The sequence below is a fragment of the Sciurus carolinensis genome, chromosome 11 (assembly GCF_902686445.1).
Source record: "Sciurus carolinensis chromosome 11, mSciCar1.2, whole genome shotgun sequence".
Classification (NCBI taxonomy): domain Eukaryota; kingdom Metazoa; phylum Chordata; class Mammalia; order Rodentia; family Sciuridae; genus Sciurus; species Sciurus carolinensis.
The window spans coordinates 10217813-10343881 of record NC_062223.1 but is presented as its reverse complement, the minus strand read 5'-3'; the positions used below and the strand labels follow the sequence as shown (position 1 = coordinate 10343881).

The following is a 126069-nucleotide window of genomic DNA, read 5'->3' as shown; positions in this document are numbered from 1 at the left end:
TCCAGCTGGAGGCGGCAGCTTCCCTGAGCCATTCCAAAGCCCGAGTCCCTTACGGTGGCCACTCTGCCCAGGCACAAAGTGGAGTGGGGCTTGCCTGTAGCACAGAGCACTCGGGCCAGGGCAGGCCTTCCCGGGTCCCATATGTCCTTCTGGGGAAAGGCTGCCTGCCTCGCCTGCCAGAGCCAAGACCGGAAAACCCCGGGTGGGCCGGGCCGCGTGAGGGAGCAGCGGGCTGCCTGTACCTTGACTCAGAGGTAATAGGTGACTTAACAGCGGCCAGCCCTGCCTCCCGCCTCCTGACGGTGACAGGAATCAAGCGGCAGATGGACTGGGCCTGGGCAGGACTCCCTTTCAGCACAAGGAGCTGCCGCTTTGTTTCACTATTTTTATAGCCACCTCAGTTTTACTTTTTTTTTTGGCCGCGCTGGGGATCGAACCCAGGGCCTTGTGCATGCAAGGCAAGCACTCTCCCAGCTGAGCTGTATCCCCAGCCCTACACCTCAGTTTTAGAGACAAGCCCCAAACTGGGGAGCTGAATCCCCCACCAGCTCCTCCATACAAAGCACGATGTGGTGCCGGAGGAGGTGAGGTCCCTGTCCCACAACCTGATTCAGTCACCCCAGTTCAAGAGCCTTTGTGTTTCTACTAAATATCAGCCAGAAACAGCCCCTCCCTGCCTTGGGAAAGCCAGGCCTGGGAAGATCAACCAGCAGGCCTCTGGCCATGATAAAGGAGGGCTGGGAGCCGCATGGGGGGCATGGGGGCCCTTATCACCAGAGGCCATGAGGCTCTGCTGGGAGCCACAGCACTTGGCAACTATCCTGTTGATTCTGAAGAAGCCTCTGGGGAATGATAACATCTTGCCCCCACCCCACCCCTCTTCTTCCAGACTTGGGAAGATCTGGAGGCAGATCGGGGTAGGACTGGGGTGCTGGCAGAGAGGAGGGCGAGTGCAGGGAGGGGCCAAAGGCCATGGAAAGAGAGAGCTGGGACTCCCTGTCTCCAGGCTGAATGACAGCCGGGAGGCTGTTGCCTGGATACAGGTCATGTGACTGCTGGAAATGATCGGCAGGCCGAGCAGGCATGTAAGATTCGAACAAAAAAGGCAGGATGCAGCCCAGAACGCAGACAGGTCTGGCGGGCGCGTCTCCCCAGCCTCTCTGCCACCAGACGTTTCCTTTTTGCTCTCATCAGGAAGTCAGTGCCAGGCGTCTGCCAGCTGACTGTCCCTAGACCCTGCTAACGCTGTGTCCAGTTTCCTGCAGCATCTGTCATCCCTGGGGCTCGTGCCCGCCTGCGCTGGGGCACACGGAGGGAGGCATTGGTGGTGGAGGGTGGAGGCTGACTGGGTCCGGTGCTTGCACCCCATGGGGACATGGCATCTCCCCATGTCCCGAGCCCAAGGGCAGTGTAGCTCTGAAGAGGCCACGTGCAGCCCTCACCCGGGTCTCCTCCTCACTCCCACAGGGAGCCTGGGCTCAGGAGTCAGGCCTCGCACTGCGAGGGTCAGGGGATCGCTGGCAAGGAACTGAGGCCCTCGCGCCTCCTGCGCGTGGGAACTCATCTCGGGAGCAAAGCGGGGAATGCGCCCGAGGGGCACTCCGGGTGGGAGGGCCAGGCCAGGCCATGACGCTGGCGCTTGGACCTCTCCCTCCTGCCTGGCCTCTGCAGCCACCCAGCTTGCTGTTTTCGTTCCCTTGACCTGAGGGTCACCCAGCCCCGCTCTGCCACTTCCTCTGGTGCTGGCAGTAGCCATCTGGGCTGATTCCTTACTTCTTTGTTGCCTCTGCCTGACCCTTGGCCTGGCTCACGACAGAGCCACCTGAGAGCCAGTCCTTGCCTGGGCAAGCATGGCCTCCCTCCCAAATGGGAGCCTCAAACTTGGCACAAAAGACCTTGACTGACTGGGTGGAGGGAGGTTGGACATTTAAAAATGTTTTATTGAGGTACAAGAACTGTGCAGTTCTGTGATTTTGCACATATCCACAGTGTTGGGCAAATATCTCCACAACATCCTTCTGGAATATTCTCACCACACCAAAAAGAAACCCATACCCAATATAGCAGTCAATCCTCACTCCCCCTGCCCCAGGTCCTGGCAACTACTAATCTACTTTCTTTATAGATTCACCACTCCAGGCATTTGGTATAAGTAGCATCACTCAAACAGGGTCCTTTCTGTCTGCATTCTTTCACTCAGTATATTTTCAAGGTCCACTCCTGCAGTACCACGTGTCAGTACTTCTTTCATTTTCCAGGGCTGTGTGATATTTCACTGTTGGCTGAACTGTATTTCATTCATTGGTTCATCCCTGGACACACCCTGAGGTCGTTTCCACTTGTTGGCTGTTGTGAATATCAGACACCCATGTATACGTTTTTGTGTGAACATCTGTTTTCAATTCTCTTGGGTATGTTCCCAGGAATTAGGGAGGAGGGGGTTGCTGTAGATTTAAGGAGGAGAAAGAAGGAGAGGAAAAAGAAGAGACAGAAGGGAGCAAAGGGCCTGAAACAGTTTCAGGAGCCAAACAGTAGTGTTTAGACTGCATGGCAAAGGAGCTTGGGCTGGATTCTGTCACCCCCAGGCTACCTCCTGAGACTTCTGAGGAGCGGGGTGGACAAATACAACCTGCATCAGAAGCCTGGCAGTGCTGGGGAGAGCGAAGTGAAGCTGGGGAGCTCAGAGGCCATTTTATGAACTATCAGCAGAGAGTCACCCAGCACCCACTCCCCATTCCTATGGGAACAGCACCCCAACCTCTCCACGGGGTAAGCATCTTTCCTCCACACTCTTTTTTTTTTTTTTTTTTTTTTTTTTCTGCCTGAGCCCAACAAAGTATTGCATATCCTGGCTTCAGTGACTGGTCAGGAATGGGTGTGACCTAAGGTTTTCCAAAAATAATGACTGCAGGGCTTCTTCTAGGACTGAGAGAAGACACAGCTGCAATGGCAGAGTTGCTGCAGTCATTTTATCACCATGAGGAGAAACACATTCTGAGTGTTTCCTCTGGAGGAAACCAGAGGACACAGTGCCAAGAGATGAATAGGGGGGTCAGGACCAGCTTCTGGTGTCTAAACTGCTCTGAAGCTAGCCTCCTCTATCCCAAACACAAACCACAACTGTCCCTCACCCTTTCTTTTTCCTTCGTCTTTTTTTCTTCAACTTAACCTAGTTTGAATTTTCTGTCACTTGCAACCAATATGATGAACGAGGACAGCAGGACTGTGAAGGCCGTCAAGGAACAGGCCGATGAAAGGCAGCTCCGATCAGAAGGAAGGGGAGCAAACACTTCTGAGGAACTGCGCGTACACTGACATGAGCTCACGTCCAACCCTCCCATGAAACCCGCCAGCAGGCTCTGAGGCTCTGAGTCAGAGGTCTAAGGAAGCTACGGGCTGGGATTTAAACCCCAAATGCTGTCTTCCCACCCTGCCATGCTGAGGAACACGGCCACCCAACCAGGACAGACTTAGGAGGAGTCCCAGGTACCAGCCCCAGCGCCGGGAGCACGTGGGGGCAGGTAGGTGAGGTGCTGGAAGGTGCCTGGTCTGCCGGGCAGGATGGATGGGGAGCAGCTCTGGAGAGGGAGACGCAGGACTCGAGAGCTGGGAGCCCGGAGGTGGTGAGAGGATGGGCCAAGCTGGGTGGAGGGGACCTTGGACGCTTTTCCTTAACAGCAGGGCAAAGGGCGGGACTGGTTTGGGGAGGGCGTGGCAAGTTTCTGGCAGGGAGACCAAAGGACACTCCTGGACATCCATCTACGGCGGGCTCAGCCAAGTGCCTTCAGGAGTTTGGACCCCTCTGTCACCCACTCCCAGCCACTCTGGGTTCTCTGTCCCCGAGTAGCCAGGGCTGTCACTGCTCCCTCTAGGTGTGCCCTGGAAATGCCCCGGGGCCCAGGCTGGGCCACCCTTTAGCCAGGTTGGGCACACAGCCAGCTCCAGATTCCCACCCTCCTCCCGGTCCCCCTCATCCTCCTGCTCCTCCTCCTCTTCCTCCCCCTCCTCCTTCTGGGCTGCAGGCTACTCCCTGCCCGCCCAGAGCCCTCCTGACAGCTGAGGACCTGCAGCTGCCCAGAGCAGGGGGCCTCCTGAAAGTCTCAGGGACAGCTGCTGCCCCCTGACCCTGCTGACCCTGCTCCCTGGCAACCCGGGCTCCTGTCCAGTGGCCTGTGGGGTCTCCTCTGCCTGCTCTTATCATTGCCACATCCTCCTAGGGTCTGAAGCCTTTCTGAGAAAGAGCCCCGGGGCCTCCAGGGCTGAGTCAGCAGCCCCCCTGGAGGAGGGGGAGGCGGGTGGGCAGAGGAAGCCCCCAGCCCAGCAGAGGAAGTGGCTTCCCCCAGCAGGAGTGGGAGGCTCTGGGTGAGGGTCGCCATCCTGTCGCCTCCCTCGGTGCTGGGCCCTGCTCGCCGGCTCTCCCAGCACGGAGCAGGGCAGGTGGGGAGACAGGGCTGCTCCGGATTCCCGGCAGGCTCTTCACCAAGTCACTGTCCCCTCAAGGACCCCAGGCCCCTTGAATGATCAGCTTCCTGGAACACTTCTGGTAGCCGAAGACGCCTCTGGGAAGGGTGCCAAGGGCTCGGACTACAGGTGGGAGAGCTCAGGGAAGTATCTCATGTCCACCCTGAAATCTTTTTTTCTTTCTTTTTTTTTTTTTTGTACCAGGGATAGAACCCAAGGGCACTGAGCCACATCCCCAGCCCTTTTTATATTTCGAGTCAGGGTCTCACTAAGTTGCTTAGGGTCTCACTAAATTGCTGAGGCTGGCTTTGAACTCGCCATCCTCCGCCTCAGTCTCTGGAGCCGCTGGGATCACAGGCATGCATCGCTGTGCACAGCCTCCCTTAAATCTTGCCAGAAGGGGCTGGTTTTGTGGCTCAGTGGTAGAGCGCTTGCCTAGAATGTGTGAGGCACTGGGTTCGATTCTCAGCACCACATATAAATAAATGAATTAAATAAATGTCCATCAACATCTAAAAAAATTAAAAGAAAAAATCTTGCCAGAAGTCTTTCGTGCATGTGAGGAACAGCATTAGTACAGGATGACTCCCTGTGGCCCAAGATGTGCCTCTGTGACTCACGGTCCACTCTTGTGCTGGAAAACCATGTAGCTATAACAATGTGACGTTGAGAACATGCTCCTCATGGTGTAGGGAGAGATTCCGTTCATATTCCGTTGCTAACCATACAATACCATAGACTAGTAGGTAATAAAGAAAAGAGGGGGCAGGGGATCTGCTAAGTGGGGAGAGTGCTTGCCTCGAAAGTCCAAGGCCCTGGGTTCTATTCCCAGCCCCGAAAAAAGAGAAAAGAGGTGTTTCGTTGGTAGTTTTTGTTTGTTTTGGTACCAGGGATTGACCCCAGAGGTGCTTTGCCACTGAGCCACATCCCCAGCCCCCACTTTTTTTTTAAATGAGGAAACCAAATTTATTAATTATGGATGTTCCAATGGCAGTTTATTAGATATTATCATAGCTTATGTTAACACCTGTTTGCAGAAAAATTATATCCTTTATTTTTTTTTAAATAATTAATACTTCTGCAAGGTAAATGTCATTCCTTGAAGTAGCAAATTTTCTAATTCTCTGACATGTCACAGATTTCCCTTGCTATCAAAGTCATTTTTCTAAAATGTACACACTGAACTTTGATGTGGACACAAAATCCCTTTTACATGCTCTGGTTCTTCATGTTAAAATATGGTCATCAGATCAAAAATGCCAGGGTTCTTTTAAAGGTTAAAATTTCAACAGAGAAAAAAAATATATATATATATACATACTTTATCATATACAAAGAACAACAAAGAGTTTAATTTGATAAGCAAAAGAATATAAATTTTAGTCATAACTGATAATTTTGAAAATTCTTTAAATCACAGTGACCTCCTCCAAAAGACATAGGCCTTAGGATGGGACCTCAAAGTCATGAATCAGAATTCTATGCAGTTCTCCTGTAATAGCAGTTTATGTTCTGGAGAAGCTGGTTTTTGTGGGGGCTAATAAAGGAATGACATGCTTTCATAGCTAGGGAAAAACAATTAAAGTATCCCTGAAGGAAGCCCAGACTTTTTATTTTATATTTTGAGACAGGGTCTAAGTTGTTCAGGGCCTCACTCAGTTGAACTTGCCATCCTCCTGCCTCAGCCTCCCTAGCCACTGGGACTACAGGTGTCCACCACCATGCCCACAGAAAAGAGGTTTCATTTGGCTCACAGGACTGGATGTCCAAGGTGGAAGGGCCACATCTTGGTGATGGCCTTCTTGCTGGCAGAGTCCTAGGCTGCGTAGGGTATGAAATGGCAAGAGACAGGGAGTATGCACGTGTGTGTGTGGTACTGGGGGTTGAACCCAGGATGCTTAACCACTGAGCCACGCCCCAGCCCTTTTTTATATTTTATTTACAGACAGGATCTCACTGAGTTGCTCAGAGTCTTGCTAAGTTGCTGAGGCTGGTTTCAAACTTGAGATCCTCCTGCCTCAGCCTCCTGAGCCGCTGGGATGACAGGCATGGGCCACTGTGCCAGCTCACAATGGGGCTTAAACTTCAGTTTGAGTTTTTGGAGGAAACAAAGCATATTCAAACCTTTGCAACCGGTCTCCAAAACAGTGTTAGCTGAAAAAAGGCAAGGTGAAGACCAGATAAACAGCAGAGGCTTGATGGGAGGTGGCTTCCCGTGGCCCCTTGCAGAGTCACCCCCACTGCCCCCATCAATAGAACCTGCAGGACTTTGGGGCTCTCCTTATCTACAGATTGACCAGTTGCATCAAAAAGATGGGAGGGGCTTTGGTTGTACTTGCAAAGAACAACTCTGGCAGGGGGACAAGAAACTGTCAATCATTGCCAGTTGTCTCTGGGCGGGGAAGTGCATGACAGAGGGAAGGAGACTTTGCCTCTCAAATCGTCCGAATTTCAAACAACATGAAGTCATGTCCTTGTACAACAAGTAATTCAAATGAAAAAACTGCAAGTCGACTCAGGACACAAGACCCTTGCTGTGCTCCAGTGCACTCAGAAACTCCCCCGAGCTACGCCCGCCTGCAGTTACTCTGTGATAGGATTTACCTCTCGGTGGCGAGTAACAGAACCCCAACCCCAACTGAATTAAGCAGAACTGGAATTTCTTGGTTTATGCAATGGAAACCCTTTCAGGCATGACTGGATCCGGGAGCACGGGCAGTCGCATTGAGGTTCTGTCTCTTTGCTCTGCTTTGCTCTATGTTAATTCTCAGGCAGACTCTTCCCTCAGGGTGGCAAAACTGAGCAGCAGCATTCTTGGACTGGCATCTTGGAATTTGTAACCCTAACTCCCAGCAAGTCCCCAGGCTGATGCTGCGTGGTGTGGCACACCCATCCCTGAGCCATTCCTATGGCTCAGAATGGCCAAGCCCAGGCTTCGAACCCACTTTTAGAGCTTGGGGAGCAGGTTCCATCACACTGGGGTCTCTACAAGATTGTATTCTGGATGTCACCAGAATAAAAGGGGTGGACACTGGGCATGGAAGACAGTGCTTGTCCTTTCCCTCTTGGACTGCCTCCTCCTAGGACAGGCCTCCTGGACATCTTGTCTCCTGATCACACGGTGCCTTTGCTCACAATCCTCCCTGCGTTTGCCTGTACCGGGCTTCTTCCTGCTCCCCTGGTGGTGGACACAGCTGGCAACTCCAGTGTCCTTCCCTGTCTCCACCCGGCAAACTCCTGTTCATCTGTCAACACCCTGCTCACTTACCACCTTCTCCTCCAGTCCCTCCTGGCTCTCCCTTCTGCTTCCATCGCTTGGTAGAACAAATCCTTCTTGTGGCTGTTCTCTTTGGTTCTTCAGGCAATTCCCAATCGCCACCTGAGCCGAGCTGATTCAGAGCCACAAGGCCCTAGCCACGGCACACCTCCTACTGACTTGGAGTCCGTCATCTGCTTCCTGAGGGTTAGCTATTCTCCGAAGGTGGGCCACCTGTGTCTTCTCACTCCAGTTCAGCCCTAGGCAAGGAGAAGATGGGTTTTGAGATTAATGACGTGGTGTCCCTGACAGCGTGGGAAGTGTTGAAGACGTTCCCTAGGCCAAATGACAGCCGTGGGGCTGGGACATTCCCAGAGGCTCTGGGAGGAAGCGCCTGGGCCTGTCCCTGCTAGGACAGGGCTGTCACCACTCTGGAAACCCCCATGTCACTGGGCCAGAGGCCAAAATCCAGGCATAAAGAAGAGTGTCCCCAGCAAGGCCCTGCCACCACCCGACTCCCAAAGAGGGGTCCAAGGCAGAGGGAGTGGGCTGGGGGTAACGCAGAGTGACCGCTCACCTCCAAGCCCAGACTCTGCTGGGTCAAGTTCTCTGAAGGGGGTGAAGAGTGAGGAGGGCAGGGCCGCAATTGGCAGGAACCCTGGGCGGAAGGAAATGAGGAACAATCAAGGCGAACTTCAGCCCAGGCCTGGGGTGGGCTCAGGACACGGCCCTGCAGGCTGCGCTTGGCTGGGACACTGGGGTGCCCACGGTTGGACGCTGCTCCTTTCCAGCTCCCAGCTGACCTGTGGGCCTGCTCAGGGAGTCAGGCACTTCCTGAGACTTCGTCTCTTCTCCTCACCTCCCCTGGACACACGTCCAAGAGGACCTCACCCTTCCCCTGGGACTCTGCTCCCAGGTCTCCATCAGGGTCCTGCATCCCCAGGTGGTGGAGTAGGAGGAGAGAGGACTTCCTTTATGGTCTTACCATGCTGGCCACCCTTGCAGGAGGGGACTTCCGACTGTGGTCCCTAGGGCCCTTAGCGACTGACAGATTTCCAGGAAGAAGGAGCCAGGAAGGAAGGGCTGAATCAGTCCCCTGTGTGTGTGTGTGTGTGTGTGTGTGTGGTGGTCAGAGTGGGGGAGGGGCTGTGGGGCTGTGGGACTGTCTCAGGGCATGTGAGGCTCCAGGCAGAGGGAAAGGAAGTTGAATACCCCATTCTGGTATCTCTGTACTGGGGGCTGCCTTGCCCCAGCCCTCTTGACCACCAGAGTGTCCAGGAGCTCCTCCAGCAGGAAAATCAAGCCCCCAACTGAGTCATCAGACCCAGGCACAGGGTCCAGGCTTGGGGTGGCTCTTGCCTCGGTGTCTTTTGGGTCAGAAATGCAGGACACACACACACTCACAGGTACCTGCAAATACCTGAGACGCTGTGTGAAAAAGCCAGTTTTAGTAACTGAAGTCCCACTTTAGAAATGCTTAATTGCAGGTCCCTGAGGCAATGCTGGGTGTGTACACAAAGACTTCATCCGTTCAGCAGAACCTCCTCAGCGTCTCCGGGTCCCCAGCCAAGTGACAGCCTCATCTGTGAATGGGGAGAGGGAAGTGCCCTGCGCTCTCACAGAGGGCAGAATTCAGGGTGTTGGCAGGAGTGTCCAAGCAGCCTGGCCCTACACAGGTTTGTCACACGGGGCCCTCAGAGCACAGATGGCAGCTCCAGTCCTGGATTGGAGCCCCGGCCTGGCCTCCAGGCTGCAGGAGGAGCGCAGGGGCTCAGAGGCTCTGCTGCTCTGGACTTCCCTCCAGGGCCGGAGCCCGCCCTCCTCAGAACCTTTGCAGAGAGCTCTCTAGGTTGGTTCCTGCTCTGGTGGCTCTGACCAAGAGCCTGAGCCCTCTCCAATCCTCCATCCCTGGAACTCTGTGTGTCCTCACTAGGTCTGTGTGTTTTTTTTTTTTTTTTTTTTTTTCAGTACTGGGGATTGAACCCAGGGCCTTGTGCTTGCAAGGCAAGCACTCTACCAACTGAGCTATATCCCCAGCCCTCTCACTAGGTCTGAATGCAGCTCCTGACCCTCCCCAATCCCCATCTCCAGTGAAGGACTTTGGGGGCATTGTGTAGGAGTGGGGACTTCAGCTCAGCTCCGGGTGGCTTTATCATTAGAGCTACTCCTGGTCAGGCGGCAAGGCCAGCTGCCCACTACCCACAAAAACTACTGTAATGTTTCATGAAACTGTGCTGCCTGGGGCCCACGTGTTCCCGTTAATAAAGTGCATGCAAGGTCCTTGTCTGGGACTCATGTGGCCTGATACTATTCCCCTGTTCTACAAGCAAGGACACTCTGAAAGGGAAAGTTCTTTACTGCAGGCCTCAGAGCAAGCCATCAGCAGAGCCAGCTCAGAACCTGGTTGGTGGCTCAAAGGTCAGAGCTCAGGGTACTGAGCTGTCCCTCCTCTCCCGGGGATGCACTGGGGAGGGCAGAGAGGACAATTGCTGAGAAGCCTGAGGGAGGGGGCCTCCTTCATGTTCTGCCACTCTCAGGCCAAGCAAATTTTGGTAGCACCCCAAAAAGAGTCTCTCTTTTTAAAATGTTTTAGGTACTGGGGATTGAACTCAGAGGCACTTAACCACTGAGCCACATCCCAGTCCCTTTTATATTTTATTTAGAGATAGGTTCTCACTGAGTTGCTTAGGGCCTCAATAAGTTGCAGAGACTGACTTGTGATTCTCCCATCTCAGCCTCCTGAGCCACTGGAATTACATATGTATGCCAGTGCACCCGGCCAAATTGAAGTTTCTCTTTTACAAGGGGATAATAATTTGAGCTCTGGTCAGTCACCAGGCCCACAGGAGGAATGGCAGTATTCAGTGACAAAAGGCAATTGGTAAGGGCATAGGTGGGCCTGAGGGGGTAGGTCCCTGGCAACACCCAGTGGCAAGAAGGCAGAGAGGCACAGCCTTTAACCATACTCTTGGTCCATATTCTGCTGCTATAACACAATACCACAGACCTGGTAGCTTATAAATAAATGGAGATTTATTTGGCTCGTGATTCTGTAGTCTAGAATGTCCAAAATCACAGAGCCAGCAACTGATGAGGGCCTTCAAACTACGTCACCCCATGATGAAAGACAGAAGTACAAAAAGTGGAGAGAGAGAGACATTGAACTTGCAGCCTCAAGCCCTTTTATAATGGGCACCAATCCATTCGCATGACACAAACACCTCTCATCACGTCCACCTCCCAACACTGTTTTAAGTTTCCAAAACATGCTTTTGGGGGGACATATTCAAACTGTAGCACTCACCTACCCCACAACTGGGCCTTGGGTCATCCTTCCCTCTTCTTGAACTTTTCAGACCTGTTTTCCTCCAAGCCACCAGGCTAGTCCTGGTAGAAACCTCCTCACCCATCCTCCCTGGGGAGCTGAGAGGGGAGCTAAGCAGGCTCAAGATTAAAACCTGAAACTTCCCTGTATTCGTTTTTCCACTGCTGCTGGAACAAATTAACACAAATGTGGTGGTTTAAAACAGCATGGATTCATTATCTTATATTCGTAAGTCAGAAGTTCAACACAGGTTGCACTGGGTTAAGATCAAGGTGTCAGCAGGGCCATGTTCCTTCTAGAGACTCTTGGGGGAGAATCTATTTCCTTGCACAAATTCCTTGGCTTATGGCCCCTTCCTCCATCTTCAAAGACAGCAGCACCGCATCCTCTGGCCCTTTTTCCAGAACCACGTCTCTTTCTTTGACTCTCCCCTCTGTCTCCTCTTCTATTTTTAAGGGCCCTTGTTATTATACTGGGCCCACCCAGATAATTCAGGACAACCTATTTTAAAGTCAACCGAGCTGGCCATGGTGACACATGCTTGTAGTCCCGACTAATCAAGGGCCGAAGTAGGGGAATCACTACTTCAGCCCAGGAATTCAAGACCACCCTAGATAACAGAGTGAGACCGTATCTCAAATAATAATAGCATAAAGTCAACTGATTAGCAAATGTAATTCCCTCTTTTGATGTGACAAAACATTCACAAATTCCAAAGACTAGAATATGGACATCTTGGGGGGAGCATTCTTCTGTGTACCAAAATCCCTTCCCTCCTGACCCTGCCTCCCTAAGGGCCCCTCCTACATTCACAGCATGGAAGCTGAATCTCCTGGTCCCACAGGACCTTCTGGGCTGACATCCTCTAGAAAATGCAGTTTCCCTCACCTGATCACTATCCACCTCTTTCTTTACCTCGCTCTTAGCACCAACCCACCTGAAAGGATATCACTTTGTGCTTGGGACCTTGAATTTCTTGACTTTCCCTTTATTGAGCTTTAAGTTCCAACCCAGAGGGGTTTGGATTCCCACAGCTTAGTCCATAGTAGATGCTCAACAAATACCTGTTGAACACTGAATGGAGCAAGGACAGTTTCCCTCCAGACACTGTGTCTGCCCGTCAAAATTTCTAGTACTGTATGACTCTATGACGTGAGTCAGAGCCCCGCCTCCGCTCTGGAAGTCACTTAGCTGGACAGCAAATACAGGTGTGTCTAGACCACATACTGTTTGTGGTCTCTCTCTCTCTCCACCTCTCGCTCTTCCGGGAGCTCATAAGCTCTTCAAAACGCTCATAAGTTTGTGAGGTTTTAACGTGTACACTTCTAAGGTCCATTCATTCGCGTAGTAGCCCTTGAATATACTTGTGCCAGGGCCTCCCGGGACACAAACCATAGTAGGGAATCGGTCCAATGCCCAGTGAATTATGAAGAATTCGATCTTCCAGCAGCAGCTTCCCCAGGCTTTCTAGAACCAAGGGCTTGGTTCCTGGGGGCACAACCTGAGTCCACGGGGAACTACCGGTATCCGACCGCGCCGGCCAGCCCTGGACTGAGGCCTGGGGCGCGCGGCCTCTGTACCCCAAACCAAAGCCTACGCCCAAAGTGCGCACTGGGCGGTGCCCGGGCGGGGCAGGGCTGTGGGCGGGGTCCTAATGGGGCGGCCCGGTCATTGGACCTGCAGGACGGGGGCGGGGCTTTAGGACCACTGTCCGCACAGTAAGTTCCCAGCCCGGGTCCGGTCCCACAGCCTCTCGGTCGAGCTCGGAGCGTTAGCCGCCGCGGGTCCGCCGACCGTGCTCCTTACGGTGAGTTCGGGTCAGGGTCCTGCAGCTCTCCCGCGACTCCTCGGGGACCCCTGAGAGGCCCATCCCGGAGGCTCTGGGTCCCAGCTCTCGCCCCGGTCCTGGTCTCACCACCGCTCAGGTTCTTTGGCGCCGCCTCGGGCTCGGTGGGGTTTTCCTCCTGCGCCTCGGTCCTCGCCGCCCCGTCGGTGACTCCCACGGCCCCTGGGGCGCCGCACCCCGCAACCTTAAAGTCTGCCGGAACCTCGGTCCGAGCCCCGGACACCTAGAAGCGCCCGCCTGCCACCCAGTGTCCCCGCCCGGGCTCCGGCCGTATTTTTAGCCGATGGTGAGATGTTCTCCTATCTTTAGCCGCGGCTGCAGTGTCCTGAAACGGATCCGGGCTGGGCTGAGCTGCACTCGGACAGGGGACCGGGAGGGGTCGGCGCCGGAATCCCAGCCCGGGCGGAGGAACCCGACCCGCGGGAGGGGCGGGGGCTTGGACGCCAGAGCTCTGGCCCGGCGCCGAGCGGACACTCGGACATCGCCCAGGCCGGGAAGCACCAGGGAGGCTCCTCCCAGAGCTTGGAGACAGGGGCAGAGTCCCCCATTGCCCCTTTCCCCCACTCATTGTCTGTGCGACCAGTAACTCCCAAGAGAAAATGATCCCGCAGACAATCCGCATCTGATACTCGAACACGCAGTTCCTCGGGGACTCCTGCCTGGAGCCCGAGGCGCGCTGGAAACCCGGTTGCGCTCTGGGACTCCTCCAGGACTGGACGATAACGGGAGCGCGCGCGCCACCTAGTGGCTGCAGAGCCGGGCGCCGTTCCGCACCCAGACGTCAGGAGACCTAGCCGCGGGCTAACCAGTACTTGGCGCTGGCCAACTCCGGGCTGGCTAGGAGCAGTTAGTTCTTGATGTTGTTGGAAGAAGCATCCCACAGAACCAAAGTGCTTGAGGAAGGCCTTGCAGATATTTGCTGAATATCCATTTGACAGGACCGAAAGTGGCCCCTGCACTTACTATACAATGGAGCCCTCACTTGCAGTACAGCAGTGAGGCCTCCAGCGGCCTCAGCCCATTTTCTGGATGAGGAAGGTGAGACCCAGAGAGGAGCGGTGTCTTGCCCAAGATCACACACTCCCGGATGGAACTGGATCTAAAGCCAGTCTTCTGGTTTCTAGGTCGGGGCCTGCTCCTTGAACATCCCTAAGGGGGAGTGGCCTCATATTCCTCAAGCCGCTATCTCCAGGAAGTCAGTTTCTGTGAGGGAGGTCCAAGAAAGCCCAGAGAACCCGGATGGCTCCCCTCTGCTCCTCCTTCCGCTGCCTGGGGCTATTCCATTGGCCACCCAGGAGCAGTGTTGTCCTTACAAGATCTCATTCTCATGTCTCTGGACACTTGCAAGTTGAGGGGAGCCGGGAGCGAAAGGGCATGACTAGATGGAGGAGGCCTGGGAACCTTTCCTACTCCCAGCCAGATCACAGTTGATGTAGCCCACTACATTGGAGCCACATGGGCCAGGCTGGGTATCATTGCCAGCTCTTGCTAATTAGTTGGCCTTGGAAAGTTCCTTAACATCACTGGGGTTCAGCTCCTGCTTCTGTACAGGGCAGTAAGGACACTCACCGGGATGTGACTGGGAACATTAATATGGGAAGCTGCATGGCAGGCTGGGGCCTGGGGTCTTGTGGTTGCCAAATCTAAATACTTGAGGCTTGCTGGTTGTAATTCCCAGCTCTCCCCTGGGTGGTGGATGTGGGCCCCACCCTTCCCCTTAGCCTCTGTTCTCCCCACATCTGGAATTGGGTGGGTACATTGGCTCTGAGTGAGACAGCTGTCAGGGACGCCCACTTTGCTGTGGAAACACTCAAGCTGGCTTGGTGCTCTAGTGTGATTTAGGGGTGGGGGGAGGACCTGGCCCAGGCTCTGGGCAAATCCCATCTGTCAGCCCCTCTCTCCACCAGTGAAAAGGAAGGAAAAGCTATCCCAGGACTCCCTCCTGACAAAGGGATGGAATCGGATATTTGTCAGCATGCCCCTGGGCCCAGCGTGGTAGACATAGGATGAATGGGTTTCCAGGACCCTGGGAGGCCCACCACCTCCCCTCCCTGCAGCTCCTTCCAACTTTGGCTGGAATGCTGCCACGGAGAGTCACTCCTTCGTTTCCTGTTCAGCTGCAGGTGCTCTGGGAGGAGCAAGAGTCCGTGGTTCAGCCTGATTGACCTGGGGTGTCCGGTCTTGGGGTGGGGTTTCCTAAGCCAAGGCCTGCACTGGGGGGAAGGACTGTGTGTCCCTCCTGCATCCTCCTTCCTCCTTCCCACCCCCTCCTGCCCAGGATGGACGATGAGGCAGGGGAACTGGCAGATGCCTCCTTTGCTCAGCACCTGGCTGACCCAGGGGGCAGGGCGGCAGGGGAGTGCAGTGGGAGAGGGCAGGCTCATCCTGGCTCTGCCCATACCTGCTGGGTGACCTTGAACAAATTTTTTTCTTTGCCTTTTTATGCTGATTGCGCATCTGGGCTCCTGCATGTCTGTATTGTGCCAACCAGGCCCTCCATGTACCACCCCCAAGGAAGCAGAGGACATACTTAATCCATTTCCTTTTTTGTTAAGCCAGTATGACACCCTTTCATAGTATATTTATTTTTTCCACATTAAAAATAGCTTTATTTTTTCCCGACTACAAAAATAATATATGCATATAAATAGTACAAGTTCATTCTTACGAAGTTGATGGCACACGCCTGTCATCATCAGGACTTGGGAGGCTGAGGCAGGAGGATTGCAAAGTTCAAGGCCAGTCTGGGCAATTTAGAGAGACCCTGTCTCAAAATTTTAAAAATGAAAATTAAAAGGGTTAAGTGCCCCTGGGTTCAATCCCCAGTACCAAAAAGAAGTTGATGAGTGGGGTGCAACTCAGTGGTAGCACACTTGCCTAGCATGTTCAGCAAAGCCCCAGATTTGATTTCCAGCACCACACACACACACACACACACACAAGTTGAGTTTACAAGTCTGAATGAGAAAGAGAGAGAGAGAAATTAACCTGATATGCTACCACCTTGAGACAACCACCGTCAGCATTAGGACAAACACTCTTTGGTGTTTCTGTGTACCACACACGCACACCACGTTCTAGTACCTGGACCAAGTGTTATAGATCACTCTTACTGAGGATACCTTTCCTTCCTTCTCAGTGACTCCACACCTCCTCTCTGTCGCTCAGCCATGTGACAATCTAGATTCTTCCAGATTCATCTCTGTCTTTATAGAAAATAGACTCCTATACAGACCCATACACGTATATTCTTATATGTACACATATGGGGAAGGAGTCATTACTCTCAATAAATGGCACCATCTATACCATATTTTTGCATTTTCTTCTCTCTGCAATACCTTATAGGAATCCTCCTATAAGGTATTTTTTTTTCCTTTTTTTTTTTTTTTTTTTTTTTCTTTTTGCTGGGGACTGAACCTAGGGACTTCGTGCATGTTAGCCAAGCATTGTACCCCTGAGCTATACCCTAGCCCTGAACCTCTAATTTTTAATACTTTTTTTTCTGGTGCTAGGGATTAAACCCAGAGCCTTACACGTACCAGGCAATGACTCTACCCTGAGCTACATTCCCACCCCAAAGTCCCTAATTTTTATAGGGGGTGATAGCAGGGTGGTTGTATTGATTGAGATGTGTTTGCGAAAAGCCCAGAGGAATGGCAGGTATTGGGTTTCCCCTGAACACATCTGTACTCCCCACCCACCTGCCCTTTAGGTGTGGGCGGGAAGCAGGGCTGCATTAGGTCAGGGCCCCTGCCCATAAGAACTTCTAACATAGAGGAGGAGAAAAGGGAAACTCCCAGGAACTCCCCTCCAGGTGGGAGTTGTCCTCCCACCCTCACTGTTGGCGGAGCATCTACTGTGCATCCCGCTGCAGGTCACAGCTAAGCAGGAAAGACAGTTTTCAAGTCCTCTGTTCCCAGTCGAGTCAGGTATTGAGACGGTGTGTGAGACCACCACGCATGACCTACATGTCATGAGGCATAACTTGTCATGATGTGCAGTGGAGATCAGGGTGGGGAGAGATACTGGGGGGAGGGGCGGTGATGATGGGCAGGGCCAGAGGACAGAGTAGGACTTTGTACATGACTTTGCACCTATTGCTCAAGTTCCAAGCCTCAGTTTTGTGTATGTAAAGGGAGGGGCTTAGAGCCAGTGTACTGCCCCTTTTATTGGGGTGGGAGTACTGGGAATCAAACCCAGGAGTACTTTACCACTAAGTTATATCCCCAGTTCTCTTTATTTTGTATTTTGAGACAAAGTCTCACTAAGTTGCTACGGCTAGCCTCAAAATTGCAATCCTCCTGCCTCAGCCTCCCAGATGTGTACCCGGCACCTGGCTAGTGGTCTTCTCTTTAAGATGCAGTGGATCCATGAAGACCTGCTTCTTCCAGAAGGCTCCCCCAAGGAGAGGAGCCCCAGTTGGACTCTCAGGACTAATGCACGGGAACCGGGAATGAGACAGTTGCTCATGACCTTTGTCCTCCTGCCCCTGACTTGTATATCCCCTTTGTGTTTCAGCTCCTCAGCCCTGGACCCAGTGGAGAATCTCAGGAACAAGACCAAAGCACATTGCTGACATCAGATTCTTCATCTTTCTGCCTCCAGTTCTCAGAAAAGAATTTCCAACCCTTTGGGAAGAAAGTGACTTTTGTTATCTCCACCTCTGCCTTCACTGACCTTTAATCTTCTTTTTTGCAATTCCTTGGGTTAACTTTGGTTCCATCCCGCACTCTGGTCTTCAGCCCTTTGGCAAGTTTCGGCATCTGAACCTTACACTCCGCAGTCAGAGTTTGGTGTTGAGAGGAGGCGCATAAGCTGTGGGCTGGGCAACCAGGCCTGGGGTGAGGTCGCCATGTCCACCAAGGTCCCCATCTATCTGAAGCGTGGCAGTCGCAAGGGCAAGAAAGAGAAGCTACGGGACCTGCTGTCCTCGGACATGATCAGCCCACCACTAGGGGACTTCCGCCACACCATTCATATCGGCAGTGGAGGTGGTGGGGACATGTTTGGGGACATCTCCTTTCTGCAGGGCAAGTTCCACCTTCTGCCAGGAACTGCAGTTGAGGAGCCCGAGGAGGATAGTGGCTTCGACCTCCCCTTCCAGTTCACACGCACTGCCACCATGTGTGGTCAGGAGCTCCCCGTGGGGCCATTGCTTCCTATCGAGCCATCACCTCTGCTCAAGAATGCCATCTCCCTACCTGTCATCGGTGGGCCCCAGGCCCTTACCCTGCCCACAGCCCAGGCCCCACCCAAGCCCCCTCGCCTGCACCTGGAGACCCCTCAGCCTTCCCCGCAGCCTTCCCCACAAGAGGCAGGAAATGTGGACATCTGGAGGACTCCAGAGGCTGGCTCACCCCACAATGGGTTGACCCCAGAGTCAGGGGCTGAGGAGTCCTTCCTGTCCCATGCCAGCTCCCTGCTGTCCCTGCATGTGGACCTAGGCCCTTCCATCCTAGATGATGTTCTCCAGATCATGAATCAGGACCTGGACAGCATGCAGATCCCTACATAGGACCTCGGTTGACCAGGCGGGGTGCCCAGGCTGGGGTGAGGCCAGGAGGCCGGGTGTGGACATGGCCCTGGCCCAGGAGTCAAGGATGCCGGGCCCACCTGTGGTCTCTGGCCAGTGATTCTCCTTGTGAGCCTTTTATCCCCCTTCCTCCATCGTCTCCCCACAGGCACAGTGCGCCTCCTTGGTTTCCCTTAACAACCCACCAAGGACACCAGCAGAAGTCAGCCTAGAGTGCCGTGAGCATCTTGGACCCCCTGGACCCCCGCTGCCAACTGCCCTTTCTCCCCTCAAGTTCCTCGGGTGAAAGCTCTGCTGAAAGAGTCCCTTTCCATTTCCTCTCCACCTCCGCCCCACTGGATGCCCTGCCTGAGGGCAGGGGAGGAGGCAGCTGGAGAACTTGGGCACTTGGCACGCTGCTCCGCACCTTTGGTTTTGTGTCCTGGACTGGGAGCCTCATATCAGTGATGTGTCCTGCCTTGTGCCCTGTCCCATCCCTTCCTCACATGACCAGGGAATTCTGGTTGCAATAAAACGTGCTGCTGCCAATGGCTGAGCATCCTGTACCCTTGCCCCCAGTTTCCTCCTGAAGGTGGGCCAGTCTCTGTGAGCTGTGGGCTCATGTGGGGAAGGTGCCATGCCAGAGGGCTTGGTGCAGGGCGGGCCCTACCCTCAGGAGGGTCGTACCTGATCACAGCCCTGAGTGAGAACACAGCAGGAGCAAGCCCAGTGTCCACTGTGGGTCTTCAAACCTTAATTCAGGTGCTTGCTGAGCTTGGGTCCAATCCCTGCCTGGGCAACTGGGGTTGGACAGGGGAGACCAAGGAGCCTGTGCAAGGGATCAACAGCAACATGTGGGAAGGAGGGCTTGGCCTGGGAGAGACTGACCCTGCTGACCAGTGAACTCCATCAGCAGCTGTTTATTGAGCATCCATAGTCCACCTGGCAGGGCTGCAGGTGCTGGGGACCCAGGGCAGATGGGATCCCTGCTCTCCTGGAGCTTGCATGCTGGTGTGGGGAGGACACTAAACGTATGAACCAGTAAAACATGATCTCCAGCTTGGTAAATGCTAGAAAGCAAACAACACTATCAGGAATGCTGAAGGGGCAGGTGTGCCCCCTGGATGGGGCAGGTAGTGTCAGGGCACAGCAGGGTGATCTGGTGTGGCTCTGAGCCAAACCTGAGCTCAGTGGTTTATGCTCAGGCATGAGCAAAAGACACTTAGGCACCAAAGTGAATGACAGAGGAGCTACTGTGGACCTGGGTAATGGGCTGGCATCCGCTGGGAACATTTTTGCTGCTTGCCAGTCTGAAGCTGAGGCATCAGAGTTACTGAAAGATTTGAAGCAGGAGAAACACGTGGTCAGATCCAGATTCTAGAAAGGTCGTCACCCAGGATGAGTGGAAGATGGGGGCAGCCTGGGGACAGGAGGACAGAGCAGAGGGAGATGTGCTAAGGACGCTGGGTACCTGGTGCAGACCATGTGGGCAGCTGAAGACAAGTGCAGGCCACAGCGGCCCCACCCTTCCCCTCTCCACTCTTATTTATTCTTTCCACCCTTCAGCCCCAGACCCCCATTTTACCCCATCCTTCTTGCCTCCAGGAAGGAACAGAATATGACCAGGAGACCTGAATTTATTTGTGCACACTTGTGCACCTCTCTCTCTCTCTCTCTCTTCCTGGTTTCTTTCAGTACTGGGGATTGAACCCAAGGGAGCTCTACCCTCTACCACTGAGACACATTCCCATCCTTTATAGTTTGAAACAGGGTCTCAATAAGTTGCTTTGGCTGGCCTCAAATTTGTGATCCTCCTGCCTCAACATCCCAGATTGCTGGGATTATCAGAGAGCACCACCATGGCTGGCTGCATTTTTTTAAATTGTGGTAAAATGTGTGTAACATAAAGTCTGCCTTTTTTTTTTTTTTTTTTTTTTTAACACACCGAGGATGGAACCCAGGGCCTTGTGCATGCTAGGCGAGTGCTCTACTACTGAGCTACATCTCCAGTCCCAAACTCAACCGTTTCAAGTGTACATTTCAGTGGCACTAAGTACATTTACATCATCACCACCAGTCATCTCTAGAACTGTTTGTTTTCCCAAACTGAAACTCCATACCCCATAAACACTAACTCCCCAGGTTCCCTTCCCTGATCCCTTGGACCCCATTCTACTCTCTCTCTCTATGAATCTGACTATTCTAGATACTTCATGCAAGTGAATCATACACTATTAGTCTTTTTGTAACTAGCTTATTTCATTTATCATAAATCCTTGAGATTCATCCATATAGTAGTGTATTTCAGAATTTCCCTCCTTTTGAGGCTGATTAATATTCCATTGGATATACAGGCCACAGTTTGCTCATTCATGCATCCATCGGTGGACACTTGGACTGCTTCCACTTTTCAGTTAGTTATTGTGCATAACGTGGCTGTGACATGGGGAGATGCAAATATCTGTTCAAGACTCTGCTTTTAGTTCTTTGGAGGATATACCCAGAAATGGAATCACTAGATCACATGATAATTCTATTTTTCATTTTGGGGGGAACCCCCAGGCTGCTTGCCATGGCACCTGGGCCATTATACATTCCCTCCAAGCATGTTATTTTTCATTTGAATGTTTTACCCTCCTTCAGAGGTTGGGGATTCACTTTCTGGAGTGGGATTTGACCTCCAGTCAGTGGGACCCATAGCCTGTACTTGACTGCAAACCTCTATCCCACAGGGCTACAGTTGCAGGCCCTGGTAAAGTCTGTGAAGGCCAAGGGTGGGGGAGCCACAGGGCCAGCACCTTCTCACCTACAGCCTTCTTGGTGCTCAAGAGGCCTGTTCCCTTCTGTCTGGGGTCATCTTCCTTAGAAGCTCATACAACCAACCTCACCGTGGACCTGAACTGAGCCCAGAGGAGCCATGGAAGGAGGACATTGTTTTCTTGTGTCCCCAGAAGTGTTCTCAACTCACCCTGCACCAGGCATCAGCCACAGGATCCTGGGAAATCACTCAGGATTGCCATGTTGGAATGATGACTTGAATCATCAGATTTACCTGATACCTCCTTACAGGAAGCTGAGGGTAGAGAGAAGAAAGACTTGCCCTTTTCAGCTTGTATAAAGCACCATGTCCCACAAACACCATGCTCAAGAGGACTTCCCCAAGATGGGGAGAAGGTGTTGGACAGACAAAAAAAAAAAAGAAAAAGAAAAAAGAAAAATATCCCCACATTCCACTGCTTTAGATGCCTTGATGCATGTCCTTATTCTAGTGTTTAGTATTTGTTTAAGAAAACAAACAAAAAAATGTATTTAGCCTACCTGTTGTCCTGTTAATTCCAGGGCCCCTGGAGACCAAAATCCTTTAGGTAAAATGGTATAGTATTTACATATAACCTACACACACACCTCTGCATGCTTTTTTTTTTTTTGTATCAGGGATTAAACCCAGAGGTGCTTAACTTCTGAGTCACATCCCCAGCTCTTTCTATGTTTTATTTTGAGACAGGTTCTTGCTAAAGTGCTCAGGGTCTTGGTAAGTTGCTAAGGCGGGCTTTGAACTTGAGATCCTTGAGATCCCTCCCAAGTTGCTGGATGACAGGCGCGCACCACCACACCTGACAGAAGCTACAAATTTTTACTACAACAAACCTGTAACTGGTTTGAACACCAGTCCTCCATAACCCAAACTGTGTTCCCTTTGCTTTCAGCCTGTGTTTTGGTTGTGCGGGGTGGCATGACCCAGAACTTCATTAAAAAAAAAAATTAGAGCCCTTGATGACTCTCCCTGTATAGAGTTAACTTTCTCCCCAAGCTTATTTATTTCAAAAGATTTTAAACTTAAAGAAATGGAAAGAATAGCACAGTGACCATTTATACAGCCTTCATCTAGATTTACTAATTATTATCACTTTGCCTCCTTACTTTATTTCTTTCCATGTACAAACCTTTTCCTGACCTTTTGAAAGTAAGTTGCAGATGTCATATTTTATACTAAATATATTAGCACTTTTTTCCATTGTCTTATTTTATTTATTTTATTTTTAATTGGCACATACATTGTACATATTTAAGGGGTACCATTTGATTTTTCAATACATGTATACATTGTGTAGGATTCAAATCAGGATAAACATATATATTTCCTCAAAGATTTATCATTTATTTGTGGTAAGACATTCAAAATCCTTTCTACTAGGTTTTTTTTTTAACTATACAGTACATTATTATTATCTATAGTTACCCTACTGTACAATGGAACACCAAAACACATTTCTCCTATCAAACTATAATTAATATCCATTGACTGATCTTTCATTAACTCTTTATTAAGTTTGCTTGTGCTCTATTTGGCTTCTTCTATTTGTGGACTGGGGTCTTTCAGCATTTTGAAAAATTATCAGTCATTTTCTTTAAATATTGCTTCCGTCCTCTATCTTACCTTCTAGGACTCTAATTAACATTTATTGGAGCTCTCAGTATTTCCTCTTTGTCTCTAATTCTGTATTTTCTGTTATTTTGTCTTCCCATGCTATATTGAATGTAATTTCTTCCTCTCTTCTGTTTCACTCATTCTTTCTTCAGTTGTGCCTAATCTGCCTTTAACTCATTCATTCATTGTGTTCTTTATTTTGGTTACTGTATTTTCTGGTTCTAAAAGTTCTGTGTGGTTCTTTCAAAACATGTCATGGCACTTTTTAATACATACTTATTTCCTACATATATTTTTATGCTTGATTTTAATTTATTTAAGTAGGCAATGTTATTTTATGGTATCTTACATCTTTGTGGGTCAATTTATGTTTTCTACTGTACAATGTTTCTTGTTGTATAATTGATCACTTTTTTTTTTTTGGTGGTGCTGGGAATCGAACCCAGGGCCTTATGCTTGCAAGGCAAGCACTTTACCAACTGAGCTATCTCCCCAGTCCTATCATTTTTTTTTACTATGAGTTGGACATTGTGTCTCAAAATATATTTTTAGAAAGGATAATATTTATTTAGGATGATAACACATTCCTTCAGAAAGAATATGACTTGGTACCAACTGTGCTTGCTTTTGCCAGGTAAGTGGGAGCATTATAAGAATAGGTTCACCTTAATTCAAGTTCCAAGCTGACCTTTCCTATATCACCCAGATAATGGGAGTCCATAGAATGTTGGGTCCCATCTTAAAGTGTGTATGTATCAGTGGAGGAACATCTGACTTCCTGGCTTGGGCAAGTTCTGGGTTTTGATTTTTGTTCCTCCCCCTAAAGACCGACAAACGAACGTTAAATTTCAGAGTTCTTTTTTTTTAAAATATATTTTTTAGATGTCAATGGATCTTTTATTTTATTTATTTATATGTGGTGCCAAGTATTAAACCCAGGGCCTCACACATGCCAAGCAAGCACTCTACACCACTGACAACTCCAGCCCCCATAAATCTCAGAGTTCTATCTTTCAGAGTAGTAAATGCTCCCAGGACTAAAATTGCTTTGAATGCTGGGCTTGTTCCCTGGGTTTTAGACTCCTCAATGTTGGCCCAGGAATTCCTCACTGTATCGCAGGGGAGTCATGGGTTTTCATTTCTATTTCTCCCTGCCCCACTGGTCACAGCAATCCTATTTCCCCTTGACAATCAGAATCAATCACCCTAGCCAACCCTGGACTCTCTATTATGTTCGTCCTCAGTGGCATGTGGAACACAAAATGGGCTGTTGACAAACCCAGCTCATGATTTAGAGAAATCGTTACTGTGCTCCCTGGTGGAAACATTCCTCCCTGGAATCCTAAAGACTAAGTCAGCCAGAGTCCAGAGTTGCAGGAACAGGAAAAAAACATTTTGCAAAAGAGTCATAGTTGAGATTACAAGAGACAGCACTCCCATGTTCACTCCTTGCTGTGAGAGAAACGTGTGGATTCTTGTTGCTGGTTCAGAGCATGTACAGTAGCTATTACTGGACAATGTAGCCTCTCTTAAAAGAAGTTGCACAGGCGTGGTGCACACCCGTAAATCCAGCTACTAGGCAGGCTAAGGCAGGAGTATTCTAAGTTGGAGGCTGGCCTGGGCAACTTAGTGAGACCCTGTCTCAAAATAGCAAACAAAAAGTTATTTGTTAGCTGGGCGTCTGGCGCATGCCTATAATCCCAGAGACTCTGGAGGCTGAGGCAGGAGGATCCCAAGTTCAAAGCCAGTCTCAGGAACATAGCAAGATCCTAAACAACTTAGTGAGACTGTGTAAATAAATAAATAAATACATGGAAAGGGCTGTGTATGTGGCTTAGCGGTTAAGCACCCTGTATTAAATCCCCATAACATGTATACACACACACACACACCATAACTCTAAAAAAACTGAAAGCTCAGTTCTTTCAGATACTGGGCTCATCAATTACCTTTCCAATTATATGGATCTAGTCGACTTGTTATTACTAATACTTTAAATTCAAACTTTTTGTTGAAATATATACACAGAGAAGTACACAAATATTGTGTAGCTCAATTAATTTTTACAAAGGGAACAAAGCAGTGTAACCCTGAACCACATGAAGAAAAAGAACATAACTCGAGGCTGGGGAGATAGCTCAGTCGGTAGAGTGCTTGCCTTGCAAGCACAAGGCCCTGAGTTCAATCCCCAGCACCACAAAAAAAAAAAAAAAAAAAAAAAAAAAAAAGTGATGGAGAAATGAATGGTACAGAAGAGAGAGGGATAGTTGCAACAGGCAAATTCTTCAAAATAAGCGAAAGGAATGAGCTTAGATAGGAGTAGGAAGCAAGGGAGAGGAGGCAGATCCAGTGAAGTTGGGGGGATGAGCTTAGGGGCAGGGAAGTAAGGTATCTTTCAGATCGCAAAGATCAGGCCAAAAACGCCTAAATCAGGGTGTTCACGTTTCTCTCTACAATGGGCACAGGTGCTTGCCTAGCACGCGCAGAGGCCCTGGGTTTGATCCTCAGCCCCACATCAAGGAGTTTATCTTTGCCAGGCGGTGGTACACACCTAAAATCCGGCCTCTCAGGAGGCTGACGCAGGAGGATCCTAAGTTCAAGGCCAGAATGAGCAACTTAGTGAGACCCTGTCACAAAATGAAAAGGACTGGAGCTGTGGCTCGGCGGCAGATGGGCGAGGTCCTGGGTTCACTTTCCATTACTACTAAATAAATAAATAAATAAAATAAAATAGGCACACGTTTGGGAGCACAGGTGGACTTCAGCTACCCACCAGCCCTCCCCTGAGAGTGAGGCTAACCACCTGGCTAAAGGTCAGCGAGGCTGGCGCTTGCGTTCCAACCGGCCCATCTCCGGGCCTCCCAACTTTCACCAACCCTTGCTCTCTCATTTCCGCACCAGGTCGAACCTCCCTCGGTTCTCCAGCGCTCCCCTAATTGGGAGAGGCGTGGCTCCAGCTGGAGCTGGAGCTGGAGCTGCCGGGTGAGCGGCTGTCTGCAGTCGCGCCTGCGCGCCGCCCAGCCCATTCCCCACCCACTTTTCCCTCCCGGCGCCGGCAGATAGTGGCGAAGCCGGTCCTCCAGTGCTCGCTCTCGTGCGCGTTCGCCCCCGGGTCGCGCCTGCGCAGAAGGACGAGGAAACGGTGCCCCGTGCGGTCCCGGCGCCTGCGCGGTGCGGGCTCCGGGGCCTCCCGGCCTGAGGGAGAGGAGCAGGGAAGATGGCGGCTGTGGTAGAGAATGTAGTGAAGCTGTGAGTGGTCGTTTCTTTCTCTCCTAGGCCGGGCGGTCTCGTAAGGGTCCCCAGAGGGACGGTGCGGTAGACAAGACGCAGAGGGGGACATGCCCGGGAAGGCCATGCCGCGACTCCTAGTGGGGAGGGCCACAGGAGACTCCGGAGAAGACGTTGCGCTTCTTTGGAAACTTGTGGAGGCCCTGAGGGGGGCACTCGGGCCCCGCACGGACAGCCTCCCTGCGGGACTGGGCGGCGGGCGCTGCTCGGGGCTCGCGGCCTCCGAGCGTGGCGCCTGGCGGCCTGCGACTCCCGGTCTCGGCCCCTCACCCCGGACGCCTCGGTCGGAAGAGCCGGGAGGCCCCAGCGGCCCCCTCCCCACCGCGGCCCGCGGCGCCCCGAGCCGCCCGCCCTGCCTCTCCTGCGGGGTCGGGTGCAGCCGGCTGTGTGAGGGCAGGGCAGCGGGCACCCAGGATTAAAAATAATTCTTGGGAGGAACTGGTCAGAAGGGAGGAAACTTGAGGGAGTGGGCACTTGCGCCGTCGAAAGCCGGGAACCGGACCGAAGCCGTCCGGGACGACTTAATAATAGGCCACTCGTCCTTAAAGGGGGACATTCCCGGTACCGTCGCCACCGTCGTGCTGGTCGGATTTCGAGCAGTTAGTTACTGATTGTTGGCAACACGGAGACAGGCCTTTTAGCTGCGTCCTGTAAACTAAAGGGGTTTGGGGACTTCTGTATGTTCCAGATTGCTTTCTTCCTGAAGAAGAACTCGTGCGTTTTCAGATGGATCGGTTCATTAATGCCCGGTGGGCAAATGATGCAAGAATAGGACAGTTGAGAGTTGTCTAGCTGTCCAGTCAGGGTTTTGGGTTTGAATGGATGACAGGGTGAGGTTTGGGACCCATACTTGGACTCAGCTTCTTATCTGTCTTTGTCGTAGACTAAGCCCCACTCTCCCAAGGGTCTTTTTTTTTTTTTTTTTTAAAGGTTAAGTTGCTTCTCCCCCCCTGCCTGGAGCCTTTTTCTTCTAGAATGCTTTCCCACTTCCATTAAGCTAAGTGCCTTTTCCTCTTGTGGGTTTTTTTTTTTTAAACTTGCTTTTTGCTCTATCCTGCTCTTTCAACCACCCCTCCCAGCACTATTATCTTTCTGATCTGCCCACTACAGTTTCCCCAGCTCTCTCTTCAGGCTGACATTTCCTCAATTTAGAAATGATGCTGTGGATCTCCCATTTTTATCGTTATCCATCCTGATTCAGATGTTCTTTGTTTCCCTGCCTTTCTCTTTGTTGACTTTCCCCGTCCCATTGTAAGGGGAGGATTTCACACAGTTTTCATGATTGCCAGAAAAGGATCCAGGCTTCTAGGTTTTGAGAGTTATATGTAATGAGGCTCCTCATGTTGAAAGACTTCCTTCAAGAAAATGGGTTGCCAACCCTTTCATGTAGTGTTGTAAGTTACTGGTTGCCCATTTATGTAGAGCATGACTTTTCATGTCTCTTTAAAGAGTTGTCGAGATTGTGAGGGTCACCAGCCACTGACTCCTGAGTACGAATAATGAGAAAACAACTTTCTCCTCAGTTGTAGCTGCAGAGGACTGTGGGCCACAACTAATACCTTTCCCCAGAGAACGTTGACTTCGAGAAGGAGCTTTTATTCCTCTTATACCATTCTTGCCATGGAAAGAGATGCTTTTCTGGCACTTCTCTTGATTATAATGTGACTATAATGTGACTGTTTTCTGACAGTTGAGGTTATGTGTTGAGGTCAGGACTTCTAGCTCGTCTTTTTTGATTTTCATCTTGCCCTGGGAGAAGGAATTTTGTATTTGCAAATTCTGTGTCTTTCCCAAATGAGAGGTCAGAATTGAAAGTCTTTAAGGGGTCTTACTAGAGTAAGATACTAGTGTAAAGTAACTGACTGCTGACTAATTTGGGAACTTTTCAAGTTAGGTAAAAAGATCTAGAGAATTGCGTTAGCTTGAAATTCCTTGCTACCGCAGCTCTAAGTTCATAAGAGCTCTCTCTTTCTCTCTTGTTCTCTTATCAGACTCTCCCTGCAACACACATTAGTATTTCATTCCCAGCCCTCTTACCCAAATGGTTGCTCATCCCACCTTACTTAGAAGAGCTCTGACAGAAGAGCTCCCATCTATTCCCCCAAACCTCCTTGCTCTGATTTCACAGCCTTCAGCCCGTCTGGCCTTTCCTTCCATTTGACTTCCAGTGTCAGTATCAATTCCCATCAGTAGAAACAAAGGAGCTGCTGCACTCAGTCTTGTTTATCCAATTTCCCTGTGTGATGAGGACGTGGCTGCCTCCTAAAGGCGAGCAAATGTGAGCCTGTTTGCTTCTCTGCTTTGCTCTTCAACACAAGATTCATGCCTACCTCAAATTACAGTCATTATAGCACTTCGAATCAAGCCAGGCTATGCTTGGGGTGTTACTGACTCTGTGTGGTGTGTGTCTTTTTCATTTGCTGGGAACAGGCTAAGCTGTGCAGTGCTCTATTGTGGCCACTCAGTGACAGCCCCCTCAGATTCCAGAGCAGGGTTTGTCAGCATAGTTTGAGTTAGAGAGAGTAAGGCCACAGAGCCTTACTCTTTGCAGCTTCTTAAGCCCGGCTCTCTCTCTGTCAGAATCCTGATAATGTTAGAGCTCCTCTGGTCCAACCTTCCCAGTCCATGTAAGAGCAACAGAGGTCCACATGAGTTGGTGAAATATGCATATTCATGTGATGACTTGCAGCCAAGCCAGGTCTTTTTATTCCCAAGTCCAGTCTGATGTGTCCCAGACATCTTCATGGGTAATGGGGACTCTTTGGGAAAGAAATTGCCTCTGCCCTCATTTTGTTAATTTTGTGATTGATTGAATATTGGGCTGGGGATGTGGCTCAATGGTGGAATGTGTGCCTAGTGTGCAGGAGGCCCTGGAAGATTGATTAAATATAACTGTTGCAGTTAGTTTAACCTCCCATTTCCAAAATGCTTGTTAAGCCCTGAAAGACATGGACAAAATTGATTCTTTGTACAGGATTGATTCATTGTATGTGCTTCTTGGAACCACATAGTTCCCGGCAATGTGCAGTTTTCCAGCTTTTTAAAGCACTGAAGGATTTCCCCTTGCTTCAGCTCTCATGTTAAGTCTTAGTGTCCTTGTCAGTAGTGGTGCTCAGTAAAAGCTTCCAGGAACTTCAGGTGTTGAAGGCCTGGAAGCCTGCAAGTTCTTATTCACCTTGGTTACACTAATGGTAGCATCTTGTAACACCTCAGCACCATACCTTGCTTTTATTTAGTTATCATCAAAATTGTGTGATATCAGTACATGATATGTATGGCTAAATAGTAATTCATGGGGTGCATTTTGAAAAGTCCACTGGGCCTTGGTAAATTCACTTCTGCATTTGTAAGATGGGTTAGCATATTCTGCTCAAAGCCATGAGGGTTAAGAAAACTAGGATCTTAGCCCAGGGCTCTTTTGAGAAGCAGAGGAACATTTATTTTCCCCCCTCTCTTTTTTCTTTAGTACTGGAGCTTAAACCCAAGGCTTTACATATGCTAGGCATGTGTTCCACCACCAAGCAACATCCGCCAGCACCTTTTCCACTTTTTGTGGGTTAAGACTTAAGTCTGATTAATTTGTAAAGTGCCTTTCCTGTGATGACTTAGTGAAGGGACTTAGTTCCCACGAAGCGGAGGTGGAGACAAATAGAACTAAAGAGACAGTGTCCCATTCTCCTGAGCCTTCTAGAGAGGCAGTTGCAGGGGAGAGGATGGCTCAGCAACCCGTGTCCTTGTTTTTTATCTTCTGTGCAGCCTTGGGGAGCAGTACTACAAAGATGCCATGGAGCAGTGCCACAATTACAACGCCCGCCTCTGTGCTGAGCGCAGCGTGCGCCTGCCATTCTTGGACTCACAGACTGGAGTAGCCCAGAGCAACTGTTACATCTGGATGGAAAAGCGACACCGGGGTCCAGGTGAGGGTGCAGATTCAGGGGAAGAGGACTCAGGAATGCAAGGAGGAAGAATCTCCTTCCTCTTATGGAATAGTTGAAGGTTCCCACACTGTTTCCCACCTGTATGAATATGGGCTTCCCATGATTAGAAACCAGGGATGATGAAGCAGATGGGTTTGTACCAGCACCTTTGTTTTCTGCACTGCCAAGGCCATTATTGGGCTTCTGGAGAATAATGTGTTAGCCAAGCCCCTAAGCTCTTTTTATTTTAATACTGGGGATTGAACCCAAGGTACTTAATCCCTGATCCACATCCCCAGCCCCCTTTTTTCAGAGTCTTGCTGAATTGCTTAGGACCTTGCTGAGTTGCTGAGGCTGACCTCGAATTTATAATCCCCTGCCTCAGGCTCCTGAGCTGCTGGGATTATAGGCATGCACCACCACACCCAGCTCAAATCTTTCTTTTTTCCCCCCTGAATATCCTGTCAACCCTGGCCTCTCATTGTTAGTTTTTCTCCCTTGAAAAGTCAAGGGAGCCTACTCATTTAGAAAGTGTTTGGTGTCAGGGCTGGGGAGATAACTCAGTTGGTAGAGTGCTTGCAAGGCCCTAGGTTCGATCCCTGGTACCACAAAAAAAAAAAAAAAAGAAAAGAAAAGAAAAGAAAAGAAAGTGTTTGGTGTCATTTTCTAGGACTGAGTTAGGGCATAACTTTTCTTCTTTCTACAGGTTTGGCTTCTGGTCAGCTGTACTCCTACCCTGCCCGGCGCTGGCGGAAAAAGCGGAGAGCCCACCCGCCTGAAGATCCCCGGCTTTCCTTCCCATCTATTAAACCAGGTAAGAGATACCTTCCCTGAGTAGGGGCATGGCTTGCTGCATGGCAAGAGGCCTGCTAATCAGCTGTCACTACCAGGCTAGATCATGCAGATGCTAAAATGAACTTAGGTATGATTATTTCCTTCAGAGAATTTAGTCTAGTAGTAGAGATAGGGAAACATCTAAGCTGCAGGCCACATGAACTAGGGTTTCTTGATTCCTAGGCAGCTAGAGAAGAGAAGACAGCAGGTGTCCTTTTTTTGATCCTGGCACTGTGTAGACTCAGAACTTCACCCTTCTGAACTATATTTCATCCTGAACATGTTTCAGACACAGACCAGACCTTGAAGAAGGAGGGGCTCATCTCTCAGGATGGCAGCAGTTTAGAAGCACTATTGCGCACTGACCCCCTGGAGAAGCGAGGCGCTCCAGATCCCCGAGTTGATGATGACAGCCTGGGCGAGTTTCCTGTGACCAACAGTCGAGCACGGAAGGTATGAAATTTCCTTATGTCTAGGAAGCTTTGAAGAAGGCCAGCCTCCTCTTCATGGGAAAGGAAGTACCTAGTTAGCAGAACTGAAACAGATCAGTGGGAGAGTTTGTCCAGCACATATGAGGTCCCAGCACTGTAAAAACAAAGCAGAAGCTGAGGCAGCCCCTTCAGTTCTGTTTCTGTACTGAATGGATTCTCTGATGCTGTCTTGACTTTCTACTCCTTTGCTTTTCAGTATGGATTCTCGCTCATTCATCCTTTTTTTTGGTACTGGGGATTGAACCCAGGGCCTGGTGCATGCAAGGCAAGCATTCTGCCAACTGAGCTATTTCCCCAACCCTACTCATTCATTCTCTTTTGCACAAAAGTTTCTATCACAAAGTTTTTTGGCATAAGAAGACCTAAAGATAATGCCAGGCACTCCCCCCTTTAACCCTGTACAGCTTTATGAGGTAGGTCTTGTAATCCCCATTTTGTGGGCAGGAATGCTAAAGCAGAGTTATTTTAAATTTTTCCACAAAATCATGCAAGTAAGCAACAAAGCTCTCATTTAAACAAGTTTGCCAGAAAGGTTCTACCAACAGTGTTCTCCCATGGTGGCCAATCAGAGATAGGCATGGCAGGAACGCTTTCTGGAGCATGGCATTTGGGCACTCAGAGATGGTGGGAAAAGCGTTCTGGGTAAGGGAACAACATGAAGCAGCACAGAGGAAGGAAAACATTGAAGGGAACAGGAGTGCAATTGTCGCGGGGGGATGAGGCCAATATGAGTGGGACCAGGTCACAGGGGAGGTTTTGGGCAAGGCTGTGAGTGGCCAGTCCTGTGGCGAGGTAGCTTTAGGATCCATGCTGTTTCTGCTCACTCTAATCCTCTTGTACACTCAGCGGATCCTAGAACCAGATGACTTCCTGGATGACCTTGATGATGAGGACTATGAAGAAGACACTCCCAAACGTCGGGGCAAGGGGAAGTCCAAGGTGAGGGACCAGTGTGCTGCCTGCAACTTGGGGCACTGTGGCCCCAGGAAGTCTAGATTTTATTTCTTGTTGCCCTTTTCCTTTTTAAGGGAGATTTGCAGCCACTCACAGGAGAGGTTTAACTTTACAGCTCAGATACCTTAGCAAGGCCATCATTTTGCTTTTTTTGGCAGGGTAAGGGTGTGAGCAGTGCCCGGAAGAAGCTGGATGCTTCCATCCTGGAGGACCGGGACAAGCCGTATGCCTGTGACAGTGAGTGCCTCATGAGTGGGTGGATAGTCCTTGCCCTGGACTCAGCTCCTGCTCTGGATGTCAGAGGAGGGAGGGTTATGTTCTTGCTTTGAGTAGTAAAACAAGCCTGGGCTCTCGTCCTGCCTGCTGACTGGTTCCCCCCAAAACCCCAGGGAGGCCTGGGCCTCTGCTCTACAATGGGTGGGACCTGCATGCTCTGGGAGATATTTCTGCTGTCCCCTGGGACAGGGGAGTGGGGAGGGCTCCAGCATACAGGGTTGACCTCTCAGTGGGCAGCATCCAGGTCTGCTGGCCCATCAGGCCAGGGTGCAGGGGGCTGGCCCTGAGGTCTTCAGTGTCTGTTCTCTTTCCCTTTGCTTTGGCTCGCCCCACTTCGTGCCTCCATCCTGGAGCACCATCGCCGCTGGGGTTCTCTCTCGCTTGCTCCGCTTTCCTGCTCCTGCTGCTGCTGCCGCCCCGTCTCAAGTGTGTCAAGGCCTCCTTCTCATGACTTTTCTTTCTGTCTTTCAGATAGTTTCAAACAAAAGCATACCTCGAAAGCGCCCCAGAGAGGTAGCTCTCTCAACTTTTCAGACTTTTGGTTTTCCTATCCCTTTTTCCCTCCTCCCTTGTTCCTTCTGTCTTTCTCATCTCCTGTGATGCTAGTTTTGAAATGTCTGGAATGGCATGGGGTCAGGAACCGTGGAACTGCAGTTGTGCTCCACTCCTCAGTGTTCTGGAAACTGCCTTTACCACTGCTTGTCACCCACAGACTTACTCTTAGGGCCCCTGGGCCTAGTGCATGGGGTAGCTTCAAAAGCATTTAAGGAACCCATTACAGAGAGATCTGTGTGTTCCCCCCTCCCCAACAGGTGCTTGGTGGTCAGCTCATGTTCCCACCATCCCCCCACCTCCTCTCCCATCCTCTTCATTCCTTCCTTCTGGCCCTCTTACCCTTCTTGGTGTCACTGCTCAAGATTATAAGTTGCCTTGTGGGGATCTGCTTTCCTTGCTAGTTGGAAGGGATGGATAGGGCACTGATTGGGAGTGTGTTTCAATATGTTTAGGGACTAGCTGCCCTAGCCGGCTTAGTTGGTAGGTTGTCCCCAAAATTCCTACCCCCAGTCCTTTGTTCATTCAGCAGGTGTGGCTCGATGGTACACATGGATAGCTTGAACCTCCCACACTTACTGAGGAGTGAGAGTTTGAAGTCTCTTCCTTGCTTTTCCCCTTTCTATCATAGTGCAAGACCATAGATACTTTTCTTCCCTTTCCTGACTTGGACCTTCCCAGACTGTTACTATTCCCAGGACAAGTAGCAGTGCAGTAAGGGCTGAACCCCCCAAAAAGCCAACATGGAAGAGTAGTGGTGACCATGGGGTTGGATTTTAGTGAAGGAGAAGAGTCCCAGAAGTTTTGGAGCTCCAGGGCCTGCTGTTCCTGACTATAAAGGGAGGGGGCTACTGTCAGGGTTTGCCCCAGAACAGAGCTGCTGGTGCAGGGATGGTTGCCCTCTGCCTCAGGAGTGGGGATGTGGCACCCTGTATCCTAACGCCTTTCCCTGTAACCTTCCTCCCACTTAGTTTGTGGAAAACGTTACAAGAACCGACCCGGCCTCAGTTACCACTACGCCCACTCCCACCTGGCTGAGGAGGAGGGTGAGGACAAGGAAGACTCCCAGCCACCCACCCCTGTTTCCCAGCGGTCTGAAGAGCAGAAATGTAAGCTGAGGTGTCAGAGGAGGTGGGCAAGTGGGAAGGGGAAGACTCCTTATGAATGCTCCTCCTTGGGGGAATGCTGAGCAGCCTAGGAACCCTCAAAAGCATCATCAGAATTCTCTCTGGCCAAGTGTGGTGGCACATACCTGTAATCCTAGCAGCCCAGGAAGCTGAGGCAGGAGGATCAAGAGTTTAAAGCCAGCCTCAGCAACTTAGTGAGGCCCTGGGCAACTTAGCAAGACCCTGTCTCAAAACAAAATATAAAAAATGGGCTGGGGGCTGGGGAGATAGCTTAATTGGTAGAGCGCTCACCTCGCAAGCACTAAGGCCCTGAGTTCAATCCCCAGCACTGCAAAAAAAAAAAAAAAAAAAAAAAAGGGCTGGGAATGTGGCTCAGTGATTAAGTGCCTCTGGGTTTAATCCCCAGTACCAAAAAATAATTTCTCTCTCTCCCTCTCCCCCTCTCCCCCTCTCCCCCTCTCCCCCTCTCCCCCTTTCCCCCTCTCCCCCTCTCCCCCTTTCCCCCTCTCCCCCTCTCCCCCTCTCCCCCTCTCCCCCTTTCCCCCTCTCCCCCTCTCCCCCTCTCCCCCTCTCTCCCTCTCTCCCCACTCCCCCAACTCCCCATCACCACCCCCCCTCCAGCCAAGAAAGGTCCTGATGGATTGGCCTTGCCCAACAACTACTGCGACTTCTGCCTAGGGGACTCAAAGATCAATAAGAAGACAGGACAACCTGAGGAGCTGGTGTCCTGTTCTGACTGTGGCCGCTCAGGTACCTTCACTACCAAGGAGAGGGCTGCCACAGCGCCCATTCCCTGGGAGCTCTTGGCCTGCTGACTTCCGGCACTGTCGCAGTCAAGCAGCTCACCTCGCTTCTCCCCACATTTCTGGCCACCTGTTTCACTCACCTCCTCCCACAGGGCATCCGTCTTGCCTCCAGTTCACCCCAGTGATGATGGCGGCTGTGAAGACCTACCGCTGGCAGTGCATCGAGTGCAAGTGCTGCAACCTCTGTGGCACCTCCGAGAATGACGTGCGTGTCCCACCTGCCCCAGGGTGGCTCCTCCCAGGCCTCCGCTGCTCTCCCCACAGTTCCCTACAAAACGAGCTTTCGTTTCAAAGGAGCAAGATCCCTCCCACAGCCCCTCCCCAGCAACCCCATGGAACTTGGATTTGTCGGCAAATTCAAGTTTCTTGAGCTCCAGCTTTAGGTCAGACATTGTTCTAGGCTCCGAGGATACTAAACAAGACAGACAAGATCCCTGCTTTCATGGAATTTGTGTGCTTGTGGGAACAGCAATAAGCAAGGAGATGAGAGCTTTTTATGATGTGCCTTGAAGAAAACGAAACCAGTGATGTGCTGGCGAGTAACTGGATACTGATTTAGATTTATAGTCAGAGATGACTTTTCTGAGGGGGTGAGGTTGGTGTTGAAATTTGGATGATACCAAGGAGCCAGTCCAAGAAGTTTTGGAGGTAGATCATTTTCTTTTTTTCTTTTTTCTTTTGTTTTTTGTTTGCTTTTTTATGTGTGTGTGTTTTTAGTACTGAAGATTGAACCCAGGGGCACCTTACCACTGAGCTACATCCCTAGCCCTTTTTTATTTTGACATGGGCTCACTAAGTTGTCGAGGCTGGTCTTGAACTTGTGATCCTCCTGAGTTGCTAGGATTATTCATGTGCATCAATGAACCTGGCAGGAGTTAGAGCATTTTCAAGAAAGAAGCAGTCAGTATGGAAGCGTTCAGTCTGACAGGCTGGGTGTATCCAGAAGGCTGGTGTGGCTGACTGGAACCTTCCTATGCAGGGGAGAGCATGAGAGTAGATCAGAGAAGTAGGCACTGCCAGACCGTGGGTCCTGGGGTTCTTTTGGGGGGTGGTGGGGATATCCTGGAGATTGAACCCAGGGCCCCTCATACTGCTAAGCATGTGCTCTACTACTGAGCGTTCAGGGCCCTGGACCTCTTGTTCTAATTCAAATACAGTATAATGTTGTTAAAGTCTTTTAATTAGGAATGTATACTCCGTTTTACATTTTAAAAAGATAATTTTGGGTTATTCATGGAGAAGAGATTTTATGGGAAGGGTGGGATGCCATTTGATCAGTTAGAAACTGGTAGGATCCAAGTGAGGGGTGGAGATAAACAGCAGTAGTTTCCTGCCCAGAGATTTGCACATATGTTCCTTACCTGCCACTTGTCCCTGTCAGAAGTAGCAGTGTTCTCAGAAACCCTCTTCCTGTCCCTCCCTCTCCCCTCCCCTTACTCCCCTCCCTCCCTGGGCCTTACTAAGGCACATAAATCATTGAGTCCCCTTCCTCTTCTTTATTGTCTTCTGTAGGACCAGCTGCTCTTCTGTGATGACTGTGACCGTGGCTACCATATGTACTGTCTGACCCCATCCATGTCTGAGCCTCCTGAAGGTAGGTGGCAAGATCTTTTTATTTAAAAAGTTATTTTGTTAGTAACTTAGAAAATCACCTATACAGTAAATACTGAACTCTGTGTTCTTTATATTATCAGGGTTTTTTGTTTATTTTTGTTGTGTTTTTGATTTTTTTTTTTTTTTTGGGTGGTGTTGGAGATTGAACCCAGGGCCTTGTGCATGCTAGGCAAACACTCTACCAACTGAACTGGATCCCCAGCCTCTATATTATCTGTTATTTATTCTTGCAGGTTAATAAATAAGACACCTTGCCTTAGCTCAGTTCAGGATTCTTTCCTAGCATTTCAGCCTGAATCGTTTAATGTTTACACATTATCATTGATTATATTTACAAACAACAACCTATGAGAAAACAACTCTGGGTGAGCAGAAAACAGTCACCCAAAAGGGGAGCTCGGTCTTTCAGCCAGTCCAGAAACTGAGTTGGTTTGTCCAACGTGAAGCTTCTCTTTCATCTCTCTGAACTTGACAGATTTGAGTGTTTGCTTCCTCTCTGCCTCTTCAGTAGTTTACTTTAATAATGCTCCAAGTTTAATGTTTAATAATGTTTAGAGTTTATGGAAACTCCTCATTGAAACCAGTAGTGGCCCTAAGAAGCAGCTACTTCTCCACAAGTCCCCCTCCAGCAGGATTTCTGTGCCTAGACCCCCTCCTATGTAGAAATTCAGAAGCTTACTGAGGAAGACACTAACGTGCAGTAGCTGCACTGTGCACAGAGAATGTGGGCCAGCATCTAGGTAATAGAATTGGTTCACTGTGTGCTGAAAGCTAACTTACAATTTAAGTCAAACTGCTGTCACCTTATAGAAAACGAGGCCACTAACAAAGACTGAGTTCTCACTCAGCTACTGCCATGCCCAGTTTATACGTTAGCTTGGAAGAAGTAATGTTTTGTACCCATCAAATAGCATCTTACAGATGAAATCTGTGTTAACTCCAGAACGACTTTCCCATTGGTGTCCTGTCTGACACCAGGTAAGTGGATAGCTGCAGCTAAGTGTCCTCTGGAGTGTCAAGGCCACCGAGTGGCAACCCCTGAAAGTCACTAGATGGTCTCAGAACCTAGGTCAGGGTTGGCAAACTGGTCCATAGACCAAATCCAGCTGCAGTTTTTTTGTATAGCTTGCAAACCAAGAATGGTTTTGACATTTAAAAAAAAAAAAAAATTTTTTTTTTTTTTTTTTTTTTGTAATTATAGTTGGACAGCATGCCTTTATTTATTTATTCGTTTCTTATGTGGTATTGAGGATTGAGTTCAGTGTCTCACACAGGCTAGGCAAGCACTCTGCCACTGAGGCACAACCCCAGCCCCTAGTTTTTACATTTTTAAAGAGAATTTCTAAAAGAAGAGGAAGATTCAAGTGTAACTGTGTGGCTTACAAAACTTAAAATAACTAATATTTTGGCTCTTTATAGAAAAGCTTACCAACCCCTGCTCACTGACCTTGGGGTTATAAAGGACCTTCCTCTTTTTTTTTTAAGTCACATATCTCTGAAGAGTTAATAAAAACTGTGGATTCTTTCTCCCAGAATAATGTCCAAAGTCACATGTACAATTATGCTTAGAATTTTAAAAAATTAAGGGCTAATTTTTGTCCCTCTCTTAAAAAAAAAAAAAAAAGAAAGAATTCAGTCATAGTAAATGTTAATAACAAGATCTGAGCCATTTATTTTTCTTGCAAGTGACAATTATCTCCTATTTTTCTGTGAACTTAGTCTTGGGTCTTAATGGTTGAATTATCAGAGATCAGAGTTCACCCCGTTTTCACAAAAAGCTGCCTTTTGTTTGTTTTTGTTTTTGTAGTATTGGGGATTGAACTCAGGGCCTTGCATGTGCCAGGCAAGTGATCTACCATTGAGCTATATCCCAGCTCTTTTTATTTTTTATTTTGAGACACGGTCTTGCTGAGTTGCCCAGGCTGGCTTTGAAATTGTGATCCTCCTCCTTCAGCCTCCCAAGTAGCTAGAATTGCAGTGTGCACTACCACACCTGACAGAATTGTTTGTTTGTTTTTACCACGGAGCCACATCCCCAAATTTTTTATTTATGTATGTATTTATTGAGACAGGGTCTTGCTAAGTTGCTGAGAACTTCAGCCTCCTGAGTTGCTGGGATTACAGGCATGTGCAGTCGCGCCAGACTCTGAGGCCTCTTTGCATTACCTTTGTTCTTCCTTGGGGCCATGAATACCATGTCTGACTCTTCTGTAATAATACAGCTAAAACTGGGGCACTTTAAAAACTTGTCTCTGCCAAGGCCCTCCTGCAAGTCCCAGGGCATCTGATTTAACAGGGCCAAGAGGTGCTGGGCATCTTTATTTCATCCTACAACTGATTGCTGCTTTCATCTTCATGAAGAATGGTTTTTCATGGTATTAAAGACCAAGAAGGTGACCATGAAACTGCTGCTGCAGAATTTCTCTCATCCTGCTTGGATGTGTAAAGAGTGGAAGGACAGCAGATAGGGGTGGTGTAGGGCCCACCCTGACCTCATTGTGCTTCTCTGCAGGAAGTTGGAGCTGCCATCTCTGTCTGGACCTGTTGAAGGAGAAAGCTTCCATCTACCAGAACCAGAACTCCTCCTGATGTGCCACCCCCAGCTCCCCCACATATCTAAGGCTGTTTCTCTCCTCCACCTTGTTTTTTCATACCTTTCCCTTCCTCCTCTCTTTCACAAGTCCAGAACCTGGGGTGGTCATGCCAACCTGCCTTTGGCAGCAGCAAGCAGAGGTGGCAGCTCTGACCACCTCTGGCCCCAGGCCCTCAGGGAGAAAGGAGCAGCACGCTGTCCCGAGGCGGACCTGTGGGCCCAGCTTCTCTTTGCTCTCCATGAAGTGCATTCACTCTGCTTGCCTTGGGCCCAGGCCTTGGTGATCACAGGGTTCAAACCGTATCCTCCGAGAAAGAGTGGGAGAGCAGCTCACTTCTCTCTGCCCAGCTTCTGCTCTGGTCTCCAGGGTTTCCTCCCCAGAGGTGAACTAGGCCGGGCCTGCTCGATGAGAGCAGCTGGGAGTGAGCAAGCTGAGCCTGCACACCAGGAGCCTTCCATGCCCTTTGTGCTGCTTAGCTTTGCCTCCTCCCTCCAGGGCGACCCTTTGTCCTGCTACCAGGGGTCTTTTGCCTAGCCAGTATGCTCTTGGTCATCCTCCTGGCTTTGCCGTATCCTGCCCCACCCCACCCAGGGGAGTAGCAGCTCCACCTGTCCTTCTTGTGCTTGCCTGGCTCACTTACCAGTGCTCTCTGGAGACCCAAGCATTCCCCACCCTCAGAACCTCCTGTCTTCTGCCTCCCTCCTTGTTCCTTTTGCTTTTGTGGGGAGAAGGGACACATCAGGGGGCCAGGCCAGCAGTTTGGGGGCCACAAGGAGACGTTGGATAATGTGCCTGTTTTTTAACTCGACAAAAAAGCCTACCTCCAGAATCCCCTTTTTGTTCTTCCTGGACCTGGGCATTGAGCTTCCTGCCCTTTACTGAATTGGAAGCTTCTGCCTCCTGCCTGTGTATCCTGGCAAAGATGTCCCCTTCTTCCCTTGCACGCTCGCTAGCAGCTGGTAAGGTCTTCATGCCCTGATTCCTTGGTTTTCTGCTTAGTGGCGCTGACATTAAGTAGGAGAGGGATGGTCCATGCCAGGACACCCTGGAATGGCTTTCCCTTTGCTCGTGGGCAGGCCCTAACTCACTGTCGCTTTGGAGTTGTGTCTTTTCCCCCCTTTCTTTAGTTCCTGTATTCTAAACATTAGTAAAAATAAACATTTTTACACAGAGCCCTCTGCTGGATGGTTTATCTCCTAACTCCTGATTAAGAAGGCCATGCCATCTAAAACTTTCTTCTTTCAGACAGTGTTTTGTTGTTGTTGTTGTTGTTGTTTTTTACCACTTTGAAATATAGCTTTTTTCCCCCCAAAATCAAAACTTTTGTTGAACCCAGTACCTAAGCCCATAAAAAATTAGTTATTTTGCTAGCTTTAATTTGTTATGTAAATTCAAGTTTATAACAATTTCTTATAAAGAACAATGAAGCTGTTTTGGTCAATACAAAATTTGGGTCAAAGTAACTTTAGCATCCTGTTTATTTCTGTGCTTTGGTTGGTTGGGAATATTCTGCTAGAATTGGATAGACGTGGTGACAGGTTTATAATAGTTTACCTTGAAATCTCACTTAAAATGGATCCAGAAGCTTGATTATTACATAAATATAAATGACAGTCACAGGAAACAAATGACATCACCATGGGGCACATAAAAAACTTTTGCACAAATAATGAGGGCAACCTCCATCAGAGGGGCTTCAGTGTTGGTCTCAGCCCTGCCTGTCTCTCATGTTGCTTCCTACAGTGCTCCTGGGGCAAGAACTGTCGGCAGTGCGGTTCTGCCAGCTCTGCAGTCTTTCCCAGGTTACAAAATGGGTCCCTTGAGCCAAAGTAAACATTTTGATGCTATGTAGAGGCTCTTGTTATGTCTCACTCCAGTGTGTGTTGAAGTTTTAAATTTTGCTTGTGGTGCTGGGGATCAAATTCAGGACCATGCAAACCGTAGGCAGGCAAGCACTCTACCACTGAGCCACACCCCAGCCTTTAAATATTTATTTTAAAGAAAGATCTCATTTATATGTCCTATGGAGTCTCCTTTGTTTTGTTTTGTTTGTGGAACATCCTGAAAGTTGTCTTTTGGAAGACTGAGCTCTGGACTGTTCTATTACACCCTATTAGTAAATAGGGGTGTTCTGGACTGGGTTGTGACTCGGAGTACATCCTCAAGCGTTTACACTAAGTAGGCCGGGAGCGGAGGGAGTGGGGCCACCATCCTTGGCGCCTGAGTGAGGGCCAGAAAAGAAAGGTGAAAATGAGAACACTGAAGCTGGCATGAGGGAACGGGAGAAGGGTTTGCAGGAGATAGGACTTGGAGCACCTGGTGGAATGCAGGGGGATGGAAACCTGTAAGAAAGGAAGGCGGGGAGGGGTAAGCTGGGGCTGCAAGTAAAATGTCCACGTTTTTAGTTCAGGTCTGAAGGCTAGCAAGGAAAGAAATATGAAATCTTGAGTTTAGGAACTTGAGTCTTGCCAAGAGGTACCAAAACTAACAAAAACGAGTCCTTACTTGCCCTAAATCTGAACTGGTTCCAGGCAAATTAGTGTTCGGTAGCCGAATTGTTAAACGTGAGTTCAGCGCTGTCCATGGTAACTAGCTTTTGTGTAGCTTAAAGCTCGCGTCCATTTTCTCCTTTCCTCATTTTTCCAAAACAACTCCGTGAGGGTCATTAGCCCCATCTAGTAGACGGAGGAGCCGGGGTTGCCTAAGGTCATGACCAGGAAGGTCTTGGGACGCACGACTGCCCGAGGGCTCATCAAGTCCCAGGGCCGGGTCCCGCGCTGGTAGGGCCAGGGGAATCCCGCCGGGTCCTGGCTCCGCCCCCCCGCCCCTTACTCTGGAAGCCCCGCCCTCAGAGGGCCCGACGAACCGCCACTTCCGCGGCCTCCAATGAGGCATGGTTGGGGGCGGGGCGGGGCGCCGCTGGGGGCCAATCTGATTGGACGGGGGCGGGGCCACGGCGGGTGGGAGCCCAGGAGCCGCACCGCGGTCTTCCCAGCCGGGAGAGAGCCCGGCGCGGGCGGCGCGCACGGGGCCCTGCTGTGCGCGCGCCCGCCGCCCGCGCAGCCCCTCAGCCCGCTCCGCCCTCGGGGTCGTGGTGCCAGTCCTTCCCCTGCTGTGCAGTCGCCGCCCGGACAGGGACTGGGGAGCCGGGTTGGGGCAGAGGCGCGAGCCACGAGACTAGCGCCTGAGGTGGGTGCGGGAGGCCCGGCGGGCGGGCGGGGGCGGGTCGGCGCCCGGATCTGCGCCTGGGTCTGTCCTGCCGACCGACTCTGGATCGAGGTGGGGAGAGGCCGGCCAGGGCACAGAGCCCGGCTTCCGGCCTGCCTGGATCTCAGGAGCTGGTTCCCGCTCCCTAGTACCCGTCGCAGGCCACCACCCTCCCCTTGGTGGACACCCCGCCCCTCTCGCCGCCTGCAACCTCCTCACCCCTCTCGCCCTTTGTCGCCTGTGCACCTGCACGCTCGCTCTGCCCTCTCACTTGTCCTCCAGGTTGGACCCTCCCCAAGTCTTGCCCTTCTGCTTGCCCCCCACCCACCCAGCACCAAATTAGACTCGCCCCAGTTTGTTCCCTAGACCCATCTTTCCCCCTTTGTCGTCTGTACACCTGTCCATCTAAACTCTGTTCATTCACCCCACTACCCTGCCCCCTAACAATATCTGAATCCCGCCCAGGCCATCGACCTCATCTCCCTCTCAGGGTCCCCACCACCACACCCTGATTGTCCCCTACACCTGCCCCAGCCTCAGGCCCTCTCCAATCCACACTCCTTTGTTGTCTCTGCAGCTGTCCCTGGACTCTATTCATCCTTCTCCCCCAGTGATGCCAAACCCCAGCCCGGGCTCTCCTCTCCCTCTGACCAGAGATGCCCCCTCCCAGCTCTGTTCTGGCACTCCTCTGGATAGGGTCCAGCCCACTCCTTACTCTGCCTGGTCATTTCCCTCCTCTTTCAGCTGGTCGGGCCTCTCTTGGTCTCCGTACTCTAACCCGTGCCCTGTCCTCATGTACCCTTTCTTCCTTCCTGTACTCCTCTCCCATCCCACTATTCCTTATCTCCTCTCTCTACAGGTGCCCTGGAGGAGCCATGGAATTGAACAGCAAGAAGAAACTCCATGCCCTGTCCCTGGCCGAGAAGATCCAGGTCCTGGAACTCCTGGATGAGTCTAAGATGTCCCAGTCAGAGGTAGCTCGGCGTTTCCAGGTCTCCCAGCCACAAATCTCACGCATCTGCAAGAATAAGGAGAAGCTGCTGGCAGACTGGTGCAGTGGTACAGCCAACAGGGAACGCAAGCGCAAACGGGAGTCCAAATACAGTGGGATCGATGAGGCTCTGCTCTGCTGGTACCACATCGCCCGGGCCAAGGCCTGGGACGTGACAGGACCCATGCTTCTCCACAAAGCCAAGGAATTGGCAGATATCATGGGCCAGGATTTCGTGCCCAGCATTGGCTGGCTGGTCCGCTGGAAACGCCGAAACAATGTAGGCTTTGGGGCTCGCCATGTCCTTGCCCCTCCATTCCCTCCCGAACCACCTCCCCCAGGGCTCACATCTCAGGCCCAGCCGCCTCTTTCCCTTAAAGACTTCTCCCCAGAGGACATTTTTGGTTGTGCCGAAGTGCCCTTGCTGTATCGGGCAGTGCCTGGCAGAGCAGCTGCCTATGATCAGGTGCAGGTACTGCTGTGTGCCAACAGCAGTGGCACGGAGAAGCGGCGGGTATTGGTTGGCGGGCTCCCCACCGCTCCAAGATGCTTCTTTGGGGTCAGCAGTGAAGCGCTGCCTGCCTCCTACTACCCTGACCCAGGCATCCCCTGGTCAAAATGGTTGACGCAGTTTGACCAGGACATGAGGCAGCAGGGCCGACAGGTAGCCTTGCTGCTGGCTGCCCGAGTGGTGGAGGAGATGGCCGGCCTGCCTGGGTTCCACCACGTGAGGCTCCTGCCTCTGTCCGCCTCCAGCACCACACCTTCCCTGCCTGGCTCTGTAGTCTGGGCCTTTAAGGCCCACTACCGACACCGACTGCTGGGCAAGCTGGCTGCTGTCCAGAACGAGAAGGATGGCACCTCGCTGGCGGAGGCGGGGGCCGGCATCACGGTGCTGGACGCTCTGCACATGGTGGCCGCTGCCTGGGCCAAGGTGCCTCCTCAGCTCATCTTAAGCAGCTTCATTCAGGAAGGGCTTGCTCCTGGTAAAATGCCCCCATTCCCAGACAAAGACTCTGAGATGCCACCGGTCCCCAGGGGACTGAGCCGGGAAGAGTTTTCCCACTTCGTGGACCTGGAAGGCAAGGAGCCAGGGCCTGGAGTATGCAAAGAAGAGAGGGGCACTGATGGCGAGGAGGCGGGCAGGGAGGACGGCTTCGAGCCCTTGCCCACCAAGGCTGATGCCCTGAGGGCCCTGGGCACCTTGAGGAGGTGGTTTGAGTGCAACGGCACCTCCCCGGAGCTCTTTGAAAAGTTCTACGACTGCGAGGCCGAGGTGGAGCGACTCTGCTGCCTGTGAGGCGCGGGCCCCACCAGAGCCCTTCTGCACTGTTTCCCATGGAAACGCCTCTCCAGAAGGCAGATCGGCTCTTTCCTGTGGAAATACAGTGTGTGGAAGAGAGGAATTGGGACTCCAGGTCTAAGTTCAGAGCCAAAGGGCTCAAGCCTGAGAAGAGGCTCCACAGGTGGGGCCTGGAGGTTGGGAGTCTGGGCTATGTAGTTTCCAAACCCTGTAGAATGTTCTAGAGCCTTGGGAAGGAGTTTGGGGAAGCTGAGACTTGGCAAGGTAGGACTTGGGCTTCATAGACAGTGGCTCCATCCCTTGAACACTGTGTTAAAACAGTTCTGCTTCGGGAATAAAGTTTTTAACTAGAAAGAGGCCAGGGTGTGATTGTTATCGGAGGAGGATAAAATCTTTCAATTCAAATTTGAAAGACCAACTGCTGACAGTTGCCCCGGTGCAGCTGTGGGTGACTAGTTGGGCTCCTCCTCCCAGAGTTCCAGCATCCAGGACTCTCAGGTGTGGACACTCCTCCTGGCCCATCCTGGTAAGAAGTGAGGCTTGAGGACAGACAAATCTAGAGGATGGTCCCTGACATTCTACAGCTTTGATCGCTTTAATCTCAGATTTTGTGTGTTTGGGGTGGGGGTGGGAGGTAGGCCAGGGATGCAAAAAGGAGACAGAACTTAAAATAATCATTTATTCATTCATTTTGGTATTCATTTGTTCATTTCACAACATCTCTTCAGCAAGGCCTCCTATGTGACAAGATTGCAGAGTGGAGTCACAAAGCCTTGTGCAAAGTGCTGTGGAGACTCTTGGCAGTGGTGAGCTTCGAGCTACACCTGGAGGGGCAGACAGGAATGGGGAGGACGCTCCAGGTCAAGGGACAGCAGGCACAGAAGCCAACTGGGAGTGAGGGAGCACATCAGAATGTGGAATGCATGGGAAATCGGGGTTCCAGGAGCCCCCAGGTAAACTGGGGCTCCAGTAGCAGAGCGACTAGCAACCCTGTCCTAGTGGGAGATGTAGAGGCTGCACATGGGTGTTTGCCTGTGGCTTTCATGGGACACTTCACCTGGCGGACTGCCTAATGCCTACTTTCTGACCGGTAACCAGGTGTCACTTACATGGGAAATTTGTTTATCCTGGCAGAAGCCCTGTGGCTCTTGTCTCACCTATGCCCATTCATGCCTGCCTGGTTAGAGCTCTGGCACTGCAAGCCAGATCTTGTGTGCTCCCCAGTGTCCTGGGGGGAAATCCGCCTGAAACCATCATGGTTCATCAGGTACAGAATTCAGGTGCAAATTCAATACACGCCACAAGAGGAAACGGGTTCAAAGGTTTATTATTTACAGATGCTGGGCAGGGAAGGCAGTGAGTAGGAGGTCACTTCTCTGTCCCAACATCACTTGAGGCAGGAATGAAGAGACAGGCACAGTGGGAGGGGAGCCACTAGCGTATACAATGGGTCACTTTATTTTTTATTTTTGGTAAGAGATGTGGTCTCTGGGTGTGGTGGCTCATGCCTGTAATCCAGTGGCTCAGGAGACTGAGGTAGGAGGATGGCAAGTTCAAAATCAGCCTCAGCAACTCAGTGAGACCCTGTCTCAAAATAAAAAAATAAAATGAAAAGGGCTGGGGATGTAACTCAGTGGTTAAGTCCCCTGGGTTCAATCCCTGGTACTAAAAAAAAAGAGAGAGAGAGAGAGGTGGTCTCCCTGTGTTGCCTCAGCTGGCTTCAAACCCCTGGGCTCAAGAAATCCTGCTACCTCAGCCTCTCAGGTCACAGGGATTGCAGGTGTGGACCACTGCACCCCTATTGTTGTCGTATATCCTACCTTTCCTGTCTGTAGGTGACTTTGTTTGCTAGTGTAAGCAGAATTTATAGGGGACCCTTGGCTTGTGGGTTGGGCCCTGCTCTAGGATCCCAAAGCTAGAGCAGCAAGAGGGAGGATCCCTCCTCTGCAGCCTCCTCTTCTTGAAAAAGGAGATAAAGAACAGACAGGTACACAAATGGGCACATCATTTTGGATGGTGGTAAGTGACAAGACAAAAATAAAACAGTTCTGTCCGAGAGAGCGGCTGGGGAGGGCAGTCAGGGAATGCGGTTCCCGCTGAGTCGGGAGCTCCCCAGATCCAGCTCTTCATTTCTGTGAATTTACCTTTTTAGATCACACGTCATAGGTGAGATCATACTATATCATCACCTAGCCTTCCAAAGCAAGGGTATTCTCTGCAAAGGGAAGAGCAGGTACAAACACCAGAGGTCAGCCAGGCGTGGTGGCGCACACCTGGAATCCCAGCTACCCAGGAGGCTGAGACAGGAGGATAACAAGTCAGAGGCTGGTCTGGGCAACTGAGCTAGATCCTGTCTCAAAATAAAAAATAAAAAGAACTCTGGTAAAGCACTTACCTAGCATGTGCCAAGCCCTGGTTTAATCCCCAATACTGAACAAACAAACATCCATCAGACCTTAAGGCTGGGTGTAGCAGTGCACACCTGTAATTTAAGCAACTCTGAAGGCCAAGGCAGGAGGATCATACCATCAAGGCCAGCCTGGGCAATGTGGTGAGACCCTGTCTCAAAATTAAAAAAAAAAAAAAAAAAAAGACAAAGAAAAATTTAAGGACTGGGTATGTAGCTCAGTGGTAGAGTCCCCTGACGTTCAATCTCCAGTACCACCCCATCAAAATCAGGTTCGGAGCAACTTGGCAGACAGAAGACATGGAAATCAGGTCCTGAAAGCAGGAGAGGCTAAGGAAAAAAAAGCTTAGAAAGGTGGGCAGGGGCTTTGGGCTGGGCAGCATTTAAATTTAAGTGAGCTAGGAAGTCGTTTTTCTTTGGTGGAGGGTAGTTTAGACAAAGGGAGAACACAGTGTTGTATGTTTTTAAAAAAAAATCTAATTCTTGTGCTGACGATATAGCCCATCTCAGAGAGTGCTTGCCTAGCATGTGGAAGGACTGGGGTTCGAATCCCCAGCACCATGGGATGGGGAAAAAAAAAAAAAAGACAAAACTCTAATTCTTGCCAGGCACCATGGCCCATGCCTGCAATCCCACTGACTTACAAGGCTGATGCAGGAGAATCGCAAGTTCAAAGTTAGCCTCAGCAACTTAGGTCCCAAGCAACTTAGCAAGACCTTGTCTCAAAATAAAAAATAAAAAGGGCTAGAGATGTGGTTCAGTGATTAAGCAACCCTGGGTTCAATTCCTGGTACAAATTAAAAAAAATCTAATTCTCAGGTCGGGGGCGTGGCTTAGTTGTAGAACACTCACCTAGTATGGGTGAGGCCCTGAGTTCAATCCTAGCTCTGCAAAAAAGAAAAGAAAACCAGGAGCTGAAGAAATAGCTCCTCTTGGAGAGTGCTCACCTAGCATGCACAAGGGCTGCAGTTTGAATCCCCGGCCCCTCAGAAGGCCGGGGAACCTAGTTCCAGTTGTTCTATGAAGAGCACATAGGGTAGACGCAGGAAGACCAATTAAGTTAGGATGCTACTGCAGTTGACAGGGCATAAGGAATGAAGGAACGCCCAAGCAAAGGGGACATTCGCACTTCCCAACAGATCTTAGATCCAATTCTGAGGACAGATCCCAGAGCCTCCTGCATGCTAAGCACAAGCCCTACTTACACCTCCGCCCCAATTCTAATATTTAACAGGCTCAGGCAGCCCTGTCCGATTTAGCAGGTGTTCCTATATGCAAAGTGCGGGGAGGGGACAAAGAAATGAAGTGCTTGACTTCAGCTCATTTACAAGCTTGGAATGAATGTGCTGTGTCTAGAAGGCACACAAGGCTCCAGGGCAGCAAAGGCAAATAAGAGCCCGTCCCTGCTGGGAAGATGCTCACAACCCTAGAGGGAGAAACAGCAAGCCACCTATAATGCAGGTCGGAGAACAAGACAGCCAGCACCCTGCCTCAAGGTCCTTCAGACAATTAATATTTATAAAGGGTTTACGCCTCGCCAGGCATACTTTCCATATGTGATTAGATATTATGTATTTATATATTCTTGGTAAATTATGTAATTAGATATATAGTAGATATTCATTCCATTAGATGAACTTATCATCATCATTAGTCTTGACAAGATGATGATCTGATGCAGAGAGCTCAAAAGAAGAAAGCTTAGCTCCCAACTTCATATCATCTCTGTGCTGCCCTGAGTAGTTTCTTCCCATCTCTTATGGGGAATTTTTTTGTTCTTTGGTTGGCTACATGCTAAGCATGTGCTCTACCACTGAGCTATCCTCCCAACCCGCGCTTTTTTTTTTTTTAGCTATAAACATTTATTTTTCTTTTTCTGTGCTGGGGTTTGGGGTGCTTTCCCACAGAGCTTCATCCTCAGCGCTTTTAATTTTTTATTTTGAGACAGAGTTTCACTAAGTTGCTGAGGCAGCCTCAAACTTGCCATCCTCCTGCCTCAGCCTCCTGAGTCGCTGGGATTACAGGCATTCGGTACCAGACTTGTTTCTTCTAATTCTGTTAGGTTTGTCAATATTTCATGAGTGCTTACTTTTTACCTTCTATATCTGTTACATAGAATATCTGAAATCCTTGGGGAACTAAATCTTTTTTTTTTTTCTTTTTGTTTTGTCAATTTTTTGAATGTTTCTTTTGTTTCAATTTCATTGATTTCAGCTCTGATTTTAATTCTTGGGGGAACTAAATCTTTTGCTTTTGTTTCTACTGATACTTTAACTCATGATTTTTTTTTTCTTGTGTGGTCATTTATTGTTGTGGATATTAAAAAATATATCTAACTGACAAAAGGTGATTGAATATATTCAAGGTGTACCATATGATGATTACATATATGGTACATTGTATGATCATCTGCACAATCAAATTAGTTCACATCCATCCCCACCCCCACTGGGCATTCTGTCCCCAGAACTTGTCCATCTCATAACTGAAATTTTATGCACTTTGACCAATGTGCCCTCGTTTTCCCCACCCCCAGCACCTGGTCACAACTATGCCACTCCCTCTTCAGCTCTTTGGATTTCTCTTGTGAGATCATACTATATGTGTCTGGCCTGTCACTTTGCCTAAGTTCCTCTAGTATCATCCATATCGTTGCAAATGGCCAGATTGCCTTTTTATGGCTGAATAATATTGTAGTTTTTGATCCTTCACTGGTCAATGGCACTGAAGGTGTTTCCGTGTCTTGGTGATGGTGAATAATGCTGCAGTAAATGTGGAGTACATCGACAAATTCCACTACAGTGCATAGTCATAACACACCTAAAAACCCATGGAGTACGGCTATGTCTTCAGGATGCTGCTTTCATTTCCTTGGACATATACTCAGAAGTGGGATTGCTGGGTCATATGGTAACTCTGTTGAAAGTTTTTGAAGAAACTTTATACTGTTTTCCACTCCTGGGTGAACTGGCTGAACTGATGCACATCCCCTCCCCACCCACAGGATATAAACTGTCCCTTTAGTTCACCACACTCTGGCCAATGCTTTCTTTTTCTTTATCCTAGGGATTTGAAGCAAGGGCCTTGCTCAGGCTGTGGAACCATGGCCCAGTCTTCTGTTGCCTTTCTTTTTTTTTTTTTTAAAAGCGGTGGTAGGGATTGAACCCAGGGCCTTGTGCTTGTAAGGCAAACACTCTACCAAATGAGCTATATCTCCAGTCCTTTCTTTTGCCTTTTTGGTAACAGACGTTCTAACAGGCGCAAGGCGATATCTCATTATGGTTTGCTTATTTATCTCTATTTTTGTGGGGCTTGAACACTGGTCCTCGTGCATGCTAGGCAAGTCTCTGCACCCCCAGTCCTCATTAGGTTTCCATTAGAATTTTCCTAATGATAAATGATGCAGAATACCTTTCTGTATTACCTATTGGCCGCTCTTGTGTCCTCTGTGGAAAAATGTCTAGTCAGGGTCAAGTCCTTTGCCTTTTTTTTTTTTTTTTTTTTTTTTTTTTTTTTTGAAACAGGGCCTCACTAAATTGCAAGGCTGACCCTCCTGTCTCAGCCTGTAGAGTCACTGGGATGACAGACATGTGGCACCACACCGGGCTCCTTTGCCTATATTTTAACCAGGGTTTTTGTTCTTTGTCTTCCTTTTTACTGTCAAGTTGTGAATTAAAAAGAAAAAAAAAAAAATGGGTTGAGCCTAATCCCCGGAACACCTGAAGTTCCTGATTTAAAACTTTCGCCTTAAAAAAAAAAAAAAAAAAAAAAAAAAAAAAAAAAAAAACTCGTCCTTAAAAAAAGTGTAGTTACTCACACCAGGCACAAGGAGGCGCCACTAACATGTTGAATTAATTTCTCCGAGGCAGGCTGCAGGACCTGGGACCTGAAGGGAGCAGGGATATGGTTCTAACTCTCAGAGGAGCCTGATCTTATTAATTTTTTTTCCACCAGGATGGAGAAAGGCAGCTTTCTCTTTAGATTCCCTTTGCTGGCAAGCGAAGGTTTTCAGTCTGCTCGTTCACTGAAGGTACAGCCCCTTTCAGGATCTTGGCCTAATTCAGAAGTCTTGGACTCAGCTCCCACGGGATGGTGTCTGCTCTCTGTTCCTTATAATTCTTTACAGTCCAGGGCTTGGCGTCAGTGCTTGCCCCTTGCGCAGCCCTAGTTCCCACACCTGGGTTTATACTCACTATTTCTTGTTTTCCTAAGATCTGTGAGAAGTTTCCTTACCTCTTGCTAATTTAGAAAGGGATGTATTTTTTCTTTATTCATTCATCAATTTGATTGAACCCAGAGGCACTTTACTATTGAACTACATCCCCAGTCTTTTTTTTTTTTTTTTTTTTTTTTTAATTTTGAGACAAGGTCTCACTGAGTTGCCCAGGTTGACCTCCAAGATGCAATCCTCCCACCTCAGCCTCCACAGAGCTGGAACTAAAGGTGTGCGCCACCAATGCCCAGTTTTGTTCCCCTTTTCTATAAAGCATCAAAGTTCTTGTCAGTCCCTTGAAGACAGATCTTTGGTCATTGTTCCTCTCTGAATCTGTTCTTCCCTGCATGGTCATGCTGATTAAAGCTCCTCTCCTGCCCTTCAACATTGTTCGGCTCTTCGACTGGCATATTGAGATGGGTGGCCAAGCCTGGCCTATTGGGACCTCTGGGACCTGTGCCCAAGCACTCTGGTAATAGTCCAAGGGCTCTGCCAGTTTTCTTTCATTCACAACTTTATTTATTTATTTATGGTACTGGGGATTGAACCCGTAGCGCTTAACCACTGAGCCCACATGGCCCAGCTGAGTTAGTGGAAAGAACTGGTGCCTGGGAATCTGACTCCTCCTGGATGCTGCCATGTACCCCTCTGGTTCTCAACTAGGAGTTCAGGGGAGAGCCCCAGGCCCTTCCAGAGGCCTCTGGATAGAACCAGAGAAGAAAAATGGAAGCCCAGATATACAGGCATAATTACTACCCCAAAAGGGTGTGAATTTTTTTTCTTTTTTTTTTTTTTAAATAAGGGTTCCTTGATTTTTCTCTCTTGCTAGTTGTCATGTGGTAAGAAATTGCAAAACTCCAAGGGCCACTCAGGCCTTTTGTCCCCTCCTTGCCATTTATAAAAGCCCTCTCCCCTTCCATGTGTGCAGAACAGCCAACCGCCCCAGCGTTCCAGGGTCTGCCATGCCCCTGCTGCCTTGTCTGACCTGCAACCCCTGGTCCTGCAGTGGTACTGGACTGGCCCCAAACTGTCTGACCAGAAGGGATCTCAGAGGGAAAACTGCAGCAGAAAACTGAAAAGGACAGTGATGGTCTCAAGTCACCTGGGAACTGGTCTCAGGGTGACTCTGTTTTTTCAAAGAGCAGAGATTTCTAGAAACTAGTTCAAAGGCTGCTATCATACAACACTTCTGTTCTGGAGCACCCGGAACACTGATTCTTAAACTTTTATGTGTCTAAATCACTGGGAAAGCTTTCAACCATACAGATCCCAAGGCCCTGTCCCTGGAGATCTGGATTGGCAGGTGCGAGGAGGGCAGGGCCTTCTTCCTGGCTCACCTGCCCCACAGACGCACTTGGATTAGCATGGACCAGATACTCACAGTCCCTTACCCATGGCTTAGCTGGGGTGAAGCGGAGAGGTGGGCGGTGTGCCTCAAAGTCACCCAGGTTCTGGGTCAGCAGGATACCTCCTGCATCTTCAGAAGCGACCTTCTAGGGGTCAGTCTGGACACTTGTAGCCAACAGGGAGGGCTTTCTTTTGAAGCAAGTGAAGGGAAATCTGCACACATCCCTTTGGCTCCCATTTCTCTAGCAAGAACCTAACCCTAGCTGCGAGGAAGGCTGGAAAATGTAGCCCCGCTCAGGGCCACCCGCCCAGCCACCATGCTCTGAGCAGGGAGAACCATTCAGGGTGGCCGAATGCAACACATGGGCATGGAGCGGGTTCCCATGGGCCCATAGGGGAGCAGTCCTGGCAGGTCTGACCTAGGTCAGTTGAAACTTAGGTGACTTGTGGAGACAGCCACAGTTGAGGCAGAGCAATGTAGCAAAGGAACTGGGCTCTGGGGTTGGAGGCCCAGATGCATTCAGGCAGGTTGTGACTTCCAGCTGTGTGACCTTGAACAAGTTGCAAAATATCTCTGAGCCAAGGCCACCTCCTCTGTAAACTGTGACAGTCACATGGGATAGGGTCTACAAGGGACCCCCAGCAATGGCAGAAATTCAGGTCATCACAGGGCGCCTCAGGCTGATAGCAGACCAGATTGGGACGTTAGAGGGTACAGGCTCTGTTGAGCTTCACTGTCAATGACAGGAACCCTCTTAGCCAGTTTTTAATTCCCACCTGGCAAGTGAGATGGGTAAAGAAGACGTGGGGTGGGTGTGGGCAGGGTGGACACCCCGACCTCTGCGCCCCTCCCCTGGAGATGACCTGGAGACGGTCAAGGCAGGCAAATGGTGGTTGGTAGGCGCAGGAGACAGCAGTGCGTCCCAGGACCAAGGGAGCAGGTGTGGGGGCTGAAGTGGGGAGACGGGGTGGGGGTGCAATCAGCACTGCATCTAATGAGCACTTACTGAATACATCTGCTCAAGCATGGGGTTGTGCTGAGAGACCAGTACCACCCCTGGCCTCAAGGTGCTCATAGGACGATGGAGAAGCCGAGTAGCAAATCAACAACCATGAAGCAGTGCAGGTGGGCCAGGGCGCCTGGGAACCCCGGAGCGTGGCTGGGCAGGGCAGGTGGTACCCTGGAGACAGTGCTCTGCTGTCTTGGAGGAGGGCGAGTCAGCTGGGGAGGACAGAGGCACACTGCCCGGCACTGCCCCCACTAGCCAGGGGGGATGAGCCTTCCAGGCCCAGGCCACAGCGAGCACAGCTTGTTCATGTCCACCAAGTGACCAAGGACAGGAAAGCCCAGTGGGGAGATGGCCAGGTAGAGGTGGGGTTCAGAATTTTCCTGAAGATAATGGGAGCCCCTGAAGGATTCTGGGCAGGGATGGACAAAAGGTCACACCATGCTGCAGTCACAGGAGGAGAGCTTTGAAAGGAGGGGGTGGGAAGCAGCGCCCAGCGTGCTGTTACTGGACCCCTGGGGATGGTGGCATGGAGGTGGCCTGAGAGCTCCTTAAGAGGGGACATGGCAGCCAGGCATGGTGGTGCCCACCTGAAATCCCAGCAATTCAGGAGTCTGAGGCAGCAGATCACAGGTTCAAAGCCGGCCTCAGCAACTTAGTAAAGCTGTAAGCAACCTAGTGAGACCCTGTCTCAAAACACAAAAAGGGAGGATGTGGCTCAGTGGGAAAGCACCCTCGGGTTTAATCCCTGGTACAAAAAAAAGAGGGAACATGGCAGAAGTGGGGCTGGGATGTCACCAACACCCCTGGCTGCTTCCCCATGTCTGTGCTTCCTGGAGCAGGAAAGCAAAGGATCAAGGTGAGTGGTGCTGGGCGGGAGCCGGGATGGTGGCTTTCTGCTCAGGTGTCCCGCAGCCTGGTCTGGGGTAGGAAAGGCTGAGCCTCTCGCACTTGAATTCGAGCTGGGTGCTTTCTCACAGTCAGAGTCCTGTGGGGGAGCTGCTGGCATTGCCACCAGGCTCATCCCCACGAGTACAGGAAATACTCGTAGCTGAGGAAAGTGACGGCGTTGACAGGGAAAGCACGTGCGCTGTTGATGGTAAGCCCCCGGAAGAAGACCCCCAGTCCCTCCTGCCGGAAGCTGCTCACCATGCAGTCCAGCAGCCCGTGGTAGGCTTTCGGCCCCAGCCCGTCCATCTGCATCCGGGACTTGATCACGTCTAAGGGCGTAGCTGTCACCCAGGAGGCAATGCCTGCAAAGCCCCCGGCCACCAGCACTGTGGCTGAGCCTGGGGCAGAGAAAGCCCAGGGTGGGGTCAGATCTGCAACAGAGCACCCCACCCCCACCCTCCCCAGCCTCTGCCCTACCCCCACCCGTACCCTCGCCCCCCACCCTATCATCACTTCACTTACTGGGGTTCTGGCCTTCTGGAGTGTACTGGCGACAGAGCCCTTCATAGGTGACAAAGTAGATTCCCAACGTGGGGGTGTCCCTCAACATTAGGGTCCAGGCTCCTCGGAACAGTCCCCGAGGACCCTCTTCCTGGAAGATAGTGGCAGCGCAGTGCACAGGTCCCCGGTACCGGGGTTGGGGGCTCCCTGGCTGAACCCTTGACTCTGTCTGGTTTTGTAGCCGGACTTTGATGAGGTCAAAAGGGGCCAGGCAGTAGGCCTGTTGGGAAGGAAACAAGAAGGCCCCAAGTGGCGCTTGGGCTGGTAACTGTTCCCTTATGATAATAAGAGGAGGGAGGGGCAGAGGGGCTGCATCAGCCTGTGGGGACCACACTGGGTCCCACTGCCAGCTGCTGGCCTCTCCCACACATGGCTGGGCATGGGCCAGGGCGTCCTGATGCAGGACAGGCCACCTCCCTAGGTATCGGGCTCTGCCCCCACCTCGTGCACAGCACCAAGCTTGCCTGGAGGGCACAGAGGACAAGCCCGGATTGTTTGTACAGGCGTGGGAGGGAGCTCAGGCCTCCCAAGATTCAGGGATGCGCGGGCATCTGCAGTAACCAGGCTGAACAAAGGATTCAGTCTGTGACCAGGGAACAGCGAGAACCAGTCCTCCCCAGGATGAAAGAGGTCATCTCATTGTCATTGTTCTAGTTACAGGGCCAGCTTCCCAGGTTCTCCCTTCCTCTGTGTGTCACCCCTCAGAGGCCTGCGGCCAGCACTGGTCAGCCCTCCCTGCCTCCCACCAAGCCCTGGCCACAGTACTCCAACAAAGACTTCCGAGTGTGGGACAATGGGCGACGGGTGGATTCGGCAGGTCACAGAAGTCTTATTACCGTCTTAGGTAGATAAGAAAGATTTGGGGTAGCTATGGGACTGGGCCCTGGGTGAGGGTGGGTGCTGAGGGGATCCAGAAAGGAGGGGGAGGGCTGGGGTTGGGTCAGGGATGCGACCACATTGTTCACATAAGCTGCTGAAGTTCAGGTGAGAGCTGGGGTCCCTGCTGAGGGGAAATGTGTGGGTTTTGTCTTGTGGGAGCGACCTGAGCTCAGCTCCTCAGCCTTAGACATGGCTGGTGGTACAGGCGCTGGAGATGAGCCCTGGAGGTGTCCACACTTTGTTTACTTTTGTCCTGGCAGGCAGGGGTGTGGGGTGAGGACCCCCTTTGTGAGATGGGCCCTAATGCTGCCCTCCAGAACCTGCTGGCAGGGCTGAGCTGAGCTCTTGGCTAGGGTGGTCTTCTGAGACTGGACTCCTGGGAGCTGAGGAAAGTGCTGGGTCAAAGACCTGGGCATCTGCCACAGGGGCATCAGGTGTTACTTCCCCAGTGAGCGGTCAGGCTCAGAGGATGCCAGTCCCTCCCGCTTCCTCTCACCTGCTAACTAAAACACAGTTCTGCTCCAAGACCTTGTTACACCAAAGCTATAGGTTTGACATGAGTCCCAGGCTCCAGTCAGCTCCTGGGCCCAGTCTCCGTCCATGGCCCTGATTATCCTGTTTTACTTTCCAAAGATCTAGCAGAAAGAGTGACTGAGGAACAGGGCCTGGTTGGGCCGAAGTTGGGCCACTTTGCTGAGGTTCTCAGTTCTCTTCACTGTTTTTACAGAGTGTAGAGCTTGGGGCTTAGAAATAGGTAGTCACATCTGCCACACAAGAAGGGGCAGAATCTCCACGACTTCTGGGGTCTCGTTAATCATTAATTCACTTAAGTGTGCAAGCTCCACTCTTGCTCTCTGCCCCATGAAATGTGTCAAGGGCATCATGGCAGGTGCTGAACAGACGGTTACCCAGGTGCCCAGCTGGGGCATGGGACAGAACCAGTCTCTCTGCCTCTTTCTGTTCAGGTTCCCTCTTGCCTCCACCCCGCCCCTCAAAAGCCCACAAACTACAGTGCTGAGAACAAAACCAAATGACTGGAGTGACTTAATGATTAATATCCTGGGCCTCTCCCAGTGAGATCTGTGGCCTGGAGCCTCAGGTGAGGCTCCCAGATAGTGGCCACCAGGTGTTGAGGGCAAGGGCCTGAGCCAGGCAGGGCTGGGCGCTCCCAGGACCGTGTCAGAACTGCCACAGGCTAGGCTCTGAGCTGTCGGGCCTAGTTGTTGTTCGGAGTCAAAGGTCGCCGTGGAGAGGTATCTTCCCACAGATCTGAGGTTGGCAGACCCCTCTAAGGTGGACGAGCCCTGTCAGCCTGAGAGCAGGCTCCAGCTGCTTCTCAGAGGCCTCCTCGCGGCACTGCCAACCAACTCTTTCTGCCTTCGTCCCCTCTGTTCTCCACGACCTCACCCTAGGTGGGCAGCCTGGCCAGCCACCAGGCGCAGCACCACACATGCCCTTCAGTGGGGTCTGCCCACCCGTAGCTCTGAGTCACCAGAGGGGTGGGGAGGGGACAGACCCCTCTGGTCAGCACTGTACCGCCTGTGTGTATGCCCACGTGCCACCCTCTCACCTGCAGAACCCCGCCGGTGCAGCCTGCTACAAAGACATGTGTGTAGCTGGGGGGCTGGGCCCGCCGTTCCTGGTGGGAGGTCGCTGTGAGTGCCAGCAGGGTGTTGCTGTAGACCCCGAACAGGACAGAGTTGACCACTGCTATGCTGGCAATAGGGAAGCTCATTCCCTTGAAGAAGCCCAGGAGCTGCGGGGCAACATGGCGGCACTAGGGTAGGCACGGCTGGCCCGCGCTCTACCCTTACAGCCCCAGCAAGGCCTCTTCCCTCCTACTTCCCACTCCCGAGCCCTAATCCAGGGAGGTGGGGTGGTGAGATTGGGAAGGCCTGGCTCTATCCCTGAGGGGCTAAGCTACCACCCAGTGCTCCCAGGACCCCAAACTTGGATCTTTTCCCTTCTGAGGCAGAGCCCTGCTGGGGAGAAGGAAGCCTGGGTCACCAGCCCCACAGCCCCCCACCCCAAAGAACTGATCCACCCACCGACTCATGGCGGTAGATCTTGACCATGCAGTCCGTGATGCCCCTGTAGGTGGTCTGGGTCTGCAACCGTACCTGCACGGGAACGACAGGGCGGATGGGGCAGGCAAGCAAGCCAGCGCTGCGTGCATGCCAGGCGGCCAGCTCTGCCCTCTGCCCCTGGAGCAGGAAGCCAGTGGGCAGGCGAGACAGGGTGAGCCCCCGCCAGCCAGGCCCGATCCGGGCCACCTGACATTCGGTTCAGGCCAGACAGTCCATTCTGGTGCTTCTCCTGACTCACCTTTACAGTGTCAAAGGGATGTCCCAGGACCAGGCCCAGAGCTCCTGTGGTGACAAGAAGGTGCTATGAGTGAGGGCTCATGCCAGGCCCAGGAAGCAATTCTGTGTGAGAGGAAAGAGGGATTCAGGCAGGAGGAAGGAGGCCTGGCCTTCTCAGACACCTGCCACTCACCTTCCCTCCAGACTTCATGGAGACTTCAGCTGCCCCCGCCCGACCTCGCATGCTATGCACTGGGCCAGGAAGGCACTCGTTGAAGGACTGAGACCCTGGGCCCCACCTACGGAGGCACATGCAGAAGGGAAGAGCCACCGCAGGTGCACCGTTCACACTGACTAGAGAACACAAGATTCTGGAAGGAATCTCCACCTCATACTTTCCTCCATCTCAGTGTTGTGGCCTTGCTCCTGGGGACTCTGCCCTCCTGGCACTTGCTACCCCCAGGCTGCAGTGCGGAGCTGGAGGGTCCTTCCAGGAATCCAACTGGCACCTGGGGAGGAGGCCCCACCTCCCCACTTCCCAGTCTCATCCTCCACAGCAGAGGCTTGCTCCGGAGCTAGAGGTTGCCTCCTCAGCAGGTGGGTTCAGAGTGTCCTTCCCTTCCTCCTAAGAGGAATGTCACCCAGAAGCTGTTTTGGGTATACACCCACAGCAGGCCTCAGAGCCCAGGGCTGCAACCCATTGACAGGTAGGAGAGGCCCAAAGGGAAACTCGGGACAGCAGGTGAGGTCAAAGGTGAACTTCCTTCTGGGCCCTGCAGGGTGGGCCTGGCAGGGCTGGGGGCTTGTGGTACAGGGTGTTCCTTAGCTCTGACTCCTAGTGGGTGTCAGGCAGGGTAGTCTTGGGATGCAGAAGCAGCCCCTCTGGCCCGTACCTTCCTCTCCTCTCCTCCTTCCCTACAACTCCCAGGAGGCTCCGGGGACAGCTGGCTTTGGGGCCTCCAGGGGAATCAGAACTTTGGCCTCAGTTCTTCATATGTCACCCACCTTCCCCAGGAAGTGACCCACCCTTGGAGGTGATGTGACAGAAGGAAGAAAAATGTCTCACCAGAGATCCAGCCAGCCATGAACTCCTCCACGGGCATTTCTGTGCTCGGCAGGAACCGCGCTCCACACGGGAGACGGGTGAGTGTGATTCCCCTGCCTTCCCCGGAGACGGGAAGATAACCTCCCACTAATGTTTAACTCTGACTGAAGGGTGCGAAGTGGCCCAGCGCCCAGACCTTGGGCAACCAGGAGTGGGGAGCGAGCCAACTTCAGTGACCCTGAGACTGGAGGAAGTGTGTGCAGAGAGAGCAGGGAATCTTCTGGGGCAAGATGATGGGCCGCCAACCTGCCTGATTCCCGTTTCTGGTCAATGACAGCCTTGCTGAGTGGGCTGAGATGGCAGCTGGGTTCCAGCTGGCCAGACCCCTCCAGGGCTGCCTCAGTCAGCAAGAGACAAGGCCTGCTCCGCCTGTCCAGGCCAAACTCCTCTTCATGTCCACTGGAACACCGGCCTTGCTCTCCCCAGCCAGACCTGGTGGAGGCAGAGTGTGGCCACTAGGTGGCAGGCCCAGCCCACAGTGGCCTGCAGCAGTCACCCAAACAAGAAACGGTGGGAAGGACCCAGAAAAAAGAGGCGCCAGCCCCAGAAGAGACTCACCAGGCCCTGATGCCTGTCTGCTCTCTCCAGAGTTGCTTAGGACTCTGCATGAGTCAGAAATGCTGCCTCCCTCGGCCTCCTGTCCCCTAGGGAAAGCTGGAGGTTCTCACTACGTAAAGGACTGTGTGTGTCTGCAATGGCGCCATGCTGCTCTGGGTCAAAACCAAAATCTTGGTCAGTCTCTCCCCTCCCTCACCCTCTTGCCTTCCTCCAGGGAAAGATGGAACACGAAGGTCTTTGCCAGATGCCGTTGCCTAGATATTAGCCTTGCCAGCCTTCAAGCTGTGAGAAATGGATTTCTTTGGAAACAGAGGGACTGAGATGGAATCCTTCCTGGCTTCTCTGAGCCCTCGAGGCCCCACCCATCCTCCTCTGACCTCACCTCCGGCCTCCCTGGCCTCCCTACTCTTCTTTCCAACAGGCCCCCGCCTCCAGGTCTTTGCACTGGCTGTTCCCTCTTCCTGGACGCTCTCTCCCGCGCTTCCTCCAAGCTGGGGCTCAAACGTCACCTCCCCAGGGAGGCCTCCCGAATCGTCTCCGGTAACGTTACGGTCCGCCCGCCCCGCTCTTCCTCTCCTCCACCGACACGGAGGGTCTGGGCAGACACGAATCCCTGGCTGTTCTGTCTATTGTGTCTCAAAGGCTTGGGGCCGTGCGTGGCACAGGGCAGGAACTCCGCAGATCCTGGCTGAGTGATTGGATGAGCGGAAAAGTCTGGGACTAGCATGGGTGGCCAGACCTGGGGCTCCCGTTCTCTTTCCCCACTGGCAAAGGGCACAAAACACCCCGACCTCCACTCCGGGTCCCCTCGTAGATCTTGGTTTCCTATCGGATGCCCAAGGACAATCCGGCTCGCCTTCCCCCCCGGCTCACCGTGGTTAGAGCAGAAACCGTCCACCTCTGAGGGCGGGCGGCTCCAGGAGGCGGGGCCTCGTCGCCAACCTCCTCCCCTGGAGCTGTCCCGGGCTGCGGGGCGGCGATGGGTGGGGCCGCCCTCGTTCTGCCACCCCTTCTCCGGAGTGACATGGCAACCCCTTCTGTGGGCCTTGGGGTCCTTTATTACTTGCCCAAGTAGGGCGTCAGCCCAACCGATTGCTGCGTCCGAGCCTCTTAGCCCTAAGGCCTCCTTTCAGAGTGGGCCTCTTTCATTTCCACCCACTTCCAAAGAACCCCTTCTCTCTGGGAGCCTCACAGAAGGAAACCCGCCCTGGCTGCTGCTTTCACGGCCTTCCCGCAAATTCCACCAGGTTCATCCTCCTCACAGCAGAGCAGGACTCTCATCTTGTCACTTTCTAGCTAACGACCTCCACACTGTCCTTATTCCCTGACGCCTTCCCCACTGGCCATGCCCCTCACCCTGGGGCTCAAGAACCACTACTACCAGATGTACCCAGGTGCCCAGGGATTTCCTGTATCCTAGCCATCTCACACAGCTGCTGCCCTTTCTCACCTGGTCGGCCCACCTGTCACTCAACCTTCTGGACTCTTCCAATGGCCCTGCTTAGTTACACCCAGTTTCTAGTCTCCACACTGCTGCCATCACATGCACTGCCAGGAGTCAGTCTCCTTGTTTAATCTTTTCAATCCTGTTTCCTCATTCATAAAATAGAGATATAATATTCACCTCAGTATGTGATAAGAATTTAATCGTGTAGAAAAGTGACACATAAATAGTAGCTGCTAATGATCATATTTCCACTTCTAGGAACCTTGAGAACATGAAGAAACTGTGTGAGCAGGAATCAAAGACCTTCTTCCTCTTCCTGCTTATAGTATTTTGTAGCTCTTATGGCAATACTGACACCATCTCCAGTTTTATTTATTTTTAAAATTTTTCCAGTATTGATGATTGAACTCGGGGGTGCTCTACCACTGAGCCACATCCCCAGCTCTTTTATTTTTATTTTGAGACAGGGTCTCACTGAATTGGTTAGAGCCTGGTGAAGTTGCCCAGCCTGTCCTCGAACTTGTGATCCTCCTGCCTCAGCTTTCCAAGAAGCTGGGATCACAGGCACACCACCATACCTGACTATAATTACTCTTTATATTACTAGAATAATACTAGTAATTAAGATAGGAATAAAAGAACTTGTGATTGCCCAGATTACGACTACCAGGTGACCCACAAATACTCTGTGAATTACAACCTATGAAATTGGTGTAGCTTGTGAATTTATTACTATTCAATAAATTTTGACATAGTGGAAAGACATGAATATGCTTGATCTATGTTGTTGACATAGCTCACTGACAACACCCAAGGTCCCCTTTTGCTGATCCCCAAGCCCATTGTCTTGCAACAACTTCCAGTTCCTCTGAATTGGGCAAATGCCCAAGTTTTTCTTCCTGTGTTCTGCACCTCAGACACACACATATCTCATTGCCAGGACATGTTGGTGACGTGAGCTGTTGGATAGGTGGTTTCACACCTGCCTCTTCAGAGCTCAAGGTCTCCGAGGCTGTGTGTCTCAGATAGCCAAGGATCATGTGACTGTGCCCTGGAAAAACTGGGCCTGACCTCAGTTTTTGACCTACACCTACACAAATAATTTGAGAGAGAGAAGGGTCCTTGGCACTAATGGAGTCCCATGTCATTTTACAGATGAGGAAACGGATTCCCAGAGGGGAAGGAACTTGACTGTCTCATGATCACGGCCAAGAACTCATCACACTTTATGGCCAGGGGGCTCTGGAGTATAGGCCGCTGCCTGCGACACCTCTGACCAGCGCCCAGCCCAGTGTGGCCATCTGAGTGGTTCATCCAAGCATCTTCATTTGTCAGGCGGGGGTTGAACCCAAAGTCATACGGCGAACGGAGTGAGCGCCTAGACCCTCGCCCCCCGTCCCCGGCTTTTTTGAATCTTCGCCACACCCTACTGCAGATCAATGGCCGGGGACTGCGGGTAGAGAAACTGGGCCTGGGTCACTTGAGTTGGTGACCCTGTTGGTTCACGTCTCCCAGGGGCGTGACCACCCCAGGGGCGTGGCTGGACTCGCCAGGGGCGAGTCCGGGCATGCGCGGCCTGCGGAGGCGTGGTCGCACCGGCGCCAGCAGAGAGCGTGCGCGGCGGCCTCAGGCTCCGATTGGCTCCAGCGGCCGGGGAGGCGGGGCCCTGGCTGCGGCGCTTCCTCCTACCGGGGCTTCCGCGGCGCAGCCCCAGCGGCGGGAACGCCTGCAGCAGCCTGGAGTGGAGCGGTGGTAGGGTCGGTGGTAGGGCTGGGGCCGGAGCTGGGGGTCAGAGTCAGTGCCGAATCCTGCCCTGAGGCGGCGGGCTCTGCGACCCTGCGAGGTGAGAAGGCGGCCACTCCCTGACTGGGCCCCCGCCCCGCCCGGGGGATCGCGGGGCTCTTCCTGGAGGGTCCGGCTAGCGAATTTCGACCACCGCCCCTGTCACTGCTCTGATCCCTTCCACTAGCCCGGATCTCCAGTCAGTGGAAGGGCACGCTCCACCTCCAGCCTGCACAGTTGGTCCCTCCCAGGCAGGTTGTTCAACCTTGTAGACCCAGGTCGGGACCCCTTCCCTTACTCATGAAGAGCTGAAGGAGACCTTCAGTCCCCACCTCTGGACCCCCAGTAACTGCTGTTTCTCTTTCCCTTTGCAGATGGACGGGCCAGAAGGTAATGCCGGTCAACTCGGCCCAGCTGAGAGGTCCCACCGAAGCAGCGTGTCCTCAGTGGGAGCCCGAGGTGGGTCCCTGCCCTCTTCTCCTCTCTGTTCCCTCCTGGAGATGTGGCTCTGCCTTGTCTTCTCTTTTACTAATCTCATGTATTAGGACATAAGGTGTGTTGAGATGTGGCAAACTTACACAAGTCAGAATCAGAGGACCTGGGCTTTGTGGCTAGCTTAGTGATCAAGTTGATACACTTCTTGAATTCCTGCTCTCATTTGTAGAACAGGCAAGTCTCACCTAGCTGTGAAATTCGAGTGAGAACACATGAATGAAAAGTGACACCTTCACTTTCTTTGTTCCTTTTCTTTTTCACAAACAGTCTTTTGAAAGCAGGGATCATTATCTTCCCTTTATAGGGAGAAAATTGGGCCCTAGAGAGGTTAAATCACAGACTTTTGGAACCCTCCAGCTAATGATGAACTTGAGCCTTCTTTTCTTTGCCTCTGTTTTTCCTCAGCCTCCAGGAGATGATTTTTGATCTCTCAAAGTAGCTCTTGGGGCAGAAGAGACTGGGGGTCCAAAAAGTACCTTCACTGTGTTGATTCTAAAGTGTGCCCTTCCATTTAACTGGCTTCTCTTCATTTGTTTCACAGCCTCTTTGAGGGAGGGATGTTATTTCTGCTTTTGCAGATGGGTCAACCATCTGACTAAAGTCTAGCTGAAGTCAGCCAGTTAGACCGAGAGACCAGGCAAGAATTGTAACCCAGGATGCTGGCCTCCAGGCTGTGTTCCTTTGCCGCCTGCCAGGGATGGGAATTTGAATCTTGCTGCCCTGCCAAGGGTCTCCCTGTGGCTTTGTGCTCCAGATGGGAATCCCATAGCTTGTCACAAGAGAATGCGCTGCTCTTTGGGTTGCCCTTTCCTAGACTGCTTTTTTTCTTTTTCTTTTGCAGCACTGGGGACTGAACCCAGAGGCACTCTACCACGAGCCACTTCCCTAGCCCTTTTTAGTTTTTATTTTGAGACAGGGTCTCACTAAGTTGCTTAGGGCCTAAGTGGCTAAGGCTGGCTTTAAACTTACGATCCTCCTGCCTTAATCTCCCAAGTCCCTGGGATTGTAGGTGTTCACCACTGCCACCATACCTGGCTCCCTAGCCTGCTTAAGGCTGTCCTGAAAGGCCACAGTATTGACTCCTATGGCTTGAAGAGTCCTGAGGAAGCAGAGACCTGGACCTTTCTTTGATCTGGGGTGGCCTTAGGAATCCTCATTCCCTTCTTAGCCGGGACTAAAGAGAGAATGAGTCTCACCTAAGGGAAACTGTGGGTTACCAGCCCTCCTCACTCCCAGCCTGATAGGCTAACTGCCGTGACCTCAGGATGGGTTCAGCTTGCATGCCATAGTCCCTACCTCTGGAATGTTCTTCAGGGCAGAAGTAGAGCAGTCCTTAGGGTTGCCAGAGAGCTAGAGGCCGGGATTTATTATGACCAGCTCTAAGTTGAACCTTAGGGGTGGGGTAAGGCTGGTGTCTAGGCCAGAGTGCTGGGTTTCTGGGTGGTTTGAGGATCTCATGGAAGTTCTGGTGGGCAGCACTCCCAATGGGGCCTTTTGGAAAGTATGTTGGGGCTCTGTTTCAGGAGTATAGTCTCAGTCACCCCCACAGGGTGTAGGACTGTGGAGGGTGCCTGGTCAGCCTGGCTGTGCCTGGCAGTGGGCCTTAGCTGACCCTCCTGGCTTCCATCACAGCTGCTGATGTACTGGTGTACTTGGCTGATGACACAGTGGTGCCCCTGGCTGTGGAGAACCTACCCTCACTCAGTGCCCACGAGCTGCACCGGGCAGTCCGTGAGGTCCTGCAGCTTCCAGACATTGCCCTGGATGCCTTCGCACTCTGGCTTGTCTCCCCGCTGCTGGGTAAGGCTTGGTGGTGAGCAACCCTGGGCGGGAGGGTTGGAAGGGCACTGACCAGTGCTGGAGGGACGGGGCAGCTTCTGCAACCTCTGGTGACTTACTACACATCAGGAAGCTGGGACTTGGGTGTGTCCTGGAGCTGGCTACCCCTTTGAGGATCCAGAGCCCTGAGGAACACTTTCTTTCATGTGGCTGGTAGCAGAGGAAGGGGCTGAACCAGGACTGGGAGAGGGAGGAAAGGGCTCCCTGTTCACTGCACACACCTTTCATGCCACAACCTGGGCTGCACTCTGTAGCAGTTTCACATCCTGTGGCCCAGACCTGTTCTGCAGTGAGGAATCTGAGGCCTCGCAAAGCAAGGGAGTGCTGGCCCCCTACTGTGTCCTGTTCCTTGGGGTTGGGGAGGAAAGTGAGGTATAACCAGCCACAGTGATGGTGAGGCCTTTGTCGAGGGTGGATAGACCAGGAAGAGAAAGGACATGATTTCTTTGCACAGGGTCTCAGCCCTGCCTGGTTTTTGACCCTGTGAGTACGCACTTCCTGCTCTTTCTGATTGGGACCCCAGGATGGGGTGGAAGAAGGGGCAGTGGCTCTCCAGACCCTTACCCAGGGATCCCTGGGTGAATAGGGTCCCTGAACCTGCTACCTTGAACAGGAAGAAGGCCAAGGGACAGGATGCCCCATGTCATCATTTGGGAAACTAAATTGGTGCCACGACCAAATGTTTTCTGAGCTTAAATATTCCCTTTGTTGTAGAGGAACAGGGACAGGGAGGTGACTGGTCCCATTGAGAGGGTGAGCAGGAGAGCCTGAGTCCAGCCCCAGGCTACCTCCTCTCCTGAGGCCTCTGGGGTTTGTGCCTCTCCCCGGAGGGAGCATCCCAGTGAGCGAGCTCCCAGCCCCCACTACCCCCAGCCCCGCCAACTTCCTGCGCAGCTGCTGCTCTCCGGCTGCCGCCCACCCTCTTCCTGCTGACCCATGTCTGGCCATCCCACGCTCAGCCCAGCTGCTCCCCTTCACCCTCAGAGCTGCTGGTCAGGACTGTGGCCCCTTGGCTGTATCTTTGGAGAGCTGGAGGTGGGGGGCCCGAGTGGGTGGCCCCTGCCCTTCCTGGGAGACTCCCAGTGCTGCTGCAGGGCAGCTTACTCCCCTCTGCCCACCCCCCCTCATCGCATTCCTCTGCCCAGTGGCAAGAACTGAATGGGCTGCCTGTGTGTCGTGGCCGTCCAGGGGGAAGGTGGCTGAGGCTGCTGCCTAGTCAACACCCACGTTGTTCCCAGTCCACTTTGGGAGGCTGAAAGCCTGCATTTCACCTTTGCCTCAGGCCCCAGAACCCCTGATCTCCCCCACAGCACTGGTGAAGCAGTAGCAGAGACCCAGAGTCTCCTTTGAGGCAGGCACATGGTGCCATCTGCAGGAGCCCCCTTCAGACCGCACGTTTTGGTAGAATTGGGCCTACTAGACACCACTGTGATTACATGGGGCAGGGCTCCAGGGACTGTCAGTCTCATTTGGGTGACAGCTTCCAGGTGAGAAGGCCCCATGTGGAAGTCTGGAACCACGGGGTTAGCATAGTCCTTTTCTGATGACAGGATCCTCTGAGCTGCTAGGACTTAGTGAAGGCAGAAGGATGTCCCTGTCCCTAGCTCTCCGCTTCCCCACAGTGTGTCCAGTGGATCCCAGCTGGTGGGTTACTGTGTTTATTCCCTAAGGAGGTACAGAGCCCTCTGGCCCTGGCCATGCTGGGGCTACCAAAGCAAACCAGACTGATAGAGCCCGGCCCTCAGTAAACTCGAAGTTGGTACTTTCAAGTTGAAAGTGTGGAAGGGAAGTTTGCAGAACAGAGCTCTACTCCTGACCAACTTCTTGGTCCTTGGGCAGTCCCCATTCTTCTTTGAGTGATCCTGATGCCCTCGCAGCCTTGACATCCTGTGAGTCTCCAGGTGGAACAGAAAGAGGGACTGATCAGGCAGGAAGGTGGCGAGGGAGCCCTTCCTAGAGGAGAGAGGAAGGAGCTCTTGGGACAAATTGTGTACTTGGTGTGCCATTGGGGGGGTGTGTGTTGGTGGGGTGATATTTGGGTGGGGCCAAGGATGTGGGCAGGAAGTGAGGGTTGTAGAGCCTCTGGGAAGTCTGGATCAGAAACAATGGGATAAGAAAGAACTGGAGAAGCTGGACAGGAGGTTAGATGGAAGAGCCTGAAGATGGGGGCCAGTTTGTAGGCCGTGGCTCCTGTTTGAGATCAGGATCAGGGTTGGAACTGGGTGTGGTGGCACGACCTGTAATCCCAGCTATTGGGGAATCTGAAGCAGAAGGATTGCCAGTTTGAGGCCAGCCTGGGCAACTTAGCAGGACCCTGACTCAAAATTTTAAGAAAGCAAAAACCTGTGGATGTAGCTCAGTGGTAGAGTACCCCTGGGTTTAACCCCTAGTACCAGAAAAAAAGAAAAAGGGGAGATCAGGGTCCAGGTGGAATTTCCAGAAGGTTCAAAGAATGGAAATGAGAATGCTTGGCACCAGGCTGGCAGGACAAGACACTCAGCCATCAGTGGGGAGAGGGAGAGAAAGGACGGAAATGTGGAGAAGACGGAGTGGCAGGTAAGTGGCAGGTGTTTTGCCACTCCCCCTCCTGCATCCTCAGCAGGCACCTCAGTTCATCTGAGTGACTTTGGAAACCCTCACACCTCTCAAGGGCAGCACCCCAGATGTCCACTGTCAGCTAGTGGAGGGGCCCTGGTCTGAGGGGCTGAATCCTGGACTAACAGCACAAGTCTAGGGCCGGTGAGTGGAGTGCTCAGTCATTGTGCCAGTCCATTTTGGGGCCCCATGTGCCCAGGACCTACTCGTGTCTGTGTGTCACTCACAGTCTAAGGCAGGCTGAGGCAGTAAGAGGTTGTCAGGTGGTGGAAAATTCTGGAAAGACAGGCAAATGGCACAAACATGAGATGGGAAGTTTCGAGGAGGTGCTGCCTTAGTTAGGGGTCCAAGATATATGACCTCAAGCTAAGATCTGAACTGTCCAGCCACGTGCAGATCTGGGAGACAGGAGTCCAAGGCAAGAAGAGCAACAAGCGCAGATTGTCCTCGGGACAATGAAGCTAGAAATGCCTGAGTGATTTAAGAAGGCCTGCGTGGCGGGAGCAGAGCCAGGGGGGAGCGAGGAGGCAGCCAGGTGAGAGCAGGCAGGCAGGAACTGGGCGGCATGGCACTTGTGTGACAGGAGGTGAGGGGCTTGCAGGAGGGAGGATCACAGGATAGAACTTGGCCAAGGGGAGGCCACGGGCCAAGAGGGCAGCTTCTCAGACCTCTGGACCTCATCACCAGCCTCAGGTTCCGCGTCCTGGGGGTTCCGGGCCCCTCAGTATGCCCCTCCCCCAGCCCCTTCTGTCCACCTCAGCCTCTCAGCTCCACCTCGCCCTGGGCTGGAGTGAGCAGGGGCAGGCTCTGTCTGCAGCCTGACACCCTTTGTGACCTTGGACAAGCAGTTTAACCTCTCTGATCCCTATTTCTTCTGCAGGTGAAATGGACAGTAGTCACTAGGGTAAATGCACAAGAACCACTTGAAATGGTTTGGGACACTTGGTACCTGCTCAGTTACTGTTGCCGTGAGGGGCAGTTATGACGGGGTGGGTGGGCTCCATCACCTGCTCCCGAGGCTGCATGAGTGCCTCTCCTCTCCTCCTGCAGAGGTGCAGCTAAAGCCCAAGCACCAGCCCTACAAGGTGGGCCGACAGTGGACTGAGCTGCTGCTACGCTTCTCCGACGCCCCGGATGATGACGTGGCCATGGGTGGGTGCGCTGGGCAGCGGGGATGGGCACCTAGGGGAGCTGAGAAGGGGCAGCTGGGAAGGAGGTGGACGTGTGGTGCACTGTGTGGCCATCTCACGGGGCCCTCAGGCATGAGGGTGTTCCCACTCGAGGCGGGTGAGGTTGGGAGGGCAGTGCTGGACGGAGCAGGGTAGCTGGCCAGTGATACCTCTTCCCTCCCCAGACGAGCCTTCCCTGCAGTTCCGAAGGAACGTCTTCTTCCCCAAGCGGCGGGAGCTCCAGGTGAGGCAGCGAGCCCAGCTGCATGGCTCCCCTTCCCTTTGTGCCGCACACCAGCTGGCTGAGCCTCCCCTGCCCACTGGCCCACAGATCCACGATGAGGAGGTGCTGCGGCTGCTCTATGAGGAGGCCAAGGGCAACGTGCTGACGGCGCGGTACCCGTGTGACGTGGAGGACTGCGAGGTGCTGGGAGCCCTGGTGTGCCGGGTGCAGCTTGGGCCCTACCAGCCTGGCCAGCCTGCTGCCTGCACCCTGAGGTGAGGGCAGGTGACCTGAGGCAGGGGCGCCTGATGGGGGAGATCGCCCCCACTGAGGAGTGGTCCATGGTCCTGCAAGGTGGGGCACAGTCCCACCGTCTGCAGGCCTCAGTCCCATCACACATGCTCACTCTGTGGCCTTGGGTGAGTTGCTCCACCTCTCTGAACCGCCTTTTCCTCATCTGGGCAGTGGGAGACCTGAGTTAAGTGCTGCCATTCCACAGCCGAGAGGCCCTAGATGCATGTGAGGGTGGAGGCGGCCTCTGACTGAAATCAGGAGGGAGCTGGCCTTGCTCTTCGAAGTCACAGCCAGGGCCTAACCAAATAGCGACTCTGCCGTGACCAGTAACAGTCAGCGTCATTCCAGACCCAGGGAATGGCACCCGTTCCCCAGTACTCATCTAGCAGCTGTGCGGCTCCCACACCTCAGGCCTGCCGTGCATGCGATCTGCAGGCCTTGGCAGGGCAAGGACTGAGCCTGCCCTGGGGGCAGGCCAGGCCGCAGTCTCCCTCCATGGAGGATGACACTGCAGGTTAGAGGTGGTTTCAGGGGTGCTGACGCCTACCCTGTTACATTGGATGAGGCAGGAGAGAGATGTGCAGACAGGGACCCTGTGCTACAGCTGATGACGGAGCCTGGCAAGGACCAGCCCAGGCTTGGAGCCGAACCTGAGGGCTCTCAGCTGAGCTGGCTCACGGCCGGTGGCCATGGGGCCCAGGCCCTTGCAGTAGGCGCATCTACTCCTTCCATAAGTGACAACATAGCAGCTCAGACTGTTGGCACACACCGGCCTTTGTCAGCTCAGACAAGCTCAGGCCTTGGGCCCAGTGGTATAGCTGTTGACAGTTAGTCTCCCCTTGTGTAACCAGAGCCCTAGGACTCATTCTGGTGACTGGTGGGTTGGTCCCAGGTCCACCCAAAGGAAGCACTATGAGCAGGCTGCTGAGTGCCCGCAGCCTTGGTCCTCCTGTGGGTCCCACCATGAACCCACACAGACTCCATGAGCTGAGGGCAGGAAAGGCTAGGGTTTTGTTTGTTTTTTTTTTTTTTTAATTAAAAACTTTTATTTTTACAGACTGCATTTTGATTCATTGTACACAAATGGGGTACAACTTTTCATTTCTGTGGTTGTACACAATGTAGATTCACACCATTCTTGTAATCATACATATACATAGGGTAATGCTGTCTGTTTCATTCTACTATCTTTCTGTTCTCCACATCCTTCCACCCCATTTTCCTCTACACCTTTCAAAGTTCCTTCATTCTTCTCTTCCCCCCACAACCCCCCGTCGTTATATATTGTCATGCACTTATCAGAGAAAACATTCAGCCTTTGGTTTTTTGGGCTTGGCCTATTTCACTTAGCATGATATTTTCCAACTTCATCCATTTACCAGCAAATGCCATAATTTTATTCTTCTTTATGACTGAGTAATATTCCATTGTGTATATATACCACAGTTTCTTTATCCATTTGTCAATTGAAGGGCATCTAGGTTAGTTCCACAATCTAGCTATTGTGAATTGAGCTGCTATGAACATTGATGTGGCTGCATCACTGTAGTATGCTGATTTTAAGTCCTTTGGGTATAAATCAAGGAGTGGGATAGCTGTGTCAAATGGTGGGTCCATTCCAAGCTTTCTGAGGAATCTCCACACTGCTTTCCGGAGTGGCTGTACCAATTTGCAACTCCACCAGCAATGTATGAGTGTGCCTTTTCCCCCACATCCATGCCAACACTTACTATTGTTTGTGTTCTTGATAATAGCCATTCTAATTGGAGTTAGATGAAATCTTAGGGTGCTTATAATTTGCATTTCTGTAATTACTAGGGATGATGAACACTTTTTCATATATTTGTTGATCACCTGTATATCTTCTGTGAAGTGTCTGCCCAGTTCCTTAGCCCATTTATTGATTGGGTTCTTTGTATTTTGGGTGTAAAGTTTTTTAAGTTCTTTATAAACTTTGGAGATGAGTGCTCTGTCTGAAGTGTGTGTGGAAAAGATTTTCTCCCACTCTGTAGGCTCTCTTTTCACATTATTGATTGTATCCTGTGCTGAGAAAAAAACTTTTTGGTTTGAATCTATCCCATTTATTGATTCTTGCTTTTATTTCTTGCGCTATAGGGGGTCTTGTTAGGGAAGTCTGGTCCTAAGCCAAAGTGATGGAGATTTGGGCCTATTTTTCTTCTATTTGGTGAAGGGTCTCAGGTCTAATTCCTAGATCTTTGATCCATTTTGAGTTGAGTTTTGTACAGGGTGAGAGATAGGGGTTTAGTTTCATTTTACTGCATATGGATTTCCAGTTTTCCCAGCACCACTTGTGAACAGGCTATCTTTTTTCCATTGTAAGTTTTTGGCACCCTTGTCTAGTATGAGGTTACTGTACTAATGTGGGTATGTCTCCGTATCTTCTATCCTGTACCATTGATCTACCTGTCTGTTTTGGTGCCAATACCATGCCATTTTTGTTACTATTGCTCTATAGTAGAGTTTAAAGTCTGGTATAGTGATACCTCCTGCATCACTCTTCCTGCCCAGGATTGCTTTGGCTATTCTGGGTCTTTTGTTCTTCCAGATGAATTTCATGATTGCTTTTTCTGTTTCTATGAGAAATGTCATAGGGATTTTAATTGGAATTGAATGAAATCTCTATAGCACCTTAGGAAGTATGACCATTCTGATAGGATTAATTCTGCCTATCCAAGAACATGGGAGATCTTTCCATCTTCTAAGGTCTTCTTCAAATTCTTTCTTTAATGTTCTGTAGTTTTCATTGTAGAGATCTTTCACCTCTTCGATTAAATTGACTCCCAAATATTTTTTTTTTTGAGGCTATTGTGAACGGAGTTGTTTTCCTCATTTCCCTTTCAGATATTTCATCACTTATGTATAAAAATGCTTTAGATTTATGCTTGTTGATTTTATATCCTGCTAATTTGCTGAATTCATTGATGAGGTCTAGAAGTTTTCTGGAGGAGGTTTTTGGATCCTCTAAATAGAGAATCATGTCATCAGCAAATAGTGACAGCTTGAGTTCCTCTTTTCCTGTTTGTATTCCTTGAATTTCTTTAGTCTGTCTAATTTGCTCTGGCTAGTATTTCAAGTACAGTGTTAAATAGAAGTGGTGAAAGAGGGCATCCCTGTCTTGTTCCAGTTTTTAAAGGGGAATGCTTTCAGTTTTTCTCCATTAAGAATGATGTTGGCCGTGGGCTTAGCATAAATAGCCTTTACAACGTTGAGGTATATTCCTACTATCCCTATTTTTGCTAGTGTTTTGAGCGTGAAGAGGTGTTGTATTTTGTCGAATGCTTTTTCTGCCTCAATTGAAATAACCATATGATTCTTATCCTTAAGTCTATTGATATGATGGATTACATTTATCGACTTATGGATGTTGAACCAACCTTGCATTCCTGGAATGAACCCCACTTGATTATGGTGCACTATCTTCTTAATATGTTTTTGGATATGGTTTGCCAGGATTTTGTCAAGGATTTTTGCATCTAATTCATCAAGGATATTGGTCTAAAATTTTCTTTCCTTAATTTTGTCTTTGCCTGGTTTGGGTATCTTCATAGAATGAGTTTGGTAGGGTTCCCTCCTTTTCTATTTCCTGGAATACTTTGAGAAGTATTGGAATGAGTTCTTCTTTCAAGGTCTTGTAGAACTCGGCTGAGAATCCATCTGGTCCTGGGCTTTTCTTAGATGGTAGGCTTTTGATGGCTTCTTCTATTTCATTGCTTGAAATTGATTTGTTTAAATTGTGTATGTCCTCCTGGTTCACTTTGGGAGGATCATATGTCTCTAAAATTTGTCGATGACTTCGGTATTTTCTATTTTGTTGGAATATAGATTTTCAAAATAGCTTCTCATTATGTTATGTATTTCAGTGGTGTCTGTCATGATAGTTCCTTTTTCATCATGAATTTTAGTAATATAGTTTTCTCTCTCCTTCTCTTTGTCAGTGTGGCTAAGGGTTTGTCTATTTTGTTTTTCAAAGAACCAACTTTTTGTTTTGTCAATTGTTTGAATTTTTTTTTTCAATTTCATTGATTTCAACTCTGATTTTAATTATTTCCTGTCTTCTACTTTTGGTGGTGTTTTGTTCTTTTTCTAGGACTTTGAGCTGTAATGTTAGGTCATTTACTTGTTGACTTTTTATTCTTTTCTTGAATGCGCTCCATGCAATGAATTTTCCTCTTAGTATTGCTTTCATAGTGTTCCAGAGATTTTGATATGTTGTATCATCCTTCTCATTTATCTCTAAGTATTTTTTTATCTCCTTCCTGATGTTTTCTGTTATTCATGTTTCATTCAATAGCATATTATTTAGTCTCCAGGTGTTGGAGTAATTTGTTTTTTATTTTGTTATTGATTTCTAATTTCATTCCATTATGATCTGATAGAACACAAGGCAGTATCTCTTTTTTTGCATATACTAAGGACTGCTTTGTGGCATAACATATGATCTGTTTTCGAGTAGGTTCCATGTGCTGCTGACAAGAAAGTGAATTCGCTTGTTGATGGATGGAATATTCTATATATGTCTGTTAAGTCTAGGTTATTGATTGTGTTATTGAGTTCTATGGTTTCTTTGTTTAGTTTGTTTGGGAGATCTATCCAGTGGTGACAGCGGTGTGTTAAAGTCACCCAGAATTACCATGTTGTGGTCTATTTGATTCCTGACATTGAAAAGGATTTGTTTGATGTACATGAATGAACCATTGTTTGGGGCATAAATATTTACGATTGTTATGTCTTTCTGATTTATGGTTCCCTTAAGCAGTATGAAATGTCCTTCTTTATCCCTTCTAACTTTGACTTGAACTCCATTTTATCTGAAATAAGGATGGAAACCCCCACTTTTTTACTGAGTCCATGTGTGTGGCAGGTTTTTTTCCCATTCTTTCACCTTTAGTCTGTGGATGTCCTTATCGATGAGATGAGTCTCTTGAAGGCAGCTTATTCTTGGGTCTTTTTTTTTTTTTTTTTTCCCTTGGTGCTGGGTATTTGAACCCAGGGCCTTGTGCTTGCAACTGAGCTATATCCTCAACCTCTGTTGGGTCTTTCTTTTTTAATCCATTCTGCCAGTCTATGTCTTTTGATTGGTGAGTGTAGGCCATTCACGTTCAGGGTTATTATTGAGATATGATTTGTATTCCCAGTCATTTGGGCTTATTTTTGGTTTTTAACTTGACTTGGTTTCTCCTTTGATTGGTTTTTTCCTTTAGGGTAGTTCTTCTCTTTGCTGATCTACATTGTTGTTTTCATTTCCTCCTCTTGGAATATTTTGTTGAGAATATGCTGTAGCACGGGCTTTCTATTAGTAAATTCTATTAACTTCTGTTTATCACAGAAGGATTTTATTTTGTCTTCAAATCTGAAGGTTAGTTTTGCTGGGTATAGGATTCTTGGTTGGCAACTGTGTTCTTTCAGGGCTTGAAATATGTTGTTCCAGGCCCTTCTAGCTTTTAGGGTCTGTGTTGAGAAATCTACTGATATCCTTATTGGTTTCTCCCTATATGTAATCTGATGCTTTTCTCTCTCAGCCTTCAAAATCCTATCTTTATTTTGTATGTTAGGCATTTTCATTGTAATGTGCCTTGGTGGGGATCTGTTGTGATTTTGAGCATTTGGTGTTCTGTAAGTCTCTTGTCTTTGATTTTCTGTTTCATTCTTCAGGCTTGGGAAATTTTCTGGTATTATTTCATTGACTAGGTTGTTCATTCCTTTGGTTTGTATCTCTGTGCCTTCCTCAATCCCAATAATTTTTAAATTTGGTCTTTTCATGATGTCCCATAGTTCTTGGAGATTCAGTTCATGCTTTCTTACCATCTTCTCTGTTTGGGCAACTTTGTTTTCAAGATTAAATATTTTGCCTTCTTCCAAGTGGTCTAGTCTTTTGGTGATGCTATCCATTGAGTTTATTGTTTCCTTCATTTCAAGGATTTACATTTGGGTTTTTTTTTGAGAATCTCTATCTCTTTGTTGAAATGATCTTTTGCTTCCTGCAGTTGCTCTTTCAACTACTTATCGGTGTGATCATTCATTGCCTGCATGTGCTCTCTTAACTCATCCTTTGCTTCATGAATCATTTTAATCATATATAATTGGAAGTTCTTTTCTGACATTTCTTCTAACATACTGTCACTTTATTCTATTAATATAGAATCTAGATTTGTTTGGATCATTTTCTTCCCTTGTTTTTTCCTGTTGTTCGTGTATCTTCCCCTCTAGCAGTCAGATCTGGAGTATTGCAGTTTCCCCCCTATAGGCTTATAGTGACCCTATACTCCAAAACCTTTTCTTTAAGGGGGAGATCAATATTAGCAGTGCCCAGTTCAGACAGTATGCAACCCTAAACCAAATAGCCCCTATGAGAAGGTTAACAATATTGGCATAATAAATAGAATGTGTTCAGTTATTATCTTCAGTATAACAAATAGATTTGCAATAAGGTCTGCAGTTTCTAATGGAGGACAAAAAGGATGGGGAGGGATGTAGGATATAGCTGTTAATGGAATAAGAAAAGAATATGTAGAAGTTCTAGATAATAGAAAGAGTGAGAGTGTAATCAAAGAAGTTGGTTGTTAGCATGTGAAAAGGGAGAAAGAGACTCTGAGGGAACAGGTAAATAAAAGCAAAAGAGAGCGTTAAAATAAAGAAATAAAATCTTAAAAATTTTTCAATAAGGAAAAAAAAAGAAAATCTACGCTATAACAGTCACATAGTAGTCAATCCTCCCAGTCTTCAGTAGCCTGATGCATGAGAGGTACCTGACAATGAGCTTCCAGTCTCCAGCAGGCGTTAGAGGCTAGGTTTTCTCATGGCAAGTGGGAGCTGTTCCAGAGAGAAGAGATGTGAGGGGACAGGTGACAAATGTCCAGAGCAGCCCTGAGGAGGATGGGCAGCCCCCTGGGGCCCCTCTTCATGCCTGCTGTGCCTGGGCCTCCTTCCCTCTGCCCTTTTGCTGCAGCATCTGCCCTTGCCCCCGTGGCCTGAAGTGTTTGGGGCCCCAGAATCCCCAAGGCAACCCCTCTGCTCGGGGGAAGACAGCACAGGGAGACTTCTTAGCACTCACCTCAGCCTGGGCCCATGGCAGCGCCCCAGCCTTCTGTGTTTGTTGGGATTTGTGTCCATTTCACACAGAGGGAGCCTCACAGACCCAGAGCCCCGCCAGCCCGCAGTCCCCAGAATCCCCGGGTGGCCTAAGATGGGTAGGTCGTTGCACTTACACTGAGATTCTTTCCTGCTCTGTGTGCCTGTGTGATGGACACCCTGTTTTTCATGAACCCATGCTGATTCTAGGCTGGTGTTTTGGCATCTTTATCTGGCAGAAGAGAGCATGGGGAGCGTCAGGCCGCTGGCACCAGGTTTTGATCAGGAACGTTCCCCTCACCCAAAGCCCAGTCATCCTTCCATGATGAAAGAGATGCCGCTCTGAAGGCCCCTGCCCATCTGGTTCCCACTGGGTCTGCTCTCAGCTCTCCCCTTGGTTCCCAGCCTTCCCTGCGCCCTCTCCTGCATGCCTCGTGGTTCCCAGCCTTCCCTGCGCCCTCTCCTGTGTGCCTCGTGACCCCGACTTCCTGTACTCACTTGGCCCTGAGTGTGAGCCCTTGCAGGACCTGGTGGGGAACCCCTCCGCAGTGGCTGGCACGCCACAGGTGCTCACAGTGGTGCGTCTCTCCTGGGGTGAGGACAGGGCCTGGTGGACTCTGTCTGTCCCCTCTGCCAGCTTGGTGGGTTCTTTGGGTTTCCTGGATGGGGAGGTGGTGCTGAGTGGGAGCCAGACAGGGCCTCCTGTGTGGAGGCTGTACACCTGAGGATGGTGCCGTAGGCTGGGGCAGGACTCGCGGGACAGTCAGGTGGCCAGGCTCCTGGCCAGATGGGCTGGCACCTGGAGCAGCAGCAAAGAGCAGGATATTGTTATAAGACCTGGGCTGCCCTCACGGGCTCTTGCTCCAATCCTGGGCTGTGCCTGGAGTCTTGCCATGTTTTAGAGTCAAGGCAACTGTCACTGGTACCATCCCCATTCCGCAGATGAAGGAGCACCGAGCAGGGAAGGTGCCTCTTGCTGGTTGCACAGCTGGTGGTGGCAGTCTGACCCCAGAGCCTGCCCTGTGGAGGGGGCAGATCTGCCCGGCCGTCGTCTGGTGCGCCGGTGTGCCTGCCCGGGCCTCTTCCTCAGTCTCTGGCTTGGGAGTCATGTTCTCTGCTCGCCCTGTTTTCTCTTAAAGGGGATTGCTCCCCACCTGCCCTTCACAGGGGCCCTCCAGACCAGGTGGTTGGCCACTGAGCCAGGCGCAGCAGGCCCCTGCTGAGAAGGAATGTGGGGTTCCCTCTAGCAGTCAGTGTCCAGAGCAGGGACCTCTGGCACCCCCACTGGGAACAGAAGGACCCTGGTGCGATTGTATGTCCTGTGGGTCCCCAAGCTGGACCACCAGAGCCCATCCTTTCCCCATGGGTGTGGCACCCACATCCCGAAGTCCTTGGCACCTCCGGCAGGGCCACCAGCACCCCCTTCCTTCCTTCACAGGGAGAAGCTGGACTCTTTCCTCCCTGCCCACCTCTGCAAGCGGGGCCATGGCCTTTTTGCTGCTCTCCGCGGCCGCGGGGCCAAGCCTGGGACCGGCGAGGAGGGCTTGCTGAACGCCTACCGCCAGGTGAAGGAAGCAGTCAGCAGTGGTGACAGCCCGCGTGAGGCCGCCCTGGGCTCCCACTACCGAGCCTACCTCCTCAAGTGCCACGAGCTGCCCTTCTACGGGTGAGCAGCCTGGGCCCTGCTCCCTGCTCAGCCGGGCTTGTCCTGGCAGCTGTCCGCGAGCCCCGTGGCTCTAGCTGCTCCCTCCTTCCCGGGCAGCGCTGTCTTGGCATGAGCACCTGCCTAGGCCGGCACCTTGCTCCCTCCCTCCTGTCTCAGGCCAGGACACCTTGGATGGGTCTCCTCCTACCTGCCCTGGTCACTTGATCACTGGCCTGGCTGAGCGTCCTTCAGTCAGCTCCTAGCTCACCTCGTCAGCGTATAACAAATAACTCCTGCGCACCTACTGCACGCTGAGTATGCCGTGCACGCTGGGGGGACGTTGGTGAGCCAGAGACCCTGTGACCCGCCTAGTGACGCTGCTGTTGGAGTGGGTGGGGAGCGGGAGGTAGGCACGGCAGTCAGGAGAGCAGAGGAGGGTGTGGCAGCGACCCACAGGCTTGGCTCAGGCCCCTCGGTAATGACAGAGAACTGAGGTGATCAAGGTCGGGAGCGTCTCTAGAGGCCAGGCACCACCTGCTGCAGTGCTGCATCTTCCAGTGCCATTCGCTTGCACTGCTGGGCGCACCCTCGTCCTCCAGGAGGATGACAGACCTCAGCCTGGTGGAGGGAGGAGGGCTCCGCAGCCAGTGAAGCTTTTTTGCTTTTTCCTTGCGCGCGTGCTGTGGATGGAACCTGGGGCCTTGTGTGTGCTAGCCAGGCTGGCACCCCACGGCTGAGCTGCACTTTACTGTTCAGGTGCTGGGGTTGAACCCAGGGGCTCTTTACAACTGAGCCACGTACACCCCAACACGTTTTATTTTGTGGTTTTTTTTTTTAGTTGTTGGTGGACCTTTATTTTATTCACTTACTTACATGCAGTGCCTCACACATGCTCTGCCACTGAATCACAGCCCAGCACTTTTTATTTTGCATTTTTAAAAATTTTTTTCTTTTAGTTGTTGATGGACTTTTATTTTGTCCTTTATTTATATGTGGTTCCAAGAATCACATATGCTAGGCAAGTGCTCTGCCACTGAGCCACAACCCCAGCCCTTTATTTTGTATTTTGAGACAGGTTCTCACTAAGTTGCTTAGGGCTTTGCTAAGTTTGAGGCTGGCCCCCAACTTGTGATCCTCCTGCCTCAGCCTCCTAAGTCACAAGGACTACAGGTGTGCACCACCACGCCATGCCCAGCCTTTTCATTTTCATGGAAGTTTGTTGTAAAAACTGGAAGTCAAGAAACAGCAGTTGTGGGCACTGTAGGTGAAGTGACAGTGTGTGTGTGAGTGTGAGGTGAGGAAGATATGACCTGAGAGAGCCACGAGCTGATGGGGAGGCAGGCTTCTCGGGCTGCTTCTGGTTCCTCACAGCCAAGCCTGGGGTGGGCAAGGGGTAGAGAATCCTGCATGAGTCACCTGGCTGCAAGGGGAGCTGGGATTAACTCAGGCTGTTACTTAGCCAAGTGCCAGGGCAAGGGTGAGCCATAGGATGGGAGAGGTGGTGGCCTGCAGGAGGGGAGGTGGCACATCTTTCCTTTCTCAGTCTTTTTTGTGGGTACCAGCGATTGAACCCAGGGGTGCTTAACCACTGAGCCACATCCCCAGCCCTTTTTTGTATTTTATTTAGAGACAGGATCTCGCTGAGTTGCTTAGGGCCTCGCTAAGTTGCTGAGGCTGGCTTTGAACTCATGATCCTCCTGCCTCAGCCTTCCAAGCCCCGGGTTACAGGTGTGCACCCCCCGTGCCCAGCTCCCTTCTCAATCTTGAGCCTAGGAAGTTGCACAGGATCTTGCTGAGTTGCTTAGGAGCCTAGGAATTTGTTCCCCTGAGCAACCCTCACCTTCTCTTGTGTCCCAGCAGGTCCTTGCTGCTCAAGCATCTTTGTCCTGGACAGTGGGCAGGTGGCCTTAACCTCACCCTCAATACTGAGTCCCCGGCTCCAGCCATTCCTGATGTAGCTCTGTCCCCCTGCCTGGGCCCAGGCTCTCTCCTCCATCTACAGCAGCCCTTGCCGTCCAGTTCCTTCACTGGTAGCTCCATCGTGGCCACCCCCGCAAGGCCTCCCCTCACCCTGCTCAGTACTTTTCCTCCGGGGCAGGTTTCTGCTTAACCCTGTCACCCAAACAGCTTAAGCCATCTTAGGGCCCCGAGCAGTCCTCCCAGGGTGCCCGTGCTAGAAGGAGTGGCTGACCTCGTCCCCTCCCCAGGTGTGCCTTCTTCCATGGTGAGATTGATAAGCCAGCCCAAGGCTTTCTGCACCGGGGCGGACGCAAGTCAGTGACTGTGGCCATCAGTCTGGAAGGCGTGCATGTCATCGACAGCAGGGAGAAGGTACAGCCTCCAGCTCCTCCTCTGGGATGGGGCCTGAGGCCACCTCAGTGGGTCAGAGGGGAGTGGGGATCTTACTCAGGCCTTCCTGTTTCCCCTGGGCCTGTTAAGGGCCTGGGGGAGGGGGCATGGAACGTCTGGGAGTGACCCTGCCTCACCCTACTGTCTGGAGTCCTGCTCATGATCCTGAGGGCTTCCTTGGGTCAGCTCTGGGTCAGCTTTTCTGCCTGGCATGCTGGGCCATATGTGGCCACAGTAGGGAGGAGGCTGCAGCAGGATCTCCCCTTTGAGTGCAGGGAGTCGGGTGCCTCACCAATGGTGGCGACCAGCTGCTGGTATTCTAGAAGGACCCCATGACTGGAGCCGAGGAGGGCTACCCAAGGCCTGCTGTTCCCTGGACATGGCCGGCTTGCCTCTCTGCCCGTGTAGACATCTGTGCCCATGGCCCTCCCTGTGTGGTGAGAGCTTCCCTCACCTGCACACAAGTCCCCTCCCAAGCTGGCTGAGGAGTTTTGACTGGCATCCCTTTGTCCCAGGGGAGGACTCCTGCCCTTCCTGGCCAGCTGGTGTCATGGCAGAGACCTCTCTCTCCCACTTGCCTCTTCCCCACGTGACTCAGCCTTCAGGGGCTTGCCAGCTGGTGGGGAGCTTGAGGAATGGGATTCTTGGCCTCCTGGACCCCAGCCCCGGGAGTGTGGTGAAAGCCAGCTCCTCTCCTTAGAGAAGTGCAGGCGGAATTTAGACTCGGCCTCGGAGGAAGGAACAGGCCGTCAGGAGAGCCCTCCTGGCAGAGGCTGAGTGGGACAAGGTAAGGCAGCCACCCCCGGTATTCAGGCCGCCCTTTTCCCCCCGCAGCACGTCCTCCTGGGCCTCGGCTTCCAGGAGCTGTCCTGGGACCACACCTCCCCCGAGGAGGAGGAGCCTGTGCTGTGGCTGGAGTTTGATGGGGACAGTGAGGGCATGCCGGTGAACAAGCTGCTCAGGATCTACTCCAAGCAGGTGAGCAGCTGGCGTGCGGCGTGGTGCTGGGCCCGGGGCTGCCCAGGGCCTGGGGAAGGGCTGCCTGGCGGCTGCCTGGGAGCAACCCCTGGAGCTCCAGAGGGCTGCCCTGCAGCGCTTACAGCGGTGGCGGCCGCTGCAGGTGGAGCAGCTGCTCCTTGAGGCTTCTGCGCATGAACAGCTGCGCCATCTCCTCAGCGCTGCGCCTATTCCAGGTCTCAGGGCAGTGCGAACGGGAAGGTGGGGCGTCTGTGGCGCGCGTCCACTCACTCGCAGCGAACGCCCTTCCGCCCCGGCCTCGTTCCCTGCCTTCTCCCGCCCAGGTCATCAGAGGCCTCCCCCCCCACCCCCCGCAGTGACCCTCTACAGGGACTGTTCTGGCTCCTCCTCTCCTCTGTCGCACATGGACAAGTTCAGGGACTTGGGCCTTACCAAAAAGCCGGGAAACAACAACCGCACAGGGCGGCCAGCTGGGCTCTGCCCTTCAGTGTAACACGTGCAGCCTTCGGGGGCTCCTCCCCATACGCGGTTCTCTTTTCGGGGAGGGAGGAGGTGCTGGGATGGAACCCGTGTCTTGGGCCACACTAGGCGCCAGCGCCCTCACTCGGCCCAGCTCCAGTTCATTCCCTGTTCCCGAGTCCTAGTCCTTTGTGCAGGTGTGCAGCGCTTTCATCCACCCGCCCACCGGGGAGTGTGGGGGTCTCAGTTTTTTCCTTCTATAGGTAAAGCTGCTCTAAACATTTACGTGCAGGTCTCCTATGTGGACATAGATCTCCTTTTGTATAAAAACCTAGGAGTGGGATTGCTAGGTTGTGTGATAAACGTAGAAACTGCCAGACGGCTCCCGTGGCACACACCTCTAATCTCTGCAGCTTGGGAGACTGAGACAGGAGGATTGCAAGTTCAAAGCCAACCTCAGCAATTTGGCAAAGCCCTAAATAACTTAGTGAGACCCTGTCTGAAAATAAAAAATAAAAGTGCTGGGGAAGTGGTTCAGTGGTTAGGCACCCCTTGGGTTCAATCCCTTGGGTTCAATCCCTGGTAGCAAAAAAGAAAAAAAATTCTGGATTTCAGATTTTCACAGAAGGATGCTCAACCTAAGTTAAATCTTGAAATCAGGTAGTATTATCTCTAGAACTTGGGTTGGTTTGTTTTTGTTTTTTCAAAGTTGTTTTGGGACCAGGCATGGTGGCACACACCCTTGGTCACCAGCTTGGAAGGCTGAGGCAGGAGAATCACAACTCAGCAAGACACTGTCTCAAAAAAAAATAAAAATAGGGGCGGGGGTTGTGGTTCAGTGGCAGAGCACTTGCCTAGCATGTGTGAGGCACTGGGTTCGATTCTCAGCACCACATAAAAATAAAAAAATAAAATAAAGGTTCATCAACAACTAAAAAAAAAAAAATTAAGAATAAATAAATAAATAGGATTGAGGATATAGTTCAGTGGTCAAGCACCCCTGGGTTTAATCCCAGTACCAAAACATAATAAAAAAATTTATTTTGGCTATTCTAGTTCCTTTGCAATTTCAATATGAATTTCAAAATCAGCATGCTGATTTCCACCCTTCCCCACCCCCCCACCCCCCAAAAAAAACACCACCTGGGATTTGTTTTTGTTTTTGGTACGGGAATTGAACCCAAGGGTGCTCTACCACTGAGCTACATCTCCAGTTCTTTCAATTTTTATTTTTAAGCAGGCTCTTAATAAGTTGCCTGGAACTTGGGATCCTCCTGCTCCAGCCTCCCAAGTGGCTGGGATTATAGGCATGTGCCACCCTGGGCACCACCTGGAATGTGATCAGGCTTGCCTTGATGACTGTGGGGTAACTGAGTCACTTCAGTCCACTGGTTTTCACTTCGTGTGTGTTAGGGTTTCTGGGGAGGGAAGCCCAGGCCTCCTGCATGCTTGGCCACTGCTGTGCCACCTCTTATTTCTGTGTCTCCTCCATCTGCTTGTCCTTGGTTTCTTTCATCAGCATTTTGTTAGACTTACCCCTTTTTCTTTTCCTTTCCTTGCTTCTGTTTGGTGGTGTGCTTTCCGTGTTGATGGCAGCCATGTGTCCTGCAGCCTTGTTCGGCTCACTCACGAGGTCTGGTAGTTTTCCTCCAGGCCGTTAATTCTCTGTGAGTGGGGAGAGTTACAGCTGTCACTTTCTGGTCTACATGCCTGTCACTTGTGCTGCCTGGTGTTCTGAGGGGAAGGCCTGATACTGCCCCGTGTGAGCGCGGCATTACTCTGGGCTCCTCCATGACCCTTCATGGGGCCAAGGAGACCCCTGGAGCCTGGCATGCTGCTGGTGAGTGCAGTTCTGTGAATGGGCGTTTGGAACCCCCAAAGCATCAAGCTCTGCCTCAGCTCTTGTTCCATGGGGCTTAGGGGGCGCCTCTCATTCTTGGGCAGTGAGAGAGGAAGGCCCATGCGGACTGTGCCCAGAGGGCAGTGCAGAGACTAGGCCTCAGCTGCTGCTCTTCCTTCTGGGCTGGGGGACTGCCCACCCTCACACTCCTCCCGAGGGTGCTGCTGCTGAGGCCTTAGGCCACACTGGGGATGGTCAGGCTGGACCAGTTCAGGGGCTACCGGCAGGCACTGACCCATCTGCATAATCTGTTCTTGGTTCTGGGAGCTTCTCCTTGGGAGCACGAGAGCCTGGCTCACCCCTGCCATTTGCCAGTCCCAGCAACAGCACCTGGCTCACAGTAGGTGCTCAGAGGGATGCCACCCTTGGACAGCCTTCTGTGACTCCCTGAGAAACCCAGGTCCCTGTGTCATGCCCGACTGTGTCCCCAGACATCTGGCTACCTCACCTTTTATGTCAGTGTGCATTCAGTTTCAAATCTGTTGGCAAGACGTCACTTTGGAAGAATGTACTCATGGGGAGCCACCCCCGCCAGTGACATCACCCCACTTCCTGGAGCCTGCAGGTGCTCCCAGCCAGCACACAGTGGCTCTCTGTAGCCGCTGAGTTTCTGGAAGCCCAGCTGGGCTTCTCCCACCTGCTGCCACCCAGTCAGCCTTCCCAGGCTGTGCCTTCTGACTGGAATGTTCTTTCTTTTCCACTTCACCTCCCACACCAGGGGATGCCACTCACCCACCAGGCCTCAACTCTGAAGGCTTCATGTGGGACACCTCTCCTGCCCCCTGGTCCCTGGAGGCCTGCTGCAGCCCTCTCCTTCCTTCCTTCCTTGGGATTGGCGGTGGTTCCTAAGACTGCTCCCCCCACTTGCCAGTGCCCCAGTCCAGGGCAGCGCCATGGGTCTGAGTGTGTGATTGATGTCACTTAGCCCTGGGCATGGAAAGACTGGGCCACAGGCCTCACACTGGCCCTGCTGCTCTCCCAGGCCGAGCTGATGAGTGGCCTCATCGAGTACTGCATAGAGCTGAACCAGGCCTCCGAGCCCGCTGCTGCCCCGGAGGGCATGTCCGGCGCCCGCTTGGCCCCGGGCCCCTCACCACCTCCCGCTCAGCGCCCCAAGCTGCGGAGGCAGGGCAGCGTGGTGTGCAGCCGGATCCAGCATCTCTCCACCATCGACTACGTGGAGGACGGTGAGCCACCCAGCACGCGCATGTGCATCACGTGTGCACGCACACTCACGCATGCCACGCGGACTGCAGTGGGTGGGGCTCTGGAGCCATTCCAGACACGGTGGGCTGGCCTGCGTGCCCGCCACGCCCAGGTTCTCTGTACATCTTGGCAGCACTTTTGATACCGAGGATTGAATCCAGGGGTGCTTAACCACTGAGCCACATCCCCAGCCCTTGTTTTATTTTTTGAGTCCTCCCTCCTCAGCCTCCTGAGCTGCTGGGATCACAGGTGTGCGGCACCATGCCCAGCACGTTTAAGTTTCTTCACGCAAAGCCAGGCACAGCGGTGCACACCTGTAATCCCACCACCTTGGGAGGCAGGAGGACCGCACGTTCCAGGCAGCTTCAGCAACTTAGGGAGACCCTGTCCCAAAATAAAGGGCTGGGGACATAGCTTAGTGACAGAGTGCCCCTCCGTTCAATCCTTAGTACTGAAAAAAAAAACTTTGTTCTTTAACCAACTAGCATGTTATTTTTAGTCTTATTTCCAGCCAGTTGTTAAAACAACTTACCTATAGCTGATTCCTTGCTTGGATTCTGAACTGTTTTCTATGAATAAATTCCTGGGAGTGGACATACTGGGTCCCAGGGTGTGCAGTTTAAGGCTTTGGATACCTGGCACCTTCCAGAGAGGCTGTGCCCACCTGTGCCCTCCCAGCAGAGAGGGCAGCCCTCTCCACCTCACCCACCCTGGCCATGATTGCCATGGGAAAGAATTCTTGGTGTTTGGGTACCAGTGAAATTTTGGCATATTTAGTGCTTGAACGTATTTATATTTCCTTCATGAAAGACCGTTCATTTCTTTTGCCCATTTTTGTTTTGTTGTGTGTGTGTTTGTTTTCTATTTTTTTTTTTTTTTTTTTTTTTTTTTTAGTTGTAGATGGACACAATACGTTTATTTTATTTTACTCATTTTATGTGGTGCTGAGGATCGAAGCCAGTGCCTCACACATGGGAGGCCAGCATTCTACCACTGAGCCATGATCCCAGCCCCTTGTTGTTTGTTATTTATTTATTTATTTTTTTAATGAGCGTCTTGAAGTCAGTGGTACCCTGGGCTCTGACTCCAGCACTACAGAAACCAAACGCTTAACATCTCACAGCCATATGGTACTTGATATGTTATTGTTGACTAAAGCCCACCCTTCATTCAGATTTCCTTAGTTTTTGCCTAATGTCCTTCTGTCCCAGGGTTCTAGCCAAGAGACATCACATTTAGTTGTCACGTCCCCTTAGGCTCCTCTTGGCTGTGACAGTTTCTCAGACCTTCCTTATTTGGTGACCTCACAGTGTCAAGGCATACCAGTCCAGTCTTGTGGAATGCCCATATTGAGTTGGTCTGGCGTTTTCTCTTGAGTAGCCTGGGCTCGTGAGTTCTGGGGTAGGAAGACCACAGAGGCAAATGCCGTTTTTATCGCCCGCCACAGGTGCCCAGGATGCGACTAGATGTCGACCTTGATCACCTAGTGTGATGCTGGTAACTTGAGAGGATTCGGTTTCCGGGGTTCACCTTTAGTCAGTCGTGTCCATGGCAGGAATCTGACTTCTTTGGTCAGTTGAAAGGTTTTAGTGCAGGTTCCTCAGACAGCTCTCTGGCCCATGGTCAAACACGGGGCCACTGCCTGGGGCCATGTACCCCCCTCATCCTGTCACTTGTGGTAGAGTTGGAGGATGGACAGGTCTAAAGTGAGGGCTCAGAGCTGGGGAGATAACTCAGCTGGTAGAGTGCTTGCCTCATAAGCACAAGGCCCTGAGTTCGATCCCCAGCACCAAAAATAAAAAAAATAAATAAAAAAAATAAAGTGGGGGCTCAGTCCAGACAGGCCCCAGAGGGGCCACTGGAGCCAGATGCGGCTTCTTGTGGCCCAGGCCGCCCCTCTCGGGGCCTCAGCGTGTTCCTCTGGCCTCCCCGCAGGCAAGGGCATCAAGCGAGTGAAGCCAAAGCGCACCGCCTCCTTCTTCAGCCGGCAGCTCTCCACAAGCCAGGGCAGCTACACCGTGGTGCAGCCCACCGACAGCCTGGAGCAGGGCTGAGGGCAGCCGACTCCCAGGCCAGGGCCAGGCTGTGTGAATCTCCAAAGTGAGCGTGTGGCGGAGGCTGCCTTGGCCTCTCAGGGCCTGCTGTGTTTCAGACCATGGAGAAGTGACTTCTGTGCCTGGACAGTACCTGGACTGCAGAGCTGGCCAGGGGCATCCTGCAGGGTCCCTGTTACAGCCTGCCTTCCCTTGCCTGGATTCTGGGCGCAGCTGCTATCTCAGGACCACTAGATCGGGCCCCAGCTGCCCCCTCCCACCCACAGACACACCTTCATGCCCATCTCAAGGCGGACAGTGTCCCCTGCTCTGAACATACTGCTGGCAGCTTTGAGGGCCAAGGATCGGGGCTTGGGACCTGCAGGTTCACGGTGTGCCTTTGATCTTCCCCCGGACTTTGGTGACCACGTCCTGCATTCCTCTGCGGCATTCCACCCGACACCGACACTGCAGGATGGGCTGGCGCTCCAAGGAGGTGGGAGGGCCTCCTGGAACTGGACCATGCAGAAGCAGGCAAGGTCCCCTGAGCCACCCCTGCCTGGCTGAGTGGGACTCCAGGGAGTGGGGCAGGGTGCCCCCCACTCAGGTGTCCCCTGCAGGCACACAGGATACTAAGCAGAAAGGAAGGTGCCTTCTTGTTAGCCTTAGGTAATGTCACTGTGCTGGGAGGTGGCTGTCCTGTCCAGCAGGCGCACCGACCCACACTCCACACTGGGAAAAGCTCCTGAAAAGCCCTTTGTCACTCTCCTAGGTCCAGGCTGCTCCCCAGTGGGCCACCAAACCTGCCCACCCTGCGTCTCTAACTCCCCACCCCCAGGGCCGGGCATCTAGGTTCAGTCCTGATCCTCCTCTGCTTGGTTTGGTGGAGCCTGTGAACCCTGGCAGTTGCCAGGAGGCACCCTCTTAGCTTCAGGGCCAAGAGTGCCTTCAGGGACGCTGGGGGTTCCCTGGGGGCTCCCTGGGGGGCAGCCCCTACAAGAGACCTGCTAGATGGTCTCTTCTCCCCCAGGGACACTGGAAAGGGGACTTGGATGCAGGTGCTTGACTGCTTTCCCAGTTTTGTCCTCCTGGCAACCATGACTTTGTGTTGGAAATTCTCTGGGAGGAGCCAGTCCCTTGGGCTTCTCTGTGGGGACATGGCTCTCAGGGCCAGGAAAGGCAGGCCTGGGCAACACAGGGCTTATTCTGGTCACTGGGGCCTACTGACTGTCACTGCAGGTGTATTTTTATCTGATGGGCCCAGGGGCATGTGGGCGTGGCCGGGTGTGCTTCCGGTCTGCCTTTGCCCTCTTCAGCCTTTCTCACGGTTCCTGAGCACCACTGTGCTGTGACCTTCTCTGCCTGCCCTTTGGGACAAAGCGGTATTCTACTAAATGTCCTTTGAATGTTCTCATTCTTTTGTATCATGTGACTTATTAATAAATCCATTTCTAGCAAACTCCAGCGTGGCTTATGGACTACTGAGGGTGTCACTGCAGCCTGGGACTTGACTGCAGGCACCTGTTTGGTGTTTAGTATGTGTCAAGCCCTCAGGGCCACCCACCCAGCCCCAGGGGAATTGTGTAGTCCTGGGGGTCCCAGCAGACCACCCAGGGGAAGGGTGATTGAGGAGGGCTCTGCAGAGGCCCATACCCTCCCTTGGGCTCCTTGTGCCCTGGGCCTGGCCGGAGGCCATTTGTTCCCCACAGATCCCATTGGTAGCACCCAGATTGGAGGGCAGGGACAGTGCCACACCCACCCTGGAGCACAATGGGCCTTGCAGGAAGCTGCTACAGAGGTGACACAGGCCTTGGCCCTGCTGGATGAGCACAGGTCCCTGGAGATGGAGAGAGTGGGCCACCTGCTCCCACAGCAGTGTGGTCCTGGGACTAGGGCTGTCTCCTCAACATCCATGACAGTGAATGGTGCCTTGTCCTCTGTGTGGTCCTCCGCCTGACCCAGACAGCAGGATGCCATGACCACAGGTTTTGCACGAGGCTGAGTTGGGTCTGTTTCTTGGATTTTCAAACGGGAATGACAGCACCCACCTCGAAAGGCTGTCACACTTCAGTGCTGGTGTGGGTGGGCGGACAGTACAGCTTAACTCTTGAGCATCTCAGGGTTCTGTGGGAGGCTGGGAGGGAGAAGAGGGGCCAGAGGAGCAGCCCAGATCAGTGACAGCACGGCGTATGACCCCAGGCCTGCTGTTCAACCCCTAGTGTCAGTTTCCTGTCACTTCTGTGCCCCATCAACACAATCTTAGTGGCTTACACCAGCACATCCAGGATCTTAGAGTTCTACAAGGTTAGAAATCCAGCATGGTCACCATGGTGGACTGACTCCTCCCTGAGGCTCCAGGGAAGTCCATTTCCAGCTTCTGAGGCCACCACATTTCTTGGTTTCTGACCCCTTCCTCATCCTCAAGGCTAATGACAGCGGCAGAGTCCTCATGTCACACGTGGTAACCATTCACCCTCACTCGCCTTCTGTGACCATTCTGCTCCCTCCTCCACTTATAAGGACCCTGTGATGACAGTGGATCAACTTGGATAGTCCAAGATAATCCTACTGTTAAAATCAGCTGATACCTGCTATAGTGGCTACTCCCGGAGGCTGAGGCAGGAAGACCACAGGGTGGAGGCCAGCCTCAGTAACTTAGTGACACCCAAATAAAAAAGGCTGGGGATCCAAATAAAAAAGTCTGGGGACACAGTTCAGTAGTAAAGCACTCCTCGATTCCTGCATTCAATCCCCAGTGCAGGGGGTGGGGGTGTCAGGGTCTGGATTGGCATCTGCCCAATAGACACACTGAATCCATTTGTTTCTAGAACAAACCTGCCCTCTCCTGCTGGGGGGCCTTTGCTCAAGCAGGCTTTTTTGAAAGTCCAGTCATCCTTTTCCCCCTCCCTGCCTTAGCTTCCTAATGCACCCCAGTCCTCAGCTCCTTGTCCCTCCCCAACACCTGAACCTGTCAGGCTGGACCACTGTCCTCCCACCCGAGTCTCCTGTGCTTGCAGGGCCAAGACCCTATTCATTGCCATCCTCTGCCTCAGCTTCCTGAGCAACTAGCCTTATAGGCCTACCCTGTGGACCTGTTCTTTAACCCCAGAGGCAGGGGTTCAGTGTACCCTGGTCAGGGCCTGCAGGTGCTGCTCTGACTACAACCAGCAGGGGGCGACTGAGCCTGCCCTTTCCTTCTGGACTGTAGAGGGCACAAGCCTGGCACCACCTGCCCAGTCAGGCTGCCTGGAACCATGGTCCTTCCTGGTACAGAATGTGAAGGGCCTTGAGTGACCCCCCAGTCAAAGCAGGTACCCTGACTCCTGACCACTGAGGCTCTCTTGCCATTGGAGGCAGGCCCCCTCTGCAGATCTGAAGTGTTCCCTGGGGGTCCACCAGTTTGAGGATGGGACTTGCATTTCCAAAGATCAGGAGCTGTGTTCTAGAAACAGGTTCCACTTTGGAATTTTTTGTTTGTTTTCCATGAAACGATAACATAGTCAACATATTTAAAGCTAGGGCCATTTGGGGAAACCAGGGAGGCGGGGTGGTCACACCCTGGGGCCAGTCATCGCCCTGCTTTTCCACCCAGTGTCCACAGGAGCTGCCACCCCAGGCCCCTCCCCAACAGGGCCGTCCTCCCTCACAGCTGTCCTCCCAGCACCTCCCAGCACCCCCACGCAAAGCCCTGCAGCTATTTTAAACGTTTACCTACTTATTTCTCTCTCTTGGGTGGTGCTGGGGAGAGAAGCCAGGACCTTGATAATGCTAGGCTAACACCACCACTGAGCTATACTTCCAGCCTCTATTTTAAACTCTTTGACATAAATATAACTTGCAATGGGGAAATAACAGTCCTAGCTCTTTCCCAGACTTCTGTGTCCCCTGCCATGTGACCTTAGCATCCTGGGGTGGGGTTGGCAGTGACTGCTGATACTCTGAGCCAGTGAGGACAGGCCTCCCACACAGTATCAAGGTTAGCAGCCCCCACAGTGCTTCCACCCCACCTCCAGAAGTCTGGCCCCACAGAGGGTGCTCAGACCAATGGGGTTTGACAAAAGGCTCCTGCAGAGGTTCAAGGACAGCCTAGTCTCCAGTGGGGTCACTGTAGGAGCAGGCAAGTCCTGGCCTAAGGATTCCTATCTACAGCCCCCTGTGTGGAAGGGCTGCCGGTGGGTCATGGAGAAGGGAGAGTGTTCTTGGGGGCTTTGTAAACCAGAGGTAGGAGATGACGGGATGTCCTGAGGAGTCCTTCCAGGATTCCTGGTGTGTGGGCTTGGGAAGCAGGCTGGAAAGGGGCGACACAGGCCCGTGTGGGTGATGTAGGAAAGCTGGGACTTGCAGGGCTCAGTGGTGCTGGCCTAGAATCTCAGCTCCTCTGGAAGTTGAGGCAGGAGGATCATAATAAGTTCAAGGACAGCCTGGACAATTTAGTGAGATCTTGTCTCAAAATAAAATCGTGAAATGGTGCTGGGGAATGAACCAGAGCACTCCTGGGTTCAAGCTCCAGGACTGCCCCCCGAAAAGTTGTTTCCCATAAGGTCTGAAGCCCCCATCAGATCTGCCCCCACTCAGTGGCCAAGAAGGGGTCTCAGGAACCAGGTGCCCACAGACCCTACAGCCCCAGGGAAGACAGTCAAATGCCTAGGCAGCTCTGCCCTGAGGACCCCCTTTCCTTCTCCCCACTGTTCGACCCATTTAGGCTGAGAAATGAGAGCACAAAGCTGCCATCGGGGTGACACCTGTAATTCCAGCGACTCTGGAAGCTGAGGCAGGAGGATTGCAAGTTTCAGGCCAGCCTGGAAAACTTAGTGAGATCTTGTTTTAAAATATAATAAAAAGGACTTGGGGTTAGCTCAGTGGCAGAGTGCCCCTGGGTTCAATCCCCAGAACCTAGGGACAGGACCAGAAAGCAGTCAGGCCAGTCCATCCAGTCTGTTTTGCAAACAAGGACAAGAGCTTCCATCTGATGCCCTCTCCCTCAAATACCTTCCGCCACCAGTGAAGAGAGGCTCCCCTTGGTCCCCCTGTCCCCCTGGGCGTTCTCAGTCCCCAGGAGTGGTTGCTGCCCTGCTGCGGTCTTCCGTGCCTTTGAATTTATGGAGCAGGGCTGACCTAGAAACTGCCTCCTGCTTTCAGTCACTCTACAAATGTTTACCGGGAGCCTAGCAATGGTCAGAGTGACTTTATAGAACATAAACTGTGCAGCCGTACATTCTGCAAGGTCTGCGGCATGCCGGGACCCTGCAGACACAGACCCCAACACACCACCTGCAAACCCTCCCCTCTGGAGATCATGTTCAGGGGCACCGGTGTTTTAGAGCCAGGATCAGAGGCTCAGCTGAGAGGTGACCTCAGGGTCCAGGCCTGGGACCCAGGCAAAACAATAAGCATCCAAATAAGGAAATGTTAGAATGGGGAGGGGCCGGGATGGGGTAAGCCAGCTGGGAGGATTCAGAGCCTGCCTTCTGTCACCTGAGAGGTGGGGACAGCTAAGAAGAGCCCCACCCCCACCCCGCGTTATGGGGCTGTTTTCCACCCAGGCTGTTTGGAGGCAGGGTGAGGCAACGCAGTTGGGACTGGAAGGCTCCGGGCCAGCACATGGTGATTATGCAGTTTCCTGACGCAGGCTGAGTCAAGGTGTCGCACGGCTCAGCAGGAAAGGGTGAGGGGCTCTGGCACCATGAGGAGCCCAAGGTGACCCAGGAAGCCACAGCTCCCAAACTAGATTCATGGAGGATGGGCGTTGGGGTTCTGGCACATTCTCAAGCCGCAGCAGCAGTACTGTCATGGTCCTGCCCTTGGGGTAAATCAGAAGCACCATCCTTTCTGAACCCTCTTGTCCTTTTCCAGAGGTTCTCATGAGGAATCCTACGGTCTATCCCTGAACTGATGTGGATATTCGGCAACAAGAACAAGAAGGGGAGGTTTGTCACTAGGGAGGATACTGATCTTGATCCTCTGTGGCCAAGAGAAAGGTTTCTCTGACACTGGAATGTGGAGGCTACCAAAGCCCCCACCCCAACCTTCCTCCTATAACCCAAGCCCTTGAGCCAGCTGCTTGGGCAGGGTAAACAAACTGTGGCCACCCACCCAGGCAGGGCAGGCCCTCGCCACTCAGCCCCACCCAGGGACCCAAGTTCTGTTTACTGCAGCTTTCTGGAACAGCTTGTTTTGATCTAAGAAATCTGCTGACCCATGGCGCCCTGCCTTCCTCCTCCATCAGGGTGGAGGAATTTTTAGCCTTATTTGTAAAGGAAGAAAGTAGAACACAGGCCCAGTGTGTGTCCACCACACTGGGCACAGCCTGGGCCCCAAGACAGGACAGCATACCTTGTGTGGATTTTGAAGTTTTCACTCACCTCTCCTCAAATACATTCCTTCCCCAAGGAAAATGAGCTGTATGGGACTGGGAGGCCAGGACAACTTCCAAACACCAACTCAAACTGTGTCACTTTGTCCTTGGAAGGGGGTGACTGGGGCAACTCCAGGGGAGAGGACACAAAGAAGCCTGATTTCTGCATGGAGGGGCCTGGGCTTTATGGAATCCTATGCACTGAGGGTTGCCAGTTATCTCTCCTCCTACTCTTTGGTAAAGTCTAAGAAAGCTTGTTTCTGGGATTTGGGAATGATGTGTATGAATGAGGGAGATTTTTGAGAAGAGAAATAGAGAAAAGCAAGACATCAATTTGGGCCCCAGGAGCAGCCAACAGTTGTGACTATGCATCTCTCAAATGCCAGCAGATAAGAGCTGATTCCACAGCCTGGTACTGTGAAGCAGCAAGGTGATGTCACTTGCTTGGTTTCACACACACACCCTAGCTTTCTAGAACATTCTGAAGGCCTTCCCTTCTCCACTGTTCTTTCAGCCCAAGTCACCCACCCCTGGAAAAGATGCCAGAGCAAGACTGATGGGGCAGATCTTGGAGAAGGGCAAGTTGAGCTGCAGGAGTCTCCATGGCTAAGCCGCCAGCCAACAAGTCCGGGCTTGCCACATACTCAACCTTCTGTGTTGACAGTCACATGAGAGAGAGTCACCAGTTTTCCGAGAAGCAGGGGAGGGGCCCTGCCTGCAAATGCCATCTTGCAGAGGCAGGGGAAAATTTCTATCCCAGTTCCTGCCTTGGTTGCCAAGGGAGCCTGTTGTCACAGGGTGGTTTGTTTGGGGTGTGGGCAGTTAGCCTGGGAGGAGACTTCCTGGCAGTTGCTTTGTCAGATGGAACTCTCTCTCTACCACCTACACCTACCTCAGGGGGCCAGGGCAGAACAGGGGCCCCATGGGGGTCTTCTCTGCTTCCTCCTTACCCTGGACCCCCATGACATTGGAAGGGCCAATGACTCTTTTCAAAAGTCACAAAATCCTTATCCCTGCCAGTCTTTTGGACCAGGCTGCTTTTGGACACAGGCTGGAGTCCACCCTTCGTGAGCAGCCAACCTGGTGCCAACAGCAGCCACTAGACCCACTCCCTAGGACCCATCACAAGCCACAAACTGTCCTGGACCAGTGCTGGGGGCCCTGCAATCACCTATCCTGTCTTCTGCATAAACTTTTGCCATTAATACATCAAGCACATATTTCACCAAGTATTCTGTCCGGCCGCGGAGTTAACCGTTGGTAGAAAATGCTTCAAGTCTCCAGGCCCCTGCTACCTGGAAGGGACAGAACCAGGGACATGGCCCTCTGGGGCAGCGACTCCCTCCCGGCTAAGCTGCTGCACCCACTCGCTCCCTGCCGCTGAAGCAACACAGCAGGGATTCTCGGCCACACGCGCAAAGGCACAGCTGGTGTGCGGGACATCGCGTTCCCCGGGAGGGGGTCGCGACCTGCCAGGCGCCAGCGCCCCCGCCCCCGCCGCAAGCGCCCGCCGCTGACGTCACCGGCCGAGCACGCGGCGGCGCCGCCCGGAGTCACGCGCCACCGCCCCGGCAGCGCTGCGCCGCCGCAGAGATCCCTCCGCCGCCCCTGGAATTTTCCAGACGCTCTGCCGGCTCTTCTTTCGGGCCTCTGCCGGGCGGGGTGACCCGAGGCGACCCCGCAACTCCCTCGGTCCGCTGGGCAGCCCAGCTCCAGCCCGCCCCACGCACCAGCAGGAGAGGGGACTTCTCCCCCACGGCCCCTGCCTGCCAGATGTGACGCCGAGCCCTGCCCCGTGCAGCCCTGTTACTAGAGAAGAAAGGATAACTAGGGAGTGGCCACCAAAAGGCGGCCTGAACCGCCCCTAAGTGGGCTTCGCGGGCGGGGTGGGGAGGGACTCTTTTTCCGGTGGCAGTGGAGGAATCGCTCCGTTGAGTAACGCCCGGTGACGCGACCCAGGGCTATAAAAGCAAAAGTTGTGACCCGTCCAGCAGGAGTTAGCGACAGGGAGGGCCGGCGCCTGGGGCTAGCGGTGGGGCCGAAGTGGCTAGTTCAGGGTCTTAGGAGACAGCCGGGGATGGCAGAGCTAGACGGGGTCGGGGCACCTGGGGGAGGAGGACAGCAGTACTCCAGGCCTCCCGTCCCTGCTGTGCTGGATGGGAATTTGATTTCCAGGAGGGCGAGGCCTTTCCTTGCGCCTCGCTGGCCCCAGTGGCCTGGTTAATGTGGAAGAGGAAGGCGGCCGGGGCGGGAAGAGGTGGAGACTGGCCCAGGCAGTGGTCACTGGCAGGCAGGGTCGCAGACCCGCAACTGGTTAGGGAAGGCCGACTTGGAACTTGTCAATACCAGCAGCCCGGTTTTTTTTCCAGACAAAGGGTTGTGAACCCGCCTGGGGATGAGGCCTGGTCTTAAGGAAACTGGACTTAGCTTCGCGGGCTTGACAGCTCTGGCCCAGGGTGGTATGTAAAGAGGGCTCAGCCTGGCGGAGCCCAGGTCGGAGACGAGGGGTGGCCTGAGGAGTGACCATGAACCAGTGTGCCATCCCCACTTGTTAACTGGTGTTCCTAACGTGTCAGCCAGGCGGGGGCTGCCAAGGCAGGCTTCTTGTGTCTGGGGACAATATTGACCAACGCTTTATTTTCCAGGTGGCAGTGCCCTCCCCTCTGGACTTTCCTAGGTTCGGTGCTAAACTCTTCCTGAGCTCACTCTCCCCTCCTCCTCCCTCTTAACTCTCTGAGGTTGTCCCTTCACTTAAAACCTTGCCTCTGCTCATCTGGTAAGCCTGGTGAAGTCGCAGGAGCACTCTTGGAGTCGGTATTGTTGGTAATGGTGCAGGAGGAAAGGCCCTCCCCGTGGAGCCTGGGGTGGGGCGGGTTGGTGTTGCTTTTGGAGAGGGTGGGGATTGAATGTGCACCGCTGGGTGGGGCCGCAGCAGTGGTTCCAGCAGAAGTCTCCCAAATGCCTCATGGTCGTGGTTTGTTACTATAGTGTTCATCATGGCGAGCAGATGGCACCAGGAGAAATGGAGCCCCTGCCAGTGTGAGTCCTAGCAGTGCAGGAGGGGAGACCCTGAAGGACGCAGCCCGCTTAACTTGATGCCTGCACATTGAATTCCAGAGGCTTAGGAGGAGGAGGAAGTTCTCCAGTGCCCTGTGCCCAGGCCTTGCTCAGGAGCCCTGTATTCAGGAGGCCACCTATTTATTAAGGTTTTCAGATGAGCTTGTGGGAGGCAGATCAAAGCCCAAAGCAGATGCATCGGCTTGAGGGGCCATCATTGAATGAACGTTCCAGCTGCATCATCCTTCAGACCCAGCAGTGTCAGCAGGCACCCCTCTGGTCCTGGGGGTAGTTTTCAGATGTTGTGTCTTCTAAATTGAGCCTCCAGTCTTTCTAGTTCTGTGCTATGAACCTTGCTTCCAGAAGATTCTTAAGCTATAGAACATTTTAATGTTGATGCAAGAACCAGCGGGATACCTTTTAGATGGCACTTGGAGATGGAGCCAGGGACCTCTCACCTACCCACCTGCTTGCCTGCCTGCCTGCACGTTGGCCCAAGGAATTCTTGATGTGATAAAACTTTGGGATGTTGGGGAAAGCTCTTTGATTTTTTAAATGCTGTAGGCAGAGGGGTGTTAGCAGAAGCAGATTGTCAAATTGTGGAGGGTCATGTCTTGAGCTAAAGTGGGAGGGGTGGGGCTGGCCATGTCCAGGAGCTGTGTTGCAGGGGGTCTGTTTTGTTTTGTTTTTTAAATCAGAAAACGTATAAAACTTTAGATTTTTCAAGCTGGGTGCGATGGCGCATGCCTGAAATTCCAGCAACTTGGGAGATTGAGGCAAGAGGATGGTGAGTTCAATGCCAGCCTCAGCAAAAGCAAGGCACTAAGCAACTCATTGAGACCCTGTGGATATGATTTGTTAAAGTCACTAAATTCATCGTCGTCATCATTATAGTCAAACATGGGGAGTTGTCCTAACAAACTCAATGGTGATTATTTCCTGAGTTCTCGTTGTGGATTGAGATGATACATTATGGGTGTTGGTGAATCCACCTGAGGATGTTCTTTTCAGTTCAGGTGCTGGGAAGCAGGGCTGTAGCTCGGTGGTAGAGTGCGTGCCTAGCACGGAAAAGGCCCCAGCGGTTTCACTGGTAGCTCCATCATAGTCTGTTGCAAAATCACCTGGGGAAACTGTTGCATTGGAGACTCCAGGCCAAGATACTGATTTCATCTTACATGGAACAGTTACTGCATTGCTGACTCCCCAGTAGGTCTTTTCAAAATAGATGGGAGCACCGAAGCATCTATGAGTCCACTTGATCTTTTCAAAGTACACGGGGCCATCGTTGGAATGGTGAGTCTACTTGGTGATTTTATATTAGCTGCTGCAGGTGAGGGAACGAAGAGTCCACTTGGCGAATTCATGTTAGATGCTGCAGGCCTTTCATGGTGGCTGCATTATAGACGTCTGATGTCAGTTCATTCAGGTGTGGTATTTCATTTATGGGTTCCACACAAGTTATTTCTTCTGAGCTCTTGTTGACATTCAGGGGAGGGGGCACAGAAAAGCTGTTACTGCGTTTTTATTTCCCTCGTCATTGTTGTCAGAGGCTACGGTGGATTCTGTGAAAGCACTCATAATTCTCAGGCAAAGTCAGTGGCAGCTGCCACCAAGACCACTGAAGAAAGCATGTGGCAGACCCCCCTTGGCGGGGCATGGGTATTTTGTTTTTATGTTTAGCTTTTCTGGTGCTGGGGATTGAACGGGCCTTGGGCATCTTGGGCATCGTACGCTAGTGCTTTGCTACTGAGCTACAGCCCCAGCCCATTTTTTTTTTCATTCCTCCTCCCCTTTTTTTGTCTCCCCCCCCCTTTTTTTTAACTTACTGTAGATTTCGGAGTACTCTTGTCATTCCAGTTGGGGGCCCCTGAGGGGGGAGGAGGAGGACAAGGACTCAGCTTGTCACTAGTGATGGGAGGGATTGGACTGAAGATGGGGTGAGAGGGTTGGTGAGGGGTGCAGTGCTGGGAGGGGGAGGGTGGTGTGGAATGTGGGTTGAGAATTCTCTGGAGACACCCTAGGCAGAGATCTGGGAACTTTCATAGAATTTGTGAGTTAAGAAAATAGTAAATTATTAGCTAAATGGTTATATATATATATAAGCAGTGGAAGTTGCCTGGAAATTTTTCTAAAAGTGCTTACGATTTTTAAGTTCAAGGAGAAAAGCAAAATTGTTTTGCTTTGCTGTAAAGTGGGACAGACTGACAAGGTACAACTGAAAATAAGAATATTTAGTTACTTGAAGAATGTCATGGGACTTGATGGCAAGTCTTCAGGTTTCATCTGAAGCTGGGAAGGATTTTCAGAGCAACAAATCTTAGAAAAGACTTGTAAATGCCAACATTGTGGGGTTTTAAACATGTTAAGTGTGCACTTATCATGAGATTAAGATGGACTCTCCTGGTTTTGTAATTCATGTTTTGTCACTGAGATCTTATGCAAAATTCTGAGCAAAACGGAAATGTAATGATTTCTAGAGGAATTTCATAAGAAGTGCCTTGTAGATATTGTCATTGGTCAAAAACCATAACAGCAAAAATTTTGTTTACTAAATATAGTCTTTTGAAGTCTCAGTCATTGTAACGAGAAAAACCAAATAACCTTTTGTGGTCACAGTGAAATTACTATGATATTTGGTAACGAAATCATTAGTGAATAATCACCATTGTATTTTTAGTTTGAATGATCCAGGACTGGAGCGGGGGATACTAAGAGCAAACTGGGCAAAGGGGACCGCTCAGCAGAGGCAGTCTGTAAGAGCTGACTGTTCAATTGGTAAAGTAACTCCAATGGGTTTGTCATGTGTCTCCCTCTAAATTTCACTTTGAAAAATGTAAATATCCTGTACCTTTTATCCTTAGGATTTTCCTGTGTTCTGTGTTCCTTTTTTGAAATGCCTAAAAAATACAATGGTGTGGTAATTTCAGTTCTTAATCAGTGACTTGGGCATGATACAAGTACTGTCATTGGAACTTAAAGTGTATTAGTCATGCTTGTGTGGGGAAATATTTCTGGGTATGCTGTTGTGTAATGAAAGCTGTAAAAGCAGGTGGTTAAAAGGACTTGTTTGTATGGCACTCACTGTTCTATTGTGTGTGGTTACTAACCATTTTTCTTCCCCTTTACAGCACAAATAAAGGTTTGAGTTCTAAACTCCTTAGAATTGTTGTATTGCTATGTTACATTGCTCCACTGTCCTGTTGCCTCTGTGATGAAGGTGGATGTATCCTCAGATTGTAGTCTGAGGCCTCGATTCCCATTCACTAGTTAGCTCCAAATAATTTGGGCCATTGGTTGAACCAGTAATCTTCATTGAAATGGGTGGATTGGGAGGAGGGCTGTGCTCTGTGGGGAGTTGGTAATGTTTGTTCAAACCTGATGCGGAACCACATGAAGGTGAGTGTCTAGGTGGGGGAGTGCTTTGGCTCTGGTATTCTAGAACATTCCCTGGCCATATTTCCAAATGCCACCTATTTCATTTGGGGAAAATTCTAAAGAACAGAATGGACATGTAATAAGTGGTTTTGAGTTTTCATTCTTTTGGGAGCTGGTGTGTATACGTGCTTAAGCTCATAATTCTTTTTCTTTTGGTATGTGACTAAAAGGTTTGGGCTTATGTAAGTGCTCTATGGAGCCAGCCAGGGCTGCGTGAGGACGTGGGTGGGGGCACTTGGAATCCAGAGTGTGCGTCATGCCTGTAAGCCGATCTGCGTCCTGGGTGGGGAAGTGGCAGCATGACTCATCCTGGCACTTGTATTTCTCAGTGTTGTCTTGTGTCACCAGTGATGAGTTGTCACTTCTCTAGCTGAGAATAGAACACTGTCGGTGTCCCCTAAGGGAAATCGCCTGGTGGGGGGCTGGGGGGAGCTGGGCGAGCTTGGCTGGGAAGGGGAGTGGGGTGCAGGGGGTGAGAGCTGCAGGTCGACTGCCACCCTGGTTCCTGAGTGTTTCTTGGTGACCCTCCCTTGAACACTACTGAGAACCCCCAAAAGAGAAAGACCACGTGCCACCCAGCGGGCCTTCTGTCAGGTCCCCTGGCCCTGCCTGTGGCAGGCGCTGCTGTGTGTGATAGCGGGCCTACAGGGAGCAAGGCGAACTGGAAGTTCTTGTCAAAATGGAAGTAGCCTGAGAGCAGGCATGGACTTGCTGTGCGCCCAGGCCGAGACTCAGGGAAGCGGCCTGTTAGGAAAAGGGGAGGCACCGTCGCTGCCCCAGCACCACCCTGTCGCCGCCCTCGGTTGGTCTTGCTGATTCTGATCCTGAGCGGACTGCAAGGCCCTCTAATGCCAGGCGAGCGTCTGCGTGTTGCTGAGGCCCTGGAGGAAGGTTAGCCTCCGGCCATGCCTGGTGGCGTTGCACCCATAGTGCTGTATCGAAGGGGAGGCGCCACAACAGGCGCACAGTTAAATCTTCATACTAACATAGTACGTGGATGCAGAATGGGAAGGGCAAGGGGAAGAAAAGGGTGTCCCCTCTTCAGCCCTGCCTGCAGGGCCTCTGACCTTGACCTGCCTGCACCCTGCACCAATTCCTCACCGAATTCTCATGTCGAAAGGGTTTACCATAGGGGCTGGGTTGCAGCTCAGTGGTGGAGCGCTTACTTAGCACGGGTGAGGCACCGGGTTCAATCCTCAGCACCGCAGAAAAATAAATAAAGGTATTGTGTTCATCTACACTAAAAAAAAATTTTTTTAAAAGGGGTTTACCATAAAGTTTTGCAAAAAGCAAGTTGAAAATCTTCAGTAGTCTTCTGTTAACAATTGTTACTGGCATATTTACTTGTTTTTTCCTTATGCATCAGATGTTTTTGTACAAAAATGGGATTATACTTAAATTCTGTTTTATGACTGTTTTTCCTTTATATACAGTGAACACCTTGTTATTTGAGGCATCATTTTCATTGGTGACAATGTTCTGGTTCTAGCATGGCTGTGTTAATTTAAACAACTTCACTGAGATGAACATACAGCTTATTTCCCAGGGTTTTTGTTTTTTTGTTTTATTCCTCTCAGGAAATAAAAGTTATGTTGACCTTCCTTGTAGATCAAACTTTTCACGTCTGTTATTTATTCAAGATACGTTAATACATGTCTAGAAGGGAATGACGGTAATATGCTTCTTAAACCAGGTGTGGTGGCACATGCCTCTAATCCCAGCAGCTTGGGAGGCGGAGGCAGGAGGATCTTGAATTCAAAGCCGGTCTCAGCAATTTATCGAGGCCCTAAGCAACTCAGTGAGACCCTGTCTCTAAATAAAATACAAAAAAGGGCTGGGGATGTGGCTCAGTGGTCAAGTGCCCCTGGGTTCAATCCCCAGTACCAAAACAAAAGTTTAGGTTCATATTGCTTACTTTCCCTCTAGGGAGGGATTTTCTCAATTGGTGTTCTCACAGTGAGGAAACTTGACTCTTACTCAGAGTCCACTTATGGTACTAAAAACCTTTGCTACTTGGATAGATCCAGACTAATTTACCTTTGGACGTGAGTGTTGCTTTGCCTGCTGGTGAAATTGAACTTCTCACCTGTTGATTGTCCATTAGCAGTGTGAGTGCAAAAGAGTGATTTACAGCTCTTCAAGCACTTGTTTTCCTGTTAGTTGTTTTGTAAATACTGTTTACATATTAAGGATATTAATGATCTTTTTTATATTTGGTGCAAAATTCTGGTTACTAGGTTGACTTTTAATTTTTTTGTAAACATACAAAAGTTTCACATTTTTCTGAGGTTAAATCAAATCACTGTGGGTTCTACTCTTGTTGTTGTGCTTAGATTTTTCCTATCCTGAGTATATAAATATTAACCTGTATTTTCCTGTGACACTTGTGGTTTCATTTTTACGTTTAAATCTGGGGGGGCGGAGGTTTGTGGAATCTTTCATGTGGTGGCTGGCCCCCGGAGTAGCAGAGAACCTGCAAACGCTGTCAACTTGTCAAAGAGATCCATGACCTCCTCATCATAAAAGAGCAATTGCATTCTTTTCTGCTGTTAAGCTTGTCCCATATGATTTTAGCCAGTCTCCCAAGCTGGTGAAAGTGTTTTGACTGATTTAAACTGTGCTGCCATTGGCATCTCCGTGAATTTGTTGCACATGTGTGTTCTCCAGAGTGGTGTGACCTGGTCTGTGGTGAGCATGGCTTTATAATGCTCCTCACCCTTTCTCTTGTGAGCAAGTCTGTTTCCTTACAGAGTCGCCATCATCAGGTTCTTTCAATTTTATGTATTGATTTTTTGTGTGTGGTAAATTGCACATAACATAAAATATTGCTGTAGCCATTTTTACGTGTAGTCAGTAGTATTAAGTGTAATTGTGTGAGGCAACCAATCTCCAGAACTTTCTCATCTTGCAAAAAAGGAAACTACTCAGAAAACAACATGAAACTCGCCACTCACTCCTTCCCACAGTCCTGGGCAACAAATGTTCTTTCCACTTTCTGAGTTTGACTGTGAAGATACCTCATGAACGGTAAATCCTGTGGTGTTTGTCTTTTGTGATTGGTTTATCTCACTTAGCCAAGTGTGCACGGGATTCGTCCAGGTCGCAGCATGTGTGCGTCTCCTTGTTAGTTCATCCACTTGGCTGGTTCCACCTTTGGCCATTGTGAATAAGGCTGCTGTGGACATGGGGTACAGTTTTTCTTTTCAAGATCCTGCTTTCAATTCTTTCAGTAAATGGTTGTGAGGTGATAGTGGATTGTGCTTTCAATTTGCATTTCCCTGATGCATTTCATGTGCTTATTGGCCATTTGAATATCATATTCAAAGAAATGTCTATTCCAGTTCTGTCTATTTTAAAAATTCAGGGTATTACAACTGATGACTAGTCGGAGTTCTCTATATTCTGGGTATTAAGCCTTTATCAGATATATGATCTGCAAATATTTTCTTCCATTCCATAATATTGTTTTTCACTCTGTGGTTTGAGTCCTTTGATGCACAACCATTTCTGATTCGTTTGTTTCATGGTGCTGGGGATGGAACGCAGGGCCTCCCCATGCCAAGCCAGGGCTCTACCACTGAGCCACATCTCCAGCCCAGAGTATTTTAGTTTTGATGTAATCAAGTTTACCTTAATTGATTTTTTACTTTTGTTGCCTGTCCTTTTAGTGTCATCCAAGAAATCATTGCCAAATTCAACATTACAAAGTATTTAATGCTACTTTTTTTTCTTCATCTCTATTTCTGTAATTATTGGCTAGTATTTTACCACTTCTCCTTTCCATTTGTCCTCTTTGGCTACTTAACGTGTGATTTTCATAAGGATTTCTTACAGTTGGGAAGACAAGCGATTGCCGGTTGTGACTGTCAGACTTACTCTCCATTTTTCCTTGTTAATGCAGAAGCATGTATTATACAGAGACCTGAAAATAGTCTGATAAGTGTGAGAGTAACGGGGTCTGGACTTGCTTCTCATTACTTCCTCTTTAGTAGCTGAGCATGAACATAGTGCCCTTGAGTACTTGGCTCCACTTCAGCCATTATTGCTGCTAAAACTGACAGCAAGCCCTCTCGGCCCTTCTGCACCACGTTTACCAACCTGAGCCTCTTATGGCTGTGTCTGAATCATTTTTGGGAACATGATGTGGTTCTCTCTTCTTTGCTTCCTTGATTATTTTTAAAAATGTGGTAACATTTCTGAACCTTCTGTCGATATAAAAGCTAGGATGGTAGAGAAGGCAGCTTCCTCCTGCCCGTGGCCCCAGGCCCCAGCATCTGAACCCTGCATTTATCTTCCCTCTCTTGCTTTTCATGTAGCTTTTTAAAAATTTTTATCTAAACCTATTTTTCAAGGTATGTGTCTTTATTTTAGTTTTTAACATTGTAGAAAAATTTATGTTATGTAATCCTCTGGAATGTTCTCACTTGGTGTGAAGTCATACCATCCCTTTTCTGGCATGTAGTTTGGTTTCCTTGCTGAACAGAGCCCATCTTGTGATTCTATACAGTTAATTCCTCAGTTCTATCAATGGTGACAGCGTTGCTTTTCTTCTGTTAAGTGTCTTTAGAGGAATGCTGTGCGATGCTTTCTTGTCTTACAGAATTAAAACATGTGGCTGGCACTCTCAATGCTCCACCCTGTTCAGCAGTGAGGAGTGTCAGCTGTTTGCTGTGTTTCCTGACAGGCCTTTCTGTCCATTTGCATTCTACATGGAAAAGAGAGGTCACATTGTTTTCCTGTAAGTCTTGGGCTAGTTCTGCTTACTGTACGTCGTTCCTGACTTGCTTTGTTTCACTTAACAGTAGTCATATGAGTCCATATAGAACTGTCTTTGTTCTTTCAAACCATTGCATAATGTTCCAGCCATGAATGATTCAGCTGTTCGGCCAGTGATGGAAGTTCACTCCTTTGGCATCAGAAGCAGTACTGTGAGATCTCACCTTCACGCCCTGTGCATCATGCTGAGTGTTCCTCAGGGTAGTACCAAGACGTGAGTCCCTGGATGTGGGTCTGTCTCTCTCCAGAACAGAGACACAGATTTGCATACCTGAATATGAGAGTATCTGTTTTTACATACCTTCTTTGGCACTCAGCACACAAAACCTTTTTTTTTTTTTTTTTTTTTAATTCCTGCCGGTTGCCCTCTTTAATCTGTCATGTAGGTACAGTGACTATGGAAACTGATTGGTACAACAATCTGTTGTCTTCTGTGTGGATTTAGCATTTATGGGCTTAATGGTGATAGAGGCCCCAAGGTCCAAGACATGAAATGATTTGTAATTTGGTCAAGGTATAGTTTGTTAAATTCATGTCATGAGGCTGCCAAGGCCACCCGGCTAGTGCTCTCCATCCCTGTCACACTGTGACTTCCTTCTCTGCTTATCCCTGCATCCAAGCAGTTCTTCTGAAAGCACCAAGATTTTGCAGCTATAGGTAAGTTCCTGGCTAGTATTTCTGTAGTGAGTACCATTGCAGGGAAGGGACCTTGGAGTATATGTGGCAGAACTGATAAGTCATTAGACTTGAACCTGAAAATCAAATGCTATGCAAAAGCCCAATACATAATACCTAACTCCTCCCTCCGAGATAACTATCAAAGACTTTGTTTTTATTCCTTTGGACAGCTTCCCTGCCTGGACTTAACTAAAATTTATGTTATTATCTTCTCTAAGATGGAATCGTGTGATGTTACTCTTCTGGCTCCACAATCTCTACTCCTGGTGCTGACATTGTCTTCCTTTCCCCATGGTTGACTTTAAGGTTATTTCTAGGACTTTCTGGCCATCGCAAGCAGTGCTGCCGTGATCCACTCTGAATTCCTTGGGTGCACCGGCTTAGCATCCCCAGGACAGTGCGTGTAGGAAGCCATGGGGTCTGGGCCGGGCAGCTCCTGAAATTCATGCCCATTCGCACTCCTCAGTTTTTCTGTGTCTGGGACCCTCAGTTTTGTCAGATGGGTCAGAACTTGAAGAAGCCAAGTCCAGAGTCTACTGCCTGGTGCTCTAAGTAGGTTAAAAACAAAACCCAGACATTTCTAGGAAAGCGACTGTGTCATTTCCAAAAAGCAGTATCAATTATGTCTTAGTTGTCTTTTCTGGGCCACTCTGCCCTCTGCTCAGCAACGTAGTGGCTTTCTGAGTTGAGGACACTCCCCTCTAAGAAGGCACAGGTGCTCTGGCCTTCCTCGTCTCTCAGGATCCCAGGGAGGTGGACGCTGGACAGCAGGGCAGCTCGAGCAGCCTCCACCTGGAGGCCTTACCATCTCCTGAAGTAGATGCCAGCGTTCCTCAGGCTCCTCAGCCTCTAGCAGCTGGCATACTGTCCCCTTGCTTTTCTGTGATGTGACAACTGTGTGACCCATAGTTGGTGTGTCAAAACAAGGCCCTGCCTCAGCCTCTGCTCCGGTGCTGACTCCACTGGTTTCCTCCTGCTCATTTCACTTACATGTGTAGAAAATATTCAAAGTAATATTTGCTCATGTTAAAACTTCAGGCCCTGAAGGTGACAGGGACATCCTTTTCTAATGTTTCACCCCCTTCCCCACAGAGGCAACTGTTGTGGCCTGGTCCTGAAACTTCCAGATAATTCTGTGTCCACATAAAGCTGTGGAGGTACAGGCACACCACACAGCCTGACTTAGTCTGGATCTGCCTGTGGTCCCACCTGTGTGAACTGTGGCCATGTTCGAATTGCCCACTCCCCTTCTGGGGAGCAACGGGGTTGTCTCCAGCATTTTGAGTGTATCTCAGGCTGTACTGTCTGCCTGCCTGTGTCTTCATGTACATGGGCAAGTGTGTCAATAGGGCAGAGTTTTCTGTAGGAGGAATTCTGGGGCCTGGTACATGTCATTTCCAATTACGATGAATGGCACTGTGGAGATGGTTCCAAGTGGTACTTCCCACACCTGTACCAACACTGTTCCCAAATTTAGTTATTTGTCAGTGCGAGAAATGAAAAATAATTGTAGTTCCTATTTCTGTTTCTACTGGATTGTATACTTGTTGGTTTAGAAGAGCTCTTAATATATATATATTAAGGAAATTAACCATTTGTCATTTTTGCTGCAAATACCTCCCCATTCTTCACTGATCTTTAAGTTTTATGGTATTTTACTGTCCAAAGTTTTAAATATGTATGCAATCATTTATAAACATCTAATGGCTTCCGGACAAGTTTTTTTCTTTCATTTTTATTAGACCTGTCTGGTCTCAATTTCTGTAATGAGTGACTCAAGGTACTTAGCCTGTTGCCTCTATACCATGTACTGATTAATACAGCTCTTTACCATTGATTCATATACCAGTTCCAAGTGGTTTTAAATATTGTAGTCTGTGCTTTAATATATGGTGAGGATGGCCCTGTCTCCTGACTCCACTTTCCTGAGTATTCCTGGCTATGGTTGCGTGAGTAGTTGGACCTTCCCTATGATGTCTTCATGAACTTCCTCCTGTGCAAGAATAAGGTATGTCTTTCCATTTACTGACAGTGATTTAATCTGACTATATTATTGGAAAACTGTGGTCGGTGATATTGGCCTTGGCTGTCTACCTTGGTCTGGATTTCCTAAGCTGCCTCCTGGCAGGCCCCACCCCACACGGCAGCACCCATCACAGCACCCTTATGTATTTATTTTTGCATAGTGGTTACTAGCTGCTGTTACACTGTCGATATCTTTGAGTGATCTTTGCAGTTGAAATGCTTCTGTACACACTGCCATGCTAAAAAGGCCTTTAGGTTTATGCAAAGCCAGCACATTGTACCCAAGGTCACATTCAGGGTGGGTTTGCTTTCTGAACCTCTGCCCCTGTGTGGCTGTCGCCTCTCACAGGAAGTGCTGTGTATCTGGAATGTCTGAATGGTGATCAGCAAGCACCTGACCCCTATGCTCAACCCCTCATGTACCTTTTTCTCCTGCCCACACCTGCGGGAACCAAGGGCTCACACACCCTAAGTGAGCCATGTAGCTCCGCCCCAGCCCCTGCTGGCACTTTGACGTTTCCATGCTGTCTGGCCTTGTGAGAGATTACACAGAGCAGAACGTTCCAGTGTCTCAGAGCCACCATTGTGAACATGCTGTTCTGTGTTCCTTTGGGGGGCTGCTGAGGTGGGGTGCATTGGTCCCGTCTCTACCCACAGAAGGCAGAGTGGCGGCCATCTGCTTCAGAACGAGGCATTTGGGCTTTCCTTCTTCCAAAGTCGAACACTGTCCTGTTTCTCCTGACTTGGTGATGAGATAGGGAAGGTGGCCTCTTGCCCAGCAGTGCAGGCCCTGGTCCAGGGGTCTGAACAGGTTGGAGGCCTTTGACTCAGTTGCCAAGTGCCCTGCAGTGGGGTTCGGCCACATCCCCATCTTGCCCACCCTAACTGGTGTTTATCTTCTCTGGTTTTAAGGCCGAAATAACATATTAGTATTTTGTCTTTTTTTGTTTGGTTGTGGTGCTGGGGTGGAACCCAGGCCCTCGTACCCATATCTGTGTTTTAATTTGCACTTTTTGATTCCGAGGAGCAGGGTGAATACCTGGGTGTTGCGAGCCTCGTGCTTACCTGTACCTTCACAGCTGTGCAAGAACTATGTTGACGTTGAGCCTGGTACAGTGCAAGGTTTCTCAAGTTTTGTAGTTTGCCTTTTAATTTTATGTGTTGGATCTTGCTAATGTTTTAAATTTTGTAATCGGAGCCATCAATTTTCATTAGAATGGGCTCGGACGTTGTGTTCTGCTGTATTTCTTCTGGTCCCCTTGGGCACTAAACTAATCCATCTGGAAGTTGTTTGGGAGTACAGTATGAGGCAGGAACCTGATTTGGCTGTTTCAAAATGACTGATTTCCCCAGCACCATTTACTGAATATTTCTACTTTGTCTACTGATTTGAAATGCTGCTTGGTAATCATTAGCTAAATCATAGTTAACCCTTTCGGCAGGAACCGCCATCTTCCAGTAACTCGCCAAAATGACAAACCAAAGGGAAAGAAGAGAGGAACCTGATATATGTTCTCCAGGCCTTTTGGCAAACATGAGTTATTCCTTTGGCCACATTTATGGGAATCTACAAGGATGATATTGTAGACATTAAGGGAATGGGTACTGTTCAAAAAGGAATGCCCATAAATGTTATCATGGGAAAACTGGAAGAGTCTAGTGTTACCCAGCATGCTGTTGGCATTGTCGTGAATAAGCAAGTAAAGGCAAGAGTCTTGCCAAGAGAATTAATGTGCGTATTGAGCATCTTAAGCACTTGCAGAGCCAAGACAGCTTCCTGACACATGTGAGGGAAAATGATCAGAAAAAGAAGGAAACCAAAGAGAAAGGTACTGGGTTCAGCTGAAGCGCCAGCCTGCTCCACCCAGGGAAGCACATTTTGTGAGAACAAATGGAAAGGAGCCTGAGCTGCTGGAACCTATTCCCTAGAATTCGTGGCACAATAAATGTAAAAACAAATAAAAGCCTGTGAACTTTAAAAGTGAAAATGATAATAATAATGCAGATAAGTCTGCTTCTGGACTTTCTGTCTGTTCCACTACAGCTGCCTTACCCTGTGACAGTCTAATGTTTCACTAATTTTCTTAACTTGATACTGTTTTCACATAGAGTAATCCAGGTCCCTGTCCCTCTCTTAAGACATTTGGATTTTTATTGGAAATTCATTTCCTTTATAAACATTTTGATATTGAGATTTCCCCATTCCCTGTTCATTCAGGATAGGATAATTTTTTTATGTTCCTTGGAAGCTATAGACTTTTTTTTTATTTGGATTATGCAGGTTTATGAGGTTTGTTCCTTGAATGAATATTTCATATTATGATTGGATGTTAAAATTTCTGGGGCTGAGGATATAGCTCAGTAGTAGAGCCCTTGCCTAGCATGCATGAGGCCCTGGATTCAATCCCCAGTACTATCAAAAGTTTTCCAAATTTAAAATTAATTTAAATCAATTTTTTGTTTCTGATTATGATAGCATATGGTAAGACCTGTTTTATGTGTATTCTTTGTGTTGTAAGTAAATGTGCCAGACTTCACCATTAGGATCAACTGGGAGGTTAAACAGCATATTGGCTAAAAGTGCTCTCAAGTCAGGCAGCTGACTATCATCCTGAGCACCCCCTCATTTACCACCTGAGCATTCCTCTGCCTCAGTTTCCCCATCTGTAAGAAGGGGTGGTCATGACCTACCTCAGAAGTGGGATAGGGATTAGTGACATAGTGCAGGCAGGGTACTTGGCCTCATTTGACATGGACTTAGCGCTGTTCTCTGGGGTTTTCCAAGTGAATAGCAGTCCACTGGGGATTGTGTCACCTACCAGAACTACTCCATTTTTCTTGCCTCTCTTCTTGTCTTAATGGAATGGGCTGTGATTACTAATGAGCCGTGAGCATTGTGATCTCATTTCTATTCAACCCATGGGGAATCTGTCAGCAGACGGAGGAGGACGAGGGTTCTGCTGGGCCCCGCGGGCTGCATATGAGCCCCCTTGGCCTGTTTTGTGTTGCCCAGAGGGTGGTCTTGGTGGTCCTAAATTAGCTGTGATCTGCTCATGGTTTACATTTTAAAATGTATGCGTTTATTTTAACATAGCTTTTTTATTTATGATGGTAAATATAAAGTTTCCTTTTCAAATAAATTTCATTTTTCCTTCTAAAAGTCAGGCTATAGTCACACTGCCTTAGAACTCATGCCTTTCAAGTGCTCAATTCGTGGGTCTTGGTCCGCTCACTCACTGCGCTGTGCAGCCGTAGACTTCCTTGGCCCAGACAGAAGCGCTGCACTTTCCTGCCCCAGGCCCTGGTAATCTTCATTATACTTTGTCTCTATGAATTTGCCTGTTCTAGAACCTCATGTAAGTGGAATCATGCATTGTTTGTCTTTCTATGTCTGATTATTTCACTTAGCATGATATTTTCAAGGTTCATCATGCCTGTAGCATGTAACAGGACTGCACTCCTTTTCATAGCTGAAGGATGCTCCATTACTGATACCCTGCACGGTGCTGATCGGTTGGACTTGGGATGGTTTCTTCTTTGGACTGTTAGGAACAGTGCTACTGTGAACATCTATGTACAAGCTTTTATGTGAACATGGGATTTCAGCTGTCCTGGGTGTCCAGGCAGGAGTGGAATTGCTGGGTCAGAGTCACTCTGTATGTAATTCTGAGGCCCTGCCAGGCTGCTTTGCCTTCGCAGCGGTCATGTGTGAGGGTTCCATTTCCCCACGTCTCACCAACACGGGTTATTGACTTTTTCATTATAACCATCCTGTGGGCATGAAATGATATTGTGTAATTGTGACTTGCATTTCTCTGAAAATGGACAATATCAAGTGCCCTTCAAACACCATTGGCATGTGCATATCTTCTCTGGAGGGGTGACTGTGCTGAGCCTTGGCCTGGTTTCTAATTAGGTGTTTGTCATTTCATCATTGAATTGTAAGAGCTCTTTATAAATTCTGGATTCCAGACCCTCATCAGATATGTGACTTGCAAATACTTTGTCCCATTCTGTGGCAGTCCTTAAACAGGATGGAAGAGAAGTCCTGCTTGGGTGTGTCCTTCGTCTGTGATGTCATCGATGTCACCTGCGCTTATGCTGGATCATGGGAAAAGGTATCCATTTGTTTTCTAGATTGCTCTGGAGTTTTTTACTTATTTTTAAATCACAGTAGATATTGCTTTCCCTGCATCTCCCAACCTCTGATGATTTTATTTATTTTTTTGTATTTTTTGTTGTAGATGGACACAGTGCCTTTATTTTGTTTATTTAGTTTTATGTGGTGCTGAGAATTGAACCCAATGCCTCACACGTGGTAGGCAAGCACTCTACCACTGAGCCCCAGCCCCTGATGATTTTAATTCTATTAATGAACTATTAATGATTTCATTAATACTAATGGAATAGTAAACCCTCCTGTGATTTCTGATCCAAGGCACTCCTGGGCCTGGAGGCATGCAATGAATTAGAAGGTCCCCTTGGACTTCAGGCTGCTGTCTAGCAGGCTTAGGGATCAGGACATCCAAAGAGATGGTTCTAAGAACAGCATCTACAAGCTCAGGTTTGAGCCAGGCAACTAGGTTTCAATTCTGTTTCTTTGCCACTTAGTAGCATGTGACTTTGGCTAAATTTCTTAAATGCTTTTGTTTCAAGGGATGAAGTCTTGCTAACGTTGCCCAAGCTGGCCCTGAAGCGTTCCTCCTGAGTAGCTGGGATACTACACCTGGGCCCATCCGAATTTCTTATTGTTGAAGGTTTCCTCAGTGATGAGGTGGGGAGAAGAGTGAACCCGGGTCTGTGGTGAGGCTGAAACGTGTGTGTGGCTGCCCTGCTTGAGGGGGGTGGAGCTGCTCTCTCTGTCCCTTTGTGGCAGGAGTGTATCGGACAGTCCCTGGTCTTCCCTGCAGTCCACAGGCAGTGTCCTGGGACACTGGCCACTCTGTTGGTGGAGGTTCCGTGGTTCTCTGAGAGTTCTCCTAGGGCTTTGGGCTGCTCAGTATTTCTATTTCACCACAAGTCGATTTCTCAAGTTTTGTTTTCTAAGAAAATTGCCTTTTTCGCTTATGCTAGTGCAGAGGATCTTTTTTACTCTAATATCCTCCTCAGGAATAGCTTTTCAACTTTTTTATACCTAGCTTTTCTTTTCTTATCTTGAATAGACTTGCAAGAAATCTATTTTATTGGCCTTTTTGAAAAAGCTGCTTCAGATTTAAAAAAAAAAAAAAAAAAAAAAAAGCAGCTGTGCAGCTCTGCTCTCCTTTGGTATCGTGGGCAGGTGACTCACTGTGTCCTGGCCCATGTGGCTCCGACGGGGAAGAGCGGCGAAGGCTGGGCGCCGAGCTCACGGTGTAGGCAGCCTTGTGCCAGCCACCACACCCTCAGCCCACGGTGGCAGTCAGGGCCCCCAACTAGAGCAGAGCGTCCTGAGGAGACTGCTGACCACCCAGAAGCGCATAAGGTGTCCTGTGGGTGGCAGGCCCTCAAAGGCATGCAGTGCACCCAGCAAAGGAAACAGCCAACTGTGGTTGCCTCAGGCCAGTTTCACCTTTAAATGGTCACTCCATCCACGTCCTTTATGGTCACCACTGTGCTGGTGCCTGTCGGTGCAGGCAGACAAGATGACTGACCCTCCCCTCTTGGGCCTGTTCTCATGGTGCATAGGCCTCAGATGGTAATTACACAAACCAGGAGTGAACAGCAGCCAGGCACAGTGGCACAGGCCTGTCGTTCCAGCCACTTGGGAGGCTGAGGCAGAAGGATAGTAAATTTGAGGCTAGCCTCAGCAACTTACAAATGAAATTGAAAAGGGGCTGGGAGTGTAGCTCAGTGGTAGAGAGCTGGTCAATCCCCAGCCATGAGTGAACAGAGCCCTCCCCATAGGAGTCCTTGGACCCTCACTGGAAGGAAGAGCACTCTGGCGAGAGCAGGGCCTGACCAAGTCTGTGGGCTCTGAGGGCCTGGCTGGGGCTCGCCAGCCCTGACTGTGGCCCCATGAGATCCAGGTGCCCCATGGGCACCCAGGTTTCTCCATATTTAGGAAGAAACTTTGTTGCTCTTGTATCTGTGTGTGTGGTTTCAGTGCTGAGGTGTGCTTGACCTTATGTAAGTGCATGCATGCTTTAAATTTCCAAGTGTTTAGTAGTTTTTATTTCTTCACACCTTTTTGTCCGTTTCTGCTTTAACTGATGGTTATCAGAGAAAGTGGCCTGTACAATGTCTGTGGTTTTAAACATATGGTTCCTTTTCTTCATTGCTTAATGTATGATTATTTTTATAAATGTTCCATGGCAGTTGAGAGGTGTTCTCTGTCACAGTCCACATCTGGATCAGTGTTTTTGATCAAGTTCAAATCCACCATGTATTTGTATAACAGTCGCAGGCTGCATGCGTCCTCCCACCTCCCCTGGATTGCTCCTCTTGGGGGGCCTTTTTGTTTGCTCCATGTGTTTTGATGCAGCAGTACTGATCCATCAAGATGCCCAGCAACACAGACACCCCTCTGTGAAGTGCTTTCTGTTTGGAAGTCACCACACCTGGTGTTGGTGGTATAAACTGGAACCTGCTCATGCACACACACCTGCACACAGGCACAACACCCAGGCATGCGCACACACCAGTCTTCCTGATTACAATGGACTGAAATACCTGCAGAGGTTATTTTCAACTTGAATTCTGCAACTGTAACTATCTTTTACATCTCTGCTTTCTGTTTGTGTATGTGTGTTTATTTTACACTCCCGATTGGTAGGGTTTTTTTGCTATTTTTTACTTTGTGTTAGGTAGAAAGTATATGTTGGGGACCCAGTTACTGGTACTGAAATGATCACCCTTCCGATTGAGGGCATACCAGGGTGTGGACTCGTCACTGCAGCCTGGGCCACGTGGGCCGGTGCCAGCACTTCGTGATTACCAATGGTGCGGTCGCAAATCCCCTTTTCTACCTCCAGACTGCTCTGGGTTTGTGTTCTCCACTGGCCAAAGGGACAGGACAGTTGCTGGGCTTTTGCTGGCTTCCATGGGCCTCCAATGGTTCTGAGGAACCAGGGGTGGAGGCTGCTGGTTTTGCCTGACCCCACCAACGCCACTGTTCCCTTTGCTCAGGGGCTGAGTGTGCAGTGGTTTCTGGAGTCATTTTCATTCTCACCCTTTAGCCCGTTTCCTGTGTAGATTCCTCTTGGGGTTCCCATAGCACACCTGAGGGCCTGTCACTAATGTGGAATTAATTCTTTGCTCACTTACAGAGTATGTTTTGAACCCCCATCTCTGAGCCTTGTAAGGCCAGAGCTTTGTTGCTTCATCGTCAGGTTGGGACTTACCTGGTCGGGCATGTTTCCTCTCTGCTGCTGCAGTAAGTAAGTGTCTGTACTTCCTGCTGTGTTTGCTGCTGAAGCTGAAGGGAGCCTGAGGGAAGATGGGGTGCTAGCAGGAGGGGTAGCCTGAGAGATGGGGAGGGGATGCAGGCCCTGGGCCCAGCAGGGTCCGGAGGCTGGGCGGTAGGTTCTCAGTACACCTGGCAGTTCTCAGACCTTGGTGTGTGTGTGTGTGTGTGTGTGTGTGTGTGTGTGTGTGTGTGTGGAGAGAGAGAGAGAGAGAGAGGGGGAGAAGTGGGGCTGACTGCCTGGATTCCTGGGGTGAGTACAGAGGAGCCAGTTCTCTGCTTGGCTGACCTTCTCTGTGCCCCTGAGCAGATTACAGCCCCTTGGAGCCTCAGCTTCTCATCTGGACCTGACTGGGGACACAGCTTCTGATCTCCTCAGGGCTCACAGGAAGGGATCCTGGCCTTTGAATTGACAAGGACTACAGGGCTCATGGCGGTGCTGTGTGGACCCGCCATGGCCCTAGGGGAGGCAGAACCTGCACCCACACCCTGGACTGCCAGGCGCCAAGGGTCCCGCGTCGGCTCCGTGTAACTCTGGGCTCTGAGGCTCTGGAGACTTGAACCCAGCCTCCCAGAACTCGCAGTCCAGGTCAGAGCCCGCAGAGGACTGCTGGGGACGCTGTGCTTCCGACTTCATTTTCAAACGATGGCACTTCTCAAGAAGGAATCCACAGCCGACGAGCTCAGGATGGAAGGCAGGTGGGCATGTCTGGGTGACCTCAGGTGGCCAGGGCCCAGCAGACCTGGAGGGCCACATGCTTTTGATAGTGTTGGATGTTCCCTTAGCTCTTAGGGTCCTGTTCTGGGGTGAAAAGATTTCTGCCTTTAACTCTGAGCGACTACATAGTTAAAAACTCAAGCCACGAAGAAGGTGTAAAATGAAAGTCAAATCCCTCTCCCCTTGCCTTCTCAGTCCCACCACACAGGTGGCCTGCGTGTTTATTTGGATCTTCTGGAAATGGCTGAGTTCATATACAAGCTTGTTGCTGCCGACGCCGTCCCAGAGCAAGCAGGGCTGTCTGACTTCACGCGCTCCTCAGTCGGGAGACACATGTGGCTGCCAGGCTGGGGGACAAGTGTGCCCTGGCTGTGCCTCCGGAAGGGGTGTCAGGCAGGCGGAGGGGGGCGGGTGGGAAGGGGGCGCGGAGCCGCCGCAGGTGTTTCTTTTACTGGCCGCGGCTCATGGCCGCGGTCAGGTTTTGCTTTTCACCTTTCAGTCTGTGAGAAAGTGAGCAGGAAAAAGCAAAAGGCGCTGGTGGCGGCACGCCCACGAGTGGGCCGGGGTTCGAGTCCCCGCGGCGTCCCTGCTTCCTCCTGGCTCCAGCTCCAGGCCCCACGGCCCTACCCAGAGGAACATGGGTCCCCAGGAGAGGCACAGGTGGGCACAGGGTTTCAGGGTCACCCGCTCCTTCCGTCCACCCTGTCCTGGGCTGGGCTCTCAAGGGCTCTGGTGGCTGCAGCCTCCTTGCCCTGGGCCCCAGTCTCCGGTGACCTGCGGGCGACCTTGCATCCCTCTGAACTTCCCATTCTAGGTAGTTGACATAAGCAGAATCCACGGTGAGCACTTCCAGGTCTGGCTCTTCACTCAGCATCGTCTTCCTGAGGTTTAACCATGCTTACGCTCCTCAGTCCTCACGCCATTGGACGCGTAGACCACAATCAAGTCCACCAGCTAATGGACCCTGGGTTGTGCCTGCAGTGTTTTTTTTTTCCCCCAGTTGTGGATGGACACAATACCTTTATTTTTTTTAATTTATATTTATGTGGTGCTTATTGGATGTGGAAAATAAAAAAAAAAAAACACAATAGTGTGGTCTGAGAAAAGAAAGCCATACAGTGAGAGCTTCCACTTCTTTCAAGATAAATCCTTTTCAGATGCTGGCCATTGGTAGGGAGAAAGTGTTCCATCAAACCTAGAACGAGAGTCTCTTGGAAATACTAATCTCTTCCAAGAGGAATCCTCTCCAGACACTGGCCACCAAACCCCAAAACAGAAATCCATGTACCTGAGTGCAAACAGACTGCTCACTAAATCATCTCTCAGTTTAACCTAGAGAAGCCCAAACTCCTCCTTTGGCTAGTGGCTCATTTTCCACCAGGAAAGTGGGTCCATCAGAACCATGACTCCATTCCTGAAGAAAGGCTTTGGCTGACCCATAAAGTTTGCATCCGGCTGGGTCTTTTCTGCTAACAGTGCTGAGGATCGAACCCAGTGCTTCACACATGCTAGGCAAGTGCGCTCCACCACTGAGCCACCACCCCAGCCCTGATCACGCAGTTGGACTATTCTGAACCAGGTGTCTATGGGCACTCATTCCCAAGCATGGTTCAAGTCCATGTTTTCAAGTTGGAGTGGAATTTCTGGGTCATACGGTAATTCCATGTTGAGCCTCTTTTGTTTCTTGCAGTGCTGGGGATGGAAGCAGGGCCCCACGCCTGCCAGGCAAGCGTGCTGCCATGGGGCTCCACCCCAGCCCCGCGTCTAACTCCAGGAAGACCTACCTGCTGCTACCCACTGCAGCTGCACCCTCTGGCTTTCCCCCAGCAGTGTGGGAGGCTTCCAGGCTTTGCACGTACTGACCAACACTTGACTTCCTTGTGATGGAATCCTCATAAGTGTGAAGTGGTCTCTTAACTTTCCGATTTTTTCATCTGAATTTTTTGGCCTCATTCTGAGGTTGGGGATTCACTATCTGGAGTGAGATGTGACCCCAGGTCAGTAGGACCCCAGAGCCTGTGCTTGACTGCAGCCCTCCTCCCCACAGGACTACAGCTGCAGGCCCTGGCAAGGTCTGTGAAAACAATTGGTGGGGGAGCCAGGGGGTGCAGTCTCCCTCAGCACTTGGGTCTCCTGTCCCCTTCTGTCTGGTAGAAGGTGTTCTAGCCCCTTTCCCTAGCTCAGAGGCACCCTGGACCTATCCCAGGGGACACTGGAATGCAGCCTGTTTGACCAAACTTTAGAAGCCCTTCTCTAGCCGACCTTTGCCGCCTTGTCCCCATCCCCTCGATGGAGTGCAGTGGAGAAGCCCTCCATGTCCTGCTTGGCCAGAGGGAAGGAGGCCAAAAAGACCCTGCTTTATCCTCCAGAGGACGGGGAGGCAGCTGTATCATCCTTAAAGAAAAGAAGGACAGCAACAAAGGAAGGCCATGTCCCTGAGCTGCGCCTTGGTTCCCAGGACCCTGGGCAAGTCAAGGGTGATGAGAGTGACCCTGGGAGGACATCGACATGTGTGTCATCTGGAAGGACACTGCCTTTCTCATAAATGCTGGAAGCTAAGGCAAGTTAATGGTAGCTGTCAAAAACTGCTTGCCTGCACGTATGCCGGAAACAGCCCTCCTTGGAATGCTGGCCAGACAAGGAACAAAGCCAACTAAGTCAGGTGATGCTGACGAGGTCATCCCTTCAGCAACCAGCCTGTGAAACTCCCTTCCTTGTGGTGACAGCAGAGTTGAGGACATTGTGGAGAAGGTACATTAGCCCAGGACAAGGTGCCAGGAGGGATGGAGACCTTACTTTCTTGGAGAAGTGTCCTTAAGGAGAGAGGCACTGCTTAGCAAGACACCATGAGGGACAGAGCCTATCACCACTGAATCTTCCCTGTAGGCTTTTCCAATAAATTATATACTTGTATATATATAATTATACTTGTATATGTAAATTATATGTATATGTTGTGTTTGTCTACACACGTACACACACACACACACACACACACACACGTCTTTTTTTTTTTTTTTTTTTTTGGAGACAGAATTTAGCTAAATGGCCCAGACTGACTTCAGACGTGGAATCCTCTCACCTCAGTCCAGAGTAGCTGGAATTAGAGGTGTGCACCACCATGCCTGGCTGAAATCACATGCCTTGCACACCATCTCCAGGTACTTTCTTTGGTCACTTGGCAGCCTAGTCCATTGCCCTGCACAATGGGCTGTGTACTTGAGAGCAGCCCAGTCCACTTGGTTTAATCCCTTACCCCACGAAGGCAAAGATCAGAGTCTGATCCATCCAGCTATTTCACGTGTCCCCGCTGTTCTTCTCTGGTGGTTGCCGTAGGTGGTCCTCACAGACCTGGTGGGTGATGTGCATTTGGAAGCATGGTACAGGTGGGGCAGGTTGGCAGAGGAGTCTGCAAAGGGTTGAGATGGTAAGTCAAATCCCCCCAGGCCTCATTCCCCCACAGCTGAAGAACTGACCCTTCCAAGAGGCTGCAGAGGTCTTTGCATCTACCTGGCTAAGCCACTTCCAGAGCCTCCCCTTTCGCTAAGTTTAGAGCCAGAACCAGCTTGTTCACCTCGCACCCCAATCTCAAGGACAGGACTAGGCACTCAGTGGGTGCTCAGTGGAAGGAGAGAAGGAATTAACCCATAAATGAAGAAGCTAGGGCTGTAGCCCCTGTGGGTGTTTGAGTGACCCTCTGAGTCTGGTCTCTCCCTTCTTTATTCTGGGAAGGATCAGCTAACCTTTGAAACAAGGAATAGGGTCCTATGGGCTTCAGGTTCATTTTCATTTTATCCTCTTAGCAGCCATCTAAGGTCAGATGTAGTAGTACATCTACATTGTTAAAATTGAAGTTGTGAGAAGCCAAGTAACCACTTTAAGGTCACATCAGCAATGAGCAACAGAACCAAATCAAACCCAGATCTGCTGACTCCCAAGTCTGACTGTTCCCATGCTACATGTCCTTGAATTAAGAAGTCTCAAGGAACAGGGAACAGTGACACATGCCTATAATCCCAGTGGCTACTAAGGCTGAGGCAGGAGGATTGCAAGTTCAAAGCCAGTCTCAGCAATTTAGTGGGTCCCTGAGCAACTCAGTGAGACCCCATCTCTAATAAAATACAAAAAGTGCTGGGGATGTGTCTCAGTGGTTGAGCAACCCCCAGGCTCAACACCTGATACCAAAACACAAAAACAATATTATGCTTTTTTTTTTTTTAAATATTTTTAGTTGTTGATAGACCTTTATTTATTTATTTATATGTGGTGTCGAGAATCAAATCCAGTGCCTCACACATGCTAGACAAGCGCTCAACCACTGAGCCACGACCCCAGCCCAAGATTATGTTTTGCTTACTCTGTGCCACTGTTCTAAATTTCTTTTTCACAAAATAAAAGGTGCTGCTTTATTTTTTAATACATTTTTACTTTTAAATGACATGGTAATTACACATTTATGGGGTACAGTGTGGTATTTCAATACAAGCACGCAACGTGTGAGGATCAAATCAGGGTAACTGGCGTATCTGTCAATGTAGACAAGTATTTCTTTGGAAACACTCAGAATCTCTCAATAGTTGTCAGCCACGGTTGTCCTATTGTGCAGCAGAATAACAGGCATCTTTCCTCCTATTCAACTGTTCCCACTATCCGTCCTCTCTCACACCCTCGTTCTCAAGGCTTCATGAATACATTAATTCTCACATCAATGAGCAACCTCTATTATTTCCATTCTCAGATAAGAAAATAGAAGTACAAAGATTACATAATAAGGGGCTTGAGGTGTAGCTCAGAGGTACAGCGCTTGCCTAGAAGGGTGGAGACCAACTCAAGACTGACCCCAAAGTCCTCTCTTTGGGATAGGTTTTCCTGGCTTCCCGCCCCCTCTCGTTTTTGGTTTCATGTCGATACACCCTACAATCGTGCTAGTGAAGATCATATATATTTCTTGCAATCTTGTAAGACAATGGTTACAAAAAACTGAGTCCCACAGAATGTAAGTTCTGAGTTGAGCTGCAGATTTGGATTTTTTCTATCATCTAGGATTTAACTATTCTGCCGTTGGGATCTTCTTCACGAGTTTCTCTTTCCAACACCAGGCTGGCTGGAAGTGAGACTGCAAGGCGAATGAGCTGGGGTCTGAGGCTTTGGGACCACTGAGCTTGGGGTGTGATCCCCAGCAACCACACCCCAATCGCATTCCCCCGCATGAGCCTAATCCACCCGTTGCTCCTTCTGGTTAGGGCTACCTGTACCCGTTGTCCTCCCAAGTGACGACCTCTACATTCTGGCCGCACGTGAAGGCCCGCCGCGGTCCGCCGGGGCATCCCCCCCACCCCCACCCCGCCACCTCTTCTGCCCTGCACTCCAACCCTGTGTGTGCTTATGCGGAGACGTCCACCTCGGACAAGGACCCCAGGTTCTGCCTGAGTGCGAGGCTAAGCCGCTCTCATCACCTGCGGCCCATCTGTACGCGCTTCCCATCCCCGCGAGACAGACTCTGGCCCAAAGCTCTACAGCAGCCCTAAAACCGCCATGCTCCGCACGTCCGGGACCGAGGCCGCGCCGACGCAGACCGCGAAGGGCGTGGTCAGATGATGGGGGCGTGGCTTGGCGGCGAAGCAAGGCGCCCCTAGTGGCCGGTGCGTTTGCGCCCTCGCCCTGTGGCTTCTCTGGTCGGGTTCTACGGCTGGCGGCGTGAGGCCGCGTCCCTGGTAAGATCCGGGCAGAACGCAGGCGCGGAGCCTGGAGCACCGAGGCCGGCAGAGCTGGGAAGCGGGAGTGACCCTGATCGCGCCAGGCCCGGCCCGCCCTGCGCGCCCCGCTCCGGCGGGCTCTGGTCTCCAGTGTACCGCGGCCCCGTGGGATGCAGCCACGCCCACAGACGCCCCTGGGTCCCGCGAACTCTCGCGGACGCCCGCACTCCCCTCCCGCAGCTGCTGACCGCGCTCCGCTCTCTTGTTTATATGCGGTGCTGAGAGTCGAACCCAGTGCCTCCCACATGCTAGGCAGGCGCCCTGCCAGAGCCCCAGTCCCAGCCCTCTTCTGTCCTCAGGGTGTCGTGGAAACAAGACGACTCGGAAAGTAGGGGAAAAGAAGCTTTATTTTACGCCCGCGGGCCCAGAGATTAGCACTCCAAAATTCTGAGCCCTGATCCACAGTTTCTCACAATCGTATAGGTTATCTGACGTCATCTTAGACCCGTCCTATCCTTGGGGTTTTCCTAATCTGCGCGGCTGAAGGCCGGTGCAGGTCTCTAACACAGAGCTGCCCACAGAACAGATAAGGAGGAGCGGCTCTTTCCACAGCGTCCATTAGGTTTCAGGAGGGAGGAGTCAGACTCCCAGGGCTGTCACTGACCCTGCAGAAGGTAGGGACCTGGTTAAGGAGGCTTCCTGGAGAAAGGCTGCGAGAGGGGAGGGGACTGACCCCTCCCCAGGCCCCGGACGCTTCCCATAACGTTTCTGTCATTTCATTTCACAACCAGGTCTGGTTTTGCCACCACGAAGGGAAATGTCTCCATAACGTTGATTCTGACAAAAACGTCCATGAACTTTTCTCCAGCCGCTGTTGGTCATTTGCCTTCATAGTAACTCTGCGTACAGACATTAAGGAAATAACAAATACCACATTTTAAAGTATAAGACCATGACACGTGTGTGTGTGTGTATTACAGGGGATCGAACCCACCCTACGGGATAGGACACCACTGCACTGCATCCCAGTTCCCCTTATTTTTATTTATTTATTTATTTATTTTTGCGGTGCTGGGGATCGAACCTGGGCCTTGTGCTTGCAAGACAAGCACTCTACCAACTGAGCTATCTCCCCAGCACCCCGCCACCCTTATTTTTTTAGATTTTATTTTGAGCCAGGGTTTCACTCAATTGCCCAGACTGGAACTTGCTTTGTGCCTCAGCCCTGGACGTAGCTGAGATTACAGGCATGCTCCACATCACCTGTCTTCCCTGATCTTATTGCTACAACAATTTGACATTGTCTTCACAAGAATTGGAGCAATAGGTTGAGACAAAGTGAGGAAAGAGGTTTTTTGTTTTTGTTTTTGTTTTGTTTTTTTTTTTTTAATTGCAAGGGATTGAACTGAGGACCTTGCACGTGCCGAATATGCACTCTACCAGTCTACTACATCCCAGCCCTTCCAGCGAGTTCTGCTCAGGGCATGAGTGTATGGAAATTATCTGGAGACAGGGAAAGAGCCACCAGAAACATTGGAAGGGACAATTCCAGAAGTCATGTGGAACTGAGATTCCATCAGCCTGAATAGGAAAATTCACAATTCATGGGGAATCAGGTAGAGAAAATGTTTTTCCCTAGTGAGGCAAAATTAACTCTTAAATACTGCTTTATTCTTACCTAAGAAAGCTTAAAAACAACACCCAAAAGATCAAAATGCTTCCAGGCTTTATGAAGCTGCATCTTAGAACAAAGCTGGGGGAGGGGAGCAAAATGGAAGTGTGCTATTAATAGGTTCCTACAGTCTACATGATGTGGCACAGTAGCTGAGGTAAGTTGACTAAAAATGCTTAAAGTTACCAATAAGATGATATATAAAATGTATTTAATAAGCCAAAAAAGGAGGTAAGAAGGATTTATAAAAATAACCTAAAAGAATGCAGAGGAAAAAGGAAAAGAGAGTAGAGGGACGACAAATGGAAAACAAATAGCAAAATATATGTATCAACTCCAGCTGTGTTGGTAGTCACAATAAATGAAAATAGTTGCTGTAGGACATGGTGGCACATACCTGGAACCCCAGCTACTTCCAGAAGCTAAGAAAGGAGGACAACAAATTTGAAGCCAGCTTGGGTGATTTAGCAAGAACTTTTCACAAAGATAAAATGTTTTTTCACTTTTTTTATTTGTTCTTTTTTAGATATACATGACAGTAGAGTGTATTTTGACATACATATATTCATGGAATATAATTAGGATCGCATACTTGTGATTGTACATGAAGTGGAGTTTCACTGGTCGTGTGTTCATGTATGAACATACATCTTTTTTTGCAGGGTACTGGGGATTGAACTCAGAGGCACTCAACCACTGAGGCACATCCCCAGCCCTATTTTGTATTTTATTTAGAGACAGGGTCTCACTGAATTGCTCAGCACCTCGCTATTGCTGAGACTGGCTTTGAACTGACGCTCTTCCTGTCTCAGCCTCCTGAGCCACTGGGATCACAGGCGTGCCCCACCGCACCCGGCTCATATATGAACATACAAAGATAAAATATAAAAAATTTCAGGGAGCAGAGCATGGTGGTACAAACCTGTAATCCTAGCAACTCAAGAGGCTGAGGCAGGACTGCATATTGGAGGCCAGCCAGCCTCAGCAATTTAGTGAGACCCTGTCTCAAAATTTTAAAAGGGCTGGGGATGCAGCTCAGTGTTTGAATGTCCCTGTGTTTGATACCTAACATGTAAGAAGTCCTGGGTTTCATCCCCAGGATCATAGGGATAAAAAGAGAGAGAAGAAAAGGAAAATGCCTAATCCTGCTCACTCCTGCCTACATCTCCTGTTAACATATGGGGACCAGAAGGATCTGGGAACATTAGGAAAAGCCCAGAAGGTCTTAGCAGGAAAGTGGAAAACCGTTACAGGCAGGGACACCAGGCAAACATGAGGCACACAAAATATAGCAAACTGCAGAAAAGAAGACACCTCTTGGCCACACACCTGGCTCGAGTACCGCAGGCCCTCCAGTTACAGTCTGGGAAATGACCAAGGTCATTCCTGTCCTCCCTTTTCAGTTAGGGATGAGCTGGGCGGAGATCCTTGCCCTTCTCTCCCTCTTCAGCCTTCAGTCTGCCTGCTGAACTCGCAGTACTGTTGACACCCAGCCTCCTGGGCCCAGTCTCTCTCACCCTCTGGTCCCTTAGTGGCCACATTCCCCTTACAGTTCTTCAGACCTGGTCTGGTTCTGTTTTGTTTTGACTTTGTCCTTTTGTCTGATGCATCTGGCATTTGGATAACTTTGAAATGCCTCCAAGGAGCTTCTTAGCAGGCACGTCCTGTTTATCATATAGATGGAACCACTTTATCCAAGAGTGGGGAAGGCCTGTCTGATGAGGAGGCCAGGCCAGGAGTAGCAAAGGCTCTGGAATCAGAGCCTTGGAGAATACCTGGTCCCACCTGTGCAGGGAGTCAGAGGTCCCCTTGGGAGCTTTTCAGTTATCTGATACAGATGCGGAGGTTCTTTTGGGATGGGGTGTGGGTTTCATGTGAAATCCAAGGAGGTCTGGTAGACCTAGGCTAGACCTAGTGCACAATGACATTTCCTTTTTTTGGTACTGGGGATTGAACCCAGGGGTCTTAACTACCGAGCCACATCCCGAGGCTTTTTTATTTTTTATTTTGAGACAGGGTCTCACTAAGTTGCTGGCTTTGAACTGGGTATCCTCCTGTCTCAGCCTCCTGAGTCACTAGGATTATAGGCATGGGCCACCTCGCCCAGCGTAGCACAACGACATTTCTAAAAGAATTTGGGGCATGTCCTCTTTATTTATTTTTTCTTTCAGTGCTTGAGATCAAACCTAAGACCTTGCACATGCTAGGCAAGCCCCTGCCACTGAGGTGATCACCAACCCAGCTGTCTTTTGGTTCTTTTTGTTTGTTGTGGTGCTGGGGATTGAACAGGCAAGCACTGTACCAACTGAGCTATATCCCCAGCCCCAGCTCTGTCTTTTGAGAGGGGAAAAAGGACCATCAGTGATTTGTTTCAGCTAAGGGGCAAGAAAATTAATTCTAGACCTATTTCTTTTATGTCCTCATTGAGGGATCTTGGGCCAGGCCCAGCTGTCCTGGGGCCTCAGTTTCCCCTGCTGCACTCTGAGCCCTCCGGAGGAGCCAAGGGGTGAAGGTTCTGCCTGTAGGATAGGTGTTGCTCTCCTCATGTGGCCCCGCTGCACCACCCCACTGGCTCCTTAGGGGCAGTGTGAGCCCCCCAAGGGGACTGTCAGGGTCCAAACTGGAAGCTACAATTCCAAATATCCATTTGCCAGTTTGTGAGATGAGAGAGATGGGAGAGAGATGGAGGAGGCTACCAGTCCCACTGGTGCTTGGT

At 50.7% G+C, this 126069-nt stretch overlaps 5 protein-coding genes and 1 long non-coding RNA gene across 15 annotated transcripts; 5 read left to right on the top strand and 1 right to left on the bottom strand.

Annotated features, from left to right (window-relative positions):
* Positions 1-12720: 12720 nt before the first annotated feature.
* On the top strand, positions 12721-18954 carry Cdc42ep2 (CDC42 effector protein 2). The gene is made up of 2 exons (XM_047519567.1): positions 12721-12849; positions 17410-18954. The coding sequence occupies exon 2, from the start codon at positions 17744-17746 to the stop codon at positions 18404-18406; it is 663 nt and encodes a 220-aa protein (XP_047375523.1). The 5' UTR covers positions 12721-12849; positions 17410-17743; the 3' UTR covers positions 18407-18954.
* Positions 18955-25965: 7011 nt separating this feature from the next.
* Dpf2 (double PHD fingers 2) lies at positions 25966-40457 on the top strand. Of its 2 annotated transcripts, XM_047518988.1 has the most exons (12): positions 25966-26081; positions 29877-30037; positions 30744-30851; positions 31161-31324; positions 32209-32301; positions 32475-32553; positions 33064-33105; positions 34116-34253; positions 34893-35021; positions 35170-35282; positions 36590-36671; positions 39204-40457. In XM_047518988.1, the coding sequence occupies exons 1-12, from the start codon at positions 26050-26052 to the stop codon at positions 39278-39280; spliced, it is 1218 nt and encodes a 405-aa protein (XP_047374944.1). In that variant the 5' UTR covers positions 25966-26049; the 3' UTR covers positions 39281-40457. The 2 variants fall into 2 exon arrangements, with proteins under 2 accessions (XP_047374944.1, XP_047374945.1); XM_047518989.1 differs by lacking the exon at positions 33064-33105.
* Positions 40458-42367: 1910 nt separating this feature from the next.
* On the top strand, positions 42368-46291 carry Tigd3 (tigger transposable element derived 3). The gene is made up of 2 exons (XM_047519288.1): positions 42368-42474; positions 43352-46291. Exon 2 carries the CDS (start codon positions 43368-43370, stop codon positions 44781-44783), a length of 1416 nt encoding a protein of 471 aa, XP_047375244.1. The 5' UTR covers positions 42368-42474; positions 43352-43367; the 3' UTR covers positions 44784-46291.
* Positions 46292-46359: 68 nt separating this feature from the next.
* On the bottom strand, positions 46360-60965 carry Slc25a45 (solute carrier family 25 member 45). Of its 5 annotated transcripts, none has more exons than XM_047519294.1 (7): positions 59461-60917; positions 58417-58460; positions 58140-58211; positions 57662-57847; positions 55174-55432; positions 54910-55049; positions 46360-47345 (listed from the first exon to the last, which is right to left on the bottom strand). In XM_047519294.1, exons 1-7 carry the CDS (start codon positions 59495-59497, stop codon positions 47307-47309), a joined length of 777 nt encoding a protein of 258 aa, XP_047375250.1. In that variant the 5' UTR covers positions 59498-60917; the 3' UTR covers positions 46360-47306. The 5 variants fall into 5 exon arrangements, with proteins under 5 accessions (XP_047375250.1, XP_047375249.1, XP_047375252.1 ...); XM_047519293.1 differs by lacking the exon at positions 46360-47345 and having other exon boundaries at positions 51523-55049; positions 59461-59931; positions 60058-60917; XM_047519296.1 differs by lacking the exons at positions 46360-47345; positions 59461-60917 and adding an exon at positions 60931-60965 and having other exon boundaries at positions 51523-55049.
* On the top strand, positions 60467-89014 carry Frmd8 (FERM domain containing 8). Of its 4 annotated transcripts, none has more exons than XM_047519290.1 (12): positions 60467-60597; positions 62660-62874; positions 63661-63745; positions 65414-65581; positions 69266-69367; positions 69570-69628; positions 69716-69882; positions 78429-78656; positions 80843-80966; positions 81819-81962; positions 85304-85508; positions 87463-89014. In XM_047519290.1, exons 3-12 carry the CDS (start codon positions 63661-63663, stop codon positions 87579-87581), a joined length of 1401 nt encoding a protein of 466 aa, XP_047375246.1. In that variant the 5' UTR covers positions 60467-60597; positions 62660-62874; the 3' UTR covers positions 87582-89014. The 4 variants fall into 4 exon arrangements, with proteins under 4 accessions (XP_047375246.1, XP_047375248.1, XP_047375247.1 ...); XM_047519292.1 differs by lacking the exons at positions 60467-60597; positions 62660-62874 and adding exons at positions 62952-63347; positions 63474-63537; XM_047519291.1 differs by lacking the exons at positions 60467-60597; positions 62660-62874 and adding exons at positions 62952-63347; positions 63474-63564.
* Positions 89015-95589: 6575 nt separating this feature from the next.
* Positions 95590-117138, top strand: LOC124960724 (uncharacterized). 2 transcript variants are annotated; one of them, XR_007104111.1, is made up of 2 exons: positions 95590-115966; positions 116800-117138. It is a non-coding gene; the product is annotated as an uncharacterized LOC124960724 (long non-coding RNA). The 2 variants fall into 2 exon arrangements; XR_007104110.1 differs by having other exon boundaries at positions 116181-117138.
* Positions 117139-126069: the final 8931 nt, after the last annotated feature.

Coding starts and splice junctions, on each gene's coding strand:
- Dpf2 (XM_047518988.1), top strand. CDS start 26,050: ATGGCGGCTGTGGTAGAGAATGTAGTGAAGCT. Junction 35,283..36,589: donor GTGGCACCTCCGAGAATGAC/GTGCGTGTCCCA, acceptor TGTCTTCTGTAG/GACCAGCTGCTCTTCTGTGA. Junction 36,672..39,203: donor CATGTCTGAGCCTCCTGAAG/GTAGGTGGCAAG, acceptor GCTTCTCTGCAG/GAAGTTGGAGCTGCCATCTC.
- Frmd8 (XM_047519290.1), top strand. CDS start 63,661: ATGGACGGGCCAGAAGGTAATGCCGGTCAACTCGGCCCAGCTGAGAGG. Junction 69,368..69,569: donor GGATGATGACGTGGCCATGG/GTGGGTGCGCTG, acceptor TTCCCTCCCCAG/ACGAGCCTTCCCTGCAGTTC. Junction 69,883..78,428: donor CCTGCTGCCTGCACCCTGAG/GTGAGGGCAGGT, acceptor CTTCCTTCACAG/GGAGAAGCTGGACTCTTTCC.
- Slc25a45 (XM_047519293.1), bottom strand. CDS start 59,497: ATGCCCGTGGAGGAGTTCATGGCTGGCTGGATCTCTG. Junction 58,212..58,416: donor ATCCCTTTGACACTGTAAAG/GTGAGTCAGGAG, acceptor GTTCCCGTGCAG/GTACGGTTGCAGACCCAGAC. Junction 55,433..57,661: donor GCACCGGCGGGGTTCTGCAG/GTGAGAGGGTGG, acceptor CCTTCCCAACAG/GCCTACTGCCTGGCCCCTTT.
- Tigd3 (XM_047519288.1), top strand. CDS start 43,368: ATGGAATTGAACAGCAAGAAGAAACTCCATGCCCTGTCCCTGGCCGAG.
- Cdc42ep2 (XM_047519567.1), top strand. CDS start 17,744: ATGTCCACCAAGGTCCCCATCTATCTGAAGCGTGGCAGTCGCAAGGGC.